This window comes from Gobius niger (assembly GCF_951799975.1).
Source record: "Gobius niger genome assembly, chromosome: 2".
Lineage (NCBI taxonomy): Eukaryota > Metazoa > Chordata > Actinopteri > Gobiiformes > Gobiidae > Gobius > Gobius niger.
Genome location: NC_136853.1, coordinates 21,516,781 through 21,657,090, shown reverse-complemented (window position 1 = coordinate 21,657,090; position 140,310 = coordinate 21,516,781). Strand labels below are relative to the sequence as shown.

The 140,310-nt window shown below is 41.3% G+C and overlaps 12 protein-coding genes across 16 annotated transcripts in view; 5 read left to right on the top strand and 7 right to left on the bottom strand.

Annotated features, from left to right (window-relative positions):
• itga1 (integrin, alpha 1) overlaps window positions 1-28,189 on the bottom strand; it is a 41,187-nt gene extending 12,998 nt beyond the window's left edge. The window contains exons 1-10 of the mRNA XM_079551352.1: window positions 27,929-28,189; window positions 13,259-13,382; window positions 9,932-10,041; window positions 4,692-4,780; window positions 2,789-2,903; window positions 1,724-1,851; window positions 981-1,129; window positions 713-863; window positions 335-509; window positions 179-252 (exon numbers count right to left, since the gene is read on the bottom strand). Coding sequence (XP_079407478.1) covers window positions 179-252; window positions 335-509; window positions 713-863; window positions 981-1,129; window positions 1,724-1,851; window positions 2,789-2,903; window positions 4,692-4,780; window positions 9,932-10,041; window positions 13,259-13,382; window positions 27,929-27,977 — 1,164 coding nt within the window. The 5' untranslated portion in view covers window positions 27,978-28,189. The remainder of the gene's footprint in view (window positions 1-178; window positions 253-334; window positions 510-712; window positions 864-980; window positions 1,130-1,723; window positions 1,852-2,788; window positions 2,904-4,691; window positions 4,781-9,931; window positions 10,042-13,258; window positions 13,383-27,928) is intronic.
• Window positions 28,190-36,686: 8,497 nt separating this feature from the next.
• LOC306982233 (Golgi phosphoprotein 3-like) lies at window positions 36,687-40,402 on the top strand. The gene is made up of 5 exons (XM_079582096.1): window positions 36,687-37,110; window positions 37,561-37,692; window positions 37,862-37,976; window positions 38,059-38,219; window positions 38,300-40,402. The coding sequence occupies exons 1-5, from the start codon at window positions 36,901-36,903 to the stop codon at window positions 38,561-38,563; spliced, it is 882 nt and encodes a 293-aa protein (XP_079438222.1). The 5' UTR covers window positions 36,687-36,900; the 3' UTR covers window positions 38,564-40,402.
• Window positions 40,403-44,388: 3,986 nt separating this feature from the next.
• pstpip2 (proline-serine-threonine phosphatase interacting protein 2) lies at window positions 44,389-48,348 on the top strand. 2 transcript variants are annotated; one of them, XM_079551968.1, is made up of 13 exons: window positions 44,389-44,538; window positions 45,391-45,491; window positions 45,559-45,633; window positions 45,944-45,978; window positions 46,068-46,174; window positions 46,243-46,305; window positions 46,507-46,599; window positions 46,692-46,737; window positions 46,800-46,879; window positions 46,944-47,042; window positions 47,815-47,911; window positions 47,986-48,186; window positions 48,257-48,347. In XM_079551968.1, exons 1-12 carry the CDS (start codon window positions 44,506-44,508, stop codon window positions 48,075-48,077), a joined length of 921 nt encoding a protein of 306 aa, XP_079408094.1. In that variant the 5' UTR covers window positions 44,389-44,505; the 3' UTR covers window positions 48,078-48,186; window positions 48,257-48,347. The 2 variants fall into 2 exon arrangements, with proteins under 2 accessions (XP_079408094.1, XP_079408093.1); XM_079551967.1 differs by lacking the exon at window positions 45,944-45,978 and having other exon boundaries at window positions 46,027-46,174; window positions 48,257-48,348.
• A 186-nt stretch (window positions 48,349-48,534) lies between these two features.
• On the bottom strand, window positions 48,535-57,771 carry dhx29 (DEAH (Asp-Glu-Ala-His) box polypeptide 29). Its single transcript, XM_079551350.1, has 28 exons — window positions 57,563-57,771; window positions 57,350-57,417; window positions 57,006-57,119; window positions 56,802-56,931; window positions 56,600-56,736; window positions 56,373-56,519; window positions 56,094-56,220; window positions 55,864-56,022; window positions 55,626-55,791; window positions 54,233-54,353; window positions 53,767-54,147; window positions 52,713-52,979; window positions 52,482-52,625; window positions 52,227-52,403; window positions 52,025-52,165; window positions 51,806-51,947; window positions 51,609-51,729; window positions 51,444-51,528; window positions 51,286-51,374; window positions 51,069-51,197; window positions 50,906-50,981; window positions 50,590-50,814; window positions 50,359-50,495; window positions 49,610-49,700; window positions 49,228-49,524; window positions 49,030-49,161; window positions 48,859-48,955; window positions 48,535-48,782 (listed from the first exon to the last, which is right to left on the bottom strand). Exons 1-28 carry the CDS (start codon window positions 57,726-57,728, stop codon window positions 48,727-48,729), a joined length of 4,122 nt encoding a protein of 1,373 aa, XP_079407476.1. The 5' UTR covers window positions 57,729-57,771; the 3' UTR covers window positions 48,535-48,726.
• A 126-nt stretch (window positions 57,772-57,897) lies between these two features.
• On the top strand, window positions 57,898-69,049 carry mtrex (Mtr4 exosome RNA helicase). The gene is made up of 27 exons (XM_079552094.1): window positions 57,898-58,013; window positions 58,216-58,356; window positions 59,044-59,110; window positions 59,177-59,239; window positions 59,320-59,432; window positions 59,506-59,680; window positions 59,747-59,837; window positions 59,916-60,040; window positions 60,119-60,217; window positions 60,313-60,433; window positions 60,516-60,647; window positions 62,110-62,189; window positions 62,363-62,473; window positions 63,755-63,856; window positions 64,677-64,802; window positions 64,910-65,060; window positions 65,130-65,302; window positions 65,376-65,444; window positions 65,516-65,641; window positions 65,704-65,814; window positions 65,934-66,122; window positions 67,334-67,497; window positions 67,567-67,672; window positions 68,038-68,094; window positions 68,180-68,342; window positions 68,783-68,887; window positions 68,956-69,049. Exons 1-27 carry the CDS (start codon window positions 57,913-57,915, stop codon window positions 69,006-69,008), a joined length of 3,114 nt encoding a protein of 1,037 aa, XP_079408220.1. The 5' UTR covers window positions 57,898-57,912; the 3' UTR covers window positions 69,009-69,049.
• Window positions 69,050-69,317: 268 nt separating this feature from the next.
• plpp1a (phospholipid phosphatase 1a) lies at window positions 69,318-76,896 on the bottom strand. 2 transcript variants are annotated; one of them, XM_079551878.1, is made up of 7 exons: window positions 76,520-76,896; window positions 76,359-76,471; window positions 73,955-74,103; window positions 72,200-72,480; window positions 71,051-71,108; window positions 70,165-70,341; window positions 69,318-70,066 (listed from the first exon to the last, which is right to left on the bottom strand). In XM_079551878.1, exons 2-7 carry the CDS (start codon window positions 76,414-76,416, stop codon window positions 69,944-69,946), a joined length of 846 nt encoding a protein of 281 aa, XP_079408004.1. In that variant the 5' UTR covers window positions 76,417-76,471; window positions 76,520-76,896; the 3' UTR covers window positions 69,318-69,943. The 2 variants fall into 2 exon arrangements, with proteins under 2 accessions (XP_079408004.1, XP_079408003.1); XM_079551877.1 differs by lacking the exon at window positions 73,955-74,103 and adding an exon at window positions 74,688-74,842 and having other exon boundaries at window positions 69,322-70,066; window positions 76,520-76,894.
• A 2,189-nt stretch (window positions 76,897-79,085) lies between these two features.
• On the bottom strand, window positions 79,086-97,659 carry csgalnact1a (chondroitin sulfate N-acetylgalactosaminyltransferase 1a). The gene is made up of 7 exons (XM_079551564.1): window positions 96,405-97,659; window positions 92,161-92,377; window positions 90,729-90,830; window positions 81,665-81,843; window positions 81,496-81,590; window positions 80,444-80,525; window positions 79,086-79,662 (listed from the first exon to the last, which is right to left on the bottom strand). Exons 1-7 carry the CDS (start codon window positions 97,204-97,206, stop codon window positions 79,373-79,375), a joined length of 1,767 nt encoding a protein of 588 aa, XP_079407690.1. The 5' UTR covers window positions 97,207-97,659; the 3' UTR covers window positions 79,086-79,372.
• A 10,893-nt stretch (window positions 97,660-108,552) lies between these two features.
• nxnl2 (nucleoredoxin like 2) lies at window positions 108,553-109,595 on the bottom strand. Its single transcript, XM_079551981.1, has 2 exons — window positions 109,079-109,595; window positions 108,553-108,845 (listed from the first exon to the last, which is right to left on the bottom strand). Exons 1-2 carry the CDS (start codon window positions 109,378-109,380, stop codon window positions 108,677-108,679), a joined length of 471 nt encoding a protein of 156 aa, XP_079408107.1. The 5' UTR covers window positions 109,381-109,595; the 3' UTR covers window positions 108,553-108,676.
• Window positions 109,596-112,302: 2,707 nt separating this feature from the next.
• gng10 (guanine nucleotide binding protein (G protein), gamma 10) lies at window positions 112,303-113,056 on the top strand. The gene is made up of 3 exons (XM_079552078.1): window positions 112,303-112,411; window positions 112,748-112,894; window positions 112,991-113,056. Exons 1-2 carry the CDS (start codon window positions 112,331-112,333, stop codon window positions 112,871-112,873), a joined length of 207 nt encoding a protein of 68 aa, XP_079408204.1. The 5' UTR covers window positions 112,303-112,330; the 3' UTR covers window positions 112,874-112,894; window positions 112,991-113,056.
• Window positions 113,057-116,634: 3,578 nt separating this feature from the next.
• On the top strand, window positions 116,635-118,676 carry btc (betacellulin, epidermal growth factor family member). The gene is made up of 5 exons (XM_079551986.1): window positions 116,635-116,890; window positions 117,263-117,361; window positions 117,942-118,056; window positions 118,145-118,291; window positions 118,367-118,676. The coding sequence occupies exons 1-5, from the start codon at window positions 116,821-116,823 to the stop codon at window positions 118,503-118,505; spliced, it is 570 nt and encodes a 189-aa protein (XP_079408112.1). The 5' UTR covers window positions 116,635-116,820; the 3' UTR covers window positions 118,506-118,676.
• A 5,301-nt stretch (window positions 118,677-123,977) lies between these two features.
• slc45a2 (solute carrier family 45 member 2) lies at window positions 123,978-131,168 on the bottom strand. Of its 2 annotated transcripts, XM_079552332.1 has the most exons (7): window positions 130,261-131,168; window positions 129,567-129,743; window positions 127,808-128,175; window positions 126,767-126,910; window positions 125,786-125,909; window positions 124,271-124,476; window positions 123,978-124,202 (listed from the first exon to the last, which is right to left on the bottom strand). In XM_079552332.1, exons 1-7 carry the CDS (start codon window positions 130,727-130,729, stop codon window positions 123,981-123,983), a joined length of 1,710 nt encoding a protein of 569 aa, XP_079408458.1. In that variant the 5' UTR covers window positions 130,730-131,168; the 3' UTR covers window positions 123,978-123,980. The 2 variants fall into 2 exon arrangements, with proteins under 2 accessions (XP_079408458.1, XP_079408459.1); XM_079552333.1 differs by lacking the exon at window positions 126,767-126,910.
• A 2,155-nt stretch (window positions 131,169-133,323) lies between these two features.
• amacr (alpha-methylacyl-CoA racemase) lies at window positions 133,324-136,840 on the bottom strand. Of its 2 annotated transcripts, none has more exons than XM_079552092.1 (6): window positions 136,707-136,840; window positions 136,049-136,305; window positions 135,801-135,944; window positions 135,464-135,624; window positions 133,912-134,098; window positions 133,324-133,835 (listed from the first exon to the last, which is right to left on the bottom strand). In XM_079552092.1, exons 2-6 carry the CDS (start codon window positions 136,293-136,295, stop codon window positions 133,426-133,428), a joined length of 1,149 nt encoding a protein of 382 aa, XP_079408218.1. In that variant the 5' UTR covers window positions 136,296-136,305; window positions 136,707-136,840; the 3' UTR covers window positions 133,324-133,425. The 2 variants fall into 2 exon arrangements, with proteins under 2 accessions (XP_079408218.1, XP_079408219.1); XM_079552093.1 differs by lacking the exon at window positions 136,707-136,840 and adding an exon at window positions 136,466-136,502.
• Between the last annotated feature and the right edge of the window lie 3,470 nt (window positions 136,841-140,310).

Sequence of the window (140,310 nt, the reverse complement as noted above, 5' to 3'; positions counted from 1 at the left end):
AACAGCACATGTTTACGATACATGCGATACATGCGATACAGTAATGGCTTCTCATTAACTCTATACAGAGGAAGTTTATCAAGTATTTGTTCTAGTCATAGGTCTCAAATTCAGCAAAAGTTTAAATTGCCAATATGGCTAACCAGTCACATGCTCAGTCGCTTTGAGTATGACTTACTTTAGATGTGTGAGCGCTGAAGCCAGTTTGAGACATCTCCATTTCAAAAGAAGACGTATAATTTCCAGTTGTAGCTGAAGGAACATTGTATTTACTCTTTAGCCAGTGTAAAACATAGTTATTCTCTAAATAAATAATAATAGCGTGTGTACATACCCTCCAGTGCAAATATCCGGCTTCCCAGAGCATCCACTATACTCAGCAGAGCAAACTCATCTGATACATTGAAAAAGTGGTCGTGCAGCGGCGGACTGGAGATTGATTCAATTTCCTTGATAAACTTTTGTATTTCTTCAGCACTTTTGTTCTGTCGGTTGTAGTCTCCCAACACCTAAGTAAATAATCAAATTACAATAAAATGAGTCACTGAGTATAAACCTGTCTCAGTTCAGTCGACCTTATTGGCTCCAGGAGGTAGATTTGATTTGCAGCATTAAACAATGCACCAGGTGCCCAAAGCGGCAGGACAGCAGCTCTCCAGTCCGTTTTACGTACAAATAGATAAATTAAATAAAAGATTTAGGCTGTACATACAGCAATGCCAAACCTCTCGATGTTATCTTCCTCACAGCCTTCAATGACCTGCTTCATGTTGTGGAAGTCATGTGACTCTCCATCCGTCACAGTGATCATGACTTTTTTAACTCCAGGTCGAGCACCGCGCTCAGGCATAAAGGCCTCTTGTCTAAAAGATAAAGAGCACACAAATCAAACACTGAGTACATTTAGTTGACTACAGCTCCTTTTTACTGAGACACAAGGTTGATCACAAACAGTTAAGTTAAAATATGTAGATAATTACCTGGCAGTGTCGATACCCAGAAAAGTCATGGTCTTAAAGCCAGTTTGCTGAGGAAGCTCTTCAACAAACTCCACCAGATCCTGAGTGTTGTCAAACTGACTCAGATTGACATTGTGAGTCACTGTCTCGCCATAAGACACAATGCCCACCTGGAAAGAACACATCGTTTTTACTTGAATGAATAAGCATTAAGTACGAAATTAGAAATGACTTTTCCATTTCTCCCTTGTGCCAGTGAATTTTCTTCGTGGTCCACTCTGGTCTGACACTGTGCAGAGGATGTGGGTGTGCCTATTGGGCTTCATGTGTTCTTTATACAGTGGGCAAAGGACTCTGAGCAGCACCCATGGAAGATGTGACTTGCAACCGCCACCATAGTCAGGGGTGAGACAGTTTTCCAGTCTTGCCCTCTGGAAAACTGAGCCCTCTCCAAACCCATCATTGTAACCATAATAAAACCTCTGCTCACTGCTCTAACACAAGCTGACAGAGGAACAGCAGACTCCAATAAGTGAATCAACGTTCGACGCCGCACAGTGATCCCAAATGCAGACAACCTCAAAGGAATTACAAGGATATTTAAGCCTTGCTATAAAAAGTACGATCAAGTAATGCACTATTCTGAGTAAACACCCAAATCTCCTCCTCTAGGATGCTTTGAGAAACCTTCTAAGATCTGCAAACATGTTCTGCAATGCTGTGGTTCCTGTATAAGTCTGGCAGTGATAACTGAGAGAACTCACTTGTGAAAGTTTGGGTCCGATGACTATGTTGGAAAGGAAGCGCACCAGAAACTGAGTGATACTGGACCAGGGGTAGATGCTGTTGGATCCATCCAGGACAATCACAATGTCCAGTTCCTTTGCACACTCTGTGACCAGACAAGACAGTGTTCAGTCGTGATTAGTTTCAAATCTGTGATTATAGGAGGAGTTATTAGAGGTTATACTTTAATAGTACAGTAATAAAATGGTATTAGGGTGGAAATGCCATGGTAACTACAAGGATAAGGGGGATAAGGCTTTTCGCAGCATTGTTTCCATATTTTTACCAAGGAAATACAATCTTTATAGTGGGGTAAGTTTGTGACAAAACTTAAAGTTTGTTGTGTTATTACGTTTTGTGTAAGCTCTGTGTTGTGGATTTCTATACATACAAGTAAGAAATGTATGGGATACAATATCTATATAGACAGAAGACACAGAAGACTTCAACAAAAATGCATGGTAACTTAAATATGCACAAACGTTTTTCCAAATGTAGTTCCATGTTAGCCTTGTTTTGGTCCTGATTTATTACTGTCTTGTTGTGATACAATTTGATGGGGTGGAAATATCAAAAACGTACTTGAGTAAATCCACCCTCTACCTGTGGCTGAGTTTTGGTCCTAACATTTAGAAATGTGGCTGATGATATAATGTCCAAACATGTGAGTGAGCTGTTCGGGTGATCCATGGATGATAACAGGAATGTGAAAGAGACAGACGCAAGCAGCATAGACTGTTTACACATGGGCTTCTTTCTGCACCGTTTCCTTCCAGGGAAACACAGAGCAGCCCCAGTAAACTGTCTCCAAACTTGGGCATGTAGCAAAGCACCAGGGCTGGGCTGTGGTGGGATGGGGTCACACACAAGTTTACATTAACAAGAATGCTCTAATCTGCTGCATTGCTCAGACAGTCATGTCGGGGGTCTTTGGGTGGAGCTTCTGTCAAGATCCTAATCTCCAAACCCCCAGACAGTTAATTTGTGCGTCAGACGTCACTTCCCGCCCCCCGTGTGATTTGGAGGCTGTCACAGTGTTTTACCTTGCACCGCGGGAGCTATGGAGTTGAGGATCTGGAAGGAAGAGCTGACATTGGCACAAACACCTGAGATATACTGCTGCTGTCCGCACATGTACCCGTACTGAGGCCCACACGCCTGCGGAGACAGGAAACAGGCACATATAGAGGAACAATGGTGTAAAAGTGCAAAACACAACTATCTGCACGATCAGAAGACAAGGTTCATATGCTGCCCCTTCAGAAGTGTCCACCCTTCTGACAAAGATGTCCACTGATGTTATTTTGAACACAGCACACACGTAACTTTTCATTAATAAAAAGAGACTATGTGAATCAAACAGGTTAGAGGAACATACAATATCCTAAAAGAATAACTTTTACATTTAGACATCTTTAATAAATGTAGTATAATAAATGTAATTATTACGTGCATAAGACATTACTTAGTTTGACGCAGTATTACACCAATGAAGGGGCAATTCTATGAAGAAAAGCGCTTTTGCTGCCAGGGTTGTACAATGTTGTGACATTGGAAGAGGGAAAGTTCTATTGAACTCACTGACTGGGATTACATGCAATAGGATCCACCAGAATATGATGAGCCAACACATCTCACTGGCATAATACTGTACGGTTGTAACAACAAAACTAAAATGACAAACCAAGGAAAACTTGGTCACAGTTTAAGTGCCATATGCACTTCATGACCCGATTTGGCAAACTAAAATATATGACAGTTTATAAGTGTTGGATATGCAGCATAAATATGCATGAACTAACAGACTAAGCTGCATTTTGTATGAGTGGACCATGAACAAATTGACTTATTCTATAAAAATCCAAAGGCCTATGAATGAAGCACTAAATCTACTGCATCTGACTTTAGTACAAAAACAAAACATTAGGGGCCTGATCATCTGCAACAACAGCGCTGGCCCAGGCACATATGCTACATCAGTGATCAGACCAGTGGTTGGAGGGCGTCGCTTAGGAAAAAAGAAGCTGACCATTCACAGTATCTTCTCATCTCATGTATTTCATTTAGTATTTAGGCTTTTAAGCTTACAGGACAAACTACAAACTTTATTTATCCCACTGTGAGTGAAACACTGTCCGCCCGTCCTGGCGCTGGTATTGAAGAGTGCTGGGCTGTGCACTGTGACCACTGTTATACATAACATCACCATTAGACGCGGGCGTCTGTCCAGCCCACAACCAGCCCATTTACTGAGGCAAGTCTGAAAGTGAAGGTTTCACAGAGCGCCCCCGTCAGCACGAGTTTACAGCCTGCGTTTAGAAACACAACATCGGGCCCAAGGTCTTTCAGTTTAATTTCCTTCATGTTTGGCTTCTATTGCAACAAGAGCATGGGAGCAAGGTTAACTGTTATGGAAATTGTTTTGTTTATTATGTTTGGCACGGCGGTGGCTTCAGTAATTGCCAAAGATGTTACTTTAATAGCACTGCGTTAACTAATGGCATGTAAACACTGCTGGAGTGTTGAAAGATCCTCACAAGTGCTAATGCACCACATATACGCTGCATTTGCCCGTCTGCTCTGCCTCTTCACAGCTGCATACAATTGAAACGCCAACAGCATTTTTCCACTTCTTGAGAAGCACACAGAAAAATAAAAAGTGTTCAACCTCTCACCCTGTACGTTTTAATTGATGACTGTTTTATGAGATTTGAACAATAACTCCCACATAGACATGCTCTATTCACTTACGCAATAGTGGGTTCATATACAGTACTTTCTCAGGAAGACTGTCACGAACTTGAAACCACAGCGGTAAACAGAGCGGAGCGCACTAGTGCAAAGGTCCAGCGAATGTACACATGCTAAAAATATGCATGCTTCGCTTCTTTTGTTATTGGCATGGAAAATATCAAGTATTTGTTCAAAGAGCAAATTCCACCCTACCAGAAATCCTCCGTTGGGATTGGTCACTAGAGTGGTTCCCATGGTCATATTCTCTTTGACTTCATTTAAGTTGGGAATAGTTGTGTTTCCTACAGGAAAAAGAAAAAATCAATAAACAAAACATAATATATAGGAACAACGGCTGGATGACTTTGTATAAGCTTTCCCAAAGGAGAAGATGGAGCTCACTGTCAGCTTTCTCGTGCACATGCAGGGCTCGGGCCCGGAACAAACAATATATACAGGGAAACACAAATAACACAAGTGTGATCAAAGGTATTAAACTGTCTGTCAGTGGACTAACATTATCTGAAAACAAAATGCTGCTCAGTCTGTGTTGTCCTGGTAGTTTTCATGTGCTTCAATGAAAACTACCAGGTATTTTACATGTTGAAAAATCCTTTGGTTTATTGTAACGGCGTGCACTCCTTTCCCAGAACACTGAGCGGTTTTGACGACACAATCGCATGTGAACAAGTCAAATCATCACCAATTTGTCATATCCAGAAGAAGTTCTGCCACACTGTTGGTGATTTGTGAGATTGTGAGTTGTGTGCAATGGTATGGTTGCACCACATGACTTTTTCAAAACCACGCTTCTTTAGAAATCCCTGTAAGTCTGTGCAGATGTTCAGCTGTTACTGATTCTAATTAGATATACAAGTCATGACGCTACTTTGTACTCGAACTGTCTGAAAGAAGAGTTATTCTTGCCTTTAATAACCTGCTGCAAATATTTCAAATGTGCTCTTTTCATTAGATACTGTGGCAAATTGGAGGTTTATGATACAGTTAAACCACACAGAACAGAAAGCTGCTTTTAGAGAGCTGCAGATGGATAAAAGGCGCTTTGTCCTCAGTAAACTGTAAATGCCAACAGAAGCTGAACAAATCTAAAATATCTGACTTTTTCCTTCGCTTTAACCCAGGCGTCTCAGACATGCGGCCCGCGGGCCAAATGCGGCCCGCGAGGTAATTTTTTGCGGCCCGCGAGATAATTACTTATTTATATTATATGCGGCCCGCCGGTAAATCACATTAAACACGTTAGAACTACATTTCCCATGAGGCACCGCGCGGTAGCGCCAACTCTGCTGCGGACGCGAGAATGTAAACATCAGACAGGGAAAGGGAGATGCGCCGCTGTCCCTGAATGCATCTCCCACGCTGCCTCCACTGACCAAAACAACAGCGCGTGGTTCCAGCAGCTACACCATGGATAAGTTAAGGCTTATTTACAACCTTAGACATGTAAAACAAGCGGTGATGGGCGCGGGGCAGGTGAAGACAGGCCTGTGTTTGTGGATTATAAAGTTTTTCCAACTGGAGCTGAGGACTGACCAGACACGTGAGAATCATGGATAAAGAGGTTTAAGAGCAGAAAGTTCGATGGATCCTCAGGAGATCGAGTGCACAGTGAGTGTAGTGTTTTATGTTTATTCTGTGGAGTAAAGTCAGCCCTTAAAGTGCGGCTGTTGCACGGACTTATCTGACATGAAGCACGTGCGTTTGTTGATGCGTTTGCCCGTGTTACACATTGAAAGGAGCGGGGTTGAACTGGTGTGACTGTCCCATAGACTGAAAAAACTATTGCTCTTCTTCAGTTTATGGACAAGCCCGACGCTGATGGTCTATTCACTTTTTGTTTATCCCGATTTGGCAAGAGCCCAACGAGTCAGGGAGAGCACGGCGGAGCGAGACGTCCCTGCTCCGCCTCCACCCCGGTGTACGCGGCAGGCGACCTCGTCCACATTCGCCCAATTCTTGACAGATTTTTTGACAGAACGCGACATTTCCCAATAACCCACAACAGCTCGCAACAGCGCGCCACCGCACGCAGCAGTGCAGGAGGCATATTCGTGACAGTGCGTAATAATTCGTGCCATTAATCACAACACGCAGCAACAGTTCGTGGCGCGTGAAACCTCTACCAATTCCACTCACATTCGTGATTCTGGGCCACGAATGTGGATTCGTGGCATTCGTAACGCATCGTGTCTATGTGTAACCCAGCATTAGGACATTGCAAAGCGAACACATTGCATTGCATAGTGTTTAAAAGCGTCACAACAGTAAAGTGAGGAGCCTTTTCTCTCCATCTCTCTCTCAGAGCTACATTATCAGGTCAATGAATTTAATCTTTATTAAGGACACATGTGGGAACACATGATCCATAGTTACATTAAAAATAGAGAATATGGAAATGTATTAAAATACTGCAAATAATGACAGCAACATTGACAGTAAAAAATATAAGCCCTATCAGTTCTAACTGTCGGTCAGAAAAAGGTCAGAGGTCAGTGACTCCACATTATTTACATGAGGTGAATCTCACTGAGCTGATCTCAGACACACCAGAGTCTGGAAAAGTGTCCAAGTCCACACATTCATTTATTATATGACAGGGTGAAAATTAACACAGAGCAAAACAAGTTTGAAGCTGATGCTTTTTGCTGGTGCTCATGATCAGCTCCAGTCCCTGGTCAGGCTTTTCAACATTAAATTAAAATGACATTTGTACATTTTGCATTTCTTTAAAAGGCTCACAGACAGAAACTGGACCTGACTCCTGAAACATCATTCACTGATGCTGAACCAAAATGGGATTAATTACAAAAAACTAATTGTCCAAGTCTGTAATTTCAAATCTAGAAGCTCAGAAAATGTTTGGCTGATTGGAAACCTCTGGAAGCTTAAAAATGTGCAGATAGGTAATGTACAGTCTATTTTAAGTTATATTATAGCAAACAATAAAAAGTTGCTAAATCATAATTGACTTAATATAAAAGGCTTCGTCTGTTGCGGCCCCCGACCAACACTGGGTTCGCATTTTTGGCCCCCGGTCCAAATGAGTTTGAGACCCCTGCTTTAACCTCTTACATTTGCAAGCAAAATGTGAGCTGAAGACAAATTAGCCACAAATATAAAATAATTGTCATTTTAATTCAGTGCAAGACACATAAATCTGAAGTTTTTGTCCCTTAGTTTTTCCTCTGGCAGATTTCATTTGGTTTCAATTTTGTATATGAAGAAACCCTCATTGAGCGTAATTACGTTGTGGGAAACACAACCTACAATTGCAAAATAATCACCACAGATTTCCATCTACCCATTGTGGCTTGGCTAATCCTGTCGTTGACATTAAAACATGCTAATAAAACATCATGGCGTTGGTTTGTTCACTAACGGAATGTCACGTCCATGTATATTGATATTCTTTTATTATTCTTTTTTATGCCTTTGGAATAATATGTTACAGTCACATGATGTTGTATTCATGAGATTCCAGAAGTCATATTTCAGATGGAGGGGAGGGGCTTGTATTAAAGACGATTCACTGTAATATATCAGACATACGATGTTCCTTATCATTTGTTATATACCATATAGACCATAGAAATAAAGTATTTCTATGTTATAGATCCTTTCATTGTTTGTAAACATTCCGGGCTTAGCTGGAGGCGGGAAGCTAGATTCCTATCTATTTCCATTGTAGCTGTCATAGTAACGATTAACAAATGTCTAATTGCTGTTGGAAATATATCAGATAAACCTTATTTTATCGTCCCAAATGTCATTCCTCTTGTTCTTGCACCTTAAGCCACAACAGGACCACATTTTTTAGTTGTAGTTTTACACTTATAATCACTAGTTTTAGTTTAATCATATTTCTCTTGATCACTTCCTGCCTCCAGCTGATGTCACTGATGATGTCAGCAGCGAAACTGCGGTCTGTAGTGGCTTGAATTTTGTTTCAACTGCAGCCATTATACTTTTGTGACTTATTAACACTATCACTTTTAATATATGGTGCTAGTTTTTGTTTCATGTGCTTAACTCCAGTATAGAGGTGGGCGATATATCGTCTACAAGATAATGACGAAAAATGAACATTTACAATATCGAGTATATCTAGAAATGAAATATAGAAATGTGGAAACAAATGGGAAAACAGTGGGGAAAAATTCGGAAAATAAGGGGTGGAAAGAAAAGTTAAAAATGGGGGAAAAATATGGAATAAATATGGGGAAAAAAGTGAAAAAATTGTTAAAAAAGGATGAAAAAAAAGTAAAACGTGGGAGAAGTGTTTTTTTTCTACCCGTGTGTTCAGGAGATTTATCCTTGAGTGGCAAAGTAATGAAAATTAGTTTGCATATTGCATGTTTTTGATGGTTTGGAACAACATTGAGATATTGAATATTGAAATTATCGCCCCGCACTAGCCCAGTAATACAATACAACTGCCTTTTGACAGTTCTGACCAATTCTCCACTTTACTATCATAAATCTCTCTACACACTTGACTGCTGAACCCGCCAAATCATGGCCCTGATGTTAAAAACTATTAATTTTGTCCATGATCTACTGAAAATGGCTGTATGACTCGTATTTCTAATCCCGACCCAGGCAACCTATTTACAGCCTTTATGTTGAGTTACTGTTAAGGGAGTTGGGGGTTTAGTTAATTACTATAAAACAACAAAGAATGGCATTACACTTGTAGATGTCCTTTAAGTACCATGCTTTAAGCAGAACTTGTATCATCATATTCCAATCTTCTTTCAAATGTTATTTTTCCTGGACGTGATTGAAATGTGCACCGTGTGACTCTGATTTTGAGATCGCAAATCTAATCACAATCGCACAGCACAGTGAAAAAAAGAAACAATGGTTCAGCCCCCGGTGCACGGTCAGCCACGCATCACGCCGGTGCTCAGTCATGTGCTCGGTTGATGCCATGTTCTGTAATGTAGTGGTCATCATGGCGCCCCTCCCTGTTGTTCGCTCTGGCTCCAGCTGCCAGGCTTATGCTACTCCCAGTGGAGCTCATACAGACTAAACCTGTCTTAAGCCACTCTGTCTGACTCATCCCAGATAACAACAAAGAGGAGCTGCTAACTACTGTATTTAAGCTGTACAGTAAATGATCATTAAGATTGACTCCTTTAACTCCGACTCACAGACTGGGCCGAGATGTAAACGCTTTTGTTGACGAGTATTCATTTGAAAATCACTGCGAGGATATGAAAAACAAGCGGTACATTTGTTGAGGCGAACGGAGACAGAGGTGGAGGAGACAGTTTGTTTATCTGCTTGATTGAAATATAATTATGAGAGCCTTGTTTATTGACTGCCTTCCTGTTGGGATGAACCCGACTTCCTCCAAGTAAATGACAGCCAGAAATAGAGAGATGTTCTGCACAGACGAGTGCACACAGAGGAAAAGGAGTTGGGCTTACTTGGTAATTCAAGCTTGATGCATTCATTTTCTCCTTCTCGAACCGGACACTTGTAGACATCTCCTGTGCGTCTGGCCGGCTGTCCCGACAACGGTGAACCAATCAAAACCCTGGATGTGAAAATGAAAGTAATTAAAATGCTATCCACAGGAATCTAATAAAAATAAATAAACTTATAACGAGCTGACACACTGTCCCTCATTCTGCCCACACTCACTTAAGTAAACCATAACCACAAACAATTAAACTGGTCACATTAAGTGCCCGTATAAACGGGCGCTCTACGTGCCTGAGAGGGTTTATAATTCTACCACAAGAGGGGTGGACTTGCACTAATTTGATGACCTGAGATGTATGTGACTCAATCAAAAAGATAAAGACTCAGAACTCAATTCAGACCGGAGCACCAACAGGGGCGGATCTAGAAAAAAAATCACGGGGTGGCAACACATTTTACAATGTCGAGTGTTTATAGCAGAGATATGCACGTTTTGCTTGATCGCAAGGCAATTTTTTTCGTTTAGAGGCAGGATGAATCTACCAAAGTTAAATACAAATAGTCGAATTGTCCATAATATAAAAAATGATCATCTTGCTCCTGGCTCCTTATTTAGCTATAAGTTGTTATAATTCTTTGTCCTGTACATAAAGTACTAGCTGAGAGTGAGCCTAAGCACCAAAGTAGCTTCTAGAGCAGATGTGAGACAACACATTGGTTATACAGAAGAAAACTATTACATGAATCAGGCTTTGAAGATATGGATGGCAACTACTCCTTGAAACAATACATTTATAAAGTGCCAGGTCAGGTTGATGACTACACTAGAATTTAGACAGTTCCAGACAAGGACAAAACCTGGCTGACATCAATGGGGTGGCAAGAACTTTAGGGGTGGCAGCTGCCACGCCGTGCCACCCCTCTAGATCCGCCCCTGAGCACCAATGAACCAATAATTGATTTGGACTTGAGTCATGTGACTTGAAATGCCTTCCTCTGAAAACACGTCCTTTTATATAAACCAGTGGTTCTCAACCAGTGGGATCGGACCATGTTCAGTGCATTGTGGACCTTTGGAATAAAATCACAGACTTAATACATTGTTTTAATAACATTTTTCTGGAGTTCACTTTGTGTTTGATGCATAAAAAACAAAACTCTGTAGAGAAGTGCCCTTGTAAGTGTAAATATGTGTTTAATTTCCCAGGGTGAGAGAATTTGTTCTGGATCCAGATTTATATAAAAACAATTCATGATCCAAACTAAAGATACAACTTCACTCGTCGACTTAATCAATTGCTGATAATTTGTGTACAATAATAACTTCTATTTGATCTAAGAAACTTCCCAAGACTGGCTCAGGCATTATGATAGCAGGCAGTACATATGTTAGCATTCACGACTGTCTGTCCATGACTATGCACACATGTGCCTCTCCAGAGTGTCACTCAAGCCCGTGCTATAAAGAGCCGGTCATCTGCCTCCCACAAAACACTCGCTCTTATTAACATTCCTCAGATGCAATGGGCCCTGGTCAACAGCAGGCACCCGAGGGAACAACAATGAACATCACAGTATTATTGATATTCGCCACTAGATACGCATTAAATATTTACGCACAACAAATGTGTAACTTGCAAACTGTCATTCAGTTCCTTGCAGACCTTTATTGTGATTCTCAAACAATGGAGCTCCCCTTTAATCATTACTGTTTCCAGAACAAGGCCCATTGTGTTGGAAAAGGTGATTAATTGTCTTTGTCATATTGCCCGGCCCCGGTTAATAGTATTTAACTGTAATGTTCAGTCATTGTTACTATAGGAGGAAACATGAACTGGCATTTTTTTTATTTCCCATCACAGAGCCCTCTTTAGGGACTTCACTGAGACTGAGGTGCTTTGCGGAGGCGAAGGGTGGGGTTGTGGGGGCTGGACATCTGTGATCCATCAGCCGCTCTCTTCTTTATAGCGACCAATGTTTTACACCCTGTCTATCTGTTCATTATTGTCCCAGAGCTACATCACATCTCCGGTTTTACGGCTACCCCCTTTCCTCTGCTTTTGGTATCTCCTTTCATCTGTAACTATATCTCTCACGCAATCGCCCTGTCCTTTCTCAAATTGATCAGTTTTGTTGCTCATATTCTTTACTGAAATAAAGGGTGGGTAGAGTTTATTATTCAAGTAACAATAAAGTAACGGTGTTTGATGAAACTCCAGCTCGAGCACTGAGGGATTTTTCTCATTGTGGAAAATGAAATAATGTAAAAACTCAGATTGTACCAGTTGACAATCTGGTGAGAGCTGCTTTAGGTATTTCAGTTGGTTCTACAGATAAAGTGTGAGCGACTTAAGTGATCTCATGTGAGCTTGATAAGGTTATTACTAGTCCAGGTACAGAGCCATATATAAAAGGCATCTGCAGAATTGTAAAGAACAAAACAAGCCAAGACTCACCTCTAACTAACATTATTAATGGCAGACCTTTAAAGAGGGTTCCTCAACAAGTATAGCATGAATCCTCTGGTGCCAGTCAGTGTGTTTACAGGCCAGCAATGTGGAGTTTTAACAGCTCAAGTCATAAACGCATGAACCCACAATGGGCAAACAGCTGGCATTTCACAGTCACAAAGTTATTGCCCCGTTTGTTTCTCAGAATAAACAGAAACTAAGTTTTGCTGCGAAACAAGGCCTTTGTTGCCCTTTATCGCTATGATTATATTGATAAGTGACAAAAGATTTTAAAGTTTTACATCACGATAAAATCATTAATCAGAAACTCATTTTTAGTGGTATATTTTTGTTCTCTCTTATACTTAAAGGAACAGGCCACCGTTTTTCCATACTGAGATATGTTCTTACCTGAGCTTTGACGAGTTCATTTGTACCTGTCTGGTCTTTGTGCGTGCGCTCAGTCACGCAAAACGACCAAAGATGTTGTTAGCGTTGGGCCTCTCCCAACATATTCCTATAGCTCCCAACGGGGGTGAAGTTAGAAGCGACCAGGCTCTTCCACAGGCACAAAGACCAGACAGGTACGTATCAACTCGTATAAGCTCAGGTAAGAACATATCTCTCTAACGGTGGCCTGTTCCTTTAAGTGATGGCCCCTAATCACCTCTGTCCTGCCCCCACTCTCCCCCAAAACAAAGCGTCTGTGTGGATGTAGCTACTGTCAGACATCGCCGCTGAGCGTCTGCATCTGGTTGCTTTGCAGAGGAGGGGTGTGCTTACGTGTCAGGAGACTAAGACTTTACACACTGTCCTATCTGAATTGTCCTTGTGTATATTACAAATTATAAACAAACAGGCGCAGGGCTTGATACTCACCATTTGCCCTCGCTGTTCTCAAACTGCTGGACTGTGTATCCAAACATGTCCTCCAATGAACCTCCAGTGAATGACATACCATTCTTCTCATCCACGTTGAAGCACAGGCCACAGCTGAGCAGTGCTGGGGACAAACAGGAAAACTATTATTATTCAAGGTTGTAAACTTAACACAGAAAAACAAAATAGAGCGGCAGAGGGTAAGCTTGAACTTGGGTAAAGATCGACGCCAAGGCAGCGCAGTGGTGTCATAGTCACATTATGACCTTTGAGCTGGAAAACTAACAGAAAATTGATTTGTAGGTTAAATTCTTTTACAAAGTCTTAAAATCAGCCACCAGCAAATCTGCATCAACCAGCGAGTGACTCATACAAGCCTTAGATTACAAATCTGAAACCAGAAGAGAGGCTCGAACTGAACTCTGTCATTTTACTTCAAGTTTAGGTCAAATCCAAACAGCCATTGACTCACAAAACCCCAGTTTCACTGTTCTCCAGTCCTTTGTCTGTTTGTCTTTATTTTGTCCCTGTGTTAAGCCTTTTAAAGTGCCACAAAAGTCCCATGCATTTAATATTATCATTATTATTATTAAAGATCTGCATGCTTAAAGGATAAAAGGAGCACGCTGTCCCTGCTTTTGAGCTTTAAACAAAACAAATTCAAAACAAAGCTGAGATGATGCACAAATGCACAATTTCAAATGCCTGTGAATCACACACACACACACACACACACACACACACACACACACACACACTGGAGTCATTTTGGAGGGCACGAGTGGAATTTCGGACATCAATGTGAAGCTCTTGGCCCTGGATCCCATCTGAACTCCAGGACAAAGACCCTTTCTCTCTCCATCCTCCTCTATCTCCGTCTGTCTGTCAATGTACTGAGCATATCACACAGACTCTACATAAATCCAGACCTTATTGTGCTAGCACGACAATGACACTCTTCATCTCCACAGTGCAAGAACATTCCTGAAGTATAAATTATTCACTTGTGAAGGAGTACAGAGGAGAAGAGAGATCAGTGGGGTTAAAAATGGCGTGCAGAGAAATAAATAATAAGACTGTGTGCTGCTGACATTAACAACAATGCCACTAGATACAATCTTTTTTACTTGGTCCAATAGGTTTTCAAGGCTGAGACGGTTGTAAAATCAAATTTTTTTTAAAGATATCATGGGGACATAGGGACATTCAGCCCTGTCGTCACAATCATGTTTTTCACACAGTAAATTTATATTTTACATAAAAATATCAAATAACGCCCAAAGCCATGTATTAATGTATTAAGTATTAAAGCAGAACTAAGTAACTCATGCCCCTAGAGGCCATAAGCGCCACTGCAGGTGTCGTAGCATGTTGCGTTTTTTACTCATTAATTGTCCGTGAGAGTAAATACTACACTGACAGAACGTGGCTGTACAAACTGTTTAAGTGGTGCTAGCCCGCAGTTAGCTTTGTTAGCTTCTTCTTCGTGATTCTATTAGTGTGAATTGGGTAAAGTTGTAACGGCAAAGTTGTCCCATTAACACTTGTATTACCCCCAGAGGTACTATGAAAAGGATTTATTAAGGTAAACAAGTTACTCAGTGCTGCTTTAATAAATCGTGGTAAATCAACATGGCATTAGGGCTGAACGATATTGAAGTAACTTGTGATATGCGATACAGCTGTGCAATATTACGAGAACGATATTATCGCAATATTTCACTGAATCATTTTAACACCATATGCTCCATTCTAATTGCAGTTTCCTTCGGGATCAATAACGTTTATATCTAATTAAACACAAATTGTAAGTAACTAATGTTTCAGCAAATTGTGTCAAAAGAAGACTTTAAAAAAGACCACAAATGCATTCATTTTCTGTGAGCACTGTGCCTAATAAGTGGAGAATAATGGGACCAACATTATGGTAGCACATTTGTCTCTTGTTTAGTCTGCTGTCTGCTGTAAAACCTCTTTATATGTTTAGCCTGCATGGCTTAGCACTCTTACTGGATTTAATGTGTACTGTCAATGTGGCTGATAATGATTTCATCCATGTTACTGGTATCGTCAGGGCTGTACAATATCATGTTATCATTTGCACAGTATATACAGCAACAAGACACAATGTTGCAGAATTAATGAGATCCTCCACCTGACTAGGATTTACAAATGACCAAAAAATAAATAGACATGAAAGTGAAGCACATGTCACGAGCCATTTAGACTCCTTTGATTTCTTAAATAGAGCTCTGTATAAAACAAAATGATGTTATCGCTGCACATGCTTAAAAGGTTGAACACATATTTGTGAGAGAGTCCGCTTTGGAGATTTCCCAGCAGTGACGTAGATGAACTGTGAGACTGAGGAGCAGAGAAACCTCCAGCCAAGAAACAGCACCCCTGGGTTTCTGCCTCTCTCCCATGTTCACTTCCTCTGCTGCCCCTCTCCAGCTGCTGAGAATCTCCATTTCCTGTTCCCATTAACCTGATTATGGCCCATCCTTCAAAATTTCACACGCACACCAGTATTAGTATCGATGCAGAACTGATTTAGCTGTTTGGCAAACAGACGAACTACTGCACAGGGCACACTAAAGCCGAACTCACAACGACATCCTCGCCCCATTATATTCTGAAAGGAAACACCCATAGTTTGTTGGCAAACCCTTTCCATGAATGTATACATTTCTGTTTTCAATGTGTGTTGCTTATTTTGCTTTGTCAAATCAAAGCCAGTATGTTACGCAAGCTGCTGTTTCGTGTCTTTTTTGGTATTAATGGCTTCTACGTGGTCCGTTGTCATGGTAATCCAGTCCAATGGCTTAGATCATTTCAAAGATTTTCTGTAGCCGACTGATTGTTTGTTGATTGCTTTGTTGTATTGTGCCGATGTTCATTTGTTTTTATAGGATTGTATTCACCCGCTGGAGCACTTTCACATTTCCTGGAAATGTAAAGTGCAATAGAAATAAAACGTTGCTATTTGCTCATAATTGGTGTAAAATAAAAATCCATACATTGTGGAAACACGCAAACATACCAGTGTAATCCTGAAAAAAACATCTGTGTTTGTGCCACAGGGCTGAAACATATATCGTATCGATATTGAGGTATGAACATTCAAGGTATTAATATCGAACAAGCAACGATATATCGTTATCGTATCGATATTGAGACATGAACATTCAAAACATTGAGGAAAGCAAGATATAAACAATAGATTTTTATCAATAAAACTGCACTCTTTACTATTATGTTTTATTTTTTCTGAAAAGTGCTAAGCCATAGTTATATCGTATCAATATCAAGAGGCATGAATATCGAGATATGAAATTTTGTCCATATCATTCAGCCCTAAACCACAACCATAAAAAAAAAACTAAAACAAAAAAAACTTTTATTAAATTCAATTTCTCTATGGTGTAAGTGTATTACAGAAAGCTGTAGTTCGTGGCTAGAGGCTAAATCAGATACGGATGTCCCTCAGTTTAAAATAAATAAGAAATAAATCAGATTCAGCTCAAAATCAATGCTTGATCTTAAGTGGTTGAAAGGCAGAAGAGGCTGCTTGGCTTAAACCCACCGATGCCCATATTGATAGTGACAGGACATCAGCTGCACAAACCTGCAATAAAGCCCACAGCGCTTGGTCACACAGCTCTTCACTCAAAACTCAATTGGGGGAGAGCGTTTGATGTGTCAGATACAAGGAGCAGAGTCTCGCCTGGACTTCATCACATTTCCCATAAACGCAGGCTCCAGTCAACACCTGAGCGCCGCAGACTCAAAGACACACACCTGCTTCCTGAAGCAGCTCCAGACATTAAGATAACGCGACGCTATCCAAGTTCTTTAAACTGCAAAACTAATCTGAGGCAGGAGGTGGAGAAAGTATGTGATCCTGCAGATGGGCTCAGTCTGGATTCATAAGCATGTACCAATTGGTTCCTTGTGACCTGAACTCTTCACCATGTGCAACTGAAACAAAGCAAAAAACAGAAAAATCTGGAAGGTTTTAGAGAAAGTTTAGTATTCCAAACAGCCACATGCTAAGACTATATTATTATGAAAATTCCAGTTATGTTTTCTTTTGTAAACCTTTTCATTTCCCATCTAAATGAATTCTTCGTCGTTGTGTTTGGATTCCAAGCAGACCTTCACTTAATTTTCTCATTTGGGCGTTTCTTGCACTCTCTGGCCACAAAAGGCAGCAGGACCGACTTAAAGGTCTGCTTCAGTCCTCAGACTAAATTAACACATCAAAGAGGGAACATGCTACCGGATAGCTACAGTAACAGCTCAGACCTCTGTCTCATGGTCAGGGCTTCCTCTCGGAGAGGTCAGAGCTGAGCTGTTGAAGCTAAATGCTCACCGGTAGCATGCTAACGTTTTGAGCAGCTTAAAGGGACTATACGGTGTTTAAAAATGTTAAAATTTTGTATTTTCCTCCCCCTACATGCTCCAGCAATGTGTAGAATGAGCCCAGACCTGTTCACCACAACTGCCTCTAAAATCCTGCACTGTCACTAAAAAAGGTGTTACTTCGGGTCTAATGTGCCGTCATGCACGAGTTTAATATAGACACTGCAGTTACCCGTAAGACCTGAGGTGGCAGTAGTGAGTATAAAAATTACAACTTGCATCTAGTCCCTTTATAAACTGACTCACTGGTTTCTTCACATAAACGTGCGTCTCTGGGGCCGTGTTTTTACTGTTTTCTTCTTGATTACGAGTACATAGCAATGCCACTGTCGATCAGCTGTCTTTCATTTATATCCTGAGTAGAGATATTGTGACATGTTGTAATACTGCATAATTCTACTTTGGTTTTCAAAATGGCCACCATAACAACAAAGGTAACATGACTGAAAGGCATGTATAGAGTGATATCTGGATTTATTGGACTATCATGCACTTTAGGACTTCCAGTTTCATCTGCTTTCTCCTGTGGTTCATTCATAAATTGATTGTTTTTTCTTTCTTCTCTAAGAAGCCTCCAAAGCGTTATTTCTGACGCCCATTCATCTTCATCCCTCTGGCCTTTTTCCTGCTCATTCATTTAGAGTGAACAAGCCAACTCAACTGCACAGTGGTTTCAGATTGCACTATTTGGTACTTACCGATGTATTCTCTGGAGCTGTGTTTTCCTTCACAAAACATGGAGCTGTACAAGTGGAAACCCACACATGACATCATTACCCCAGGCACTAGTCAATGCTCTCACCCCTCTTTCTAGTGCAAGGATGATTGGCAATCCCCCTCACCGTATCACCCCGACGGATATATGTGACTTCCATGTTCTCTGAATATACCGCACACTATTCAGGAACAGATGGGGAAAGGGTGCATCTGGGACAACTAAAACACCTCTGAAGGAACTAAAAATATACACACACACACCCAGGGTCAAAGAATGACCTCTCTACAAGAATCAATAAGCGACATGAGAAAATAATCTTCCCTGTTATGATTGTAAAGGATGAAAGGAAGCACAAGTGCTTATGGGTAAACTCTATATTTCTAACAATCACAAACCATTGAACAACATTCGCTTAAGTTATGTATTCAATTTGAACTTAGGCATCCAACATCCAATTTTAGTTTGGAGTGAAAAAACAAGAACAGAATAGAACAGAGCACAATATAATAGAATAGAATAGAATAGAATAGAATAGAATAGAATAGAATAGAATAGAATAGAATAGAATAGAATAGAATAGAATAGAATAGAATAATAACTTTTTTTTCAAAAAGTCTTTTTTTTTGGAGAGTTGAGTGTTTGGAAATAATATTGTTTTCATTTTGCTCACAAAAAAACTGTAAAACATGACTTAAGCAATTATTCTAGGAGGTTGATGGTATCTTTGTTAATTATGGGAAGATGAATTAGCCTGTTCTATATGTTTTCTAGTACTGCCATCAACAAACTGTTTGTTGATGGCAGTTTGTGTCGGGAAGCAGCAATTTCCCCAATGTTTTGCTTTCCAGCTGTTATTCCAGGCCCACTCAAGGGAAGAAAGGCACAAAACGAAAGGGTTTGTCTCATTTCACAAAAGTGACAATCAGCTTGCACTTTGCACAGAGTAGTTCCTGTTATTTTTCTGACTAAACTGCACAGAACGATGTCATCGAAACGATACAAGTGTGGTTTCCTCTTTGTTACCCAGAAAACTGTCACACAGAGGGTAAAACAATCTTGACAGGGTCAATGTGGCTATTTTACTACTTTATATTTTTTTATTTAACTAAGAAAGTCAATTGAGAACAGATTCTAATGAAACATAATGATCAAGACACACATTTTTAGAGACTAATGCATTATCTACTGTGTCCAATGTAAACCATGGCCTTGTTGAGTTGCATGGATGCTGCAGACTTAATGTTTCCAGACTGCTGCAGGCAGACGCCACAGTCCTGCGTGATGCCAGTTTGATGGATGGTTTTGGCCAGAGGTTGGCCTGTGCGAGAGGCAGAGGGGTGGAGCATATGGACAGGCCTGGTGCACAGATGCACATTCACCTATATGGATGACGGGGGGGAGCAGAGGTCTCAAACAGAGGTCTCAAACAGAGGTCTCAAACTGAGGTCTCAGACAGAGGTCTCAGACAGAGGTCTCAAACAGAGGTCTCAGACAGAGGTCTCAAACAGAGGTCTCAAACAGAAGTCTCATACAGAGGTCTCAAACAGAGGTCTCAAACAGAGGTCTCAAACTGAGGTCTCAGACAGAGGTCTCAGACAGGTCTCAAACAGAGGTCTCAGACAGAGGTCTCAGACAGAGGTCTCAAACAGAGGTCTCAGACAGAAGTCTCATACAGAGGTCTCAAACAGAGGTCTCAAACAGAGGTCTCAGACAGAGGTCTCAGACAGAAGTCTCATACAGAGGTCTCAAACAGAGGTCTCAAACAGAGGTCTCAGACAGAGATCTCAAACAGGTCTCAAACAGAGGTCTCAAACAGAAGTCTCAAACAGAGGTCTCAGACAGAGATCTCAAACAGGTCTCAAACAGAGGTCTCAGACAGAGGTCTCAGACAGAGATCTCAAACAGGTCTCAAACAGAGGTCTCAAACAGAGGTCTCAGACAGAGATCTCAGACAGAGATCTCAAACAGGTCTCAAACAGAGGTCTCAAACAGAAGTCTCAAACAGAGGTCTCAGACAGAGATCTCAAACAGGTCTCAAACAGAAGTCTCATACAGAGGTCTCAAACAGAGGTCTCAAACAGAAGTCTCATACAGAGGTCTCAAACAGAGGTCTCAAACAGAGGTCTCAAACAGAGGTCTCAAACAGAGGTCTCAGACAGAGGTCTCAAACAGAAGTCTCATACAGAGGTCTCAAACAGAGGTCTCAAACAGAGGTCTCAAACAGAGGTCTCATACAGAGGTCTCAAACAGAGGTCTCAAACAGAGGTCTCAAACAGAGGTCTCAGACAGAGGTCTCAAACAGAAGTCTCATACAGAGGTCTCATACAGAGGTCTCAAACAGAGGTCTCATACAGAGGTCTCAAACAGGTCTCAAACAGGTCTCAAACAGAGGTCTCAGACAGAGGTCTCAAACAGGTCTCAAACAGAGGTCTCAGACAGAGGTCTCAAACAGGTCTCAAACAGGTCTCAAACAGAGGTCTCAGACAGAGGTCTCAGACAGAGGTCTCAAACAGGTCTCAAACAGAGGTCTCAGACAGAGATCTCAAACAGGTCTCAAACAGAAGTCTCATACAGAGGTCTCAAACAGAGGTCTCAAACAGAAGTCTCATACAGAGGTCTCAAACAGAGGTCTCAAACAGAGGTCTCAGACAGAAGTCTCAGACAGAGGTCTCAGACAGGTCTCAAACAGAGGTCTCAAACAGAGGTCTCATACAGAGGTCTCAAACAGAGGTCTCAGACAGAAGTCTCATACAGAGGTCTCAAACAGAGGTCTCAAACAGAAGTCTCATACAGAGGTCTCAAACAGAGGTCTCAAACAGAGGTCTCAGACAGAGATCTCAAACAGGTCTCAAACAGAGGTCTCAGACAGAGATCTCAAACAGGTCTCAAACAGAGGTCTCATACAGAGGTCTCAAACAGAGGTCTCAAACAGAGGTCTCAAACAGAGGTCTCAGACAGAGGTCTCAAACAGAAGTCTCATACAGAGGTCTCAAACAGAGGTCTCAAACAGAGGTTTCAAACAGAGGTCTCATACAGAGGTCTCAAACAGAGGTCTCAAACAGAGGTCTCAAACAGAGGTCTCAGACAGAGGTCTCAAACAGAAGTCTCATACAGAGGTCTCAAACAGAGGTCTCAAACAGAGGTCTCAAACAGAGGTCTCATACAGAAGTCTCAAACAGGTCTCAAACAGGTCTCAAACAGAGGTCTCATACAGAGGTCTCAAACAGGTCTCAAACAGAGGTCTCAGACAGAGGTCTCAAACAGGTCTCAAACAGGTCTCAAACAGAGGTCTCAGACAGAGGTCTCAGACAGAGGTCTCAAACAGAGGTCTCAGACAGGTCTCAAACAGAGGTCTCAAACAGAGGTCTCAAACAGGTCTCAAACAGAGGTCTCAGACAGAGGTCTCATACAGAGGTCTCAAACATAGGTCTCAAACAGAGGTCTCAAACAGAGGTCTCATACAGAGGTCTCAAACAGAGGTCTCAAACAGAGGTCTCATACAGAGGTCTCAAACAGGTCTCAAACAGAGGTCTCAGACAGAGGTCTCATACAGAGGTCTCAAACAGGTCTCAAACAGAGGTCTCAAACAGAGGTCTCAAACAGGTCTCAAACAGGTCTCAAACAGAGGTCTCAAACAGAGGTCTCAGACAGAGGTCTCAAACAGAGGTCTCAAACAGAGGTCTCAAACAGAGGTCTCAGAGGTCTCAAACAGAGGTCTCAAACAGAGGTCTCAAACAGAGGTCTCAGACAGAAGTCTCATACAGAGGTCTCAAACAGAGGTCTCAAACAGAGGTCTCAAACAGAAGTCTCAAACAGAGGTCTCAGACAGAGATCTCAAACAGGTCTCAAACAAAGGTCTCAGACAGAGGTCTCAAACAGAGGTCTCAAACAGAAGTCTCATACAGAGGTCTCAAACAGAGGTCTCAAACAGAGGTCTCAGACAGAGATCTTAAACTTTGGATCAATGTGTATTCATTTTTGTCTGAGGGATTGCTTTTATTACTGTATGTTTATCTTTGACCCAGCACAGCATTAGTGGTATATTGCAAATGCATTGTTATTGGCTTCTTCAAAAGAGATACTGGCTTTTTAAATGAAGTACAGTTTTTCAAAGTAAGGACCAATAAATAGAATCCACAAACATCCAGCCTTAATTTTCTGCTCCTCTCATAACCTCTGAGCCTTCACTTGGATCCCTCTCCTGGCTGCAGTTTAGGCCTGAACCAGACCAACTCTGTCTCCTCCCCCAGAGTCTGTCAGAGAGATGTTAGGCCTGTCTCCCTGATGAGTCACCATCAGCTCTCTTCTCTAAACAACCTCTCTCCCCTTTCGCCGGTCTGCCCTTCTCCCCTCTCTGCTGCTGCTGCCCGTGTCAGATTTGTCACTGACGTCTTGCAACAACTGTTCATTTCCAGCGGTCATGTGTTTGTGGGAAAAAGTCACAGGCACATGTGGCTGGAGGCGGCAAAAAAAAACTTTAGTATCATGTGCTTAAAAAATACCTAACGTGGTTGATGTACGTTTGATTATTTTACTCCAATCAGTCAACCTTCTTCTTCATACTTTTCCTTCTTTCTTTGACACATCAATGTAAACAAATGGACTTCAGGTCACTCCATTTTCAAAGTGCATATCAGCGTAACATGTGAATTGGGTTGTTCAGTAGTTCAAGCGTCTATAAAGCTGTGAAACCATTAGAATTTTCAAACAAACAATTTCCTGGGTTTGAGTTAATATTAGACGGACCTGCAAAGGCTTGATGTTGATGTGTTAAACCAGAGTGTGTGGTCAGATGTGTGTGTGTGGTTTGACCCGAGGAAGAACTCGACACGCTGTGGGACGTCTGGTCTTCACGCCCTGTTTACCTGCTCTGTCAGTGATGGATGCATCCCCCATGATAATATTTGAGGAATATTAGACTTTTTCTCACTATCATAAGTTGTACTCGGTAAAAGTGAGTGAGAAAAACGGACATGGCATTGTCACCAAGCAACGAGAGGAACGATGCAAAATTCTGACTCAGCTCAATGACGAAATGGAGCATGTCACAGAAGATCATCCACGAGACGTAAAAAGAACGCTTAATGTCTTATTAACTTTCATTTGGCATATCTGACTCTCGAGCCACTAAAATGTGAACATTTTGAAGAAAAGATACACAGATAAAGCCCATTCATACACATAAGCTTTGACCACAGGGTGTTTGAACAGAGCGTTAGGTAAGCTGGAGGCTCCGATCACACAAGCACAGATTAACCTCCGACACGCCATGAGGTAAGTGTTAGTTTAGCATTGAGCCGCGTGAAGAGCCAGACACGCTGCAGCATCTGCACCACATCACAAGGCCACCAGTTAAAGCCATTAACCAGAAACACCAGATGAGTGCTACATTTTGTTACATGCTACGATAAAAATCAGATGAAGACTTTCGAAGTTTTAGACAGGCATTCGGACTATTTATTTGACAACACTTCTTCTCTCTACTGTGACCTTAGAGCTACACCTGAATGAATGCTAAAAATAAACACATCGCACAATAGAGAAGGAGCTGTTCTGGACTATTCATTTAAGGGGATATGCATCATCGTGTCTGCAGACAGCTTAAGTCAATCTGTGCTGATTAGGGCAAGAGGGAGATGAGCTGATTCATGGCAATAGTTTGAGCGTGCCTCTTGTTCTGGAGTGCATGAATTTAGCTGAATCCTTTCATGTCCACTGACGAAACCCTGAATTAATAAAAGTCCAGACATCTGCAGCAGCATTCCTCTTCTCGGTGATATTAGAAAGAGTAGAGACATTGCAGAATAGTAGTACCTTCTTCTATATTAGCTGTTCAAACACAGACATTTTCTTTAAGTGACGTGTACATAATGACAAGGACACATCATACTTCACATCCTACTAGGGTTGGGCCCCTTTATACGTATACGATTTCAACCTTTACAGTAATAATAAATGTTTAACTATAGGCTATTTGAGAGTTTAAAAAAATACATCAACATAGATTATTCAAAATATCGGCCTATATATCGACCGTCAGCCATGCCAAACCACGTCATATCAGTATCGGACCCCAAAAATCCATATCGGTCGTGCCATATTGGAAGCAACATATTAGTTTAAAGTGCATATGACAGGTTTAATTTCTTTTGGAAAATGTGACTTATTTGGATGGATAACATCTGTTGCAAGTCGTTATTATCATCACTTTATTTCAATGAAGCAGCAGTTTTAATGAAGAAATGTTGAGCAGAAAAGATATTTTGAAGCGGCTGACAGGAAGCGACAGAGGTAAAGTTTCCACAGCAGTTTGACTCACTCATTTCCCATTGACGTAACATGGTCGGCACGGCAACAGTTTAAAATTGTTTACCTCTATCTATGTCACTTCCTGTCAGTGTCCAATAAGGAAGTGAAACCATAAACATTACAAAAATGGTCAAACTAAAGAAGGCTGGGTACTTTTTTTTTTTATATATATATATATAATTGTGTTAGCTATGTTTAAGCAAAAATTGGGTCTAATGTTTCATGTGAACTTTGCAGAAAGCCTTTATTCTATGGGACGGCACAAGGTGAAGGGGCTAAAGAGCGGAGAGAAACATTGAGAAAATGATCAGAGCCAGGACTCAAACCCACAACACTGAGGACAGAACAATGTTCCACATGCTATGTGGAACATATTCTGCATATATTCTGCAGCTTGTCGGGCTGTCAGATTGATTGACATTTAATCAAAATTGCAATCTCAGTCTCAATTATCATCATGGGGATTTGTAAGTGTTAGTCTAGTCAATTCTGTGGCCACAACAGCACCTGGCTTGGAAATTGGAGGCGTAAAACAGAACATTTGTGTGCGTTAAATGGTCCTGGAGTGGGAAGTATGATTTTTGAAAAGGTTCTATGTTCATAAGATACAGTATGTATTGTTTTTTTTTAATGTGGAGGAAAAACTTGTTTTAAGATTAGAGTACTCATGTTTCCTACGCTTCATAATCTATCCGCCTCTGCAAATAACAAATAATTGTCCACAGTCTATACAGTTACAAGACAAACATTTAACCCTATGCAGGTAATCCTGTAAATGATGAAAAATAATCATTACGAGCTGGTGTTAAGGCGGTCATGTTGTTCTTGTTTTTAATGTGCTTGGTCACTGCTGCCTGACATGTCCTGATTGAAGCCAGATGCGCCTCTCTCTCCAACGCCGCGCCAAAACTCAAACCACCTGTAGCCCCATCTCCGTTAGGAATTTACAGAGATTAAATGCTGCCGCTACCAGAACCACATGTGAGCCTCAGAGGCAGGGCTGGGGGTACAGCAGCTACGATGGCAGAACATGGGATATCCCTGGGCCGCTACCCTGGGTGTAATGTAACGGCTGAGGTCGTGCTCTAAGGTCACGCGGGACAGAAGAGGGATGGGACACACAGAAAGAGGGGTCGTCTGGAGACAGCGGGTGGTGGTGATGCCGATGATGATGCCAGTGAGGTGAGGTGTTATGGAACATGGAAGGAGTAAACAAAACATCTGGAAAATGCCATAAACGCTAGGCTATATAAAACTCACAACCCCAAAAGCTTGTCTACAAAACAAGCTTGTAAATGTAATTAGAAAATGAAAGGAAACCTTAAGATGAACTACTTTATATCCTCTTTGTTTGTCATTTAAAGCGGTCAAACATGACATCTTCTTTGGCATGGAGTTTATTTATTTTCAGTTGGATAAGGGGCCACAGCACTAAGTACTTTTAAACTGTAATGCCAGCACTGCACAGTAGTGTTTGACTGGTTGTTCTTAAGTCTTATAAGTATATGGTTGGAAACTGTCTTGCATTGTGTCAAATCAAACATCTTCAAGATCTGCCAAAAATGGAAGATTCTCTCGGCAAACAAAACCGGTCATCTTACACGCATAACTCAAGATCACCAAGCAGAACAGGAAAAAAATAATTATAGATTATGAGAGCGTAAACTATGACCGTACACAATTAATCGGGGTTGCTCGGATTGAGTTGTGAAAATCTGAATTACGGCTACGAGGTTGTTCGTTTTTGTCAGCTTCAGTCTAAAAACACACACATGCACCTATTACACTCGCAATCTCTAACTCAATTCTCTAATGACCATCACAAGCCAGCATCACATGAAGTCAAGGAAGAGAGATTTAGGAGGGCGGCAGAGGCATGTGCAACATTAAAAGGGGGATAAAAAGATAAGGATCAACATACAGCAGTGCCCGTACATAACTGCTTTCAAGAGAACTTCAGTCTGAGATCAACTGTTGCTTAAAGGGACTATACAGAGTTGAATGTGTAGAATGAGCTCAGACCTGTTCACCACAACTGCCTCTAAAATTCTGCACTGTCTAAAAAGGTATTAATTCAGGTCTGAAGTGCCGTCATGCACGAGCTTAATATAGAAGGTGCAGTTACACGTATGACCTGAGGTGGCAGTAGGGAGTATAAAAAGGCCAACTTGCATCTAGCCCCTTTAAAGGCACACTGCGTAACATTTTAGATTTTACACAAAACGCTACTGACCATCTAGAGACAGATAATGCTGTTTTTGCAGTGTGTAATTAAATAATGGATTTGGATGAAGACCTAACCCACTTAAATCTCACATTTGGTTGTCTTTAGCCAACATCTCCATGGAGACGAGCTGGAGACGTACCCCTCCCAGTAAAGTTACTAGGGCTGGGACAAAATATCGTATCGGACTTGGATACCAATACCAAGTATCGATACTTTATCAAGTATTGCAATACTGTCAATACTTGTGCTTGGAGGCATTTATCACACACTCCAGTGACAGTTAGAGCACTTTGTTACATTTTGTGTTAATGCACTTTTCAATCTTAACACTTCAGTAAATGTCAAATGATATTCGGTTTATAAACTTTGGACACATGACTTTTTACACATTTTAAGGTAAACATGTTATTATTACATACCATATATGGACCGGATCGTGACTAAAGTGGATTGTCCCAGCCAGCCCTAAACGTTACAGTCAGGTCTTAGGAGAGGTGAGCCATTATTTAAACAAATATGGTTTGTTTGGTCAATTTTAGGCATTTTTCACCCGTGAAAACAACTACACTAAATAAAATGCGCCTTTGTTTTTTTCATTGTGTAAAATGTTACGCGGTGTGGCTTTAAAGTAAAGTTAGTGTTCAAAATCATTGGGTTCAACAAGGTTCATCAACTTTGCAATTAAGCCAGCATCCAACCATGGCCCAATGCGTTCACGTGATCGGCCCCGCGTAGTAAGCAGTGAGATATCCTGCGGTCACACCAGTCAAAATGAATAACATGTGGATACAGCGCTGACGGAAAGTTTAGAGGACACCCGGCACTTTACGAGGACACTGTGGTGCCGCTGTCCCGCTTTCATAGACCATCGGGCAGCCAAGTGCCTGACGCACAGAGCCGGAGCCGCGCGGTTATTAATCAGCCTATGCGGTAATTGGTGCAAAAATACCGTCACTCAATGAAACGAAAATCAGGTGAAGTTTTGACTTACCGACAAATGACACTGATGTGAGCGTAAAAAGCCGCTTCGCAGTTAGCATCCTGATGCAGTGGATGTGTCCGGTGTGGGCTTGAGCAGCTCCAATGACTTTGCCTTTTTCTGGACGGCCAATAATAACATCAATCTTAAAGTAGCTTAAACAAGTATGAGAGACTTAACCCACTCTACATGACATCGCTCCTTCTGCAGCATCCGACGTTCAACTGTGCGCTCACGGAGACTCCGATGTGGGACGAGCCCTTTCCCATTGCCTTCACTTGTGAGCGGACTCGAGGAGGAGGAGGAGGAGGAGGAGGAAGGCAAGGGGCGGGGGAGCAAGAACTAAATCTGCACGTATTTTCTGCTTCATAAATACGACTGGTGTTATGTCTGATTAGCTTTGTGTGTAAGCCCTTTAGAATCAGCCTATTACACTGGGTTACAAGAACATGTCAAAAATGTATCACCCCCGATAGGGTCCATGAGGAGAGGAGGAGAGGCTAAATGCCAACAACATCTTTGGTCTTTTTGTGTGACTGAGCGTACGCACAAAGACCAGACAGGTACACATCAACTCGTCTAAGCTAAAGTAAGAACATATATATATTATTATGTAAAAACGGTGGCCTGTTCCTTTAAAGTGATAGTCTGGAAGTCTAAAATGTGCAAAATCGACCACCTAGCCTTGCATTTCGATGTTAAGTATGTTATTTTTTTGTAAAGTCCCTCCTTCCCGGATCTCAGTGCCTAATCAGAGTCTAGTATCCTCCTGTGTTGACCAATGAGACGAGCTTTTCCTGTGGGGCAGCCTGTCTGGTCCAATCAGGAGGGAGGGGGAGGAGCTTGATCATTTACTTTTGAAAATACTGATCCTGCTCTCCTCATATTGCTAACTAAGAAGGGCTTCCTGGTTAAAGAAGGGGAGGAATTGTATTGTTCACTTTCAAATTTCACTCTATCTCTCACTTTCACTTTGCAAACTTGCAGACTATCACTTTAAGTTGCTTTATTTTAGTAGTCGTCATTATATATGCACAAATGCAAATTATGTTACAGCCAACCCCAGTCACCCCCTAACTGTGGACAGACCGGGCACTGGGACAGAAGACATTATAGAGACACATTTGGCCGTGGGTTAAAACATGTACCTGATTGAGCAAAACCAATGTGATTTTTGGATTCAGCACATCAATATTGTCCAGAATCACCCCACAAAACGTGGACATCAAATGTGTTGTAATAATGATTATAATGTTTTGTTTATCTGGCCACATGCCTTTCTACAGTTGGCCTATCACGTACACACAGAGACACACACAGACACACACACACAAATATGTTCTGGCACTGAGGCAATACAGATAGGAGGAAAGTGCAGAGCTACAGAAATGAAGTGCAGTGAGAATTGCAGAAGCTTTTCATGGTCATCCACACAGTATCATTAATGGTATTACCCACCTTCTTGCTTTCTACTATAAACATTCTCTAGATTCATACCAATTTTCTTCTATTTTAGTGCCATTACAATCAACTTCTGGGCTTTCGTCATATCAAACTTCAGGAGAAAATCCATACTTCGCTTAATCATGGCGGCTCGCATTGAGACGTAAATGAAACTATATGCAATTGGTGTGAAATTGCCGTCTTTAGTTTCTCGCACTCGCTCATTCACTTAATGACCAGCCCCCTATTTCCTTAATGCTTCTCCTTATCTTACGCTCCCCTTTTCCTTCCTTTGACTTATCTATTATTTTGTATAATTAAGATAAATACTTTCCATTTCTAGCCTATATGAATCTGTGTGGCATGCTCACCCTCCTCCACTTAGTGTCTGGTGGTAACAGGCTCTTCCAAACAGACCTCCATAAAGGCACCTGTTGCTGGATAGAGCATGAGCAGGTAGAGAACACTCTCACATTAGTTTTTGTCTTTTCATATAGTGAACAGACAGGTTATTAAGTCGGATCCTCCAAAGTTTGATCCAACAGATTGAAAATTACATTTGTCAGTAATAATAAAAGCAGCAATGAAACATAAGCTACTACTTTTATCATCACGCTGAAGATATTATTATTATGCTTGAGCTGCAAACGGGGCACTGCGCATTGCGTCACCGACACAGTTACGGGCAGGGATTCAAAGAAAGTCGTGTCATTGTCGAGAGGATACAAACAAAATGCAGCCACTTCAAAGTCGCTCACAGATGTGTCCAGGACTGAAACTCAGGAACTGTAGGAGAAGAGACAGTTTACAGAAATCCTTCCTGTCCTCAGCCCTGCAGATATATCATGGCAGACTCAGGAAGACTGATTAGTTTCTATGCATTTCCTTCAGAGCACAGACCCTTCCCTAAACCACTGCCCCTTCCTTGCTCAAATCCCTCCATCCCCTCCCAACAAGAAGATCTCTTATGACCGGGAACAATGCAAAGGCACTACATGATTTCCGCTTGTTTTAGTTAGCCTACCTGTTCATTGTAATCAGCCCAAGACAAACATAAAAAAGAGAAAATACATTTTGACTTTATGAAATGATACGCTACTTCCACTTTTATAATATACTCTATTCTACAGATGGACCCAGACTTGAAGGAGTGGAAGATCTTTCCTGCTTTGAGAATTAATGCCTTTTTGGTTTACAACTGACCAATTGCTGAGGAGCCCATAGCTGTGACTTGAGTATGTGCTCACTGGAATCCTACGTGTACACAGCAGTTTATGTGGTTTATAACTGACATCATACAGTAAACGCTGACTAAATATGGACATTGTTACTGTTATTGTTACTGCTACTGCGTGGCATTCTGACCAGATCTAGTCATTTTAAATAGCAGATAAGAAATCATAGTCATGCTGTAATGAGCTGGGCGGGTCCAGTGAAGATATGAAGACTTAGTTTGGCAGAGTGTAGTTCTCCTGTTGTATCAACGTCAGCACCATATTTTCTCAATAATGCAGTGATGAAACACAGGGGGAAAGTTCTTCATGACAGGAAACAGGTCTTTAGGTTTGGGTTGCACTTTGATCATAAAAACATTTCACCATATCTTTAACTTTTTTTGTTAGGCGCATTGAGTTGCCCTGTGTAGGAAATGCACGGTATAAATAAACATGCCTTGCCTTCACAAGCCAAATGTCTGACATACTTACTTCCCCAGTTGTCTGTGTTCATCTTTCTTTTACCTACAGCTTTAGAGGCCTAAAAGCTGCAAAAACACCAAAAATAAGTATAATCTGGCTAAGCTTTCCAAGGCTAAAAGCCTATTTTCACCTTCAAAAGGTACCTTCAAAGATAAGCCCCAGTGCAAAAGGAGACACAAACAGACACAGATGGACAGCTCTTAGAGCTCTCCTCATGTGCTCCTGAGGCCATGCTCACCTCCCCGTCATGCTGATGAGACCGGTAACTTCCCTTCACTCCACAAGGTCCTGACCCTTTGACCCTGTCAGCAGGGACTCAGAGTTTTAGTTACAGCCACTAGGCCTCCCCTGCAGACGTCTATACAAACAGAGATTTGCACAAGTCAAAAACATTACTGAAGGCAACTGTGTGTTACTTTACATGAAGGGCGATACTAAATACATCTCTGCTGTTGCTGCTCCTATATAAAAATGTTATGTTGCATTGGTAGGTTGCACATGGTTGAATAATCACTGGAATGTGAGTTTTATCAGACCATACAAGGACCAAGTATTTGCTTAATTTTCTGAAGCTAATCACTGTAGCCTGAAATGTTGAATTAGTGCAAAAGACTGTAAATAAATATGTGCACTTATACACGTGCTACTGGCTTCCATTATGATTTCAGCTCTTGGCGCAACACATTCATTGTGATTAGACGATGTCAAATTCAGCCTCAGTCTTCTCCGACCATAACATCTGAAACAGCAGCACAGGAGTGGATCATATGGAACCCTTTGTGATCTTGTTTACAGCTTAGAGTGGTATTATGTTGTAATATAAGACTAAAACACACCATTCCGACCAGTCCAAAGGTATCGCCCTCGGAGAGAATATTCAGTGTGTGTCTAACCTTCAGATAGTCTGCACTGCTGCACAAAGTAACCAGAGGATGATTAGGATCACAAGGTCTTTGTGCTGCCTGATTGTGTTCACTTTGCACTGGCATTAGAAACCTTAAATCTCATGTTTTGGTGCATGGGTCAGGGCCACCCCTGACCAGACCTAGTGCACCATATGAAATCATCTGGTGAGAATTACTAACTTACTGCAGCAGGGGCTGACTTGACTTATATACATCAGCTTGAATTGGCAGATAGATCCGACTTGCACTTATGTGCTTATACAGAACTGTTAATGGCTTCCATGTTGACCTACATTAAACTCAGCAGTTTCAGCACTCAATACAAAATGCTTATGTGTGTTTGGCAACAAACTGCACACACATGTGGCTTATGTGTGCAGTATGTGTTCATATACAGCGGTCTGTGTGAACCTCAGGCAAAGTTCCATTGTTAAAGGTTTCCTGTAGAAATCTAAGAAAGAAGCGGAAAGGGAGGATCACAGAGATTGACTGAAAAGTTGTTAAAATAACAATCTTAACTCATTTCGAAAACAAGATAAAACTCGGGCATATCATTTTGTAATGGTTTACAGGAGATTTTAGAGAGTTTAGAGTTTGAAAATGTGTGTTAAAGTGCCTTGTCCTTTCAATTGAACAACGAAAGCTGTCTTTGACCCATCCTTTGACACCGCTGCGAGAACCCATAAGGAGCAGCGGGCAGCAGTGGGCAGCAGTGGGTCGCAATGGGCCACAGTGGGCAGCAGCGGGCAGAAGCGGGCCGCAGCGGGCAGCAGTGGGTCGCAATGGGCCACAGTGGGCCGCAATGGGCCGCAGTGGGCCGCAGCGGGCAGCAGTGGGCCGCAGTGGGCAGCAGTGGGTCGCAGTGGGCAGCAGTGGGCAGCAGCGGGCAGCAGTGGGTCGCAGTGGGCAGTGGTGGGCAGCAGCGGGCAGCAGTGGGCCGCAGTGGGCAGCAGCGGGCCACAGTACTCCCTGGCACCGTGCCGTATAGCATTATTTTATTATTTTCATGTTTTGTCACTCAGTACAGATACCCAAGTACATTAACTTATATAATATATAAAATTATAATTCTTATTCGGGTTATTGCTAATATTGACTTGAGCTTGAGGAATAAGTGAGTACACCCCCTGGCTAAGGATCCGCCAAGAGCTAATTAGACACATTTATGCAGACATTTAGAGTCAGGTATGAGCATACCTGAAGTCCAGTCACTGAGGTGGGGTTTAAAGCTGCCCTGTCCACTGAAAACACACACTTTAAGAATTGTCTCTTGTTGAAAAGTCACCTCACTAAATCTGAGGACCCACGATCAAGAATTGTTAATTTGTGTAAAGGTAGAAAAGTCTCTAAAAGTCTCTAAAAGTCTCTAAATTCACGGTTTGAAAAAATGTCTATAATTGGAGACAGTTTGGCACTGTTGCTTCACTTGGTTTCACTTGGACTTGGCCAAGGAGTGGCCGTCCTGTAAAGATGACTCCAAGGGCACAGCGCAGAATACTCAATGAGGTAAAAAAGAACCCTAGAGTGTCAGCTACAGACTTACAGAAATCACTGGCACATGCCAACATCTCTGTTGACACGTTTACAATCCGTAAAACATTGAACAAGAATGGGGTTCATGGGAGAACGCCACTGAGGCAGTGAGGCCACTGCTGTCTTAAAGAAACATTGCTGCATGTTTGAAGTTTGCAAAAGAGCACTTGGATGCTCCTCTGCACTACTGGCAAAATATTATGTGGACTCATGAACCCAAAGTTGAACTGTTTGGGCGGAGCAAAAATGGAACAGCACACCAAAATCAAAACCCTGTGAACCACTGTGAAGTATGGAGCAGAAGATCATGGTGTGGGGCTGCTTTGTTGCCTCAGGGCCAGGAACACTTGCTCTCATCAATGAAAATGTGAATTTACAAGTTTATCAATATATTTTGCAATAAAACTTGAGGCCATCTATCCAACAGTTCAAGCTCAAAAAAGGATGGGTGATGCAACAAAAATGACCCAAAGCATAAAAGCAAATCCACTTCAGGATGTTTTCAGAAGAATTAAATACACATTCTGGAATGGCCCAGTCACAGTCCTGACCTAAACCCGAGTGAGGTGCTGTGGCACAACGTCACGAAAGCCATTCACACCGGATATCCTGGAACCTCGCTGAAATGCAACAGTCTTGGAAAGAGCAATGGTCCAAGATTCATCCTGATGGTTGTGCACAGTGGAGCACAGGCTGGCCACAGTGATGGAGGGCTCTGTCGCAGCGGCTCAGGACTAACACCTGAACAAAATTTCATTTTACAGTTGTACAATGACAAATAAAACACTTGCTTACTCTTCTATCTATGCAGAAATTATTTACCAGAAATCTGCATTTCACCAACTGCATTCAGATGACACGATGGATGTAGCAGCAGATGGAAACAAGCTTCAGACTCAGATTTAGTGGCTGTTTTCTCAAAAGGGAATTCACGGAAGGACTCTTAAAATCAATGTTGATGAAAATTAAATTAAGTCTTAATAGTCTTGGTCCCGTGATGTGTCGGCTAGTACAAACATGGAGGTGTGGAGACAGTGGTCACTGCAGAGTGAAGAGGTGATGAACTGCTCTGGGTCAGCAAACGTTCATGAAGGAAAACTTATGGAACACTTTACTACTGGAGCTAAAGTCCAGCAGTCAAACCTGAGAGTTTTCTCAACATAGCTGAAATTCTGACTAAAGAACAACCAACAGTGTGAGCTGTATGGATGGACTTGGATATAAAGTGGTCAGATACTCATTTTTCTTTCCACTGCTGCATTGTATGTTACATTTTACTAACCAGTCGGTCTCTGCTTTGTACTATTAAAAAAATGGTGTCTAAGGAGAGTACTACTAAAAGTCAACGTAAGCAAATGCCTACATTATTTATTGTTATATAGGGTACATTATATAGGTATAGCCTATAATATTTTAATAGCATGAATAATGCCCTGCATGACCAATCATGATGAGGAGAATGAATCCTGAAATGAATCCTAATGCAACAGCAACACCGCCACCTTGTGGTCTTTTAGCGAGATAAAGCGGTCAAAAAAATAACATAACATAAACGATGCCATGCGTCACATGACTGGTCTCCACGACGTAGGCTTTTTGACACGGCACACGTTTATTTAGTCATGAGTTATGATTTTAGTCTAATTTAGTTTTAGTTAGGCTACATTATGTTCTTTGATTTCTTTGGTTTAGGTGTCAACCTTTGCTTACAGGTTTTGTTCATACGTGTACATTTGTAGGCTAACCCTTTTGTTCACCAATGTCTCCCCCTTAAATGTACCTTTTACATTAATTTTGTTTACATTTTCATTGAAATTTTATCAATCTATTATTTTATTATTATTATTATTATTATTATTATTATTATTATTATTATTATTATTATTATTATTATTATTATTATTATTTTATTATTGAAAAGTATATGAATATACAGAGTATGCCAGGGGGTAACAGAATTGTACAATACAATTATTCAGTTACAAATATATTGTGGTCATACCGGTCATACCGCCTTTGCTCTGCCCGATCCCGTCAGACCTTGGAAGCTAAGCAGGGAAGGGCCCGGCAGGACTTGGATGGGAGACCGTTTGGTAACACCAGGAAGCCTAGCGAATGTAGTGAGTGAGTGGTTGGTGGTGGTCGGAGGGGCCGATGGCGCAGACTGGTTGCCTCGCTTCTGTCAGTCTACCCCAGGGCAGCTGTGGCTACAATAGTAGCTTACCACCACCGAGTATGGAGTGAACGAATAATGCAATGTAAAGCGTCTTTGAGTGTCCAGAAAAGCGCTATATAAAACCGATGCATTATTATTATTATTATTATTGTATTTTGAGCAAATACTGAGCCTTTTTGTTATCAGAACCTTCCAAAATCTTGATATATGAGAGAGGAGCACTAAAAAAATGTGCAAAGTTGGGTTTCTGCTTAGAATATTTACATTTGTGAATATAAAATTTGGATGAAAGGATAAGTAAATGAATAACAAAATAGACATCTTCATTTTTGCTTTCTGAAGAAACAAAAAATAACGTTTTCCCATTTCAATGTAAAGTCCTTGTGTAGATGTCCAATTATAAAACTACATAAGTCCTTCCAGAATTTCTTGGGGTAAAAACATGTCCAATAAAAAATGTTGTATTGTCTCTGGATGATCTCCACAAAAAGAGCAGTTCACATCAATGTCCCTTTTGAATTTAGTCAAATTAAATTATTTCAACCTTTCTTCAACAGGACTGTGATGTCACATCGCCATTGCATCATGGGATTAGCAGCAATAATAAACTGAAAGAGATTTTAAAATGTAAAATACTGTGGTTATTGTTCACATTAAAACACTACAGTGAGTTACATGTTTACCAGTAGTGACTCACGGAGTTCTTCCACTTTTGATACTGATTTTATTGTTAGTTTGTTAGTTACACCCTGTAGTTCCATCAGGTGACGCTTACTTCAGCTCATAGTCGTACACATAGACATAGACATAGACATAAAGTGTCACCTGTAGAGTGCGAGGGGGAGATATTTGGATTTAGCTGTTAATTATCCAGAGCGATTCAGGTCGATGAAATATACGGGGAATATTTCAGTTTATATTTAATATTTAAGTTTAGACAAGATTATGGTTTACATTTACTGGAAACTTACCCACGAGCCCTGAACGCAGCAGGTACGTTCAGGGCCTCCGTCAACATTGGACGTCAGCAGAGAAGCGTCCATGTTTGATCAGGAAGTGGGCTGAGACGGAATGCCGAGTCGAGCTTAGCTTCAACGGCCGTCTTGATCCGCTCGGTCACCGTCTCTCCCAGATCTCACCGTTAACCGTCAGCTGAAGTACTTACATGCAGCGGGGCTTTGTGAGCGGCCAGGGCAGTCGTTTATCTCTCATCGTGTAACAGCGCCAGCCATGACTTCTCTCGCGCAAAGGCCCTCGGGCCTCGTCCAGCGAAGGACCGAGGCCATTCGCAGCGCCGCGGCCGAGAAGGAGAGAGACTCCGACGGGGAGGAGGAGGAGGCCCGCCGCGGAGGCGAGGAGGAGGAAGACAAGGGAGACTCCAAAGAGACTAGGCTCACTCTGATGGAGGAAGTGCTGCTGCTGGGCCTCAAGGACCGAGAGGTGAGACACAGATACGACACAGCGTTAGCATTGCTCTGATGCTGTTTGTTTTTTGATAAATAACACATATAAACGTTGAATACAGTGTGTGAGACATGCTCTGGGTGTTGTACATGTGCAGCACACACACACACACACACACACACACACTCTCTCCTGGTGTACACTCTGGAAAAGTACACACATAAAGGACTGGCGGATTGTTGTTTTTCTTGCTGTTACATTTTTACTCTGCATCAAAGTACTTTTTAGTCGATTTTTTAAAATGTATAAATATGCACTACTGTGTTAAAGGGCACGTACTGTCAGACAGACTTCTTTACATGACACTCTTCTTGACAAATTGTCAGGAGCAACGTCAACTCTGTTCAACCTGGAAGTAAGACAGGTTTTAAGCAGCGTAACACGTCAGCAAGCTAATAAGCCCGGGTGATTTCTGTCTCTCTGCAGGGCTACACGTCTTTCTGGAATGACTGTATTTCCTCAGGACTAAGAGGATGTATGCTGGTTGAACTGGCCTTAAGGGGCCGGCTACAGCTAGAAGCCTGCGGAGTGAGGAGAAAAGGCTTGCTCTCAAGAAAGGTATGATTTTTCGTCCAAAAAGTCTGAAGGAGCAGCTTGTATTCTGTCCTGCGCCCTGTGAAAGTAGACACCATGTTAGTTTGCTGAACCAGTTATTCAACGGGAGTCCTGTGGAAATGTATATTTTCTGTGAAGCCGTAATCCTAGTTTTTGCTTTTGTTTATTGAAGGTAATCTGTAAATCAGATGCCCCGACTGGAGATGTGCTTCTAGACGAGGCCTTGAAGCACATAAAAGATACCCAGCCTCCGGAGAGCGTCCAAAGCTGGATAGAATTACTCAGTGGTGAGATAACGCTGTCATACTTTGGCCACGCAGCTACAGGTCCCTGTTAAAGTTTTGATGGTGGTTCTTTTGTGTTCTTCAGGAGAGACCTGGAATCCACTGAAGCTGCACTATCAGCTTAGAAATGTCAGAGAACGGCTTGCAAAGAACCTTGTTGAAAAAGGTGTTTTAACTACAGAGAAACAAAATTTTCTTCTTTTTGACATGACGACACACCCGCTCACCAACAGTCCAATTAAACAGGTACAATACAGATTTTTTTTTAAATAAGTTCATTTATTTGTTAATCACCTGCAATAATATTTTTCGCTATTTTCTTTCAGCGCCTTGTGAAAAAAGTTCAAGAGTCTGTCCTGGAGAAGTGGGTGAACGATCCACACCGGATGGACAAGCGTGTTCTGGCCCTGATCCTCCTCGCCCACTTCTCTGACGTCCTGGAGAACGCCTTTGCCCCACTCCAAGACGAACAATATGAGCTGGCCATGAAGAGGGTGCACTCTCTGATAGACCTGGAAGCCGAGAAGGAGAGCACCAAGCCCAATGCCAATGAACTGATGTGGGCTGTGGTGGCTGCGTTCACGAAATGAAAGCTGCCTCTTCGGAGGACTGGAAGATCTGGATTTATGGTCTTTGTTATATTTAATTGGTTGAAGGACTTTCATTCAATGAGACAGACTTCACATAATAAGACAATCTATTTTTTGGTTGGGGAGCCTGTTTGTACATCTATTCTGGATGATATTATGGTGGTAGTCCATGCTCACCCAGTGTAATCTGATTGGTGGTGGGCTTCGCCGAGTAACATTTGGTTTGTTTGAACAGTCTCTGAAAAAAAAAAGACCAACGACTGGCTGCTTTATTACAACGTTATCTTGCCACTCCAGGGCTGGATATGATCAAAAACATCACGGCATCATATAGACCGGCAAGCCTCTTTATGATAGAAAGACAAAAGCAAGTGGCAGCAGTGGTCATGGTGGATATGAAGACTAACATGGGGCCAAGTTTCCCTTTAATACTAAGGAAACATTGTATCTCTTTTATAACAGTGTCTCTCCACACTATTGCACAGTGCATTCTTTCACAGAGATATTATGAAAGGATAAAAGGCTAATGCCTGGTTAGGACTATTGCAGCTCGTCTGTTTCCATTGGTTCATTCCATATTGTGTAGAGAAAGTCCATGCTTACAAGAAAACAGAATATATATTTGATTAGATTTCTCCATCAATAATGCCCTTTTCTCCTCGTTAACTCGTGTCACAGAACACCCCGTGGACTGAACATGAGGAGTTCCCTTTTGATTTGACCAAAAATGAGAATCAACATTGGATTTAACACATGTTTGTTTTTTTCAGTTTTTAGAGTCTTTTCAAAACGTTCAGAATGTTACTAGTCTTTAATTTTAAGTTCTTTTTTTTGTGTTTTGCAAATCAGCGTTTGAGTTAGTCCTCATTTTGTCCACTATTTTGCACATGGAGCAGTCGGCTTGTCAAGTATGAGATAAAATAACTTTAATATTTATTGGTCAGTTACCACATAAAGATAAGGTCGGCCATGGTAAAAAAAAATAAAGCGTATCAGCTCTTAAGAATTTGAATGCATCGACGACCTATTCCAAGATGCAAACACCACTTTTTCATATTTGATATTTGAGCCGACTGAGATTATTCCCTCATAAGAAGTCGCTCACAGAGGCCGGTTACTAAAGCGAAGCTAAATGCTACTTAATGGGAATCAGTGCAGCCATTCAGAATAGTTACACTATGTTTGTGTGATAACCTCCAGACATCAAAGAGTTAATTCCATTTTCTTATCACTACGTTGAGAACACATGTTTTCCAAGTAGCACTTTCTTGCTCACACCTCTGTGAAATGAAATACGTTTTCTGGCGTCAAATAGAGATCTATCTTATAACAGAGGGGCTAACTTGGTTCTGAAAGTTTATTTTCGAGTCTGTATTTGCAGTGTCAGAGTTTAGTTATGAAGGCTTGTGTCATTTGTGTTAATAATTTGGAGGGTTAATTTGGCCCCTCAAAGAAATCCATTAGACTGAAGAAGCTCCCTCATGTGCAAACCATTGCAACGTGATCAGAAGTACTGTAGTGCGAAACTGGAGCAAAACTTATTTGGCTTAACAGTTGTGGGTTATGAATGACAGCACACCACAGTTTATGATTAAGTTATGTATTATTTTTGACAAAGAAAAACTGGTGCCACCTGTTTACAGCAAGAGGCTTGCATGCTTTTGGTCGAGAGGGCTGAGGTACAGAGGGCGTATGTAGCGAAAGAGAATATGTAATTATTAGTCATTTTATGTGTATGATCAAATGAAAATCAATGAAAGGGATCTTTTCCTCTATCCTCTATAATTCTGTATGCTTTTATATTACCACAGAAAATAAAGTAAGGATTCTTTAAGTGCCTGAATTCAGCACCGTGGACTTGTCATTTTTATGCATAATCCTGACAGTGGCTACGTTTACATGCAGAGTCAGACCACAGATCTGATCACTATCTGAGTAGCCTAATACACTTTGCTTCCAACAGCTGGTTGGTTTAGCCTGCTGCACATTTGGTAGATCATTGCCGGTTTGCCATGGATTGTGCCGTGGACCTTTGAGTTAGCCTGTGCTATGAGGGGGATCGCTGTGTCGTCACACCCGAGGCACTGGTGGGCAATACAAATGTATTAAATAGATATTAATAGTTCTATGGTGGGTCAAAATATCGTTCACAGACAGAGATGTGCATCTGTGAAAAGATCTGATTTAAATAAACAGCTGTTCAGCTGTTTGCCCACCAGTCACCAACACATAATAAACAATAACAGCGATCCTCTCTATCCACTAGGCACAAGAAGCTTTTACAACATGGGGCACTTTGACTCCAAGGCTGAATCCAAATTCCTCCAATAATGGCTCCTATGTCCTGATCCTAGCTCCTGTCCCCTTGTCACATGATAAGGTCAACTGTTAGATCCCAATGCAGGTAGGAACTAGAGCTTCAGCTGTGTTTGTACAATCCGACCGTCCTCACCCAGCGGCGGAAACAACAGGGGAAGTGACATCACCAACAGCTGTTTCATAAAGACTATCACCCATAGAATATTGGAGTGGACTACCACCAGCCTGACTCCACATCGAGGAGATGGTTCCCCGAGTGCCGGCCCATGCTGGCAGCACTGCTCCTGAAGGTCGCCCCAGCCACATTGAGGATGGGTCAAATGCAGAGGACACATTTCTCTACAGAGATTAATAAAGTATAAGTTATCAGAACTTATCGCTGATGAGGAACCTCCAGAGGTCCCCCTATGCTAAAGGAGATACTGTATGATAGGAGGCTCCTTTCTCATGCCTTTGGGCCATGAGCTAGTCCCTCTATAGTGTTTCCCATGTTACCAATGTTCTAGAATATATACAAATAACTCACTTTTCATCCTGTTTACCTTTCTCCTTAAATTCAATCATTTTTTTTTATGTGAAATGTGTTGTATGTATCTTTTATACCACCTGAATTATCCCATCAAACTTAGGAATACAGTTATTAGAGAAGTAAGCCCCATTCTCCATGAGGCTGATTCAGGAGGTGGACTGATGGCCTGTAGAGTGACAGCTCTACATGCGCTCTACATGTCCTCTACATTGGATATGGGTTACACCAAATCCAAACTTGGACAAAAGCTGGACAAAAAAATACAATCACCAAAAGCATCCTGAGAGCCACTGCTTCCATGAGCCATAGTGCTACATACTGAACAGTGTCTGGGCAAGTTACTTAAAAATTTAATATATTACATTTTTAAGTATTATAGCTCTAAAAATATAATATGTTTGTATTACATATTTCTGTATCAACAATGTAGCTGAGTTATACTACTTTGAGTTACTTTTGAGTTACTTTTGGCAAAATATAAACTGGAAATAGTAATAATGCCACTGAGCAGACAGAGATTTCCTTTTCTTTCGCTTTCCCCCATTCTCTTGTTTTGAGGACATGAACTACTGTATATACAACTGCAGATCTTATACAAGTGTCCAACCTGATCTGGGGCTGCATTTTTTTGGGGGGGAGTTTGGCATTTTTTCATCCATACATATTAATGCTCTTGTAACTCGAGTTGCTTGAAATGTATTGACTAATATATTTCTGTATATTGTGTACGTAATATGTTATATTCCTTAGTTACTGAAAAAAGGAATATATTTTGTAGCTTGTTACTTTTGTAATATGTGCCTCAACAATGATACTGAATACTATATAAAGATAGAAAAAAACCATTTTTATTCTGTTTAGGTGGTATTTGAACACATCAGCACAGAATATGAGCTGTGACCAGAACATCACAGATCACATGGTGAAAACATTGCATCACTAACACAGTTCATATCGTCACTTCCTTCAGCAAACATCCACGTCTCATAGTTTCACAAACACCCTCCGAGTTCCATGTCCTTTGAGCTTCAGGGAACCACAGCCTCTTATAGCTTGTCTCCCAGGAAACAGAACCCATAACATGGCAGGTAATAGCCCATAATATATCCTCTGGGACCTCTGCTTGAGCTGCGAAGACTCTTTAGATCCTCCACACCAGCACCAGTCATGAGACCTTCTCCCAGGCCCTTACTGTGTGCCCTCAGTGGGATTTTTTAGGATATTTTTATGACATTTTTTTCTCTTCATGGTGTCCATGGCAGATCATTTGATATTAGTCACACTGTTGTAGAAGAGTAAAAGTTCAAGAAGTTTGTTTTTCCAGTAAAGAGCGTCTCCAACTTCACGCAGCTCAAGTGCGCATTGCACAACAACAGAGGCCGGGAGGTCTAAGGACAAGAAGCTGTGATTAGTGACCAGAAATGCATTCAATATTTAAACTCACACCATTTTAAATCAGTCCAGAGACTTACCAAAGCCAGGCATTTTCATGATGATTATCCGTGATATGGAAAGCAACAGAGTCAATCCAAGATCAATCCAAGAACAGTCAATCCAAGAACAGTGTCAATCCAAGAACAGTGTCAATCCAAGCAGTACAGTGTTCCCGGTGTTTCTTTGTGTGGCTTGTTTGTTGTTAAAATGAAAGTATGCTGTTTCTTATATAGCAGCGGTGACGCAGCAGCAGCAGTGGTGGTGACGTAGCAGCTCGAGGAATCCCCTGAAATTAGAGCCAGGTTCCTCCTACTTTTTACTGCTGTGTTTACTATAATAGGCCTTATTTCGTCAATAAAACCAATTACATCAAAGTACTACATCAACAGTCCTTTTGTTAATACGCTTCTGGCTTACTTCATTAATTTACAGCAAATAGTCAGTACTTCACATTGGCTATTAAAAAGTGTTTATAAATCATATAAGGCTGTTAAAGTTGTCAAATTGTACAATACATCTGCAAACAGTTCAAGGTAAAGCACAGATCTTTTGTTTCTCAGTATAAAATGATGTATGTCACTCTTGTGGCTATAGTTTACTCTCATGACTCGTGATCTCTCCTTGTTGTCCCAGAAAAAACTAATATTATGAAACAGCGCGCAAAAACAAGTGCTGTACATTTGTCTCCGTATAATCTAGTTATGATAAGATAAACACTCTTGACGCAGGACCTCACCTGTTTGTTTTCATCAGAATGTACAGGTGCTCGTCATATCATTAGAGTGTCATGAAAAAGTGCATTTACTTCTGTTGTTCAGCTTAAACTGTGGATCTAATATGACAGACTCTTTACATGCAAAGTGGGACATGTAGCCTTTATTTCTTATCATTTTGATTATCATGGCTCAGCTGGTAAAAACAAATTACAATCTTTTAAAAATGGACTGTGAGCCATAATAATGAAAATGATAACAAATAAAGGCTATATCTATGTATTGAGTCTATATCATATTTTGTTTCACATTTGAAGTTGAACTACAGTAAATGCACCTGTAAGGGGTTGTGTAAGAAGCACATATTTTTGTTTTGCCCATTGTGTTGGAGGCGGTATCAGCTTCTGTTGGCACGTCATGTTTACAGGCAGTGACATGCTCTGCGGAGACAGGGAAGTGCTTTGGAAATTACTGCTGTGAGCTGTCAGGTCAGGTGATCCCAAGGAAAAAACCAAGTCACCCCATGTTCTAAAGTAGCATGCAGATGAGGGAAAAACAATGTTCTCTGTGTGCGGAAATCAAATATGAAACTAATTTGTCAATAGTGCAGCGTGGTCACATGGTTGATAAGCGGCTGTAAACGTTTCTCACACTCGTCACAGCCTCATGAACCCGGGCTGAGGCAAAAATGATACTTTGATCAGGTTTGCTACAGGGAACAGCAGGAAAGCCATGGGGTTATGAGGCTGTGTGTGGTGTGTGTGTCTCTCAAAGTTATGACATAAAGTAGTGCTAGTGCAGATCTCCGTTCTTCACCTCCAGGGGGCAGCAAAGTTACACCCCGTCTCTTCTGATCGTTCCTGTGATTGTGAAAACGCTCACAGCCCACGCAGGTCACAGTTTCAAAGAAGTGGCAGTGGCAGTGGCCGTGCTCCGGGCTCGTGAACATGAAACACCTTCACTTTAAGGATAATTTCTGGGTGAGTTTATTTTTTTTAATTTTTTTATTACTCCTTTAAACCTGCACGTCGCTTATCCTGAATGTATCTGGCATTTCAGCTGTTTTAGTCTTTTATAGCTAATAGTTGAAAATGAAATGGCAAATTTATGGTGCTGTTGGTAGAGCGGGTCGTCACGTGATCAGAAGGTCGTGGTTTCGAACCCCATGTGTCGTTGTGTCCTTGCGCAAAACACTTCACCCACCTTACCTGCGGTGTGTCGGTGTATGGATGAGTGTGTGACTGGTTCCCTGATGTAAAGCGCTTTGGGCCTAATGAAGGTAGAAAAGCGCTATATGAGACCATTTACCTCTTAACCCCCACCTGGACCGAGCACATATTCTCCAGCTTTATCCAAATCTAAAAGCTTCTCGACTATATGCCTCATTTGAAAGCTAAGACCTACAAAACTTCCTTCAATTTTGTTGCGTTTTTAATCATCTTTTCATTGCCACACTTTTTAGTTTTTTGTCATGGTCTTATAACAGTGATCAAGCCAGAAAAATGTGACCAAAACATGTCAAATAAGCAACAAAAACATGATGAAAGCACAACCAACAAGAAAAATCATAACAAGGACGAAGAGTTTTGTAGGTCTTAGCTTTCAAATGAGGCTGTACGCTCCAGTCGAGAAGCTTTAAGATTCGGGTAAAGTAAAGAAAATGAGCTAAGAGGATAAACAGCAGCATATTCTCTGTTCCAGCCACAGCTTTGTTAAAGTACAGAGAGTTATAGGACAAAACCTTCATATTTAAGTTTACTCTCTGTCTATTGTGACAATGTGGCTCACAGTCTGTATAACACAATTGTTACTTTCATGTTGATTTTATGCAGAACAATGAATTAACCAGCACAGTCGGCTACGATGCCATTATTCAGTATCACAATGAGGGGAAAAGGACATGTAAGGAGGTGGAAGACTTCATGAAAGCCAGGTAACAGTAACATGCTCTTATATGTTCTCTGCCATTCAAAAGACACTTTCTTTTTTTTACCTTATAGAGCTGGGATTGAAGAAAAATATGCAAAAGACTTACTTGGTCTGTCAAAGAAAGTGTGTGGTCATAATGAAATGAAGTAAGTAAGGTTCTGCATTATTTATTATTATATATAGCATATTGTCGGTTTATGAGCAATACACGAAAATACCCCTGAAATTACTCTATGGCACAGAAACATATTGAAATTATTCACTGTACTCCCCTTTGTTGAGTAACTCATCTTAGTCATAGCATCAACTTCAGTTCCTTTTCTGTCAGCCGTCACATGACCAGTGTGGTATTGTGGATGTGTCAGTCTGTAGGAAGAGGAAGATTCAAATCACCTTTCATCATAAACGTTCATTCATGTAACAGTCTGTAATATCATTTTCATGATCCCTTTCAAGCACGTTAAAAAGGTCCCTGGACATTTTCAAATTGCGTAAGTGCATCTGCTTCACTTCTCTTTTCTCATATGCAAAGAATAAAGTAAAGTACATGTGACTGATGGTTATTCATTTGGCCGTGAAGAGATGGAGCATGTGAGCCTTGCCCATTTGCACCTCGCACAAAGCATGAGAGAGGAAGCCCGAAAGCTGGAGGAATTCAGGGAAAAACAAAAAGAAGCCAGGAAGAAGGTGTGTGTTTTATTCATATGATATATATCTTTATGTTCTCCTTGAAATCTTCTTCACGTCGCCAACAGATAGAACAGCACATGGATGCTCTCCACAAACAGAAGGCCTCACAGTTCAAGAAAACAGTGGACGTGAGTAACAGGAATCTGATGTGGAACATAAAATGGTAGATATGATGGATTTGAATATGAAAAAGGAGAAGCTGCAGAAGAAGTCAAATAATAGAGCTGCATTTGACTGCATGTGTCGCTCACTGGACATGGACATTGACCCCATTAACATTATTGGAGGCTGTGTTGTGAGTCATTTTAATGTGTGGACATTTCCTGCAGTCAAAGAAAACCTATGAGCAAAAGTGCAGAGATAAAGAAGAGGCCGATCAAAATGTGTATCGAAACACCAACAACCCAAAGCATATCGAGAAGGTAGTGTCAACTTTTTTATTTTATTGTTTAAAAACATATTATACATTATGTAAATCTTCTGTGTAACGGTTTCCTCTTGTTTGTTGTTTTAGCTGCATGCAAAAGCACAGCAGGCCAAGCTAAACGCAGAAGAAGCCGGTGAGCTGATTGAACGTTGTTGTTTTGTTTGATTGAGTTTAACATGGTCATTAAAATCTCAGATAGGTTATACCAGCAGAGTCTGTCCACCCTGGGTAATATCCGAGATGAATGGCAGAAGGAACATGTTTATTCATGTGAGGTAAGGGTTGTTATAAGTCCTGTGTGAAATGGCCTTGATTACTATTGAAGATGTTTTGTGACAGATGCTGGAAAAGCAGGCGAATGACAGAATAAACTTCATCAGACACACAGTCTGGTTCCATTTAAACCTCCTGTCCCAGCAGAGCGTGACCAGTGACGAGGTACAGACCACTTTAAAACAATGGGTTTTTCAGCGTGAGCTAAATGGTTCAAAACCGCCTGAACCCAGCACATTTCCTCCAGGTCGGCTTTACCCAAATCTAAACGTGTCTGGAATGGAGGGGTTACAGCCTACAGCCCAGTGTAAAGTTAAACTAAAGACCTACGAAATGGATCTACACTGATCTTTTTCCTCGCGTTCTTGCCATGTTCTTTTTCATCTATTTTTTTTTATCACACTGTTGAGTTTTTGTCCCCCTTTTGTTATATTTTCATAATTTTTTTTGTAGCTATTTTTCTTGATTTTTTTGTGGCTTTTATAATTGTGTTTTCATCACATTTGCTGCACTTCCATCTGTTTTTTGTCACATATTTGATGAATTTTTGTTGCTTTTTTGCAGCATTTTGGCCACTTTTTGTTGCATTTTCATCTCTGTTTTCCTTCTTTTTTTTTTGTCGCTATTTTGAACTAAGCCAAACTGGAGAAAATGTTAGGGTTAAGAGGTAAATAAAAAACACAAGTTTCACTGTATATGAATATGCCGTTTCTCATTTGAAAGCCGAGATCCTCCAGCTTGAACCACGCATCTCTGGGATTGTGTGGACTTTTGTGTTCACTTCCAAATTTGGCAAACTTAAGAGTGGGGCTCCTTCTGCTTTATGATTGGATAATAATGTAAACATGAGCAACTATTACATCAAATCACTTATGAAATGCATACCCTTAAATGTGTCCCATTCATATCAAAGTTATACCATGCATGTGCTTTACAGCTGTATGAGGAAGTTAGGAAGTCGCTGGAACAATGTGACATTCAAGAGGATATCGAACACTTTATAATTCTCCGACGAACAGGCGACAAACCACCTGGTATGAATGTTTACCAGCCGATCATCAACAACCTGTGCTTTGTAGCTTATTCCTCTTCTCAATTCTCTCCTCAGCTCCACTTGTGTATGAAAACTTCTACAGCGGTCAGAGGACTGCACACGCAACTCCTCCCCCGCCTCGAATGCCACCTCCAGTGAACAGGTAGTTCATTTTCCAACCTTAAGTCAATCCTAATCAGCTATTACATCCTCATTTGTTAAAGTGCTTAATCATTCAAAGGAGAGAGGTGCCTGCAGTTCCAGGAAGTCACCCTGGTATGTCTGAGCTGTCATTGTGTTTACATAATCCATTGCTTTAGGAGTCAAAATAATCTATGTCTTAAAGGAGATGGGATCTATTCCACTGTGCAAGACGGGGGCTACAGTCTCGTCCGGAACTAGTGCGACAGCTTCGAAAGGGGTGTGAAAAACAACCGCCGCCGTGCCAACATCATGTGTGCAAACTTCTGACATTTGTCCTATCAGCTGTCGATTCTCAGTGTTGTGGTACTTGCTTTTGTCAGCGTGAAGCTGATAAACCTCTTTGCTTTGTGTGCATTTTCAGAACACAAGGACATTTCTGGTTAGTCATAAAAGGTGTATTTTTTTTTACAGCAAATAAACATATTTTAGATTACTCAGTGTTTGTTTCATGAGTCAACACTAACACCTTGTGCTGGACATTTACACTTTACTTTCAATATTACATTGTTGTTTTAAAATCAGCATGATAGACAGTGAAGTCCATTTCATTGGGATTGCGAATACTGTCCATTGCAGTGTTATGATAAACAGATGGAGAAATGTGTGCAGAAGTCACTGTGCATACTCCGATTTGATCAACTCCAGAAGGATCTGAATCGTCCTCTCATCTGCAGCAGTGAAACGGCAAAATCAGTCGTCAAGTAGAAGAAATCTGACCAAAAAAATGCACTTTTGTAAATTTACCTTCCAGATTTAACTTGGGGTTCTCCATCTTCTTCTCAAGCACAGCATCAAGTAGCCTTCGTAGGTGCTTAAAAATGACACCTATCCGAACAGGAGCCTAGCCCAGTGATACAGACGAAGAATAATGAGTTAGTGCATGAAGACCCTTCAATTCATTATTTGACCTCTGACCTGGAAGTGCATCCATCCATCCAATGTGATTAGTCTTTCTCTGTGCTGAATGTCTATGTCACCACCAAACAGCAGCATAGGGAAGGGAGTTATCAGAGTGGTGTCCCTCAAATAGATCTTGGTGTATTTGACCTTAAATAAAGAGAATATAAATGTTCATGGAAGAACTTTTATGCTTGTATGACATTTGCCAAATACCTTTTCCTGGTAAAGAAGCCACCCGTGTGTCTGTAGGTTTCGGTTCACAGATGAGGGATGGACCTGGGCCTTTCCTTGGGGCGTCTCCACACTGCAGGCGACACGGTCCAGCACATCCACAGACGGAGTGCACACAAGCTTAGCCACGCTGTCGTACAACCCGGCCGTCAGCGCTGTGTTCAGGATGGAGATCTGCGCCCGGGACAGTGTGCCCGCATGGAGTTTGAAGCGACTAGAGTGGCGAGAAGACCAGAAACCCGCCTGCTCCATCATCTTCATCAGCTCGAGCTTTACATTCTGGAACAAAAAACAAACACTAAATCACAGTGACATGAACTTGGAGTAACTTTAGGTAAAAAGACAAAGTGGAAACGAACGCTACCTCTATTGTAACCAGGGCTGTACGATTGAGGAAGTGCGTTCTACAGTAGGACATTTCTGCTTTGTATCCTTCAGTTTGTGTGTTTTTCCACCTGCAAACAATGTCAGCCATGTCTGTTTAGTCGCTACATGAAATTGATAACGTATTTGACCTTAAAGCCACTCTTGCGGATCATTCCAGGTTACGGTATATTGTGACGACACAAGAACGAAACATGATCAGCTATACATCGACAATACTATTTTGGCAAACTGTGCTCAAAGCAAAGCAACATCTCCATGGAGACGAACTGATGATGTCCCACTCCCAGCAGAGTTACAAGTCAGACCTAACGAGAGGTTAGCCTGCACACACTATTTGAGGTATTTCTTTTACCAATTAAAAAGAATGTGACAAACATATGACATATCTTATTCTATTTAACGGGGAAAGTGTTCTGCTCTGTGGATTTAAGGAAGCTCGGAGCTGATTACTGATTAAGCAAGTTTGGGAGGTGAGGCGGGGCACACCCATAACAATCATCGGTTAAACACAGGGTTAGCCCAGACGCAAACAGGGTTTCTTGTTATGAGTCAATTACATGTTTGACGCTAAACCTTTTGCAGAGTCAGAGAGTATTTTGGGCCTGTTCAAATTCATGTAACACTTAAAACACTTTTCACTAGTTTTCCTTTCTTTCTGATAAATAACAACACAGAACAGTATTCACACACACACACACACAGACACACAAATGTCCTTAATATTACCCAAGATAGGCGTTGTATAAGGTCAAGTGGTCAGAGTTGGCAAAGGAAAGTGCAGCTTTAGCCAGGTTGGCTTCATCTTTTCGGTTTATTGGTGTGGAAAAGGGAGACTTTTCTGCAATAGCAGCAGCGATGGTTGCCTGAAAAGAAAAAAAAAATTCATTCATTCCACATTCATCTGTGACAAACATGGATGTAAATACGAGCATTTGTATATGTATATGTGAAACTTACAATAGGCTCCAGGCAGCCAAGGATGGCTCCATAGATGAGCATTTTACCAATCTTCACATTGACAGGCAGGCCAGCGAGATGGTGTCCCAGGGGAGTCAGCACATGATCATTGGGGAGACATGCGCCGATTTTCCTCAACAGATTAACAGCATTGTTCACTGACTGAGGCTGCGGGGGGTCCAAAGCTTGTCCCAGGAAGTCCTCTGGAGAGCCGTACTGACACTTCTAATGGGACACATGGGAGAGAGAGAGAAACAGAGCATGAGTTTATAGAACAGCAGATTTTAAACTCAGGTTTCAGTAGTAACAGGTGTACCATTATATGCAGACAGAGCTCCTCTAGTGGGACGCGAAGTATTTCTGGTACAGAGTAATCCATGAAGCTTTGGAACCTAAAGGTGAAAAACAGACAACTCTAATTGAAACTGTATGGACTGTATGTTCAGTATGAAGTATGTTATACAGCCTGTAGTTTAAACCTGTATTTTGCATAGAGTCTGAAGCAGAATCCATTTCGAACACGACCTGCTCGGCCCTGCCTCTGGAGGGCGCTGGCTTTAGAAACAAATGTTTCAACCAGTGAGCTCATTTGGCTGCTTTCGTGATATCTAAAAAAAGATTGGACATTATTGTTTCCAAATCAGTCTCAATATTAAATGTTATAATTCTCATGCTGTGCTGTATTGTGTAACTTACTTATTCTCCTTAGTTTTCCCAGTGTCAATGACAAAGACCACATCCGGTATAGTGACACCGGTCTCTGCAATATTGGTTGACAATACAATCTAAACAAGAAATCAGCGTAACAATAATTGATGCCCAGTTTTTTGATCACATTTTAAAATCAGCAGTACCTTTCTTATTCCAGCAGGAGGCACTGTAAACGCAGCAGCTTGATCCTTAGATGAGAGGGTGGAATGAAGCGCCACAATCTTGTACCTGTGAACATAATGAAAGCAAAAGTAGGGAGTTTGATGAACAGTATTGTTGCCTTTGAAATACATAACTCCATGTTTTACCTGTTTTTGTCTTTAAAATTCTTGTCAGATGAGAGCAAGTCATACAACTGCTGAATGTGGGCAAGGCCTGGGAGGAACACGAGAACTGCCCCATCCACCTCTGCAAACTGAGGTGATTTATCTTGTGTGGAATAGAATAAGAAAACACTCTTAAATACAGTTTTCATATGTTAGCAATGGTACGGTATGAGATGTACCTAGATAATATATAAGGCCCAGCAGTAAGTCCATATTGATTTTATTGGGATTCATGTACTGAAGCACATGCTTGGTTCTGTTGCTGAAATGATCCAAGTCTGGACCAAGATCCCAACCAAGAGAGTCTTTTGTAATCACTTCCTGAATACACAAACAACCAAAGTTATATATTATACAAAGATGTATAATGTTATATGTTACTCCAGAGTCATTACTACCTGATGTTGTACTGTCTTTCCTCCCTTTTGAGTGATAGAAATACTGACTTCCTCTTCTTCTTCCATGATTCTCTGACAGTACTCGGAGTCTTTTTCAAGGACATATCCAGTCTCCTCCACGATGTCTTCTAAATGAAAGACCTAACACACACAAAACTAAGTCTGACGGATAATTGCAAGAAAGATCGTGACCAGAACTTACCTCAACCGGAAAAGTCCGACCGGGAATTGTGATGACAGGGCAACGGTTAAAATAACTTGAGAATTTGTGACAGTCAACTGTGGCACTCATGAGAATGAGCTGCAAATCTGATCTCCTCTGAACAACATCCTTAAGAATAGTCAGAAGGAAGTCTGACTGGACACTGCGCTCATGAACCTGCGACGGGGAAAATGCACAAACTGTGACCTGGAGTACTGTGTGGAGTGTATACGGTGAATAGAAACCTTTGAATACCTCATCGACTATTATATGTGTCAGGGAGCTGAGGTGTCGGTCCTGCTGAAGTTTCCTCAATAAAACCCCGGTGGTGCAGTAGAGAAGGCGGGTCCATTCACCTGAAAAATTCTCCATTCGGATCTGATATCCACAGAGCGAAGACTAAAAACAAAATATCATTCCAGTTATTTGTTCCGAGCTTCAAAATGGTGCAATGGTTTTGTGCTCAATTAATTTTTTTTTGAATACCTTGGATCCTGGTCCCTCCTCACAGCCCAGTTCCTCACTCACTCTGCAGGCTAAGCTCATAGCAGATATCCTCCGAGGCTGGGTTACCACGATGTTGCATGGCTGTGGTCCTTTTCCTGAGGTCAGCATTTGCTCCAGTACAAATTGCGGTATCTGGGTACTCTTTCCGCTGCCAGTCTCTCCAGCAACGACCACAATAGGATGACGCTGCAAAGCCTCTAAGACATGATGCCGGTGTTGGAAAACAGGTAGCTGCTCTCGCTCCGCCTTGAAAGTCACAAGAGTTAATGAGCTTCAGGGGATGGCAGAGTAAACTAAATATTTACTTGAGCAACATCACTTAAAGCAGAACGAAGTAACTCATGCCCTAGAGGCCTGTCGTAGCATGTTTTTTTTACTCATTAATTGTCCGTAAGAGTAAATACTACGCTGACAGAAAAGACAAAGGGACAGAGGGATGTTGCACATCCAATCACACTATGGAGATATTTTTTTTCATTCAAACTTGGCTGTAAATACTGTTTCAATGGTGCTAGCCTGAAGTTAGCTTTGTCCGTTAGCCTGTTAGCTTCTTCTTTGTGATTCTATAAGTGTGTGTTGCAACTCCGGATCGGAGCAGGGAGAGTTGCAATTGTGGTTTTCTGGCCAGAGACACCAGGGAGAGATGAAAGAGACCCCAATCATCCCATTAACACTTGTATTACCCCCGGAGGGACTACGGAAAGGATTTAAGATAAACAAGTTACTTAGTTCTTCTTTTACTCAAGTAGAAGTGTAGTAATCCAAACAATTGCACATAAAACATAAAATAATAAGACTATTCAGATATTTGTATATTAAATTTCTTTAAAAAATTATATTTTTTTGTCATATACAGATGAACTACGTAATATGTTGCTCAAGAAAGAGTACTGTTATTTCAAAATGATATTACAGAAGTAGAAGTAAAAAGTACTGAATTATAAAACTACTGTACTAACCACATCTGACAAGCTCTAAACTAAAAAACAAACAACACTATTAAGTACTACTGTATTAGACAAAAAAAAGCTACCTGTAATTTCTGGGCCCGTGGTGATTTCTTGAGCTTTAAAAGGAGCTCTTTAGCAGCCTCTAATGATGCAATGCTTTTCTTTCCCCCTTCATTGTTGTCACTTTTACACTTCTGAAAGTCCCTTGCATCTCCCAAATCCAACGCTGCCAAGTTTTCCCATGAATCCTCAGGCTCTTGATCTTCCTCCTTGCCCACCGTCGGCAGAGGCTGAGCTCCAGGCGCTTGGTTTTGCTGCTGTTTGAGTTTCGTGAGAAGTCGAGAAATAAACTGGTCTCTGGGTTTGTTGGCAGCAGTGCGACTCTCCTCCTGCTGCTGTAGTTCACTGTCTCTCCACTCCAGCCACACGTCCCTGTAGGTGGGAGGTAGCAGCTGATGCACCGACTGAGGAAAAAAAAAAAAAACAGTTGTTGATTTTTTTGTGAACAAATACAACTTAAGAGGACATGTGGATGGGCCGATTCGTTACCTGGCCTTTTACCAAGTTGTACAATGCAAGGGTTGCTGCTAGATGTTGTGCCTGCATGCTGTCCTCAGTCACAATAGTGGGACAAGCTTCAAACACATCCTCCAGCCGTTGAATTCGCACTCTAACAAAGGAAAAGCATGATTATTTATAAAATGATCATATTTCGTGACTACCCGGGAACACAGACGACGACACAACAGTGGTGGGTCTCATCAAACTACAGGAGTGAGCGGAGCAGCCTGGCCACATGGAGCACACAGACAATCTCTCCCAAAGGGCACGATCTTCCACTTGGTGCAACTACAGTGCTGGTACAGACGAGGCTGGTATCTTGTATGCTCACCTTCTGCCTCGGCCGGTGGATAAGGGGCATCTGAGGCGTGGTGAGCCGTAATGCTTCCTATTAGCAGCCTCTCCTCATCTCTTCCTCCCCTTTACTGACATTTACCATAGTCTCCTGGTTTGGCAGGGCAGTAAAATCACAGGCCAACAACAAACCAATTTGTGTCAGCATTACAGTAAAGCAGTGCATCGTGTCTGTCATAAGATCACAGATGACTATAGCCATCCACTGTCCCATCACTTTGAGCTCCTTCCATCACGGCAGAGATACAGACGAAGAAAAATGTGTACAGGAATTATTTTGTGCCGTTTGCTATCAAGGAGCAGAATAAGTTGTAACCGCTAATGTCGGTCAGTGTGTTCTGTTCCTTTTCTTTTGATTAAGTGAATCTGCTGCGTCTGCAATGAACTGATTTTATAATGGACTTTTAATGTATTATGTATCTTTATTACATTGCTATGCTATGCTATGCTGTGCTATGCTATGCTATGCTATTCTATTCTATTCGCCTTTCACCATGCGCGTCTGTCCAGCCCACGTCCAACCCACTTACTGGGTCAGGTCTAGGGCTGATGATTTCACAGAGTGCCCTCCCCCCCCCCCATCAGCAGCAGTCTACAGCCCTACGTTTAGAAACACAAGATCAGGTCCGAAATGTGGGTCCGAAACACCACAACAAAAGGAGATTAGACTTTTGTAGAGTGCACATTCAGCATGCTCCTGACAATCAACTGAGCTGCTGTTGAGGAGAAAGCCACCAGCACAAAGTTCCTGGGTGTGTGCACATCCCAGGGAACCGATCCTGATCCACAAATACAACATCACTGGCCAAGAAACGACAGCATCTCTACTTTCTCTGTAAATTGTTACCATGGAGAGCATCCTGACCAGCTGCATCACCGTGTGGCACAACATCAGCACATACTGAGCACAACTGAGAAGATCATTGGCGCCCCCTCCTCTCCAGTCAGCACATTTGCTCCAACTATATTTCATCTTTTAATCCTTTAAGTATGAACACCAATTTCATTACCCAAGAAACCCATATACCTGCATTTCCAGTATCGTCCAGCAGCGACCTTGTGAAAAGCCGGTGGGGGGCTCTTGGGGAGGTTCTTTCTGACCCAATCGATGAGAAACTGCTTGGGAGATTTTCCTGTCCAGCTGCGAGCAGTATAATCGAAATTACGTACATCTTTTGGCTCGTGTTTTTTAACTGTAAAAGACAGTCAGGTTAGTCCTCCATTTCTTGTACATTAACATCGAGAATATTGATTTAGGGGCAAACCTTTTTCAGCAGGGGGCTCTTTTTCAGCTTTTTCAAACAATTGGAATCCCAAACCTTCTTTGTCATCAGAGGCTGGAAGAGTTTTGCGGTCTTTTGCGGGTGCATCGCTCACTTTAATAGCAGGGTTAAATACGGGGTGGGATTCAAGCTGCTTCATTTCTAGCAAGAAGCAAAATATCAAATTTCAGTCTGTACTTAAACACATGTCAGGTCTTTTGTCGCACACAGACCTTGCTGTATGACACGTATCCGATCCTGTGCTGTTCTTTGACCCAGTTTGTCTCCTTTGGCTTTAGCAGCATTAGCCATTTCTTTGGTGTCATACAGCTGAGCAGTGAGGACCAAATACCGCTCGTTCTACAACATAACACCACAAACAATATTATAGAAATCAGTGAGAGCATGTGTGGTGGTAGATACATAGCTGCATTATTACAATAACTGCTTTTAACAGTCTCATTAGAACAAAAATGGAAATACTTGTAGAATAAATTGGCAGCTCAACTTACAGGGTCAAACTTTTCATCCATCTCAGGGTTGCGTGAGATTTTTGGTCCAACTTTTTGGTCTTCCTCCTCCTCCTCCTCCTCCTCATCAGAGCTTTGTTCTGCATACCTCAGGATCCAGTTTTTCACAGAGGCAGCTTCATCCTCAACCTGACAAAACACAAAAGTTGGTCAGAACGACACAGCATTAACCCCCCACAGAAAGCTATTTAAATCTTTTCAGTGCATACTTTGGTTGTTTTGGACGTTTTGGCTGATGCTTGAACACTCATTGTTGGTGTTTTCTGTTGAACAGGGGGCTGAAACTTAGGCCTGTTTCTTTGACTCTCCTCCTGCATTTGCTGGCAAAAGCCTTCTGGCAGCTCCTCTGTCATAAATACACAGTCAGAAATGCTTTATGCTAAACATGGCACTGACTACTTTGTCACCTACCATCTTTCAGGTTGAGGCAAAGCCAATCGAGAGCAGAGTGGAGATCGCCTCCATAGAGCACACTACTCTTCATCGACTCCTCAATGTGCTCCCTCTTAAAGTTGAACTTCTCCAGAGCGATGTAAAGATCCTGTATGCACAAAAATGCTCTTGGCCAGCACTGATTTATATTGCTTAAAAATCATAGCGATGCACAAGTCTTACCATTAATTTCTTGTTTGTGAGTCTGCCTGACACGGGCCCTTTGTTGGCATACTCTTGACAAAAATCATTAATCAGTCTGATGATTTTCCTCTCCAGGTCTCCTTGAATTGCCACCTGTCAAAATAAAAAAAATAATTGGCACCTGTCTTAAATTAAAGACCTGAATTTGCCACACACTGTACATTGTAACATTGTGAATGAATGAATGGGACTGAATTGAGATTCGTTCTGGGCACATAGTACAGTGCAGATGTAGAGACACACAATAGTGCAGAGTAAGTGCAGACTTGTCCAGTACAGTCAGATAAACCGACCCTGGGCAGGCCTTATGAAACAACACTCACTTTAAGAACTGACTTGTCAGAACCTGCATCCACTTGTGCTACATTGGCAAGACTGTAGTTTTTTGGAACTGCAGAGAAGGGGACACAAAGCTGGTGTCAGCGTTAAAGGTAACGATGTCTATAACAACACATCCCGTTGAGATTTGAAGAATGCGTTTCTTCCTGTGACATTGTTTACATCAGTGAAAGCAGCTGTAACATCATGTTTGAGACCTTTGGACTTGTTTTCTTGGGCTGGTTTGGTCGGCCTGCTGTTGGACGCCTGTATCTTCTGTTCTTCTGTCGTGGTGCTCCCTGACGCTGAGCCGGTCCTGGCTGTCGGTGCCGGACACCCCGCAGGAGCCGCCCCCGCCCCCCCTTTCTTCTTCTTTCCGCCCATCTGGATCCAGGGCAGGCCTCACCACAACTCCTGTGTAACGTGTCCAGTAACGCTGGATATACGGGCCCTGGACAGTGGATGAGTTTAATATGTGTCCCTCATCGTGGCCGACAGGCACAGCATCAACGCGGCCACCGTAGCGGAAGTGCCGTTCAGCCACATGCATTGTGGGTAATGAGGAATCATGGCGGACGCATTTGGTGATGGGCTGTTCAGCGTGTTTGACGATGAACAACAAACTACTACCAGCAAAAAGACTCCTTTACCAGCGGCTCCCGAGACCGGGTAAGTCCTCTCATCATCCCGTTAGTGACCAGTGTCCGAAAGCCTCTCATGACCTGATCAAGCCACACAAGAGCCTCACGTGCCAGGGCTGTTAGCTTACGGCTAACATATTGTTGTCTAGCTTTATATTAGGAGCTAATCTGAGTCTAGTTTTAGGGTCGACTCTCTCGATCCTGTGTCTGTAATAAAGCATTTGTTCCAGAAAACCAGTGCCCAGACCAGGCGCTCAGAAGGAGGCCGGTCCGTCCGGGCGAGGCAAGAGGGAGGCGGACAATGAAGCTGGAGATGAGGTTTTGTTTGGGAAGAGACCCCGTCATGAAACAGTCTCTGCGAATGACATCAAGTAAGTTCGAAGCATCTGCGCCCTCGTGTCCGCACAGAGAGTGCATTAAAACCTGAGCTTTTCACTGTCACATAAGGACATCTATGACAACAAGGAGGATACAAGTTCCACTGTTAACAATCATTTATTTAACAAAGGTGCAGCTTGTTTGGGTTGTCCCGCCTCACAGTGCCCCCCCCTACACACCCCTCACCTGCCCCAGCACCATGTAAACACAAACACGTGGATCCAAAATAAGGGCAGAAGCAGCAAAAACAGTCAGGACAGTCCGAGTTTCACATTAACAGAAGATGGCGGACTGATAAACCTCTCACCGCCCTGTGCGGATGCAGCTGAAATCCTCACACATACAGGGAGCCTCCAGGCCTTCAAGGGTTGTGGAAAATAAAATCTCTGCACTGTAAATTTGGTCCTAAATGTTGTGTTCTAAAGCAATGCTACAAGGGATAGCTTTTGATCAGATCAATTCAATAATTCTTTTAGAATGAATAGTATCTCGTATTTACCTGCTCTTACAAAGCGCTGCTGTCAGCCACAACAAAAAACAGGGCTAGTGAACGAGTACTAGGAAACTAGGGGTTTTAAGAGGGAAATCTAGCACCACCGGTGAACGCATGGAAAAACAAAAACAACAGCCCTACTGTCACAAGTATTCAGCATTTGATTTTTTGTCCTTGTTTTGTTTAGTCTTGCAGAACTTATGCCTCAGGTGAAAGTAGAGCAAGTTGAGACAGTGGAAGGATGCTCCCATGAGGTATGGAAAGTTGGTCACGATATGAAAAGGAAATTATTAATTTAACTCTAATTGTCTGTCTTGCAGGTTGCTATGCCAACCAGTGACGAATACAAGCCCCTAAAACCTCGAGTTGGAAAAGCTGCTAAGGTGTTGTGTAGTGTTGTGATATGAACAGTGCATAACTGTGCATTGTTGCTTTATTGTGGTTTGGTGCTTGTCTTTTGTAGGAGTATCCCTTCATTCTTGACCCCTTTCAACGCGAGGCCATTTTGTGTATTGACAACAACCAGTCGGTGCTCGTGTCTGCTCACACCTCGGCTGGAAAGACTGTTTGTGCCGAGTGAGTGTTTGTTTAATTATGTACTGTACTGTGAAGTGGTCAGAATACATGGTGTTCCTGTTCTGTTTTGTAGATATGCGATCGCACTGGCGCTTAGGGAGAAACAGAGGGTGATCTTCACCAGTCCCATCAAAGCCTTGTCCAATCAGAAATACAGAGAGATGTATGAAGAATTTCAGGACGTAGGACTGATGACTGGTGATGTCACCATCAACCCCACCGCCTCTTGTCTTGTCATGACAACAGAGGTAAATCACACACTAAATCCCAGCATAGTATAGTTTATTTACTTATTCATCTCCTACCTTTTGCAGATTCTGAGGAGCATGTTGTACAGAGGCTCTGAGATTATGAGGGAAGTTGCTTGGGTAGTTTTTGATGAGATTCACTACATGAGAGATTCAGGTGAATATCCTGCTGGAGAAATGGTGCCTTTTAAATATGCATAGAGAAATTTCATAAAGGGTTTGTGTTTTTTATTAGAGCGTGGTGTTGTGTGGGAAGAAACGATTATTCTTCTTCCCGACAATGTGCATTATGTATTCTTGTCGGCCACAATTCCAAATGCCAGGCAGTTTGCTGAATGGATTTGCTACTTACATAAGCAGGTACTATCCCAAACTGCACCACAATTTATCTTTGTTTATTCTGCAATCAATTTTAACTTTGATCATATGCGTTTTTAGCCTTGCCATGTGGTGTACACAGAGTACCGCCCCACTCCTCTGCAGCACTATGTGTTTCCTGCAGGTGGCGATGGACTCCACCTTGTTGTTGATGAGAATGTAAGACATTATGAATTCTGTTTGAGAGACTCTTTCTTTTTTGGTGCTAATTGTAATAGAACTGTGTGTTCATCAACAATCCATGTCTGCTTCAGGGCGACTTCAGAGAGGATAACTTTAACACCGCTATGCAAGTGCTGCGAGACGCTGGAGACTCGGGTGGCAGCGGCGGAGGAGGCAAGTGGGATCCAAGAGGACGCAAAGGTGGAACGAAAGGTTTGTTCAAGCGCCGTTGCATTTTCTTTTCATCTTTACTAATGTTAAGGATCAAATGATAAACATGTGGAATTTTCAATAGGGCCATCCAGTGTCTTCAAAATAGTAAAGATGATCATGGAGAGAAACTTCCAGCCAGTCATCATTTTCAGTTTCAGCAAAAAGGAGTGTGAGGCTTATGCTCTGCAGGTCGCAAAACTGGACTTTAACAAAGGTATGTATAAGGAAGCTTTTGTTTTCCTTTAATGTTTGCACTGTGATAATATGCTAAGCTTGCTTGAAAAGAGGTTCTGCTCTATTTTATGATTATGTGCTAATCAATTTGCTGCCCCAGTTCTAATGTGAATAATGAAACAAGGAGAATTAGAACAAATGGTCTGCAGAGGGATGCAAATGTTTAGGCATAATATTTAGACGAGATCAAGTCGGAGATATGTCCAACTCTTAAGCCTGGGGTGGATCGATCATCCATTGGGGTTGTATTGCAGCCAGTGGCACGGGGAACATTTTCAGGTGAAACAATGGCTGTTTCTCAATTGCGAGGATCCGTCCTCCGTTTGGCCACTTCGTTGACGTCCTCGGTGGCGGCTCCTCCAAAACGGAGCGGAGTGTCTTCTCCCCGCCGCCTTTGAGCTCAAATGGAACGGCCTCCGGAGCGACCAGCTGCGTCAGGTCACGTGTCAATCTATGCTCATTAAAACAACTGTTTTATGAATAACGGAGGCCAGGAAACTGTTTATGTGGAACACAACTTTTTTAAAGTGAGTTCAAACTAATAACGTTTTGCGAGAAAAGAAAAAAGAAACTATGCTGCAGTGCATCATGGGCAATTTCAGCTCTCCGAGGCAGCGGAGGATCCACTGCTCTATCCTTCGTAAATGAGCCAAACGGAGGAGTCGAGCTGCGAGGGGGCGAGTGGTCCAGGTGAAATGGAACCACTTGGCGGCGCCGTGATGACGCGAATGACGTCCGAAGTGGTCGAGACGCCGAGGATCCTGGCAATTGGGAAACAGCCATCGAATGGATTAAATACATTTCCAACTGTAGGAAAATTACTAATGGGTAATGATCCGCTCACAAGCCACGATGGTTTACATATAGAGGTGCAGTCTGAAGGTTTTGCTGTGGCCTTCAGTCTCGTGACTGAAACATCATTAAAGATCTGTGGATAAACCTCTAGGAAGCAGTGTGTGTCAGACAGCCCAGAAACCTCTCTGCTCTGGAAGGCTTTTGTAAGGAACTAGAACTGAGACACTTGGCTGCCTAGAACAGCCTTTAAAGCTACGATACTTGCCACATTGGAGCTATGAGGCATTAATTCTGCAGATGCTCAAACTCTTGCTCTAGCCTTTCTTACGTTAATATTAGTTTTTAAATTTTTTTTTGGGGGGGGGGGGGGGGGGGGTAATGTTATGGGAATGTCAGGGCATGGTTTACTACTGACAGAAAGAAAAATCCTAGAGTATAGCTTAACGTAGGTGTGCTTCTTGTGTATGATGTATGGCCAGCCTATGAAGCCCTGCAGGTGAAAAGTTTGTAAGAGGAAGATGCATCATCATAGATGTAATTTTCAGTTATGAAACATAAAATACTTCTGCAAAGGCGTTCAAGAAGTCTGAACAATGAAAATCTGTACTATTAAAGTAATGTTTTCCAAAATGCATGTTTTGTCCTAGACGAGGAGAAACGTCTCGTTGAGGAAGTGTTCAACAACGCGATCGACTGCCTTTCAGATGAAGACAAGAAACTCCCTCAGGTAACAAACAGAGCCACAAAGTTTTCCCGCTACTAACTATTTGTTACCTCATTAAGCACGGTCCAATGTTTAAATATTTGCTGTACGTACTGTACTGAAAAATTTAACAATACAACCAATATCTAAATTATTTCCTATCATGTATGTATTATCATGATCCAATATTTTTCCAGGTGGAACATGTCCTGCCCCTCTTGAAGAGAGGCATAGGGATTCATCATGGCGGGCTGTTGCCTATTCTCAAAGAAACTATAGAGATTTTGTTTTCGGAAGGTCTTATTAAGGTACTTCTCAAATCTTATTGTTTTGCTCCAATTCTTTTATGTTTCAGATTCAGTTGGTTTTTTTTTGGATTCTAGTTGGTTATCATTTTTATGCTGATGATTTGCAGATATATATGCCACTAAAGTCTAGTTCTGAGGGATCATTGAATCCTTTGTTGGATTGTATTCAAGAAGTTAAGACATGGATGGAGGCCAACTTTTTAAGTCTAAACAAAGATAAGACAGAAATTGTAATATTTGGAAATTCTTCTAATGTTCTCGACACTTGTGACAGCGCCATTGGCCCTCTAGCTTCCTTCTGTCACCCTTTTGCAAGGAATCTTGGTGTGTTTGTAGACAATGAATTTAAATTTGAGAAACATATAAATCATGTTGTCAAATCAAGCTTTTTCCATCTTAAAACTCTAAGCAAGGTAAAAAACTATCTACCTGCCTGTGACTTTGAGAAAGCCATTCATGCTTTTATAACGTCGCGACTTGATTATTGTAATTCTGTGTACACTGGTCTTGGTCAGCGTTCAATTCGTCGCCTTCAGGGGGTACAAAATGCAGCTGCTCGTCTCCTTACAGGGACCAGAAAGAGACAGCACATCACCCCTGTGTTAGCTGCTCTACACTGGCTCCCTGTGTATTATAGGATAAGGTTTAAGCTTTTACTTGTTGTCTTTAAATGTCTCCATGGCGCTGCTCCTCTGTATTTGTCTGAGCTTCTGGTACGTCACGCCCCTGCTCGGGCTCTGAGATCTGCTGATCAGCTGCTTTTAGAGGTCCCTCGCTCCAAATATGTGACTAAAGGGGACAGGGCTTTCTCTGTTGCAGCTCCAAAACTGTGGAATGACCTTCCTCTCCACATCAGAGCTGCACAGACACTTGAATATTTTAAATCGTTGCTTAAAACACATTTTTATGCAAAAGCTTTTAACACTGTCTAGCACATATCTGGCCAAATCTAAGCTGTTAGTGCTTTGCTGTTTTGTATATCGTGTTTTGTTTCTTATTATTATATTTATATGTTGTTGTTTTTCTCTCTGTACTGTAGACCTTTTGTGAAGCACTTTGGTCAACAGCAGTTGTTTTAAATGTGCTATATAAATAAATTTGATTTGATTTGATTTGATTTGATTCACAATTTCCTCATTGTTGAAGATGAGGCAGATGCATAGACTAACTGGAGTAGTTTTATTTACTATGCTGGCTCTCACTTTTTGTTATAGTTTGTACTGTCTACTTTAAAGACACAGGAATATTTCAGTCCCTGACAGATTGTGTTTTTCTCTCCAGGCCCTGTTTGCCACAGAAACATTTGCAATGGGGATCAACATGCCAGCAAGAACTGTGCTGTTTACAAGTGCACGGAAGTTTGATGGCAAAAATCACCGCTTTGTAAGAGCACTCTGTTACACTTCTTTTGTGCATATCAAATAGACACAGATTTGATGATTCTTTCACTCATGAACTCTTACTCTCTTTTGCCTCTTAACCATGTATACAGAGAATGAATTATCTGAAAGATTTAATTACTTTTATCAGAATAATCATCAATTCAGACCACAATGAATCCCTACTCTCAGTGACTGAACCTTAATAAATCCTTTCCGTAGTCCCTCTGGGGGTAATACAAGTGTTAATGGGATAATTGGGGGGGTCTTTCATCTCCCCCTGGTGTCTCTGGCCAGAAAACCACAATTGCAACTTTGCTGTCACTGGGTAGGAGTCACCAATACACACTAATAGAATCACGAAGAAGAAGCTAACAGGCTAACAGGCTAACGGGCTTTTGTCTTTTCTGTCAGCGTAGTATTTACTCTCATGGACAATAAGTTAAAAAACAAACCTAAATTGCTACGACACCTGCAGTGGCGCTTATGGCCTCTTGGGGCATGAGTTACTTAGTTCTGCTTTAAAACCCAAACATCACAGACCCCGACATTAGGGCTATATCATTTAACAATATGATTAGTTTTCAAAGTTCAATTGGAAATGCGTTTATAATTGAATTGTAAAACTAAAATGTATGAGCTATGATGGCAGTGATAAAGCAGATTTTTTAATTTATTTTATGAATTATTTCAATCAATCAGTTGTTTTGTATAGCTTAACATCACAACTGGAGTTTCCTCACAGGGCCAACATCAAAACAGTGTAATGTTCAAGCAAATATGGTGTCACATTGGATTAATAGTCATTTTTTCACTTGGTGTAGATCACATCAGGCGAGTACATTCAGATGTCTGGTCGTGCTGGGAGACGAGGAATGGACGACCGAGGAATCGTCATTTTTATGGTGGATGAGAAGATGAGTCCAGCTATTGGCAAGCAGCTACTAAAGGTCCAGTCTAGTTATCAGTCATCCCTCCATTACATGCTATCGAATGGATTTGTAAAACGTTTAAACCTACAGACTCACCTGAACTGGCTTGTCTTGTTGTCCCTCAGGGCTCTGCAGACCCTTTGAACAGTGCCTTTCACCTCACCTATAACATGGTCCTCAACCTACTGCGCGTGGAGGAGATCAACCCGGAGTACATGCTGGAAAAGTCTTTCTATCAGTTCCAGCACTACAGGGCTTTGCCTGGTGTAGTTGAAAGTGAGGACACTTGTTGCACAGTGTGTGGATGCATGCTGGAGCACATTTAAACCTTTTTTTCGTTTGCAGAAATGACAAAGCTGGAGGAGCAGTACCATGCTATTGAGATTCCCAATGAAGAGAGTGTCGTTACTTACTTTAAAATCAGGCAGCAACTGGCCAAACTTGGTAAAGAGATCCAAGAGTTCATCCACAAACCTAAATACTGTCTGCCCTTCTTACAGCCCGGCCGTTTAGTCAAAGTAAGTTTTTCCTCATGTGTGCAGTGTCACCATGGACTCTATGAAATATGATATATATTTGGGTGTTTTACAGGTAAAAAATGAAGATGCTGATTTTGGCTGGGGCGTGGTCGTCAACTTCTGCAAAAAGTCCAACACAAAGGTAAAAACATGGCTTAAATTATTTGCTAAAGGTAACCAATGCTAATCATTTTCTAAAATGCACAATTTCAGTCGACTACTGAGTCTGAGCCTTTGTATGTGGTGGAGGTCTTGTTACACTGTAGTAAGGACAGTGTGAAGGACTCCGCGACAGAGGCGGCTAAACCTGCTGCACCAGGTGAAACTGGGGAGATGCAGGTAAGTCAAACATTTAGACTTTATTCAAATAGTCATTGTTCTGACAGCTCACTGTTGTTTAGGTGGTGCCAGTGATGCTTCACCTTCTGACGTCCATTAGTTCAGTTCGACTGTACATTCCCAAAGACTTGAGGCCTTTTGACAACAGACAACTCATGCTCAAGTCCATTCAGGTATAAAACTGAAATCACAGTCAATTCGTATCTATTTGTAAAAATGATATGAATGAGGAGAGTTTACTGAAGTGGGACTGGTTTTAAAATGTATGGTGTCATTTTCATATTGTGTTCAGGAGGTCCATAAGCGTTTCCCAGATGGTGTCCCCCTGCTGGACCCTATAGATGACATGGGCATAAAGGACCCCGCTTTAAAGAAAGTGATTCAAAAAGTGGAAGCGTTCGAGCACCGCATGTACTCCCACCCTCTGCACAGTGACCCCAACCTGGAGTCCGTCTACTCTCTGTGTGAGAGAAAAGCCCTGGTGAGACGGCGTTTCCTTGCCATTGTTCTTTACGGGTAACAATCCATGTACAATACGCATAAAACAGTAATGCTGCAGAGCCCATGAGTTGTTTACTCACGTGAAATAGCCCAAAAAGCATCAATGTAAGGTTATATCAATGTCTCGAAAAACAACATATCCTCTCGATTACCCCTGTTAAACTTACCAGAACCATGTGTGTCTGACTGAATCGTTTATGCTGCATGTGCTAGCCTGCTAATGATATGTCAGAAAGCTACTACATAATAATGATCAGATGTGAAGTACATTATGTAAAAGAAAAACACAACTTGATTTTAAAACAATCCCTCTTAAACTAAAAGCAGTTCATAAATATATAGATATAGAATGACTGCCTTTAGGAGTCACTTTATTTAGTGTTTCCAATATAAAGTGTGTGATAGAAACAGAAGCTCATGGTCATGCCACACCTCACAATTTGTTTGTCAAATTAGGTCAGTCTGTATGTGACACTGGAAAATTCACTACATTGCTCACCTTTTATTTATTAAGAGATAAGATACATTTTATTGTCCCACAGGTGGAAAATGTGTCTTGGCCTTTCCCCCTGTGCTGCAGTAAAAAAACATCAGGCCCAAGTAGCGCGACTGTTTCTCGATCATTTAAAATAAAAGAGCAGCAAGCACGACTTAACCTGGACCAAACCTGAACTAAACCTGAACTAAACAGAGCTCAGTGATGAACTGAGCAAAGAGGAGAAACGCAGCACTGCATTGGTGTATTGTGTATACATTCTGTTCTTTAGGAACCAAAATGTATTTTAAAAACAAAACTATAATGAATTGAATGAAAGAATCTCTGCAGCATCAGGCTGAGGTTCAGAGACTGAATCTGTGCTGCAGGGACAGAGCTCAGGGAGGAATCCAGGGGCTGCACCCCCTGAAAGAAAACTGATCCGCCTTTTTAGAGACAAGGGCTGCAAAGTAGCTTCTGCTATAAGCACTAAGATGCATACTTCAGACTTCTGTTACAGTTTGTGTATGTTTTTGTATCTTTGTATCTATGTATTTGTATCACTTGCGTATATGTTTCATATTCCCCAAGGCAACTTTGCCGTTAGGTCTAGCACCTTAAAAAGCGAAAAGCATGGCTAATGCAGGCACTTGTAGGCAACAATCCAAAAGTTGCTTCATGATTTTTATATTTTTCCCCATTATTTTTTTGATCAGATTGCTGCAGATGTTCGAACAGCCAAGAGAGAGTTGAAAAAGGCCCGGACTGTCCTGCAGATGGACCAGCTGAAGTGCAGAAAGAGAGTTCTGAGGCGCCTTGGTTTTGCCAGTCCTTCTGACGTCATTGAGATGAAGGGGAGAGTGGCCTGTGAAATCAGCAGGCAAGTTGAAGCTTTTTAGGTCACATTTTTCAGCTGATCAAAGCGTGACTAACGGCTCTGCATTCGCAGTGCCGACGAGCTGCTTCTGACAGAGATGGTGTTTAATGGCCTCTTCAATGATCTGACCGTGGAACAAGCCACAGCACTGTTGTCCTGCTTCGTCTTCCAGGAAAATGTATGGACAAATCACACACAAGAGAATTGCCTAAACTATACACTCTCAAATCTGTCCCCAGTTACATATGGATGTGCACATCTGCAGATAATGGCATTTTCTGTTTGTCTTGAACCCGTGGATGCTGTGGGGGCATTTGTGTGACTGGGCACCCATAGGGACCTCCATGGTCTTGAACTTTCTTTTCTTGTTACTTTCTCTGTCAGTAACGGCATTGAACTCACTTGTATCTTCCAGAGCTTGCTCGAGTCGATCAGATTTAAACAAATATAAGAATTACAGTAATGCTAGATGTGATTTATTAAGAGACTCCTGAATAAGTATATGGGTAATAATTAAATGGTGTTTATTATTATTTTTTGTAGGCCAGTGAAATGCCTAAACTAACGGAACAACTGGCTGCTCCTCTGCGTCAAATGCAGGTAAAGTACATGCCATATTCTTCCTGGTGTTGTAAAACTGTTTGAGGGACTGGAATATAATGAAGTTATTTGGTCATTTTCACAGGAGTGTGCAAAGCGCATCGCTAAAGTGTCTGCTGACGCTAAACTGGAAGTGGATGAGGAGACTTACTTGAACCAGTTTAAACCGCACCTGATGGATGTGATCTACGCTTGGGCCAACGGGGCCACGTTTGCTCAGATCTGCAAAATGACCGATGTCTTTGAAGGTAAACATCATGTGTATAAAGGGCTGGGACGATATGCTTTTGTCACCATACAGATACCATATATTTAAAGCTTTATGATTATAGCACTGGTTTACTGATATACTTAAGAACGCACAAGTTTAGTTTCCCAAAGTTACAAACTAAAGATCAGTGACTGAATAAAACAAAAGTTAAATTTACAGTTTCGACAAATAGTACTAAAACTGTAATACTAACAATACTTGAAGTGAAAGACATTTGTATTTTTTGTCAAGACCTGAGTTTTGTGTCACCAATAGTCTCATTGATATGTGTCCATGAATGTACATACTTGTACCATGAATACATGGTACAAGTATCACAACAAAGACTTATTATATTGTCCCGGCTCTGGTGTGTGTCAGAGCTTGTGAGGTGAAAGGTCACCCTTCACGTGTTAAAGCTGTGGCGTGTCCTCTTAGGGAGCATCATCCGCTGCATGCGTCGCCTGGAGGAAGTGCTGAGGCAAATGTGCTCTGCAGCAAAAGCAATTGGCAACACAGAGCTGGAAAACAAGTTTGCAGAAGGTAATGAAGTCAATTATCACTATCTTACACACTAAAGCAACACAACTTTATGCTTTTTGTTTTTACAGGCATTACAAAGATCAAGAGAGACATTGTTTTTGCAGCCAGTCTGTATCTATAAGGGCTGCTGCTGAAGCAAAAGTTGCCTGGCGAGCCACATGAGCTGTGGCTGTTCACTGTCCAACAGTTCATTCTTAGTGAGCTTGTAAAATGCTTCCTTCACGAGAATGTGGTTCATTCCATTGTATTTCTTTAATCAACAAAAACGATTTTTCCTGTATGTTTAAGAACATATAATGGCTTTATTTTTTATTGTATTTGTACATATTTAATGTTGAATAAAGGCCTGTAGAGTGACTTTCACATACAGATAACACAGTGTCTGACATGTACATTCTTAATACAGAAATACCTGACGCTGCGACAGCAAGTTACATTCAGTAAAGGCAACACAACAAATACTGCCGACTTTAACGTTACAATTCATGTCCTGAAGATGGTGAAATAATATTGTTAATCATCATATGTTTTATTTATTTGAAGTAAGGTGGTTTGAGGTAGGATAGGGCTGAACATTCTGGTAAATATAAGTTGTTTTTTAAGGTTTTCGGGTTTAGCCTTTAACTCAGTATGCAGCTCTGTAATCTAGTGGTGTCTTTAAACACGATTAGCACATCAATGGAAGACTCGTAATAGAGCTGTGGCTTTGAAATATTAGGTTAAAGAAGCAGCAGCATCAATGGCCCAGGGAAGTTTTTTTTTTCCCTCCCCTGGTTCTATTTATTAAAAGACTTTGCTCAGCAGTGGTTTTACCCTTCAGTGCATACATGCAGATAAATAGTTGCATCAAGTGAGTATAAGATAATGGCTGCCATTAGGAAGCTACTTTAGTCCATGCAGAAACATTGGAGAAATGTTTTGTTTCTCTGCAGCGTTGGATAAAGTTTAAAAGAGGTGGGGATTCTGAGCAAACGCAGGCTTATCCCTGTTATCCCGACACAACGTTGAAGGCCATCATTTTGGATGTTACTGTGACAAAGCAGAGACACATCAGTATCAGTTTGGACTTTCCATAGGATTGCCATTATTTGCCGTCTCCTGGAGGGTAGTGTGTGGTATGTCTTTGCGGTTCTTGGGATTTTCTTCACAGGGCCTGAAGAAATCCGAGACAAAAAAAACCTGAAACAGAAAATGTCCCAAATGATTATTATCCTGCTATTAACATGTCTGAACAAACTCCAGCTTCTCAATTTAAGTCTAAAATGTATCGCTCTTACCACAAGGATTGCCATGAGCGCCCCCTGCAGGAGGCCCGTCAGGACATCGCTCCAGTGGTGTTTATAATCTGAGACTCTGGACAGTCCCGTGTAAACAGTCGCTGCTATGAGGAAGAATTGAAGTGTGGGTCTGAGGAGGCGCGCCCACTGAAACTGGAGTCGAGCCTGCAAATACAACTGCAACAAACACAAACAAAAATAACACAAAACTCAATCACAATGACATGAATTAGGTCAAGGTGTGGGTTTGAGGCGAGGCAGGTCACGGTTGCAAGTTTCCTGTGTTGCGCACCTTTTCTGGCACTATTCACATGAATTCTCATTTTGTTTCTAAATTAGTTTGAAAGCTTTACTTGCAGGGGTGGATTGACTAACTTTTTGAAGCAACTGTATTTCATATCAAGTATCAGTACTTAAGTAAAACATGTGGTCACTGACTACCTTTTACTTTCACTTGACTCATTATTATGTTACTCGAGTAATTATTTGTGTTAACTCTTCCCACCACTGTTAAATAAAAAGCTTAGTAAGGTGGCATTACAGACAGATTGTTTCTATCAGACAAAGTGCTTAGCTGACCTACGGCAAAGCTAGAAATGAATATGATTTTAGCAAGAGTTCAAGACAATCTACTAGTAATCTATAGTGTGTATGTGTGTGACGTAAACTTTCTGTTTCAAGGAGAGAGTGCCTCCTCAAAATGACTCAGCAGCAGCTTTATAATAAACGTGGACCACTATGAACAAACAGCTACAGTGTTTTCTATAGGACAGTGGGCTTTTCATTATGCACTGGTAAAACACGTTAATAATAATAAGTGGAACTAATTACAGTGTTTGTCATTTAATGAATATTTACAAAAATGTGGATAGACTTAGATACTTACGGCCAGGAACAACATGCAGTACATGGAAAAAGAGGAGTGGCCAGAGTAGAACGATAACCTGCAACATAAAGTAATTTAATTTGTGACATGTCCCAGTTAATGCATAACAAAAAGCAAAACACTTATTTGGAAAAGCTGGCGGTCGAAGAGAGGATGGACTAAAGCCTTACGTCATGTCTTTTGTCCAACAATACATATAAAGTTGTAACCGGTAACCCCATTAGTTTTACTGTATTTGCCACACACTTTCCGGTATAGCAGAAATAAGCAGGACTCTTCTTATGTGTACCTTCATCATTATGAATGAATTATATTTTAATGTTATTATGCGCCACAGCTGTCAGGCTGCCTGGCTGTTCTCCAGGAAATTAAATCTTTGCCAATCAGAGGTCATATTACTGTAAGCTGAGACATAGGCTTTCTTTCTCCTGCTGCGATCAGTCCTGCTTTGAACAGACAGTATACACACAAACAGTAAAACTGTAAACTCTGTCAATGAAATGTCTGCTTTGAGATATAAACGTCCTGGAAATGTTAACAAAGCAGACGGCACCACACCCTGTAAATCTGTGGAAGACAATGGAGATGTAGCTAATACAATATTTGTGCTTATTTTTTACTCTGACCTTTCAGAGAGTAGAACACAGCTCATACTTATTACAGAGCCCACATGTAATAAGTACAGCCCAGCTGTATTTTGTATTTGGGTTTCTATTATTACTGCAGGCGCCAGTTGTTCTTTGCCTGCATCATAATGTGGAGTTGATTTCCTCTCCTTCCTCTGTGCTTCCCTCTGCCACGAGCAGATAAGAGGCAGAGCTCTAATCAAAACAAGCTTTGCATTCCACTGATTAACGCCTGCACACCTTAGGAACATGCTCTATTCTCACGGACAGGGAAATACACCAGGTCAGTGTGGACACAGCACACAACCCTGTGTGTGTGAACAATGTGCTTCAGTGCATCATGTTCTGGCTAATGTTTTCAGCCTTATCTGCAGATGGACTCCTGTCAGCCCGGCACATCTTTAGCCTGTCTGTCTGCTCAAAGAAAAACATTTTGGAACCACTGTGCTATTTGACAACACAAGCAATATTGGGAAAGCCCTGTGATCAACTGTTAATACAAAATCAATGGATTGATTCTCACCTGCCCTCGCGGACTCTGTGAGGGTCTCCAGTGCAGGTGTAGTCTTCGATGTAAGCTCCAGTAGAGCAGTTGATCTGTGTCCAGTCTGGTTTGCACACATCCAGAAAGTGTGGCCTAAGCCGGCCGATGGAATACTTGGCTATGTCTGTCAGTGACTGACTCATGGCTGCCCCAAACAGGAAGGTCCCGACAGCTTTGTAAACACAAGCAACATAGCTGCCAAAAGAGGATTTGGATTGGAGTTTTTTAACATAAACCAAAAGGCACTCTCCAGCGATCATCTGTAAGGAGGGAAAAACAGGCAGTGAAAGTGTGGTTATAGTAGATTCATATTTTCAGCATGCACTCAGAAAATAGCACTTGACATTACTGGAAAACCTTCACATTTACTACACCCAATAAAGGTGTTTCTTAGTTCCAAGCTTTATACCTGTATAACATTTTTATACAACTTATTTTTCTGATTATACGGAAAAGGTGCAATTATAAATTGGTGGAGGAGAACGGAGTAACGTGGGACAGCGGGCAATGTGAGACACCCCTGTATCTAGGCAACAGAACACAAATGTGGTCATGTGACCATTATAATTTCAAGCCCCTCCCATTCCACGTATGTATGTTTTTTCACAAAAATGTGTTAATCGCCTGTAAAAGTACATTTTCTTGCTGAGAACGTTCTTAAGTGTCATGTAGAAAAATGTATATCATACATTCTGACCCTGAGGCTGTGTGTGTGTAGGCTACGAGCTGGTTTTGATCGCCCTTAGTGCTGACCCCCAGGCACCAGCTGTTCTGACCCCCACTCTGTGATTATTAATTAAATCATTTTGAACAAATTATATTGTATTTGATTGACTTTTAAAGTAGCCTACTTTTGATCACTTTCAAACATATAAAAAAAATGCTTATTAACCAATCCCCATGATTCTGTTCAACATTAGTTTGTGAATGTGTGTTTTATTGTTTACACATGTGTCATTATGGTGTTTCTAAAGCGGGTCACTTTACCCCGTTGATTTCTCTTAGACATGCTAATCATTTCCATAGCTGGGCAACCACCTGAATTAATGGGAAATGTGTTCATTGTACTGAAATATAATTTTAGCTCAGCTCGAGGGGAGCAAATGTAAAACCTGTATCACATTACCCCGCTCTCCCTACTAATGTTTTGGAACTAGACGAGTGATGGGCACAAAAACCCGGAGCTCCAGAACTTGTATCGCTCTGTATCGGAGCCTGTTTCGCCATCAGCTGGTCACGTGACTGAAGTGTCAAATGTCTCGAAAAGTGCTTCACTCTGCGAGTCCTGTATCTGTCGAGCGTTTCAGTGTTGCTTTGGCAGCTTTGAGGACGAGGCGCTAAACCGCAAATGTCCTCTGGTCCTTTGGTGATGTAAACCAGTGTTTCCCAACCAGGGATACGGGGACCCCGGGGGTACTCGGGGACCCCTGGGGGTACTTGGAACTATTTCAGATTGATTTTTGATAGGAAAAGCAATATTTTGCAGTAAAATGGGCAGTTTTGAGAGAGTTTAAGGTTTATTTTGAACGCAACATTGTTTTATTAACTCACAAATAGTGCTTTTGAGTGACTACTTTCTAAATAAGCTGTAACACGCTTGAGGTAGGGGGTTTATATTACATTTTTTGCCACTTTTTTACATTTATCCTGTTTTGTGTGCATTTCAAATCTTAAGATCATATTATGTTACAAAGACAGGCGTAGATTAGCAGTAGACAAAGCAGAGGCACTTACAGTGATAATTAGGACGGGAATCATAAGGCCCCCTAATAATTGATGGGAAATGGTGTCGTCTTTATAGGGGTACTTGATTGACTCATCATTACAGTAAAAGCCTCGTCGAAAAGGCTGCTGATTATTGAGAATTGCAAATGGAAGTCCAGCTAGTAGACATGCAATAAGAGACAAAAAGCAGAGGACAGGTTACAGCAGTATTATCGACCCATCAGCGCCATGCAAATGTTAAACGTCACAGCAGTGGATCCTTTTAAGGCAGCAGTTTTACAAACAGGAGGAAGTCATTATTAGTAGTTAGTTAGTGTTAACAGCACGTGTTTTCAAGCCAAAATCATCAATGTTATTCATAGAAGAAAGTAAAATCACATTTCAGTGTAAGCAGATTCCCAGAGTCTCTCTGCGTTCCAGATGTTTCTCAGTATCCCTTTGCATCTGCAGAGCGTGTAACAACAGCTGTCTCTTTCACTTAGACATTAATTATACCAGTTCCCTCTCCAATACTGCAGCTTCTATGCCCACTAAAGAGAAAAGAATGTGAAGAATGTCCACTGTCTGTAAAGATTATAGACAGTGGACATAACATGAATAAAGATATTAGAAAGGCTCTTTCCAGTAATGTCAAGCCTAAACCATGGACAGTTCAGTCAATGGCCTAAACATGATCATCTCAGACACAACTGGAACTCCATCTCTGTCTTTATTTGGATTGTTTGTACAAAGCCCTACTTACACAGCTAATGGGCAGAGTGAAGCCCACAGTGTAGAGCACTGTGGAGGAGATAGTGCCGCTGTGGAATGGGTACATGATGCTGTCATCATTACAGAAAAAGCCTCTTTGGTACGGACGCACTTTACCCAGGTTAAAGGCTGCCAACGGCAGACCCCCTGCAAATGGAAACATCAAGTACAATTAACACTGTTCAAAGACTGTGGAACAAACAAACATGACAGTCTACAGTAAACCGAAGGAAGATTAATGTTAAAAACAGGGGCCACAGTGGTCGAGCGGGTCATCCAATAACTGAGGTTAAAAGATAAGATAAGATCAACTTTCTTGTCCCACAAGTGGGCGACAGGGCCATAGTCGTTATTCCTCTGTTCCACATGGCAGGGACAGTGTGAGCATCCAACGATTTCTGAAAGAGGGGGCTCCAGGCTTCTGCCATTTCACTGCTGCAAACTTTTAACAGATGCCCAGAAACCCCCCTGCAGGCCTTTCGGGGACAAACCCGTGAGAAAAGCTTCTCCACAACCTGCTGATCAATTATAACATTCCCAGGCCCTAGTGCAGGTAAGCAATCCAAAACTTCATGTTGCTTCTGTAAAACGTCTCTGGTCTCAGATCGACAGAAGAATTAATTTAACTCTGCAGCCATTACCCCTTCATTTAGCACGTTAATTCCCTTTTAGTTGGATCCATGCTTGTCATTGTTTTGATACAGTCTCATAGATAGTTCCCATTGCCAGTTTTTTTTTGTATTGTTCTCTGTCTAGTAGCACTAAGTTCCCTATTGAGGGATTTCTGAAAATCCTTTTCTCTCAATAGGTCCCCATATTTGAACGCCAGTCTTTTCTGCACTCTGCACCTCTTAGACAGGAAAGGCTGGTGTTCAAACATGGGGACCTATAGAGAGCAAAGGAGGCTCCCGCAGGTGCAGACTATCGTTGTGTTCTGGGCCACTTCATCTTGTGCATAAGTGTAGTGAGTGAGTGAGTGACTGGTTGGTGGTGGTCAGAGGGACCATATGGTGCAGATTGGTAGCCTCACTTCTGTCAGTGAGGGCAGCTGTGGCTACATTAGTAGCTTCTCACCACTGAACATGGAGTGAATAATGAAAATCAGAGGAGTGCCTTGACAAACTTAATGCTAATGCTACTGTGCACAGGGCATAAAACCGAGGCGCCTCCAGATAAAGCACAGTGATAAGGATTATAGTAATTGTTATGGCAGGCCAAAGTCTGGATGCTTTACTGTCATTTCTCTGTTCTTTTGGCTCATTTAGCCCTTTGTAACTAAAACAACACGTCCATAAAAACATCCCACCGTCATCCATGGCAGATATGTTTAAGAAGAAGAAGAAAAGCCCCACAAAGCTTTAGATTTGTAATTGTGCCAGGGGCACTGTCAGCAGCTGAGCCACAGTGACTGACCACAGCAGCTGTAGACACTGGTCTGTTCCTCTGGTCTCAGCTTAATCATTCACAAATGACGTATTTCAAGTGTATGAGCAGAGAAGATAAACAAAACAAAACCCGTAAACCCAGTTTTAGAGCCTAAATGTTTACACAGAACTTATACTTGTGTAATTACTGAGGAACAGTCAATATATTATTGTGCTAACACTGCGAGGCATTGCAGTTCGCAAACATATAAACAATATAACAATATAAAGTGTCTTACCCAGGAACAGACAAACAACGTCTAGAAGGACAAAGGGAAGTCTTCTCGTCTCGAACATGTCTGTGCGAAGCTGGCGAGTCTCTGCGTCCTGCGATGGCCCTGTGTGTCTGTGTCTGTGTCCGTGTCTGTGTCCGTGTCCGTGTCCGTGTCCGTGTCTACACGAGCGACGATGATGATGATGAGGAGGAGGAGGATGATGTTCCTTCTGTTTTCAACTTCTCTTTACCATATAAAGACAGGGTCTAAATGTCCGCCTCGGGGCCAAAGGAGATCGATCTGAGTAAGTCGACGCCCAGAGCAGAGCAGACGAGGTTCCGCAGCTTGTGGTGGGTTTTGTTCCGTGAGATTTGCATCATTGATGCCAATGTCCTCCAGAATATACTTCCTCTCACACTACCGTGCGTAACCACCGGACCACCTGTTTAGCAGAGCTCCGCAGCAGGTCCAGGACTGGACTGACAGGATAGACATGTCTTCAGAGCCAGGCCGTAACAACGCGGAGGACCAATGAGTGCGCGTGCTGCGTTCACTGACGACAGGAAAGTCCGAGTCGCGGTGATCAGCACAATAAATGTTCAGATCTCAAAAATAAAAAGTACTACTACTTAAAAACACACAATATCAGAACTTTATAATTTATTTGTTAAAGCAGGTCGGGCTAAACCCAGGCTGCAGCGTCATTATACCTCAAGACAACGTTTGTTTGGATCTGTTGTTCTTGTAGCCCAATAAAAATGTGTCGTCACTGCCATCTAGTGGTTGGGATTATTTTTGAACGTTCCTCGTGCAGCGTCCAGGACAGAGTATAGCCGTATGGAAACAGGAAAGCAGGCCTATTCAAAATGTTCAATTTCTTCAAGATGTATGAATTCTCCCACAAAGTAAACCCTGCGTTTTTACTGTCAGGGGCAAAGTCGGATACAAAGCTGACAGGGGCTGCATCAGTTTCAAAGGGCTGCAAATAGAGATTCTTGTCATGAAAACAGGCTACATTGAGAGACAACTAAAACTCAGGGTGCAAGCATTTTAAAATGACTTTGAAACGCACCCTTTTGCACCCCTGTAGAACTGGATAGGGGTTATATAAATATATAATAATAATAATAATAATTATTATTATTATTATTATTATTATTATTATTATTATTATTATTATAAAAACCACTACGGTCTCAAGAGCCACACGCGGCTCTTTAAAGTGCATGTGAAAGGCTGCCAAGTTTTTGTCATTCTTCTGGATCTGGTGGATAATACCTGTGTTAAGGAAAATATCACAATTTTACACCCATCAAATATCAGTTTGTGGAGAAAGTATGATTAAATAATCAGTGCAGTTATGTGCACTGAAAATACAGCAGAGGGCGCTCTTGTTTACAGGTATTTTCTGATATGTTTGATCAGATTTTATGATTAGCTAAGCTTAATTTTGACAGTAAAACACTGGCATAAGAGAGAATTAAACCGATACCCGCTGACTGCTCAGCTCTGTTGTGGAGCGGAGGGAGCTGCAGGAGGAGGAGCTGACCAGTGCAGGACACCACGCTCTGACACGGGGACAAACCCAGGTCCTACCTTCAAAAACATGCTGGTCAGGTCGGCCCACAGTGGTGGTGCGGCTCAGTCGAAGCGGCTCAGGACTAACACCAGAACATTGTTTTGTTGTACAATGACAAATACTGAACCTACTTATAAGTGTTTTAACACATTTTCTTTAAATTTGTATTTAAATGAAAAGAAACAATAGGATTATTTCATTGTATTTTGCAGATTAAACAAAAATGAAAAGCTTTTGTTGTTTGAAACGAAGTGTCTCGGCTAAATATTTTTAGTTTCATGGCCAAACATAAATAGTGCAGCTTGACTTTGGTTATGAATGAATTTCCAGGTAATGAAAATGCCGATAACAAACAGTGAAGACAGAGAATAAACAACTCTGATGCACCAGCACTTTAATGAATGCATTGAAATAATGACAACATATAATACAATATGCCTGTACTTCAAAGCAATAATGTTGTGACAAAACAAAATAAGTGCAAGTTTGTCAATACAAGCCTAGAATTGGGTGTTATTTAAATGTTACTTTTGAAGGAAAATGTGCAGCCGCTTGTAATAGAAACTAAACAACAGTTTGATTTTGAAAACAATTAAACTGCAAAAAAAAGTCCAAAAAATGACAGCTCTGCAGACCTACTTTCTTTAGGAAATATTCCACATTCTTCAGTCAGAGGTGTTTGTTTCCTATACAAAAGGAAATATCAGTAGGATTCTGTGAGGTTACGTTGTACTCATATCTACCATTGTCATTGTGGGCTTAGTCAGAAGACGACAAATTGGAGAAGTTTTGTAATCACATACGAGGGAGTAAATTCAATAATATCAGAAAGCAACAATCGCCTCATGTGAAATTCTACTGTCTGGCACTGAACATATGTAAAATTGAGAGAAAATCTGCACCAAATATCACGCCTTCATCACCAAATATCAACACAAGGCACCACTGCAACCACTGTGTCTGTAGTTAATTGTATAAAAACAATATTTGATGCTTGATCTGAAGTGCTTTCTGCACATCAATGTTATTGCACCTTAAAAAAACTAAAGCTTTATCAAATAAGGGCTAGAACAATATTCCGTGAAAGATCTACAGTTTTACTGCCTTCAGAAAATGGAATCATTGAAATCCTACAGAAAGACCTCGACAATGTGTGTATTACACTGACTATATAAGACTTAAAGAGATGAAGTCGCTTTAACCATTATAAGACTCAAATTAAATACAAACATAAATATTTAAACATTTTAGTACAAGGAAAAGATTTCATGTCATATCTCACTCCACTAAGTGGCGCTATTGGCCAACATGAATCACAAGAACTTGGGCTCAGTTCACAAGCTGAAGTATGACTTTTGGTATAAATATGTGAGTAGTCCATTCTGTGAAGAAGTAACAGAAATGTGTTAAAAACTGTTAAATCAACAATCCAGTAATAAACAGTAGGATCCAGAGGTCTTCAGGATTTTTTGGGACTTTCTTGGTGGTTTTGTTTGCGGAGGTGAGCCTCTATCTCCTGCCTGAAGAACAGCATGCCCAGCTGGCCGTGCGAGGCTTCGTTCATGGCCTTGGACTGCATGCACATGCGGTACTGGTCTGGGGGGAGCTCATCAGCGCACTGCTTCTCGTGCCACAGATGAAACAAGCCTCGCGAGGGAGCGCGCACGACCAGCAGGTTACTATGGAGGTACTTTCTGTAAAGGTGCACATCCTCGCCTCCCCAGCCTTTGATGTCGATGTCGAAGCCCCCTGGAAGAACAGAAATAATGTTTATATGCTCAGGACAGTTTGTTAGGTACACCCTATATATGTCACTTACAGCATAAACTACAGCAAATATGATGTAGAGATGTGAGGAAGTCGAAAAGCAACTTTCATTCGCAGTTTCATGTTTTAAATCTTATCACAGCCTATTTGTCTTGATGATGATGTCATAATGTTTGTTACTTTCGTATTATCATTCAAAGGTATTGAGTGTCAGTAACGTGGCCAGTTTAGTGTAGATCTAGCATGCAGAAATGTTCCAGTATTATTCCTCGTACTTGATTTCCTGGAGAAATAGCCTGAGCATGGAGTAATGTGATCCTAATCAGCCTTGTTTCTTGCTAATCCCGCGTTGTTTTCGCCCTATGGTATGTCAGCAAACAGAGTGGGCATGTTCCAGCCTGAATTTCCATATGTGCATCCGCTTTTGCACACACCTCTCACTTTGTTATTGAAGCAAATTATTCTGTGTGGCTTTGGCTTCAGCGGTATCTAGGCCTATTTTAAATCCTTGCTCCAGGCCAGAACTAAAATAAAAAAACGCAATGAAGATGGGAGATTATTGCTGTGTATTTCCAAGCAGGCATGGTCCCAAGAACAGAATTCCCACAGGAGCATGCCAAGTATAAAAACTAACCTTCCTTTGAAAAGCAGTGGCCTTGAGTTGTGGCAATGGGCCGTGTATTGTTGACATGGGTGACTTTAAAAGCACATTGAATAAAATGCAGAAATGCTACCCTGCATAGTCTGTTAAAATGATCATCACCTATGTTGATGAAGTCTGATCTGTATTGACAGGTCATGCCAAAACCGAAATCTCTCCAAAATCCTGTGTCTTTCTTGATTACCTGCAGAAGAGGACATATTGCATGTGATTGCTTTTAGAATACTTACAATAGTATGTCAAATATTAAAAAACAAGAAGGCACAATGAGTGGACTTCACATGGACAGTCGTTTAACTACACTGCAAAAAGTACCCTGCTGAAAACAAGGAAACAAATCTTAAAATAAGACATTTTGTCTTGTTTTAAGGAAAGAAATCTGCCAATTTTTTCTTGCTAAGAATTCTTATTTCTAGAATATTTTTCTTATTATAAAACAAGAAAGAAACACAAAATGTAAGCAAATAAATAGCTAGAATTAAAAATGTCCTCAGAAAATGGAATAATTTCAGAAAAACATTCGTATTTAGTGAAACACTGTGGGGTATTTTACTTAAATGTTGCCTGGTTTAAGCAAAATGTTCTAAATTACACCCATTTTTGAGCAAAAAGCTCTTAATAAATACTAATATTTAAGGAAAATATTCCTATTTTGGGAAAGAATATATGTGGTATCACTTTATTTTACACTATCGTGATACATTGTACCGAACTACATTTAGTACAATGTAATGAGCTCTGTAACAATCTGTAATAACGTGTACCTTGTGTTAGTTTAGATCTTCTTAAAAGTGAGTGAGTGAGTGTAAAAATAAAGAATGGAATGTCTCTGTGAGAATCAGTTCTTAAATTAAGAGTTGTTCTGATCTTATTTTTTCTTAAAATACACAAACAAATATTCTTTGTCTAATGAAGATTCAAAAAGTCTTTCTTTCTTGTTACAAGACAAAATAGCATGTTTTTTAGCAAATACATCTGAACAAGAAATGGCTAGATTTTATTTCCTAAAATAAGATTTTTTTTCTCAAGAAAACTTTGCTAGGCAAGACGTTATTAGGGAAAAATAAGAACTTATTTCTTCAAGTAAGACATTTTTTACTTGCTTAGAACCCACTGTTTGCAGTGTAGCAGTTTTTATGTGTTGTTTGTGTTACCAGCTGTTGGTCGACTGGTGGGACATGTTCACTACTTCCGTAGATCAGAGCGGGGTTGTACTGGCTGAACAACACTGGGTAGAAGACCTTTTTACCTGGGGGGGAAAACACAGTCAGTGACCACAGTTATGACTTGTTAAGCCCGTTGGTGACTTTTGCTGACTCGCACCCGGCTGCGTGTTGAGTCTGCAGGCGTTGAGGAAGTCAGCGGTAAAGTAGATGTCCACGTCGCAGAAGAACAGCAGGACATTGCCTCCTTTCCAGGCTCGGGCCCCGAAGTCCAGACCTCTTCCTCGAGAAAACTCCTCGTTGAGCTGCAGCAGTGTGTAGTTCTTAAAGCTCGCCTCCCTGACAGGACACACAAGAGGACATGGGTCATTCAGTTATCATTGTTTATAGATTGTTTTGCATGATAGCATTTTGGATAGAGCGGAACTGCAATGCCAGGAGGTCATGAAGGGTGAAGCTGGGTGATTTCATTCAATGTCACAACCTGACAACCAGAGGTGCCTGAAGTGGTCCTCGAGGGCTTCAATTTGGGATCCTTTTGTACGTTTAAAGGATATTTGAGGATTTTTTTTAAATCCTGAAATATGCCTTTAAGCTCTTCACCACCGCCTTAACCGAGCGCATTTGCTCCAGCTTTACCCAAATCCATAAGGTTACAGCCAACACGCCAGTGTAACGCCTCATCTGAAAGATAGGACCTACAAAACACAGCTAAATGGATGTTTTTCCTCACATTGTCATCACTTTTTTGACTTTTTTTATTGCTCTTTTAATGTGTTTTAATGCTCGTTTTCTTCTAGTTTTTGCTGACATTGTGACGCTTTTTTCAAGAAGCTTTTAGGTTTGGGTAAAGCCTCAGTCCAGATGGGGGTGAAGAGGTTAACAACAAGAAGGTCCCGGTTCTATCCCAGAGCCGGATGGGGCCTTTCTGTGGAGAGTAGAGTTTCTTTCCGTGTCTGCGTAGATTTCCTCCGAGTACACCGGTTTTCCCCTACCATTAAAAACATGTACAATAGGCCACGATGAATGATGTGTGAGTGGATGTATGGTGGTGGTCAGAGGGATCGTTGGCGCAGACGTGTGCAGTCGCGACATCACTTCTGTCAGTCTCCACCAGGGGAACCTGAAGCTACAAACGTAGTTTACCACCTCTGAGTATGGAGAGAATGTACAATTGTAAAGAGCTTTGTGACTATGTCTGTGAAAGGCGCTATATAAATAAAGATCTTCTAATAGTAGAGTAATAGTAGAGTCACAGTAGAGTAACAGTAGAGTGATATTAGAGTAACTGTAGAGTGATAGTAGAGTCACAGTAGAGTCACAGTGGAGTGATAGTAGAGTAACAGTGGAGTAACAGTGGAGTAACAGTAGAGTAACAGTAGAGTAACAGTAGAGTAACAGTAGAGTAACAGTAGAGTCACAGTAGAGTAACAGTAGAGTAACAGTGGAGTAACAGTGGAGTAATAGTAGAGTCACAGTAGAGTCACAGTAGAGTAACAGTAGAGTAACAGTAGAGTAACAGTAGAGTCACAGTAGAGTCACAGTAGAGTAACAGTAGAGTCACAGTAGAGTCACAGTAGAGTAACAGTAGAGTCACAGTAGAGTCACAGTAGAGTAACAGTAGAGTAACAGTGGAGTAACAGTGGAGTAACAGTAGAGTAATAGTAGAGTAATAGTAGAGTCACAGTAGAGTAACAGTAGAGTAATAGTAGAGTAATAGTAGAGTCACAGTAGAGTCACAGTGGAGTGATATTAGAGTAACTGTAGAGTGATAGTAGAGTCACAGTAGAGTCACAGTGGAGTGATAGTAGAGTAACAGTGGAGTAACAGTGGAGTAACAGTAGAGTAACAGTAGAGTAATAGTAGAGTCACAGTAGAGTAATAGTAGAGTCACAGTAGAGTAATAGTAGAGTCACAGTAGAGTCACAGTGGAGTGATATTAGAGTAACTGTAGAGTGATAGTAGAGTCACAGTAGAGTCACAGTGGAGTGATAGTAGAGTAACAGTGGAGTAACAGTGGAGTAACAGTAGAGTAACAGTAGAGTAATAGTAGAGTCACAGTAGAGTAACAGTAGAGTAATAGTAGAGTCACAGTAGAGTAACAGTAGAGTAATAGTAGAGTCACAGTAGAGTCACAGTAGAGTAACAGTAGAGTAACAGTGGAGTAACAGTGGAGTAACAGTAGAGTAATAGTAGAGTAATAGTAGAGTCACAGTAGAGTAACAGTAGAGTAACAGTAGAGTAATAGTAGAGTCACAGTAGAGTAACAGTGGAGTAACAGTAGAGTAACAGTAGAGTAACAGTAGAGTAATAGTAGAGTAACAGTAGAGTAACAGTAGAGTAATAGTAGAGTAATAGAGTCACAGTAGAGTCACAGTAGAGTCACAGTGGAGTAATAGTAGAGTAACAGTAGAGTAACAGTAGAGTAATAGTAGAGTAATAGTAGAGTAATAGTAGAGTAATAGTAGAGTCACAGTAGAGTCACAGTAGAGTAACAGTAGAGTAACAGTAGAGTAATAGTAGAGTCACAGTAGAGTAACAGTAGAGTAACAGTAGAGTAATAGTAGAGTCACAGTAGAGTCACAGTAGAGTCACAGTGGAGTAATAGTAGAGTAACAGTAGAGTAATAGTAGAGTAATAGTAGAGTCACAGTGGAGTAATAGTAGAGTAACAGTAGAGTAACAGTAGAGTAACAGTAGAGTAACAGTAGAGTAACAGTAGAGTAATAGTAGAGTCACAGTAGAGTCACAGTGGAGTGATAGTAGAGTAACAGTAGAGTAACAGTAGAGTAACAGTAGAGTAACAGTAGAGTAACAGTAGAGTAATAGTAGAGTAATAGTAGAGTCACAGTAGAGTAACAGTAGAGTAATAGTAGAGTAATAGTAGAGTCACAGTAGAGTAACAGTAGAGTAATAGTAGAGTCACAGTAGAGTCACAGTGGAGTGATAGTAGAGTAACAGTAGAGTAACAGTAGAGTAATAGTAGAGTCACAGTAGAGTCACAGTGGAGTAACAGTAGAGTAACAGTAGAGTAACAGTAGAGTAACAGTAGAGTAATAGTAGTCACAGTAGAGTCACAGTGGAGTGATAGTAGAGTAACAGTAGAGTCACAGTAGAGTAACAGTGGAGTAACAGTAGAGTAACAGTAGAGTAACAGTAGAGTAATAGTAGAGTCACAGTAGAGTCACAGTGGAGTGATAGTAGAGTGACAGTAGAGTAACAGTAGAGTAACAGTGGAGTAACAGTGGAGTAACAGTAGAGTAACAGTAGAGTAACAGTAAAGTAACAGTAGAGTCACAGTAGAGTCACAGTGGAGTGATAGTAGAGTGACAGTAGAGTAACAGTAGAGTCACAGTAGAGTAACAGTGGAGTAACAGTAGAGTAACAGTAGAGTAACAGTAGAGTAACAGTAGAGTCACAGTAGAGTCACAGTGGAGTGATAGTAGAGTGACAGTAGAGTAACAGTAGAGTAACAGTGGAGTAACAGTGGAGTAACAGTAGAGTAACAGTAGAGTAACAGTAAAGTAACAGTAGAGTAACAGTAGAGTAATAGTAGAGTCACAGTAGAGTCACAGTGGAGTGATAGTAGAGTAACAGTAGAGTAACAGTGGAGTAACAGTGGAGTAACAGTAGAGTAACAGTAGAGTAATAGTAGAGTCACAGTAGAGTCACAGTGGAGTGATAGTAGAGTAACAGTAGAGTAACAGTAGAGTAACAGTGGAGTAACAGTGGAGTAACAGTAGAGTAACAGTAGAGTAATAGTAGAGTCACAGTAGAGTCACAGTAGAGTCACAGTGGAGTAACAGTAGAGTAACAGTAGAGTAATAGTAGAGTAACAGTAGAGTAACAGTAGAGTAACAGTAGAGTAATAGTAGAGTCACAGTAGAGTCACAGTGGAGTGATAGTAGAGTAACAGTAGAGTAACAGTAGAGTAACAGTGGAGTAACAGTGGAGTGATAGTAGAGTAACAGTAGAGTAACAGTGGAGTAACAGTGGAGTAATAGTAGAGTAACAGTAGAGTAACAGTAGAGTCACAGTAGAGTAACAGTAGAGTAACAGTAGAGTAATAGTAGAGTAACAGTAGAGTAACAGTAGAGTAATAGTAGAGTCACAGTAGAGTAACAGTAGAGTAACAGTAGAGTAATAGTAGAGTAACAGTAGAGTAACAGTAGAGTAACAGTAGAGTAATAGTAGAGTCACAGTAGAGTAACAGTAGAGTAACAGTAGAGTAATAGTAGAGTAACAGTAGAGTAACAGTAGAGTAATAGTAGAGTAACAGTAGAGTAACAGTAGAGTAACAGTAGAGTAATAGTAGAGTCACAGTAGAGTAACAGTAGAGTAACAGTAGAGTAATAGTAGAGTAACAGTAGAGTAACAGTAGAGTAACAGTAGAGTAACAGTAGAGTAATAGTAGAGTCACAGTAGAGTCACAGTGGAGTGATAGTAGAGTAACAGTAGAGTAACAGTAGAGTAACAGTGGAGTAACAGTGGAGTGATAGTAGAGTAACAGTAGAGTAACAGTGGAGTAACAGTGGAGTAATGGTAGAGTCACAGTAGAGTCACAGTAGAGTCACAGTGGAGTGATAGTAGAGTAACAGTAGAGTAACAGTGGAGTAACAGTGGAGTAACAGTAGAGTAACAGTAGAGTAACAGTAGAGTAACAGTAGAGTAACAGTAGAGTAATAGTGGAGTAACAGTGGAGTAATAGTAGAGTCACAGTAGAGTCACAGTAGAGTCACAGTGGAGTGATAGTAGAGTAATAGTGGAGTAACAGTGGAGTAATAGTAGAGTCACAGTAGAGTCACAGTAGAGTCACAGTGGAGTGATAGTAGAGTAACAGTAGAGTAACAGTAGAGTAACAGTAGAGTAACAGTAGAGTAATAGTAGAGTCACAGTAGAGTCACAGTAGAGTCACAGTGGAGTGATAGTAGAGTAACAGTAGAGTAACAGTAGAGTAACAGTAGAGTAACAGTAGAGTAATAGTAGAGTCACAGTAGAGTCACAGTAGAGTCACAGTGGAGTAATAGTAGAGTCACAGTTGAGTAACAGTAGAGTCACAGTAGAGTCACAGTAGAGTAACAGTAGAGTAATAGTAGAGTCACAGTAGAGTAACAGTAGAGTAATAGTAGAGTCACAGTAGAGTAACAGTAGAGTCACAGTAGAGTCACAGTAGAGTAACAGTAGAGTAACAGTAGAGTCACAGTAGAGTCACAGTAGAGTCACAGTAGAGTCACAGTAGAGTAACAGTAGAGTCACAGTAGAGTCACAGTAGAGTAACAGTAGAGTCACAGTAGAGTAACAGTAGAGTAACAGTAGAGTAACAGTGGAGTAACAGTAGAGTCACAGTAGAGTAACAGTAGAGTCACAGTAGAGTAACAGTAGAGTAACAGTAGAGTAATAGTAGAGTCACAGTAGAGTAACAGTAGAGTAACAGTAGAGTAACAGTAGAGTAACAGTAGAGTAACAGTGGAGTAACAGTAGAGTCACAGTAGAGTAATAGTAGAGTAACAGTAGAGTAACAGTAGAGTAACAGTAGAGTAACAGTAGAGTAACAGTAGAGTAATAGTAGAGTCACAGTAGAGTAACAGTAGAGTAACAGTAGAGTAACAGTAGAGTAATAGTAGAGTAACAGTAGAGTAATAGTAGAGTCACAGTAGAGTAACAGTAGAGTCACAGTAGAGTAACAGTAGAGTAATAGTAGAGTCACAGTAGAGTAACAGTAGAGTAATAGTAGAGTAACAGTAGAGTAATAGTAGAGTCACAGTAGAGTAACAGTAGAGTCACAGTAGAGTAACAGTAGAGTAATAGTAGAGTCACAGTAGAGTAACAGTAGAGTCACAGTAGAGTAACAGTAGAGTCACAGTAGAGTAACAGTAGAGTAACAGTAGAGTCACAGTAGAGTGATATTAGAGTAACAGTAGAGTAACAGTAGAGTCACAGTAGAGTAACAGTAGAGTCACAGTAGAGTCACAGTAGAGTAACAGTAGAGTCACAGTAGAGTCACAGTAGAGTCACAGTAGAGTCACAGTAGAGTCACAGTAGAGTAATAGTAGAGTAACAGTAGAGTCACAGTAGAGTAACAGTAGAGTAACAGTAGAGTAACAGTAGAGTCACAGTAGAGTCACAGTAGAGTAATAGTAGAGTAACAGTAGAGTCACAGTAGAGTAATAGTAGAGTAATAGTAGAGTAACAGTAGAGTAACAGTAGAGTAACAGTAGAGTAACAGTAGAGTAACAGTAGAGTAATAGTAGAGTAGGACCGTCTGAGGACAACTTGATAAGACATGTGTGACTCCCAGTCAGACAGCAGTGACACTGAGGGTAAATAGAGCAGATAGAACAACAGAACCACTTCTTCCAAAGCCATTCTAGGTCGCCCCGAAAGAAAAGAGAAACATCTGGGTCCAGATGTACACAGCTGTGGCTTCTAGTCTAACCATAACAACTCTCTCTGTTAGTGACTAATGCCTCACTCACACTAACACACTGACACACACACACACACACACACACACACACACACGCACACACACACATTTCAGATAGCGCCCAGAGAGAAACTGCATCTAGGGCACAGCAAACATGATCAAGTCTCCATTGTTATTGTGGCGTGAATGTGAGAATGGAAGCGGGACAGACAAAGGTGGGCAAGAACAGACAGACATGCTGAGCTTTATCACAGGAAGGATGAGCCGGAAACACGCTTACCCTGTTCTTAGCCCTGAGGCGGATTCGAATATTCTCTGTGTGAATGGTATGTAGTATTTTATCACTTACAATGAAAAGACTGTTTTGTTTCTCTAACCTATTTTAAGTCTCTCCCATAAACAAGCCTAAGATATTACTTGAGATTACACGCTCACTCAAAACAATTATTGCGGTGCATACTTGCTTAATTTCTTTCCGACAATAACAACAGCTACAACCCATGGACGATTAAGTGCTGTTTATAGATCCAAATAAGACGCCCCAGTGAGATGGACCCACCCGCTGGCACTCGACTGACCGCAGATGGCACAATAACACTTTGTGTCTCCCAAATGCTTGACATTACCACCACCTAAATACAAACGTTCATCGGCAACAAATTGCTGCATTTTAGCGAAAGCTAATGCACTTGAAACCACACGATGTCTCTCCACGTCTCGACATTTGAATAAAGTTATAAAATGTAGCCACAACATCCCACTGTGGAAATTACTACACATATTTGAGACTAGACTTCATGAATTATGAATGGGTTATTAATTATGCATCTTATTTACCAGCAAATGTAATTGCCTTTGTTTCCACTGCATTAGTGGTAAAACAGCATCTTGTAATTGCACTAAAAAGAGCCTTAGCTTTATTTAAACACTGGCACAACATTTCATCCATCAACATAATCTGCAATTATGACTAGATCTTTCCTGTGTGTTGCCTCTTGCACACACAGTATTCATTTGTTGACTATAATATAATACACAAGCTTAAAACAGGGCACACTGTAGGCGCTAACACATTGGAAAGTGTGTCGCCACAATCATAAGGCAATGCAGAGCTGTCAAGTAGCATCTTAACAGAGTAACCTGATCCTGTCAGTTCTGCTCAAGCCAACAACAAGAAAGGGCTTCCCTCACACTGTGCAGCCTGGTCTTCACTCTGCATCTGTTGGACCATGTATCTTATTATTGTTTTACTGCGGCCAAAGTGAACAACTGTGCAGACAAAACCAAATCCAGCCATTGTCCACATTGGCTTTTGATCCTTCAATATTTCGCACCTGCTGTCTGACTTTTCCATCCATTTTAAGGCTATTGTGTACGACAGACCTTCAACACCCTAACTTCCTTTCCTCCCACACAATAATTATCTCTTTTTTAAATTTTTACTAGGACAAGGTTTGGCAGCTCTAACCCCCAAAATAGTTGACTCCCCCCAACACGACTCATAGCCTCATTGTCCCTCTCTTTTTCTGAATACAGGGAATGTGAGTGACTTCACAGCATAGCAACAGCGTGGCAACAGAAGCCAAATGAGTGTCGGCTGTTTATTATAGCATTGTTGTTATTTGTTTGGACGCTCCATGACTAAGAATTAAAGTGTTTTATGAAAATAGTCGTTTTTCAGACTTTTTTGTCATTGCTTATGGTTTATATGTGTGCAAATGCGTTTAGTCATTTCCTTCTTTCTATAAGCCTTCATAGGATGGTGTGTCCTGTCAGTTTAAACAGAGGCTGTGATCACATACAGAGCCTGGCGTAGAAGGCTGCTGAAGAGGAACAGAGAGGTTATGTTTTAATGATGACACCTCTTTCAACTCTCTGCTTTTTCTTATCTTTGCACCTCGGTCGGGATGTTACATTACAACACCGCATAGACCTTAATTCTTCATAGATCTCGACTGGTATCTCTTTATAACTGTGCTCTCTTCCTTCATTCATCTTTACACACAAATCTCCGTATTCAGCGCTCTTGTTATACACCGTGAGACATTTTTCCCGAGCTCAAAAATGTGCATCAGTCCCAGGGGCACAGTGCAGCTGCTTTGAAGTAAGGACGTGTAAGTCATACAGTAAAAAGTTCAGCGGATGCAGCAAAAGGCATCTCTACTGAGTGGCACAAGACCGAGCTAGCCGTTATTATCTCACATTTTGTCCTGTTTATGGTTTATAATCACACAATTATCTGAACTTATCTCACTCTGAGCCTGGTTTCTGTCTCAGACCTTGAGAGCAAACACACCGACACGATGGTGATACCGGAGATTGTCAGACCGATTCAAGGCCAACCAAAAAGCTCAGAAACAACAACGATCGCTATAGCAACGACCAGTAACATTATAGTGAAAATGGTAGCATCAGTGTTTGGGGGTGGGGGGTGACCATAAGGCAGCACATGAGCCAGTCACATGATCGTGTGTGTGCTGTCATTTATCTGTGTCATCTGTGAAGGTGGCCGAGCTGCACAACCTGGGAGCCACACCGCTGTATAATTCATCAGACACACGAGCAGGGGCAGCATGATGCCACGCAGGAGGTGTGCCTCAGTGGTGTATGTGAACAGCAGAATGCACGAGAGTAAAGTTGTTTCATTATTTCAAAGCGACTGGGTCAAAGTGATGGTGAGAAATGTCCTGCAGTGGAAACAGAAAGGAACTAATGCTTTATCTAACTTCACAAATCCTGAAGACTGAAAATAGATACATAGAATAAAACAGAGCATAATAGTTGAACTTCAAACCTACCTGGAGGTGTTTTCCAGAATGCTGCGGACTTCATTTATCTGATCGTTGCCAAAATACACCACAGTCAGATGGACTCGGCCGTCCTGCCGCACACAAACCTCCCTGTAGAGGCACAGTGGATGAAAGATAAAATGAGAGTAACACATTTCTACAAAATAGTACAAACGTGCAGTAGGTATTAATAGACTATCCGTAACATAATTGTTGAAAAAGGATGTAGGCCCTTTTCCAAGCCTTGATGAGGACATGCTGAAAATGTCTTTCCAAACACTGGCCCAGCAGGAGCCACACTGACACCGACAGCTTGCCTGCGCTAATGGGGATCCTGACAATAAACTACTGAACTAAACCTTCCCCCAAGAAACAAACGCTACAAACCAAAAAGTGAAAGTTACAAATCATGATGAAGATAAGGTTGATGGATCACCACAAATCAGATTGGATTTGGCTTTTTCAATGTCATGTTTACAGTATAAACCACAGGCGATAAAGACAAATCTGAATCTCTACTGAACCAACACAAGCGTGTTTCATATTTGCTTTTAATATGGATGAGGGAGAAACTGTTTGCTTAGCGACTGGCCAGGTCTTAAAACATCATCAGTATATGAGCTAATGCTGCTCTGCCCAGGAGGGCATTTTAATGGGCTGCAACACTGCGCTAAGCAGGATTTAGCATGTAAAACGCAAAAAGAGCTGTGATAAGCACTTGCTGGGACTGCAGCACAATAAATCACCAACATTGGAAAGGATGTTTTTTCTAGAGCGACATTGACAGAGTGCTCAGGGTTAGTTCTGAACTGTTGACTTGATTTACTTATTTTAATATCAATGAGAACTTCAGTTATACAGTTTTTACAGTGAAACAATGTCCTCTGTCCTTATCTCACAGGACTGTTCCATTCTTAACAAAACCTCAGACTGGACCTCTGAGGTATTGTTTTAAATATATGATGATCACAAACTGGGCATCTCTTCCCTTGTGCTTCATAGATCGGTGCATGTGCAGCTTTAGAGGCCTCGATGCACCATCTTCATCTTCGCTAAAGTAAACAACAACAGTGACCGCTTGTATTTTAGGACACTAAAAGTATTTTTAAATCATAAACGTGTACAGAGTGTTTTGAGATCTTTGACCTCAGCCTTCATCAGAGAAACCAACATGTCTTCATTGCTTTAACCCTCCAAAATGTCGATTTTAATAATAGTACTCCCATTATGTCAATGTCAATGGGAAGTGCATGACTATTTTTTTCTTCACATTGTCTTTTTAAAGTTTTGACTTCATTAAGAAACAAAAGTCTTGGGCAATTCTGAGCTGCTGTGTGTTAGAAATGACCAAATAATAAATAAGGGCCTGAGGGTTTACACCTTTTCTCAGACAGAATAAAACAGCACGTCTCATGTTTAAGGTCTGAAGTAGCATGTTTACCTGAAGTTGTGCATGAAGTGTTTGAACTTGTCTGTGCGTCTGGACAGCGGGACAATGATGTTGATAGGGGTGCTGCTTGTGTCCACTCTCTCGTTCTTCACCTTCATGAGGGGCCCGAACGGCCGGAACAGCACCAAGCGCTTGAACTCATGCGCCGCCTCCCCTCGAAAGCTCAGCTCGTACAGCGTCCCCTTGTCCCGTTCGGTGCGTGTGATACCTGAACACAGAGAGTCACATTCACAGCCTGCTATTGCCAGTTCCTGCAACCCATCCATGACCTAGTTTTATATTGCAATCCATGGATGAAATGTAACAGCACCAGAGCTATAACATATTCTTGTGCGCTGTGCAGGGTCTGTGCACTGATTGGTTCATACAGTTTGCAGCCAGGGAGAGAATGAGAGGCTGATATGCTACTATATCCTTCCAAGAAGCATCTCGCAAACACATTTTATCTCATCCACAGGCCTTTTCTTGTTGGTTGCTAAGAAGACTTTTCACTCTGAGGGAGAGATGCACATTCTGTTCAGTTTCTCTTCTCAGTTAATTGGTTGCAAATGACTATTGATTATATGTAAAAAGATAAAGATACAACAGAGACAAATGGAGAAAGGTTATTTCATATTCATTTGTTTTTGTCCTTTTTTAATTGTTTATTTGTAATTCTGGGAGTTCTTAGATTATACTGTGGTCTGTTCTCTCACTGCCTACAAAACATAAGACACAAACAGAAAGAGCAGGGTCCCCTCAGATTGTTATACTGTGGTTTTGGGTGTACTGGGTTTGACCATTGGATCTGGCAAGCGATCCAACGGTCTGTGCTTCCTTCATGAACAATTGGTAATGAGTGGGCTGTTGTTGTTTTTTCTTTATTTTTATAGAGCTAGATAAAGTAATATCGTGTTTTAATGTAGTTTAACTATATGGGCAAAGTTCGGAAACGGTCTATGTTTATGAAATGTGCAATAAAAACATAGTGGGAGACAGAAAAAAACTGAAATTGTGCATGTGAACAACAATTACATCAATTTTTTTTACTTCATATCTGGGGACACGGATGATATTCATAAAATTCCCACAAACCCTTGAATACACTACAACAATTAACTTCAGAATTGTATAATCGATCTAACTCATGATAATGGATAAACATATTATCATAAACTCCTCTGCACTGCTGTTGGTTGGATGTGTGTTGACTCCATGGGGAAAGCTTTGTGTTAAGATAAAATAATAACTGAGTGGATAGCCCGTTAGAGTGAGTATGGGGTGAATCAGGGAAAGAGAAGCATATTTATGTCTCTGGGCAAAGAGCCATCCTCTGACAGGAACTGCCTGTTAACCAGCCAGATTCCGGTGATACGGGCACACATTTCCCCTCAAGATTATATGATACGGGTCAGTTTCAAAAATATGCGGCGCCATTTACACAGTTTAATGCCTCGGAGGCTTCCTGTGTCATTAGCAGAGTTTGCATAGTGCAGTTTTCCATCACATGCTAATTACAGCCAATAATAACTCCCATAAAAGACATGTCTTTCTTAATCAGTTCAACAAACGGCTCAAGATGTTTCCATTCAACTCCAAATATCAGGTTTTGATGTGAGTTTGATGAACAGTATTTATGTCTTCTAAACACAGTGTTACATTAGCTATACCACACAACATCCTTCATATTCACAACAACATTCTTTGGCCTTTGCCTCATATGCCCTGACCCACTGGTGAGCCCCCGCCCACTCGCCCACTGGTCCACTCGTCCACTCCCCCACTGGTCAACTGGCCCACTCCTCCACTCGCCCACTCGTCCACTCGCCCACTCGTCCACTCGTCCACTCCCCCCCACTCTTCCACTCCCCCACTCGCCCGCACTCGCCCACTCGCCCACTCCTCCACTCCCCCACTCGTCCACTCCCCCACTCGTCCACTCCCCCACTCGTCCACTCGTCCACTCGCCCACTCGTCCACTCCCCCACCCGCCCTCACTCGCCCCCACTCGTCCACTCGTCCACTTCCCCACTCGCCCACACAGACAGTATCAAAATAACAACAATATAGACGCAGTATTTTGTGACATGAGTAAAAGTAAAGATACAGCAGCTAAAGCTAAGTTACATAAGTTAAAGTACTGAAGTATGTGCTGTAGAAAACACTGAAGTATTCAAAGCATTATGAGTGTTAAGTAATACATTTGTTGAGGCTTCAAAAACGTAAATATGACGCCCAAAATAACCACAAGGCAACGCCTGATTTTGTTTTCCAACAAAGCCATGAGCCAAACCACCGCAAATTCTCAATGGATGACATGGATGACACTCCAAATGAAGCTTTTCCAGTTGGCTTTATTACCCAATCCAACTTTATTACTATAGCACATTTTATTAACAAGAGTTTCCAAAGTACTGCACAAAAAAAATACAGTATTACTAAACCAGAAGCAATAAATAATTAAAAACAATATATCAAGAAAACATTTCGAAGCCAAAATAATAATACTTCAAAATACTTTTAATAAACTAAAAATATTATAGAACATTAAAACAATAAAATTAAATAAGGTTATTAAAATCTAAATCAAAGACACAGAGAACCACACAAGTCACTGTGGGGGCTGGTTTTACAGCTCGTCTTTGGCACCATGAGCTGGAGCTGGTCCTCAGACCTCAGTGCATGCTCTGGGGTCTACATTTGGACGAGGTCCATGATGGACTGAGGGCCCAGTCCAGTCAATGTTTTAAAAACAAACAATAAAATCTTACAGTCAACTCTAAATGAACAGGAAGCCAGTGCAACCACGCAAGAACGGGAGACATGTGTTCATACTTTTGGTTCCTGTTGAGAAATGTGCAGAGTTCTGGACTAATGCAGGTGAAAAAGTGCATTTCGATTCATGCCTGTATGAAGTGCATTGTATTAGTTGAGATAAAGCTCAAAATTCTTAAAAGATAAAAACGTTTTCACTTTTGATAAAAGATGGAGGTGATCAAAGCTGGCATTAACAACATTGATTTGCTTGTAAAGTTGAACATCAGAGCCATTTCCAGCAGCGACCACCAACCACTGAACCAGATCTGAGACACCTGTGCGGCTCACGCACTTCAGGGGCGTCTCAAACCCACAGACTGTATATATAATGGACAGCCTCTGCTCACTCCTCCTCGTTTACCATAATGACTACAGTCGTGGGGGAATTCATGGCGGATTTACAGACTCCCCCTCCCCAGCTCTGACGAAGCATGTTCCTAAAAAGGGCATAAGGGCGGCATCTTCACTGAAGACTCGGCCCTTGCGTGACGTGTAGCTCGCGCTGCTCCAATGCTAACAGTCCGACCCTCAATAAGTACGAGATTTAGAAAATTCTTTAATTTTGACTAACCCAGCGTTATCACAGGAGGAATATCTAGCCGTAGAAAGTGTTTAAAAAAAAAAAAAAACAGGCTCTAAAGTTGTTTTTAACGTGCCTAAACTCCAATACTACAGAGGTACTACAGCAATGGCGGCCCCTAGTGTCGTGGGCATATATCGTGCTCCTGCACAAAGGGGGCTGGCGAAGGACGCAGGACAAACTGAGAAACAGAAAGCTAAATATTTTCTCTTGATGTGAATGTGGTGTCATGTGCACAGATTTCTGCTCCAGGTGGGATCAGTGAAGGGAAGACTACGTGCAGGTGTGCGTACCAGTGTGTACGGAGGGTTTATAAGTCCCAGTATTTTTCTCCATACATGAACTTTGGGTTTTTGTTCGTACATACTTTTATAGTAAGAATCTTATGTACAGTTTAGTAAACGAGACCCCAGATCCTCAACAACTCTACTTAAGTACACTACTACTTAAATGTACTTAGTTACTGACCACCTCTGTATAAAAGTGAACCATAAACAATACCAGCCTTCTGTATTGAGGTTAGTACTTTTCTCCACCCTCTTCAGCTTATTAAACTGATGCTGCACATTTTAACCGAATATAAAACTGCTATTGTTCGGGACAGCCGCTGTCAGCATTTTCCATTCAAACAGAAAATATGCCTCCCCTATGATCTGGCAAACCCTGAAATTGTCTGGAAACCTCCCACGTTGAGAAGCACAAACCTGTTAATCTACAGTGACATGTAGGGAGATGTTCGGTCCTGGAATGCTCCTAAGGTGGCTGTATCCCTGAGTAAGACGATTGACCCTTGCCTCCAGTGTCTGTGTACACTGGTGTAGGCACGTGTGTGAATGTGTGAATGGTTCGTAATTCTCACCTTCCATAAAGTCAGAGGGTGTGTAGACTTTGCTGCTTTGAGCCTTCCCCTCAATCTTCCTGCTCTCCTGTTGGGATGCGGGTGCATTGAGGCTTTGCAGAGCCAGTTCACGCACTTCCACAAGCTCATCTCTCTTGTCTCTCCTGACAGGCTTCTCCTCTGGGTGTCGTGTGAGGCCCATCTCCAGCTGATAAACCCTCTGCAGGGTGAAGCTCTCGAAGGGCACCACTGCATACTCACTGGGGAACCTGCTCCCACTGCTCACCTCAGCCTTCGACAGCTGGCCCTTGAGAAACTCCTGAATGTCTGTCAGTTGGCTCTTTGCTCCTTGGCCCTCTCCTCCCCCATGTGACCTGGTCCCAGCGTCCTGTCCCTCCGTCAGGCCCTTCTTCAGACTCTCCTGTACTCCTTTGAGCTGCTGACTGCGCTCCTGCAGAGCCTCTTTCAGCTGCGCGATCTGCTTTTTCAAAGACGAGATGTGAAGTCGATGCTGCTCCTCTCGCTCCTGAAGAAGTGCTTGATAAGACTGCACACCTCCAGGGCTGCCACTTTTAGGAGGCACTTCCCCCACCCCGCCAGTCCCACCTGTGCCTGTCCCAATGTCTTGTCTCGTGCTCCCCTGGCCGGCATGGTTGTGTCCTTCCCTGGGCAGAGCATGACTCATAGGTGGCTCGTCCGAGTGGGGAGGGCTGCAGGTCATGACATAGAGGAGTGACAGTGAGCAGCAGAGCAACACCAGGATGCCTCCAACGCGGGACACCCAGCCCAGGAGTCCACGGCGCAACATCTCAGCATCTAACATGTAAATTCCCCCTATGAGTATCTCATCCAGACCCTCATGTAACGTCACACACACTGGTCACAATGATAAGAGTCCATGTGCAAATCTTTTCCATCACCGGCGAGGAGGCGGACCACTTATCACTGTGTGCTCATACTGCCCGAATTAGGTCATTTCCTCTAAAGCACTTCAGAGCCGCACATTTCAGTGCCAATGCTTCATGGTAAAAGCTTGGTCCATTTATGAGCAGGTTCAGAACCAGACAGTACCACAGACATGCTTCACTCATCTATGACTCATGGTGGACCCTCACACAGAGTCTGTGGGATCAGCTTCCTCTCTGTCGGAGTTCTCCCTTAATCTACATGATGACACACCACGGCAGGTGACGCTGCCTGATGTATGAAGTCTGCTATGTTTCATTATCAAACAGATGTGTAGATGACAGCACAGGTATGTTCATGCGCTCCAGGGAGACCTGGGGGTGGAAAAGAAAACAAGAGGTTAGCAATAAAAACAGTAAGTGTTGCCTCATAGCATTCAACTGTACAGGACTCTCCGGTGTTACGTCACTAAACGAAATGTGAAAACAGTCAATGGATTCCAGAGGAATTATTAAGTTGAATAATAGTCGGATTGTGATAAAATGTCATTTGACGATAACCTGCCTATTGAGGCAAAGGCCCACAGAAACAGAAAGTGGACTTAATGGATGTAGATGAATGTATGCATTTCCAAGAGGTACTTGGAGTAACGACCCAATTAACTAAATGTTCAGTTGCTGTTGCTGAATTTCACACATTTCTGTTCGCATTTCAGGAAATCATAATCTAAGTTAAAGAGGGGGTATTAAACCTAACCCTAAAATGGCTGCCATCAGAGTTTTTACAGATTACTCAAAAATACGTGAATGTGCCAAGACAACACTTCAGGCATGTTTTTAATGAGGGAATGACATAATAACATGATGTAAAGCTTGAAAAAGTCGATTTTGCATAATAGTCTCCCTTTAAACATAATGCTGATGAGAAAATGTTTTAAAAGCTCTTTGTTCTTTCTGACTTCGTTAACGCGTGTCATGACATTAAACATCTGATGAACAATTTATTTTATGTTTAAAGCAAAATAAATCATAGGATTTTGAGCCCGATGTGTTCGGCAATCTCTTGTTTTCATCTCCGTTGCTATGGAGATATCAGAAATCCCTCGATGTTCGGAGAGCCTATAGTTTAGACCTGTTAGTCGTAGACAAGGACAGAACTGTGCTTTTTTTTTGGGATGTGGATGAGAGACAGAAAAAAGATGCATAGATATCCCGTACTCATCAATACACCGGCAGTGCAGTATAGGTAAGAGCTATTTAATCTGAGATTACCATTTATTATGAAGTGATATATTAGGTATAATATTCTAATTATCATGTAAACAACAGCAATAATACACAGGCAGTATTTTTTGATGGCTTTCTGAAGCAGAACTGTTTGTTTCTTGTTTGACAGGCAATAACAATATTTGGTTATGTAAAAAAAAAAAAGAGATATTCATGATTTATTTCCTATTATCATTTGTTTTTAAGGATACAATACATTACAAACATTTAAGTGGAGAAATGGACCGTGTATTTCCTCATTAACCAAAATCTATAATTCAGTCCGGCATTCCAATAGAGCTAATTAAATGTGATTCAACCCCAGCCCAACACAAACACGCCTTTGCTTCAGCGTCAGATGAGCTGTCCTGCGATGGTGTGTGAGTGTTTGCGTTCCTGTATCTCTGAATGTATCTTTGTGTCAAGTTGCGCTCCCCACACAGTCGGCTCTTTGACAGCAGCGCTCCGAGCTGCATCCAATGAAAGGATTAGTATGTAGTTAGTGAATGCAAGACTGTGCTAAATCTATGACACGGGTTTATCAGGTACGAGGCATTCCTCCAGCAGGACCTCCACTGTGGACTGGAGGAATATTTGAGGGGAGCGAACTCTCGTCATCACAACAACGATTCACAGAGGAAGATCAGGATTCCAGAAGTGTCAAATTATAGCTTTTCTTCATTTTTGTCAACTTTTTGTGTGATAGCAGATATGTAAAGGGTGAAAGCCGTCTCTGCAGTAAGCCTGGATGATTCAAAGGATAAAAGAAGTCTCTCAGTGATACAGATTAGATTACACGATTGATCAAGTCATTCATTTAAACGGCTAAATAAAACGAACAGATCCTATAGATTTGGCTCCCCCATAAATCCCATGGCTGGCAAATTCCACATGCCACAGCCCTTTAATTACAGAGGACGCCTTACATCCTCTCAAAAATATGACAATGTTAATTATGTGGCAAACTCTACTCTTTGCCTCCCCAGAAAGACTCATTACACTCACATTCATGTGAACAGAGCGCACAAGGGAACCTCCTGCAGATAATCATATCACTTATCCCGGAAGGCTGTGATGAGCTTCCTGCGTTCATGACTTCCTGTGAAGCTTCAAGAAAACAGTGAGCAATGCCAAGAAAATGTATTCAAGTGACTTCTCTTATACTATAAATACTGTAGTGTGCGGTAAATACAGGGCCAATTGTATCATTTCTTTTAATTGTTTTGTCTCTTGTGTTACTCTGTGACTAATACAATAAGAGAGGCATAAGCTTGTGCAGAATGAAGAGAAGCCGACCTCAATACATTCTCCTGATAAAAAAAACACACACACACACACACACACGCACAGACAGAGCAGCTTTCACAGGTAACATTCACAAACTGATGGTGCCGTCTCTTTCCCGTTCACCGCATTCAAAATCTACAGCCAAATGTATCAACAACAGTTGGGGTAACAGAGCTCTGCAAGTTGTGAGGAAAAGATTTATCACCAGATTTATGAGTTGTGGCCCACACCTCAACAGTCTCAATCATACTGAACAGGCTGCGCTCCTGGGTTCCCAGGAGGATATGGTAAATCTGCTAAATCATCTTATTTACTTCTTGTTGGGGGTGTGTCTCTCATCCCATTATCTCAGGCCATTATGTCCCATATTTCTCTGGTTTTGGTTTTCAGTTTATCACCACAATATCGAATCAAATCAGCTTTAATTATAGAGCACGTTTAAAGCAGTCAAAGCCTGAGTGCTGAACAGTCAAAGAGTAAGTGCAAAATAAAAAAAAAACAATATATGAATTTTACAATTACAAAATGTATAAACAATGCCAAGTGTCTCGTTAATTGGTGCCAGAAGCCCGAGGGAAGAGGAGTGTTTTTAGTAAAGATTTAAAATACTCCAGTGATTGAGCCGTTCTGATTCTGGCCCAAATCACAGAAAAGGCTCCATCACCTCTCGTCTTCCGGCTGGTCTGAGGAACAACCAGGACGAGCTGGTCAGCAGAGCACAGAGCTCTGGCACATGAGGCTGAAGTAAGGAGGAGCCAAGCCATTCAAGCTTTTAAAAACATCATCAACATTTTAAAGTGAATTGTAAAGTATACAGGGAGCCAATGTAATAATTTGGGAGCAGGTGTGATGTGGTCCCTTCTCTTCTGAACTCCCTGTAAACGGCTGAGTTGAGACTGGTCTCTTTGTGTCTCTCCACCAGCCTAACCATGCTGCAGGACCTTTTGATCAGACCTTTTAAAGTCAGAGGTTTAGCTCACCCCGATAGTTTGCCACTGAACCCAACCATCTTGGATTGCATCCACTTGATGACATTTCCTTTGCTGTTACCACACAGGTGGGTGACATGTGTGGTCTGACACAGACAGCCTATGTGTTATATAAATAAAATGTATCTTATTTTTTTTACACATAGGTCACTAAAGCCTTTCCCCACATGGCCTTTTCTATTTTTTTACTCTCCTGGTGAGTGAAGCTGCTTATTAGAAGAAGAACTAGTTTTTCACTATGGCATGTTAGGTATAGTATCTGCAAAAGTTCTTTCTGATTTCAATTACTGTCATTATTTCACTCAAGGAAATGTTTCACCGGCTCAAAACAATAATTTCAGTCACATTGTTGAGCGCCGTTTCAGACGCAGTTTTATCTTGAAACACAGAAACCACACACATTTTCAGGACACTCTTTGGTTGCTAGATGGAAGATACTTCATTTGAGCTTAGTGGCAAAATACCAGCATTGGGTCTAATCCAATATGGAGAAGCTTAATATTCTCTGGTCGATTCTCACTCGACTCAAAGTGTATTCCCCAAAGTTCTTGTTGCATAATACAACAGGTACATCTACTGATACATGTGCAATAATTAATTCATGTTTTGTACTCATATAGCATGGATACAGCATTGAGAAACAGGAAGATAGAGAGATTTTGTTCGGGAAAGCACGGCTCTTCTTTTTGTACCATAGAAAACAGTGGTCAGTCAGAAACCACATATTTTTAAGAGGGCATTTTCACACCTTCAGGGATCCTAAAGGGGCCGACCAGCTCTCTCCTCATGATTCTGGCCCAAAACATGACTCCGCCCCCTCCTTACTGACGTCATAGCCTTGTTGGGACATGGTGGCCATTCACCAACCATTCACTACTCCATCCATCTGACCATCCAGGGTCACACGGCCTCATCAGTGAACAAGACTGTTCACTCTTCATGTATTTCTGAGCCACTGCAGCCGTTTCTGCTTCAGCTTCAATGAACAGTTTAGGGGAGGCCGGAGAGAAGGTTTATGCACAACTGCAGCCTCTGGAGGGTCTGACAGCTTCATGTTCGGGAGACTCCAGAGGCACCAGCAGCTTCAAATACCTGTATGCTGCTTTGTAGCATCTGTTCTCTTAATCTGATGTGTTTGTCTGGCAGAAACCGTCCTAATAGTACCTTTATCTGCACAAAACGGAGTGTGATCTCTGAATCATCCACAAATCTTTTATCAGTACGAGAATTAAGCTTAATATTTCATGACATTTCGAAGGTTTTCATTCCTAGACCAAGACATCAGAAGAGAGATCCTTTTTCTTTCCCTTATTGCTTAAAAATGATGATCTGCTTAATAAAGTGGAACATCCTTTTTCAGTAGTTTTTCCCTTAACTGGGCTTAACCTGAAAACTAATCATCCCAGGTCTCTGAGATTGTCAGTGATTCAAAGAGCCCCGAGACACAAAACCATCCATGAGTTTCATTGAAAAAGTTATTTTTTTTTAACCTTTTTGACACTGAAATACAATTTGCATAATAATTTGGAACGCGGTGTACAATTTGAACTAATTCAGTTCTAAAAAGTAGAATTTATACCTTTCCTTTTAGACTTGAAAAGAGGAATCTGCCTGGAAACTTGTCTTGTCTGTCTTGTGTTGGATGTTTGGAGAGTCTCACTCGAGCAGCAGAAATCACAGAGTGCTGTCAGGGTCGGACTGTGTATATGCCCCTTTGTGTTGTACAGTATGCTCAGGTTAACCTTTAAATGTCAGTGGTATTTGAGAAGTGACCTCACGGTCTCTGCATTGGCAAATGTCTGTGGCAAGTGTCTACGCTGTTTAACACATTCAAGAATTACAGCAAAACAACATTCAAAGCATTGGTATTCAACCAGCAGGAACAGTGTGACCTTTAAAGAAATAGGAGTAGAAGATTTTGCATGTTTGAGGTAAATAATGCTACCTGTCAAAAACATTCCTGGTGCAAGTTTATTTTTGGTCCGATAGTGTCTCGATGTGAGCCACTGAGGCACACCCGACATTGTCATTTTTGTCACAAAATATGCCGGGATTTTAGTGTAAACTCTAAGAATAAACCCCTCTATCCCATTGTTTTATTACTCTTCATTAAACTGTTTTACATTTAGCAGAACCATTTGAACAATGTCGAAGTCTTTTGCCCATCCTGTTGTGCCAGAGTTTACTTCAGCATATGTCACATGAAGTCGTGCCTTCTCTGTCTCCATCATTCTGTCTGAGCCTGTACTGTGTAGGCAAACTGGAGGTCAGGGCTGTTAACAATTTGATGAGCATGTCAAAAACGTGTCAATAGATACATTAGGATTTCTTTCCAGACAAGTTGAGCTTGTCCTGTGGCAATTGCAGGGTAACAAACATAATCTGTTAGGCGACCATGAGTGGGGATAACAGATAGAAGAATTAGAAGAGATAAGAACATAAATGGTCAGCTTTTCTCAAATATCACCCAAGAAACCGCTGAGAGATAAAGTAAATAGGAAGTGGAGAGAGAAGTCTGTAAGAAGCAGAGAAAAGAGTGGTCTTTGAAGTGTGGTGTCCCCTCAGGTGATCTCCCTCCTATTCATTAGGGGCCACTTTCCCCCGGAACCTCCCTGTCAACTTGCCATCTGGAAAGAGCGCTTCACAAAAACATGTATTCTGTGCTACAAGAAAAGCCCCTTAACGCAGCCCAATCCTCATTTTGCTTTTTGTTACTGCTCCACAGAAAGCCTCCCTATCCTCCAAATTTAGGAGGGTACATTGATCCTCAAGGGAGAAAATGGGACAAGTGGCAGAAAATACATGTAAAGCCTGAACCAGCTCATCCGGCAGTGTATCGCTCTCTTCTCCCATAACTCATCAGCAATACATTTGCTTAAATGAGCAGTTTGGAGCATTTGTGTGCGTAAGTGTGTAACAAAAGCTGAAACCACACACTGATGTGTTGTAATAAGCGACCGTTGCATTAGACATTGCTTAGGTTCTTCATTTTTTTTCCTTTTAGTCGGATCACACAGCCAAGCACTTGCAATCCAGTATGAATTTGATGCAATTTTCTTTTATCTTGATTTTTTGACGTATATTGACCCTAAATGGAGCTCCCTCTATTCATTCACAATTCCCTCTAACACAGGAATTACACTGGCTTATGATTTCACTGGGCTGGATTATTTGTTGAATGTAAAGGAACAACTATGCACAGAGAAAACACAGGAATCCAGTTTACAAGAAAGCGGCGAGTGCATACAGGCACATGAAGCTGCATTTCCAGACATTAAATAACTTTGTAGCTTTCAGGGAAATCTCATATCTATATTTGCATGTAAAGAATGTGACTGACCCCGACACACTGCACTGCACAAATGAAACACACACACATCAAACTGAAAACTGCTTGTTAAGCCATTAGGAGAAGCAACTGGAACAGCTTCCAGCCACTTTGTTAATGAGCAGGGCAGACATTACATCAGCTTGCCTGGTTAAAATGTCACAAAGTGCTGGGTAATACTGCTACTGTAACATGAGTATGCAGGCTACCCGTATACAGTAGCCCACAGAGAGTGAGAATAACTACAAACAGCAAAGACGGGCACATCAGCAGAATATATGTCCTTATGTATGGCCGTGCCTGGGCCCGGCAAAGCACCATTACACCATGCCTATGTGAGGGTTCTTTCTTCTCTGCTTGTCAAACAACCCAAATCCCCCTAATCCACAGCTCCATTCTTACCAATTGAGGAAACAACACCAGCATGCTCATTGCTCACCCAGGGTAGATAGAGGGTCATAAACAGGATTAAAGCATTTGTTCTTCAGTAAGTCTTCACTATTCTGGCCATTTAACAGTGCCTGCTTCTCTGTGAATATTTGAAGTGTCAGCCATGCAGCAATTTGATTTGGGCAAATATGAAATACGCCTACAATAATACTGTAATGTGTAGAAAGCCTGAACAGGAACATGTTAAAGCAATGGGAAAATGACAGATCATTATAAGCAATAAACAATGTATAAATTAAATATAAAGATATATCCCAAAGTTATCACGTTATAGGCTCCATCATCTCGCCAGAGGCTTTTTGTAACAATTATGTTTTGGGGAGAAGAACGTGCTCACACAATTAACAAAAATACTGCCTATAAATGAACAGTGAAATGAGAACTTACCTCTGGTTCAGCTCGCTCGGCTCGGTTTCTTTCTGTGAACACGTTTGGTTTTGTTCTGGGGGCGCGCTCCTTTGCCTGCCCCGGTCCTTCTGTGTCTGTGCCGACACTCGCAGAAGCGGCAGAGCGCGTTTCAAGTGGCGACGTCAAGCGCACGCGCCGAAGATGAAGCGCAATTAACGGGGCTTCAAAATAAAGCTGATGATCGTGGACTTCAAGAACTCAAATTCGTTTTTCTAGCCAAACTCAGACTAATGAGTCAATGGGGCATCCGTACGCTCACTAACTTATTCCATACACACAATTGATATACAAGGCTAAAGAAAAATAAAGTGCGTAAAAAGACTAGGACTTTACATTGAAGGTCCATATTGCACTTCCGTTTATCTCTCTCTTTTTTTTACACTGTGCAAGCCCCTGGTCCACCCACCCCGCCCCCTTCGCCCCCTCATATAAAGACTGCCTTGTTGCTTGACTCAGGACCGATTCAACAGAACCAAAACACTAGTGCCTTTCATTCTGACAAGAAGCATGAGTCCAAAAGTGAAGTCAACATGAATATCCATTTAGACCGACCCCGTTAAAACTGACCACTCCACAACTCATTTATAACGCAGTGATATCAAAAAGCGCACCGGCCATACGCACGATGCGTGACCAGCTGTTGGAGCGCGTGATTACTGTCTCACGCGAACACACTATTCCGGTCAAAATTAGGGAGCACGAGACGAATTTTGTGTTGTTGTTTATTCGAATTTAACCGATATCCACAAATCCAATGAGGTCAGACTGGATGTGTAGATTATCTAGGCAGTGACCGAAGAAAGTAGGCAATTAAGTAAGCAAATAATGACCGGACCTGGACCTGGGTGCATGATCAGAAAATTGTTCATTCATCCCTTCCGTCTAGGTTTAATATTACATACACATCATTCCATCTCAAATATCCTGGAATAAACGTGTCTTTATTTGTCTTCTGTCAGAACTGGGGATGAGAACGATTGTCCCAAACTCTTTAAGAATCACTGCCACAGAACTGCACTGGGCTAAATCTGTTAATGCAGTATCTGAAGCTGTTGATATCAGAGAGACAGAGACACAGTGAGCCAGATGAAATGGTCTGAAACCAGCGACTCCATGTGGTAAGAAATATAATGACAGCTGATCCTTCCTTCATTTTCAGTGCACAGAAAAAGTATGCAATTATTTAATGCTTGTTCAATAACATGTTTGAGGAAAAGGCAATAGTTCACTTTATGACAAGTTTGAGACATACTTGTCATCTCAGGGTGATTGTGGATCCAGTGAGAACCACTGATGTAGAGTTTATTTGATTAAGACAAAAAACATAATATCTATTAGGGCTGGGCGATATATCGATATTTAAGATATATCGATATATTTTTAAATGAGATACGGAATTAGACCATATCGTGTATATCAGGATGTTCCAAATTCAGATAAGCTCTTAAGTTAACAAACAATTCTTAAACTGAGCACTTTATTTTATTTGTTTATATATGAATGCTGCTCTATTTTATTTTGTAGGCTATTTACGGAGCCTTGTTATACAGTTGTTTACATTTTATAGTGAGTTTTCGTATTTGGCTTTGACTTTGACTTAAAGGGAGGGTATTATGCAAAATCGACTTTTTCAAGCTTTACATCATGTTATTATGTCATTCCCTCATTAAAAACATGCCTGAAGTGTTGCCTTGGCACATTCACGTATTTTTGAGTAATCTGTAAAAACTCTGATGGCGGCCATTTTAGGGACAGGTTTGCCTGAGTCCTCCTAGGAACGCCCCCACCTCCTGGAGACGCCTCCGAGCTTTCGTCACCAGCCGAGTAACCAACCACTGCTCCTCAGCAGAACCCCCTCCCCACTGATGCCACAGACAGCGTGTGGAGGGGGCGTGTCGAAAAGGCTCAGAGGTTCTTAAAGAGACAGAGGCCTATTTCAAGACATTCACTACAGCCATTTTGAGAGAGCAATTTTATACAAGGCAGTTATTCTAATTTACTGCATTTACAGACCAACAGAAGGTTTCGTCATCATTGTAGTGTGATATAACCTGGTGCTATGTGATTGAAAAAAGCATAATACCCCCTCTTTAACATTTCATTTCACAGCTCTCACTTAGCGGAAAAAATATCGGGATATATATCGTATGTTGATATTCAACCAAAATATATTGGGATCTGAGTTTTGGTCCATATTGCCCTGCCCTAATATCTATCTACACAAATGTAAATAATGATTTATCTTTGTTTCGCGAGGAAACAGGAGCCACACAAACCAGACGTCGAGGGCAATGTTCAAAAATCAACAAACAGCGTCGCACATTCAAGCAGCCGATGTCAAAAGGTCTTTATTAATCAAAAGAAAATGTTTCAGCAGATCCTTCTTCAGATCATTGTTTCTTTTTGAACCACAGTGTTTGTATCTTTATTTAGTAACATCAGCATGTTGAACAATTACAAACAAAGTACTCAAAATATATAGATACTTTTTACTTATACTTGAAGTTACTTTCGACATCCACCCACATATTATGTTAAATTAGTGGTGGGACTCCATTAACATTTTTAATCAAGATAATTATGGCCTTTGTAATTAATTAATCGCATTTAAGCATCATTTATTTAGGGGTTTGTATTTACTTTAGATGCTTCTTTGTATTTTCCTGCATTTGAACTCATCTGAAGTGCAGATGTGAGGCCTGTGTGAACAGTTCCAACACTTTTTGGAGAATAAACGTTTTAAATAGGTTTATGTCGGCGCTAAACTGTGTGAATAAACAACTTTGACAGTCAAATTGTGTTTGGCTTTATGTGTCGTTTGTGCCTAAGCAACGTCTGCAGGAAAAAAAGAAACTGAAGTGTCAAAAGTTAAGTGCGATTAATTTTGATTAATATTTTTAATCGTACTAAACCTTACATCATTAATTAATCGAAAAAAGCCACGGCCCCATGTTAAATATAAAAAATAATCAAGCGATAATGCCAAACTAACTCACATTAGCATGTGTGAGTACCTTTATGCTTTCTGTGCTTATTTTACGTGGAAGTTCCACACTTAAAAGCTCAAATAACAATTTATCTGTAAAACAAAGACATACTGTAATTAAATTACATTAAATCTGAGTCAAGAAGACAAATATCTCATCATCAGATCCTAGACTTGGAGTAAACATACTTTGGGCCGATGCTGACAAAAGGACAAAGTGCAAAAGTGCTCGCCTGTTGGAAACACTGTCCTGTGGGCTTTGTGTCTCACACACCCTGAGGGACAGCTCTGTTTATGCATGTGAGCAGCTTAAGGCTTCTTTCACGTAAACATTAAAACTCAGCCATGATGTTCCAATGTTTAAATAATTTGTCATTTCAGGAGATTTTCTTGTTTACAAAATGGATCAGAACAGAATATAAAACTTCAGATATTAGGCTGTAAAACGAGTGTAGACTCGAACCAAAAATCTATAAACATTGAGTTGCCTTATGTACCAAATGCGTGATATAAATAAACTTGCCTCTCCATTAATCCGTACAATTGTTCTCCCCAACAATACATTCAATATACGCACAAAAAACATGCCTGAGTTACTTCGTGCATAGAATCAAAAATGCAACTAGTGAATTTTGCCTTATACAATCTGCACAGCCGGGCAACCGCCATGATTATTAGCCCTTAAAGTTTTCAAAGATTTCTGCAGCCTCCAGCCAGGACCTGAAGCAGGCCAGGCCCTTGTCTCGGATCTGCTTCCTGCCCTTGTCCGTGATCACATTGCCGCTCTCCTTCACGATCACTAGTTTGGGCACTGCAGTAATCTTGTAGCGTTCCTTTAGTTCACTGCAAAACAAAACAAAACATTATTGCAAGAGCTCTCATGTTAATAATGAGTGGTCATATTAGAATAATGTCATTGTATGAAATATTGTTTATAGCCTAATCATAAATGTCTAATCAGTGACACACTAATCCCATTCCAAGTATCAATCTAGCAACATAATCTCAATTAATTTGCTATATTCAAGCTTACAAAGAGTCATTTAACACTATTATTCCATACAGGTCAGACTTACTGTTTGTAGTCATCCGTCCAGGGCAAAGCCAGCCAGTCTCCGTGCATGTCATGGTAATACTCCACCATGTCCTCCGTGGACTTGTCAGACGAAATAAAAACTATTTCAAACTGAGCCGGAGGGTCACTTTCTTCCACCAGCTCCGTGTAGAAATCGCACAGGATTGGGGTAAAGTCTCTACAGGGGGGACACCAGCCCGCAGAGAAATATATTCCGACCACTTTATTCTTAAGCGCCTCCTCAGGATCAACAAAATCCCCGTCTTTATTCAGAAGTGTCCTCCCTGCAAAAACGTCCACCATGTCTCCAGCTGTAGGACTCTCTTCAGCTCTTCTCTTTAATTGTCGCCTGCGCTCATGTTTTCACAACTTACTTCTTGGAGAAAGCTTCTCGTTGACATCGATATTACCGATGGACTAAAGCTACTTACAGCCAATCCTGTTAATCACCCGTGGACCAATGAGGAGCCACCGTGAGCAGGTATACATCCTCCACGTGGTACTGACTCAAAACAAGCTTACCCCATGGGCCCGGCTCTGGCTACTGTCTGTGATGGCTACTCCCCTGCTCCAGCCCATGCTCCAGCCTCCCAGCTGCAGCCCGACACTGCACCGCGGCGGCGGGGCATGGTACTGACACAGAAGGTGAACTCAAGGCTGCGCATGCGCAATAGAATGCAGAAACTTTCGGGACCTGTCTATGCGCCTGCCTGACCGACAGGAGGATGTGCGTTTATCTCTCTGTGAATTCGTATTATTCGTATTCGGAGGAATGTTCTCCATCCTTTGACCAAACCTGAAACCAATTTGTTTTAAAAGGCAAAAAAGGGATATGAACGAAATCTGCCCATGCATATGACAATTAAACTGTTGCTTTTTATTATAATGAATCCATTTTTATGTTGATGTTTTATGGATTGATTTGATCTGCTTTTTTTTGTCATTTTATGCAACTGTGAAGCACTTGTGTATGAATTGAGCTCTACAAATAAACTTCCCTCGCCTTTCCACAGATTGGCTGTTTGTTTAGAGGGTTGAGTTTAGTCAAGAGGGAGCTGAGAGTTGTCACTGATGTTACGCCACAATGGCTGTCTATTGTCATTGTTTTGGTTCATGAATTCCACATTCAAACCTTTAATGTTTCCCACAACAATGAAGACGAAAACCGCAGGACCCCTGTTTTTAGTTAAGAAAAAGTCTATTTGCTGTTCAATAACAAAGCTTTCATTTGATAGAAGGCGGGTTCTTCGTTGCCACAATGGCTGACCTGATTGGAAGGTTAAAGTTCATGTTTTACTGAAGGATTGATCCAACTGTAGATATAAACAACACATTACATGGTACAAGCTTACCATCACAGAGTGGAGGGAATGAATATTGACTGCAGTGTACTTTGAGAAACTTGTAACACAAGCTTGTAAAGCGCAATACAAGTGTAATTAATGTTTATTACTGTCCTGTCAGGCTTTTGACCAAATCGGCTCTGTTTTAAAATCACAGCTCAGTATTATTCAGTTATTGGAAAATGTTTTCTCAGTTTTATTTTTCTGTTTACTTTTTATGCGACCCTCGACCCACGACCCGCGACCCTGGACGCACCGAGGAAGCTGGATTTCGGCTCACAACCCAAATGAGTTCCACACTAACCCTGGATAAGGCTTGACCCTGGTACCAGTGTTTGTTGTGTTTTATTGTGTTTTTAAATAAGATGGAGGCACTAATGTTTTATTCTGTGTACGTCAGTACAGTGTTTGTATATTATTATGAGGCTGTTCACTGTTGTACCTGTTACAGTGTGTGCTTTAAAACTGTAAAATAAAGTCAGTGACAAAAAGAAAAACGCATGACAATTGTATGACCTCGCACAGCATGGCCTTTATACCCGTCATTAACTGAGGTTTTGCATGGGATGTCATAACGTAACATGGCAGTTGCTATTCAATCACATCAGCAGCAAATTGATGTGTTGTTGTTGTTGTTGTTGTTTTTATTTAAATGTTGGTAACACTTAACATGGACTCTATAGTATTAGTGCTCTTTGGACTCTATAGTATTAGTACTCTTTGGACTCTATAGTATTGGTGCTCTTTGGACTCTATAGTATTAGTGCTCTTTGGACTCTATAGTATTAGTGCTCTTTGGACTCTATAGTATTAGTGCTCTTTGGACTCTATAGTATTAGTGCTCTTTGGACTCTATAGTATTAGTGCTCTTTGGACTCTATAGTATTGGTGCTCTTTGGACTCTATAGTATTAGTGCTCTTTGGACTCTATAGTATTGGTGCTCTTTGGACTCTATAGTATTGGTGCTCTTTGGACTCTATAGTATTGGTGCTCTTTGGACTCTATAGTATTAGTGCTCTTTGGACTCTATAGTATTAGTGCTCTTTGGACTCTATAGTATTAGTGCTCTTTGGACTCTATAGTATTGGTGCTCTTTGGACTCTATAGTATTGGTGCTCTTTGGACTCTATAGTATTAGTGCTCTTTGGACTCTATAGTATTAGTGCTCTTTGGACTCTATAGTATTAGTGCTCTTTGGACTCTATAGTATTAGTACTCTTTGGACTCTATAGTATTGGTGCTCTTTGGACTCTATAGTATTAGTACTCTTTGGACTCTATAGTATTGGTGCTCTTTGGACTCTATAGTATTAGTGCTCTTTGGACTCTATAGTATTAGTGCTCTTTGGACTCTATAGTATTAGTGCCTTTTGGACTCTATAGTATTAGTGCTCTTTGGACTCTATAGTATTAGTGCCTTTTGGACTCTATAGTATTAGTGCTCTTTGGACTCTATAGTATTAGTGCCTTTGGACTCTAAAGTATTAGTGCCTTTTGGACTCTATAGTATTAATACTCTTTGGACTCTATAGTATTAGTGCTCTTTGGACTCTATAGTATTAGTGCTCTTTGGACTCTATAGTATTAGTGCTCTTTGGACTCTATAGTATTAGTGCTCTTTGGACTCTATAGTATTAGTGCTCTTTGGACTCTATAGTATTAGTGCTCTTTGGACTCTATAGTATTAGTACTCTTTGGACTCTATAGTATTAGTACTCTTTGGACTCTATAGTATTAGTGCTCTTTGGACTCTATAGTATTAGTAATGGACACTTGTGGGCGTCAGTGAGCGTGCGTGTTGCGTGTTATTTCCTCCGCCCGCCGCTCTGGACGGTGGACTGAGGTCAGAAGGAAAGGAGCTTCTCTGCCACTGACTTCCACTACTGACTTTCTCCTGTGCTCAGATCAACATGACGTCGACCTCCACTTTGTCGAGCATGAGGCGGCTGGTGGAGCAACTCAAGTTAGAGGCGAGTGTGGAGAGGATTAAGGTAATTTGATTTTAGAAAATACCCCAAATGATCTTCATGATAATAGTACTGTATACTACATAGGTGTCATAATATTGGCTTATCTTCACATTCTTTATATAACGGACCATTATACAAATACTTGTACTTGTCCAAGAAACCTCGATTTTCTACGACACACAGAACTAGTTTGATGGTTTTGATTGTTGGTCAATTCAAGACAATTGTTTTTTGCGCGCAATACAGTATCATGCTGCATTCCAATCTATTTACTTCAAGGTAGAACAGCACTATGATAGTACTTGTTTGAGGAAAAGCTGGGACAAAGTATTTAAATGTTTTTTATTTTTTGGCCAGGTGTCTCAAGCAGCTGCGGAGCTGCAGCAGTACTGTCTGCAGAATGCGGGCAAAGATGCGTTGTTGGTGGGAGTTCCCACTGGCAGTAACCCCTTCAGGGAGCCACGGTCATGCTCTATTGTATGATGAACATGAGCTTGTCTTGAGGTCAGGATGACTGAAGTTGAAAGCCATTTTAGTTTTTCTGTGCATGTCAACACAAGGGGAGATCGTAGAATAAACATGACTGCATTCTTTTTACAGATACTGACAGAGGAAGACTATGATCACCTGTAGCATTCTGTTGAGAGTCTGTTTTTATACATTTATACTTTTTATATTAAATTTAATTGTGAAAACCTCAAATATTCCAATTTTTCCCTTGTGTGTACTGGTAAAGAGCATGGAAGAATAAAGTTATAATATAGGGATTATACTAAGCGGTTGTTAAAAGTCAAACTGTAAATTGCTCCTTGGAATCTCTCTGTGTCCGAGCTTCCTGAACTTCTGTCTAAGTTAGGAGCACAAAGCTGCAGAGAGGAAACTGAGCCTTTCCTGTTTAAAACAGCAACAGAGACAAACACCCAGCCCTATAAACCAGTGTGTGTGTGTGTGTGTGTGTGTGTGTGTGTGTGTGTGTGTGTGTGTGTGTGTGTGTCTGTATGTGTGTGTGTGTCTGTGCATGTGTATGTGTGTGCGTGTGCGTGTGCGTGTGCGTGTGCGTGTGCGTGTGCGTGTGCGTGTGCGTGTGCGCGTGCGTGCGTGCGTGCGTGCGTGCGTGCGTGCGTGCGTGCGTGCGTGCGTGCGTGTGTGTGTGTGTGTGTGTGTGTGTGTGTGTGTGTGTGTGTGTTTGATCGTGGTTGATTTTATTTTTTTACAAGACCATTGTTGTGGAGACAAAGACTAGATTAAAACTTCGAAGCTAAAAAGCTAAATGCATAATGTCGGCTTCATATCAATCAGCTAAAAGACATAAACATGCATCAGTGTCTGCGTACATTGGTGTATGAATGGGTGAGTGTATCCTTGCTGTAAAGCGCTTTGAGTGCCTAATGTAGGTGGAAAAGCGCTATATAAGTTGAGACCATTTACCATTTACATTTACCATTATCGCTGCTATCGTTGGTGTTGAAAGGTCAAAGGTTATCTCATCTCGGGAACTCGGGCATCAAAATGATCTCCGTTTCCCAATGGAAAATACGAGGTGAGGTGGCGTTCATGTGCGATTTTCTACTCAGCAAGTGGTATTTACCATAATTACGAGAACACATGAAGGCAGCATAAGTCTGGGAGCCCCTCCTCAGCTAAACGTTACACTATGGTCTGTTTGAAACACAAGATCAGGCTCTTAGTCAGCAAGCCAAACTTTTTTTTTATTAAAAAAAAGAAGCTGTTTCAGTACCTGTACTGCAACATCTTTACAAAAAAACAATTTGAGAGCTTTGATAATTATAGAGAACTTTTTCAAATTTATGTTTGGTGTTTTTTGAAGGACTTGGCTCCACGGCTGTTTACAAACCTTTGTGATCCAGCCGCTCCAAGCTTCTCCACATGAGCTCTACCTTTCCGTCACTCTACTTTTGGACAATCTGCTTTTGCAGTGAGGTACATTTTTGTATTTTGTGTCTCCCTGTGTGTCAGTCAGACCCACCGGGACATCACTGAGATCACGCACGCTCAGAACAGCCCGGTTCATTTCTTTGCCTACAGGTAAATGGATATTACTGCCCTCTACAGGCCATTAGACGCAGTTACAAACATCAGCATCAACTCGATTTGTCTCTAACGCCTTTAAGACGTAGACCTCTTTTATACATATAAAAATAATATTACTTTTATATAAATGTTTTAACCCTTTAATTGCCAACTTTCTTACCCAAAGTTACTATAGTGCATGGTCCAAAAATATTTTTTAAATGCAAAATGGGAAATTTCTCTTCTGGCTGCTGTGGCCAGATGTCTGTGAAATTTGACCCGGAGGATTTGTTACAGGTAAACTGTATTTATGTCGTGGTAATTAGTAATAAATCACTATAGTGTTGTGGGAGCTGCGACACAAAAACGTGCTTCTAAGCTTTAAAAAAAAAAATGTAGGGACAAAATATTTTTTTACTTTTTATTTTTTGTTGAGGGAGACCTCTCCTCTTGTCATACACATACAAATAATATATCAAAAAAATATTAAACATTATTATTTTGTTGCTTCGAATCCACAGACTTACACTGTGATCACTGTTTTTACAGTGATTACAGTGATGAGATCATTTTTACCGAGTATGCATGTTATTCCCATATTAGCAGTGCTTAATTTGTAGATTAGTATTTTCAGCAACACTTTTGATGCGATGGATTCAGGGACACTCTCATGTAACACCATCATATCAGATCAAATCTTTGCCAGATCCTTTACCCTGAAAAGCTGAAAATTGGGGGAAATGCGTTCCCCCAAACGGGTCAAATTAAGCACTGCATATCAGTAACAACTGCATTACTCCATTGTTACAGGATCTTGCACTTTATTGTGAGAGTTTATAATCAGAGTGAATCTGTGGAAGTGTTTAGTGGGGGCAAGACAGTGTTAGAGATTTTTTAACCGGTATTTGTACAAAAAATATTGTAATTCTCCGGTCTTCTCCATAACCCGTGCACACAGCTGGTCCTCAAGTCTGAGAGGCCGTATTTGCCACTGCAAATGTTTCTTGTTTTGTGCAAACACTCTGGCCACACTTTGGGCACCGCTGATTTCAGAGGATTTAAAAGTGAGCTAAAACAGATTGACACCACAGGCTACAGAGAGAAGAGACTTTATACTCCAGCATTACTTTTATGAGGCCTCTCGAGGGCTGTGGTCCAGTGAGGGAATGAGGAATGTGAACTTAAAACTCAAATATGTAAAAGGAGTTTTAATCTAAATTGAAATGACCTAAACATTCACTCAGATTCTGTTCTTCAGATAAGATGGATTTCTGATGATAGAACAGTGGAGTTTGTATTAGATCAGTTTAAAAACAAGAGCTCAGTGTTAAGAACCCCGGAGCAGGGACAGACCAGGACAGAGCGGGACAGACCAGGACGGAGCGGGACAGACCAGGACGGAGCGGGACAGACCAGGACGGAGCGGGACAGACCAGGACGGAGCGGGACAGACCAGGATAGACCAGGACAGCGCAGGACGGAGTGGGATGACAGGTGGCTGGCGCTCGGAGTATTCTGGTTTGGTAAGTACTGTATAATCAACAGAGCTGGAACGAACTACTGACATGCAGAGTGTTACGATCTGCCACCGCTGAGCTCACTGGAGAGTTCTTGAATCTCCTTGATAGTAGAGTGAACTCAGCTGAGGACCTCAGCACACCTGTCTTCACTCCTGCAATGAGGAAAAGGGGAGGGGACGGAGCCAGCCACTCAGGGAGTGGCAGATGAGGTCTGAGGTGCAGGAGGGGCTGTGACACTTAGAGCCAATAAATAGAATAAAATACAAGTATTTATTTCATTAAAGATACATTTGATTGTAAATCCTATACACAAATGCACAAACAAGCGTGTTTACTGTGAGCGGTTCACGTCCAGCACGTCTCCATGGAGATGTTGACTAAAGGCAGCTAAATATTAAATAGGTTGGTCCTCGTCCAAATCCACTCTTTGATCCCACACCACAAGAACAGCCTTTTCTGTGTCTCGCTGGTCATTATGAGCATGTTTTATATTGCTGGCATAAAGCTGTGCAGCTGTGCCTTTAAATACAAGCTTAATGAACAGCTATAAATACACTTCTGTGTTTTGCTGTCATTACACTTCCACCTATCATTCATTCTCAAAGTGCAGCAGGTGACAGGGCAGCTCAATGGAGTTGTATTTCCCTTTAAAGGTGTGGGCGGGTACCAGAGAGCCGAGTGTTGGGTTTCAGTCTTGCCTTTTCACACACTCCAGAGTAGTGTGCACCAGGCGAGCGCTGCTCTTTGGATAATGCGTCACACTTGTTGCCTCTGTGAATTCACCGGCCTGAAGGAAGGAAATGTGGACATTGAACTGCACGGAGAAGAAAGTCTTGACGTCACTGTCGTCTGTGAAATAAGCTATGCTTTGATGCCCAGATGAGTAACCTACTAGAGCTAAGTGGGGAGATGGCCAGAGTGTTCACATTCTTTGTGGGGGTACTGGCAGGTAAGGTCATTCTGATCATTAGAAGCAGGGTTTTCATTAGGTTCGAATTCCACTTTATATATTTTAATCATAGCTTAATGATGATCATGATCCAGTCCTATCATACTGACAGCTGAAGCAGTTAATGCTTTCACTTCAGCAGGCTCTCCATTTTGTACATTTCACTTTGCTTAGTTTAGGGTCAAATTAAGCCCCTTGAAGACCTGCTGTTGCCACTCACTGAATGTGAAAGGTGAGGTGGGCGTTTATGTGCCTTATTTTGTCCAACCCGTTTGAAACCATGACTCAGCAGCAGCTTATTCGTCCCACAGCAGATTTAAACATGCACCTCATATGTTGGCTACGTGATGACTTACCTGGTTTCTGCCGTAGGTTTGGTCTTCTACTCAGAGGCCGTGTGGAATACGACTGAGGGGCCCTCGGCCAATGCAACTGAGTGTCAGTACCATGGCAACGGAGACAACTGCACAGGTAGATAAAGACGGGTGGGAACAGGCTGCTGTGTTGTAAACGGAAGCTTTGAAGATTTATTGTGGCCAGTGTGGAAATGAATAAAGCAGGGGTCAAAATCCTTGGTATTTTATGGTAGATTATTGTTTTTGCCTCATTAACAAACAAAAATAAAAGACTTCTCTTCAATCAACCGGATCATGACTCACATTTCCTCAGCAATGTCCAAGTTAATTACTAATCTTGAAACTGGATCATTCTGCAGAATACGATATCCAGTTTCAGTCATTACTCATTATTGCTCTCACTTGCCCGGGAGTATACGTTTACAAGCTCCGCCTCTGAGTCACATATTGTAGCCGCCATGTGGAAGTCTCAGCCCCACTAACTGACACAACATATGAAGTGTATACATAGGTCTTTCCAGTGAATGATTTGTCAGGTCTGCAACATATATCATATTACACTGGTCTATTTATATACAGTATGAGGTCACTAGTGAGGGTGCAAGAGCAAGCTGACAAATGCATTACTCTTGTGTCACATCTTAACATTCAGCATGATGAAACGACTGAATTATTAAACTGATTTCTCCATGAAGACACAGGCACGGGGCAGTGGCATGGTCACTTTTCCACATGTCCATTGGAGCTTACTTATTACTGCATTCATGGGGAGTGTCGTTACATCCAAGTAATGGAAGAGCCGTCTTGCAGGTAATAGAATAGCATATGTTTAAATGGAATATCATTTAATACAGTAATACATTTCCTGTGCACCTTATTTAACTGCTGTTCTTCTCAGGTGTGAGCCTGGATTTCTTGGATCCCGGTGTGAAATTCGGGATTTTGAGTGGCTCAAAGCAGAAAGGAAACAAATCATAATCATCTGTGTCAGCGTGGGATTGGTGCTGCTCATTCTTCTTGTGGTCTTTATTTGCCTCTTCTCACAGTAAGAATGTCTTAAGTGCCATGTCAGTCAATTGTAGCCTTTTAGTTTTTTCTCTAATATTGTGTTTCATTTCAGCCGCAGGGGTATATTGTGTAAACACAAGCAGAGACATGGTGTTGAGCCAAGAAATGGCACAGGAAAACTCCACAGGGACGTAACCTTGTCGTTACTACCTGACTCCACAGAGCCACCAGATACAACTCACACTGTGTGATATGAAAACAGGTGTGCTCGCTGCTTCTAGAGGCTCTCAGAGGAATGTGTCCATTCCACAGTCAGCTGCTGCCTTTTGTCACTGGAGTCAGTGTGACGGACCAAGGCTGGAGCCTAAACACTTGATACATGCTGTGATATACCTTAAGAAAGTGGGATTATGTTATTCCAAAATGGCAGCACGTCTGAAGATCAACAGAGGAAAACGTCCCCACAGTTCTGTGATCGAGGCTGTGACGTCAGCCGGGTGGCGCCTCAGCAGGAGGTTTTTTCCTGCCAAAGTTGTGCACAACAACAAATGTCATGCAAAAACCTGTAGCTCCAGCTGCCAGTGGATGATAGCAGTTAATGGGAATACCAGGCTTTGTAGAAGATGTGTCAGCCCTGGAAAAGGACAGAGAGGAGATGGATTCGAGGATTCCTCAGAAACTATGGAGCACAAACGTGCAATGTTTGGACAGATATGCAGTATTTATTCATCAAAGATCATTTCACAATTGTTTACCAAATGTCTGCGGAGGGAAATCTGTTGTTACTTATTTGCTAAAGCAATGCAAAAATGGTCTTCGTACTGCTGGGAAAGCGTGATCCTCCCAGCTGGAGTTGAGAAGTTGTGATGCTCCACAGAACAGTCGTCCTGGAGTGTGCCGGTACCTTTGTCCGAGCATAATAACTTTCTCAAAACTCTGAAGTCAAAACAATCCTGCTTTTATTTATAAATTGATTCAATGTATCAAAAAATCTTTTGTCAAATCTCCAGCCTGAGATAATTTGTCATTTCCATCGCAATTTCCAGACCAGTTATTCTAGTTGATTGTATGAGTTGTTTTTTAAAAGGCGTAGTGATAATGACCATTTAGTCACATGGTGGTACAGAGTGACCTACTGCTGGTATTTGGGGGTTTGTTGAGGTTTTAAAATGTGGTTACATTCACATCTTTCTTTGTTCATTATATGTTTGATATTATGCAATGATGCATAATATCACTATGGGATGCAATTAAGTTATTAATATTATTGAAACGTCCCAATAATGTTTTTGATATTTGTCATTTTGGCACTGAAACATGAAGTGGATACAGAGCAGTCGAAAGACATCCTGGGCCCGGAGCAAGAAGGATCACATGACATTGTCCCTTCTCTTTTCATGGTCTCAAGTTTTGCAGGGGAACAGCAAATTCAGAAATAAATCCATGGTTCAGAAGGATATATCCCAGAATTTGTTGGATTGGATTCAAATGATCCTGATCCTCTCAGATATCAGATTTCCAAATCCATCCTGCCTCCAGGATCATGGACAGAAAACAGGAAGTAAGGTGGGGCTTTTACGGAAACAACAAATAGATTGACCAGAATAACAAAATTCAAATCAAATATTGTTTATGTATCATTCCTCTGCCTCACCCTGCACAGGTAGTCTTTTTCTCATCCTCTCCCAGAGGCCTGGAGCTTGAGGGTTCTGCGAAGTATCTCTGCTGTTCCTAGAGCTGCACTTTTCTGAACTGAGAAGTTAATGTACTTCCTGCAATCTGCTATACATGCGTTTCCAATGACATCACACACAGTTCCGGTGGCCATTTGGAATACCGAAGTAGCATGCAATACTACAACATGTAACAATATCTCTACTCAGTATGAAAATGAAAGACATCTGATTGACTGTGGCATTTTAATGTTATCATAATCATTGCTTAAGAAGATAACAGATAAAACACGAGACAGAGACGCACGTTTATAAAACCAGCAGATGTGGCACAGACGTAGCAGCTCTGTTTCTGGATCAAACTGATCCAGATTTGTCACTAAAGTTTTGAAAGACCAACCAGAGGCTAAATTGGATCTACAAATCTGGATTTGAATCTTCAATAGTACATCTGGTTTGAAATACAATTTTGGAAAAATCCATCTGGATAAATGTTGATGGATTATTGTTGAAATACTGGGCCATTATCTGGCTGCTGTCTCTTCAGTTAATGAGTCATGATTCTATTCCTGGAGCGACTTTATGCAGTTTCCTACAGACGGGTGTGTCTGCAGGATTAAAGTTTAATAACTGGTCTTCAGATACGAAAGGGCAGAGCTGGATTTGGAGCCGTCGTCTCTCAAGAACAGTTGATCAGTAATCTGACTTGGTCATGTGATCATCACATCTTTTTTCTCACTTGGGGATCATCACACCAAAACTGGTGATTACATTAGAATGTCTTTATTAAGTAAATGAGTAAGTAGGTTAGTAAGTAAGTGCTTTATTTGTCATTGTACAACTGTACAATAAGATTGTGCTCAGGTGTTAGTCCTGAGCCGCTGCGACTAAGCCGCGCTGCCACTAAGCCGCGCTGCCACTGTGGGTGAACCTGACCAGCATGTTTTGGAGGTAGAGGAAACCTGGCTGCCTTCAGTCTCCGCTGATCCTCTGAAACGGTGCAGCGCCTCCTGGGTGTGTCCTTGTTTCAGAGCGTGTTGTCCTGCGCTGGTCAGCTCCTTCCTCTTCCTCTTGTGCAGCCCCCCCTCCACCTCTCTGCTCCACATCGTCTTTCGCCATATTCTGGTGAAAGATAATGTGGAGCACAGAAACCACATATACAGCTTGCAGAAAAAGGCAAAAAAAGCAGCTGTACCAAGAGAGAGAGAGGTTGCTGTTTGCTTACACGTAGCCAAGTATTGTTTACTAATACTATTAGTAACATATACTGACAGCGGAAAGTGACTTTTTAATCATAAAATGTCCGACATTTAGACAAACGACCGAAATGTAAAAAGTCTGGCTAGAAATCCGGATGTTATTTTTATATTCTCTAAAGCAAAGACTTTTGTGGTCCATTGTTGGTTTTGTGCAGGGAACCAAATAAACCACAAACAGCTCAGACGCTCAAAGGATTTTTCCTGCCACAAAAGTGGGACAGACAAAAATAGCTTCTTGGCTTAATGCTAGTGTAATGCTAATCAGTAATCAGAACACTTTTGAAATAAAGTAGTTGGGTTACTTTTATGGAGTAATCCTTACGCTGACAACCAATGCCACTATTTCAATGTGATTGTGATGGTACAACGGCTGCATCAGCTTCATTTCTAGAGCAGAACATACTCAAGCAAACAGGAAGTGAAGTGAAGGACAGACCTGTGATGCTGCGGTTTTATTAGCGATTGTGCATTAATGTGCGAACAGGGTTATAAATAATTTTTAATTTATCGCCAATAGGTAGTGTTCATGATATAGAATGTGATGATGTCATAATGTCAGATGGAGGGCAGAGCCAATGCAATTCTATGGGAGAAATAGAGTTTTTGGAAGAAATCTCCAAAACGAAAAATGACAAATGTTTTTCCTCTTCAGTATTTGATCGTGATTGGATTCACAAACCTGTGAGATTATCTTTATGTCTGAAAGTCCTTTCTTTTGGACAACATCACACTCAGGTTTTCGCACATTGTCACCACCTTTTGATGTTTTTCAGAGAAAATAATTGGACATTAGTTCATATGTGCTGACAGGAGACAATGAACTTTGTGACAGTTTTTGTTTCATGTGGATTCCTCCAGTAATGACTGAGATATGAGCCAAAAAACAAAGGCATAAATACATGCATTTTGTCAGTTACCACAGTTACCATAGTTACCGTCAGTTGCCCTCCACCTCAATGTTAAACTATAGGCTCTTTAGAATGTTATTGAGGGACTTCCGCGTGATCACGAACAACATGTTACGACAAATAAACACATCTGATTGCACGGATCCATTTGAGTTTGGCAGCCGCGGCAAAAGAAGGTGTCCTGCCCAGACTTTGTAAATCCCTGTATATAAAAAAAGGGGTACCATTCTGGACTGGCCAGGCTAAGGTCCTGCATGGGTTCCATCCCCAGCCTGACCAGGCCTTTCCTCCAATTACTTTCCCATGCCTCTAAAAACATGTACCATAAGCCAGAGTGAATGGGAGTGTCCGTGTGTAATGTGTTCATTCAGTGTCATTCATTCAAGCAGAACATTTACTTTGTAAAAATGTATGGGTAAAACTGGGACAGTGACATGGAGACATACACACAGAGTCTTAACCTGCACAAAATCAAGATGATTCAGAGAGATGACCTTGATTACAAAGAGGGAAAGGTTGGAGAAAGGGGTCACAAAGAAGTACAGAAGCTGAACTATCAACAAATATACGGCCAACATCTGTCTCCTCAAGTAGCGAGGATGCTGCAGCGTCCTCACGTGATTCTTTCTTTTAATTTTTTGTAGGTCTTAGCTTTCAAATGAGGCATTGCACTGGCCTATAGATTTGGGTAAAGCTGAACTGGAGAAAATACGCTTGGTTAAGGCAGGGAAAGAGCCCTCTGAACAAGAGCTCAAATTTCTTTTAAATGAGTGTCTGAGAACGGCATCTTCAGCTTGTGGCACCACCTGACAGACCAGTCACAACTATATTCACCCTCCAGCTTAGATCGAGCACCCTGCTGATGTCCTCACTAGAATTATACAACTCAAACATAATGTAGGCTTCGAGACCTTTTTAGTCACCATGGTTGTAAACTCACTTTATTGCTCATGAAGAGGGATTTGAAGCTTTGAGCTTTTTTCTCTGTGATCGTCCATGTACTCAAATACCACCAAATGAGTTTTTTTTAAATTGCACTGAGACGTTCAATAAAGCCCTTCATATGCAGGGCCTTACCAGGGAAATGGGAAGAGGAACATTCCTTGGTTTGGACAATAATAATGATTTATTTTTTATTTTTTATTTGTTCATAAAACTAAAGACATTTTCACTTTACCTGCCTTGGGTTTGTTTTTGTTTTTTTCTATTTATTTAATGACTTTCCCTGGCCCGAAGAACCTCTGGTTTTGAATGTAGCTGAGACCTTGGGGTTGTTGTAAGTTGTATAAATAAGTATATGTGTATGTGTAAGAAATGAGCTGAAACACAAGGATTCAATTCAATTAAAAAATATACTAATTCACTAATAAAGCCTATAAATCCATGTAAGTGTGATCTATAAAAATGTGTTTATTTAAAGAAAGAGTCTGATTGATCTCTGTACTGTTCACAGAAAAAACAAAACTGATCAATTTAGCACAAAATAAATCCATCTATGGCAAATGACTGCTGAGTGGCATCAGCAGGTATAATCAGCAAAAATCAATGACTAAAATGAATGAGCACATGGACACATTTCCAAACAAATGAGGTCACATTGTCATGGCAAATTTAGATTTATTTGTAATATTGATCATTTAAGACTGATATTAGAAATGTGCCAAATTGCCCAGTCTTATTTTACATCATTGCACCTTAACTGTTCTTCCCTTGTGCTTATATGTGTCTTTATTGTCGCTTTCCATGGACCTTAAGCTAATGCTAATAAAATATTACTTATATATTCAATTTACCGAATACATTGGGGGGAAATCAATAAAAGGCATCATTAAAAAAGGCATAATAAAAGGTTATTTTTATTGAAATACAAATTGATAATACAGCAGTCACTCCACATATCTGATGAAAAGTGCAATGAAGATGCAGCCCAGCAGGGCCACGGTCGAGGCTGAGAGAACAACCACAATGACACTTCCTGCCATGTTGACCAAAGCTCCAAGCCCCGCCCCCACGATGATCTGAGCCAGTTGTACCATACAAGTGAGAGCGGCACAGTCCACTCCTGTCCCTCGAGGACTTTCACTGCTGCCTCGGAGCTTCAGCTGCTCCTGCAATACAAGAGAGAAGAGTTCTAAACGTCCTTGTCTCCTGTGTTTGTAATGATTATTTTCTGTACCTCCTCTTCACGCTGGTACTCTGCGATAAGGTTGAAGGGGATTGTGTAGAGAGTGCTGGACATGACTCCAAATACACTGCAGAGGATGAGTGTGGCGATGATGTTGGGGAAGAGACCGATCAGGCTGGTGCCAAGGCCGAACACAAAGTAACCCATGAAGTATAAACCCTTTAGTCCGATGTACGGGAGGAGGAAACGCTGCACATCTGCAAACAGACAAGAGGCCCTGCTTTCATCTGGAAACTTTGTCAAAAAATATGTATTATTGAAATGTGATGAAAATGTGTAACTAAATAGGCTTTGTAGAATAAAGTGATACATGTAATAAAAATATAAAATCATTTTTCAATGAAATATAACACTCAGTGACCCTTTTACAAGAAAACGGTGCAAATGCTCAGTCTTTCAGGTGGTTACCTCTGTCTTCTACAGGTCAAGGGTCTGCAACCCTCAACATCAACATTCAAATGAAATAAGAATCATAAAAACAGCAAAAGTGTACAATTTATTTTTATCAGTATTATTATGATATATTAAATAAAAGTGGATAATTAAGGAAGAATGGTAGAAATAATAGAACATTTAGGAGAAAATTTAAACAAATCAGCCTTAATTCTGGCACAGATGTGGTCAAATTTACCGGAATCATCTCTCAAAATGACTTGACCTGTTGTTGAACATACTTTTTTGGGCAGACTCTCTCTTCAATGACTTACGGTGATGTGGGGATGAAATTTGCTTCTTCTGTCACAACATTTGTCGCTAAGTCGGTTGAAAACAGGACGACAACAGTTCCAATCGAACTGTGATTTATGGGTAGAAAAATATATTGTTTTAGAGTAGGTTTTCTTTGGGTTAAAATGAGCAGGACAGGGCTGTCTGTAAGTTTACATTTTTATTATTTATTACTTTATTTGTAAAATCTGAAACTTTTCTCTTCTTTCTCAGAAAAAAAAAAAATCATCCAAATGAATGCATTGTGCAGCAGTATATCAGAGATTAATTATCTACATCTATAAAGCCCTTTGTGACATTTGTTTCAAATGAATTGACCGTTTTATTGATGCTTCACTTCTATTTGGCAGCCCCTGACAAACAAAAAATAGCTCCTAATTTTAGTATAATTTTATCATTTTTGAGCACCTGAAAAGCGCAGTGTAAACAAAATGTATTAATATTACTGTTATTACACAATCTGACGGCAACAGGGCGAGAAACAGTGTTATTATCCAAGCTCAGGGCAACAGCAGCTCATAGTCAGAGCCAGGGGAGAAGGACAAAGATGAGAAGGAGCGAGAGGAGGCGGCTCGGGGCAGTGGAGGGATGACCAGTGCAGGACACCATGCTCTGAAACAGGGACACACCCAGGGGGCACTGCACCGTTTCAGAGGAGCTCTGAAGGCAGACAGCCAGGTTTCCTCCGCGTGCTCCAGTTTACAACTCAACACAATGTCATTGTGCAATTGTACAATGACACATAAAGCAGTGACTTCTACTGATGTAATGGTCACTCACAGGAGTACAGGGCTGAAGACACCGCATTGATGCACAGACCCCAGCAGCCCACTTCCACCCCTCTCTCATATGTCACATAAGCTGTCGAGTTGTGCTCTGCGTATGGGTTTCCTTTGTATACAATCTGCAAACAAAAAACAAAACAAGCAATGGAGAAATGATTGATGGAGAAAAGAATTCCCTGCCTAATATAGTGTCAGTGATTGCACTGCACATAAGTTTAACGTATTATTGCTCTATTTATTTGCGAGGTATGTTTTATAATAAAGATTCAGCTGACAGTGCACGTTTAAAACAACCTCAGAAACATTGACACTTAAAACAAAGATTAAGTATGAACGATATTATATCACAATAATTGCAGTCTTTGCAAATTCAGTTTGCCCGAAGGTTGCGTTCATGTGACGTCACAACACTGTAAGTAAAATTGACATCAAAAGCAGGTTTATTCATGTATTTGGGTTCATGTCTTATAGCTCTGTAATTACTGAGTCTATCAGAGTGAAACACAAACATATGAACACCTTTTTGCGGTGGCAATATTCCACCTGGTTTACAGTCACATTATTTGAGTGGATTTGTCTTTTATTCATTTGTCTTGGTATTGTCTTTTATATACACTGTTCAATCTTAGTTTGATGTGATTAGTCTGTGATTAGACTTGATTGAGGTAATTGTCTGTTTGTAAATCCCAAGCTTTCTTAGATTAGATAAAGGTTAATAATTAGGATAGTACCTGCAACAATTTTGGACATTTGCTTTGTATAAAATGTTTAATAATCTCTTTCATATCTCTCCACGTGGCCTAGTGAAGTCAGGAGTGCTCTGTCCGTGTTACAAGACTATTATTACACATGATTGTCAATTCAGGCCACCTTAAACACACAGTGTTTGAAAAATAATGAACATATGATTGGAAGTGACCCACTAGAGTCGGCATTAGGAAACGTTAACACAGCCGCGTGTAAAACCTGTTGTTACCTGTCCCATGAAATCAGTGAAGAAGAGCATGTTGCAGAGGAAGGCTGTCCATCCCAGCAGGTGACTGACACACAGGAAACGATAGTGGTTGGGCATGTTGATTATAGTTTTCATCATAGATCTGAATGTCATCCTCTTCTGAGCCTACACATAGAAAATATCACGTGCATGCAGCCGGGAACAAAATACACACACAATATAGATCTGCATATCTACAAAGTCTTCAGTTTATCAACAGTTGATAAATACAGAACAATAGTGTAAAGGCACCGAAAACCAATGACTCAACTGTACAATACTCTAACCATTTCTCTTCCTCTGATACATATTTGTCTTGAAGACCCATGGATATCAGAATGACAAAGGTCACTTAGGAGTTTGCAATTGAACATTATGGTTGCAGTATGTGGCTCTCTGAGAAAAGAGTCTATCTCTCCACCCAGTTACATGTAGCATAATATGTACGGGGACTGACCCCATGTGGGTCAGGTGACGTGGATGATTATTTTTTCCACGTGTGAGGCAGCTGATTGCACAACATGCAACACATTTTTTAGGCGTCTATTTGTTGGTTTTGTCCCCTCAGTCTGGTCCTGGACCAGGCCTGTTCTGCTTCTCTCTGGTGGCCTTCTTTTAAGGAGCTGTATCAGTCTGCACTTTGAGACCATATTAATTATATAACTGAAGCTTTGCTATATTTTGGTGGATCTAGAGGGGTGGCACGGTGTAGCAGCTGTCATGTGGTCATCTAGAAGCTACTTGAGTGCTTTCAGAGGCTCACTCTCAGTTGGTACTTTTTTGACATTTTACAAATGTTAACATTTTATCTGAGTTAGAAACCCCCTACTAATCTTATGCTGCTGTTTGTGTATAATTTTGGGAGGCTCAGCTGCATCTAAATGGAAAAATGTCCTTACGATCAAGCAAAACTTCCCCCCTGGACAACTGTATCTCTTTACTGTATCTTGATTTCAGTGTCTATTACGCGTTATTCAGTCGACGCAGAGATAGCAAAAAAGAATAGGTTAAAATTCCACGCACCTCCTTGTTAGGCTGCTTAGCACTGGAGGTCACTGAGTTGGCCTCACCTAAAGCAGAGAAGGACCTGGGCCTCAGGTCTGTAGGTGAGGTGGGGGTAATAACTGTGTCCTTGACCAGTGCTCCGTATCCATTGCTGTTACTATGAGAACCCAGCAAGTGGAGGGCGCTGGGGGGCGATGGCTCTGAGCCATATCTGTCTTTGCCCAGAGGCTGCTCAGGAATACTGAACAAATGGACAACAAGGAAGAACACCCAAGTCAGAGCTGAGAAGAAGTAGATGACATGGTACTCTGAGCCCAACAGCTGACCCAGAAACGAGTGACCCCAGTCCATGGCCCCAACCAGGTATCCACAGGCCCCGCCCAGACCTGGACACATAATGGTAGAGCTGACAATATAGCATGAACTAGGTTAGAAAGAATCCAGTTTAACTTACAAATAGAATCGGAGACAAAAGGAATAATTAATGCACTGCCAATCAGTTTAGTTTAGTGCAACCTTAAACCAGGATTAAACCAGGAATATCTCTCATAAAATGAATTAAGTCTAAAATTTCAGATCACTTAAGTACCACCAGTTTGAGAGCCACAGGTGTAGTGATAGTTATACCGGCATAATTTAAGTAGCTTTTTGTTTCATATCCAATTCTTTTTGGCCAGGAAAATGCTTGTCTAAAAGTGGTCAGATTTCATAAGATAAGAAGATCAGAAAGGTGTGAAATTGTAATAAAAGGAAATGACCTTAGTCGTTTGAGGCCTTGTCTTGTGAAAGTGTAGTAAGATTAAATTTGTTTTAAACTTATTATCACTCTACCAGTCTCTTGCTCCATTAATTATATGAATGGTTAAGAGAAAGGACCCACCCCTTCTTCAAATAAAAACATTAATAACATGACATAACCACCCTTCACTGAACTGGCATTTACTCCACGAGACCAGAGGATTACGGCTCTCGCTCTGAAAAGTGCCTGAATGTGAAGGCTGCCTTGGCACGCTCACACAGCAGAAGGCAGTCATGTGGTTGGCCCGTGTCTCTCAGCCCAGACCCATGACTGCAGCACATGACACACTGGAGCTGGATTACTGCCCTTGTAATACGTCCATAACACTGCGGCGTGAGTTCTGAGTAGGACCAGGACATACAATCGTATTAGTCCAGTGCTCAGGTGTCTGCGCTGGTTTCAAACTTCAAAACAGTCTCCGACATGTTAGAGCCACATACAAATATACGTGCCTTGCCCTCAAGCAATTATGAGTGTGGAAGACATAACTTTGACTGTCTATGTTATAATTTGAGAAGCAAAACAATTTTCAAACTATGAGCTTGGAAATATAACAAGCAAAAGTCTAAAGATGCATTCAGACCAAGTTGCACCCCCTCATACTTAACAGTGATCCTCAACTGGCGGTTTGAGATCCACCAATGGCTTGTGAGACCATTTGTGTGAGTTATGGGCCTCTGTCAAAAATGTCCGTAGATAAATTAGTTTTGATGGTTTTTAGTCAGTCTTGTGAACAACACGATGTGAAGAAACAGTATATCTTGATATAATAGGGTCAAACAGCAAATAGGTTTTAGTATTCGCTAAAATTAAAGTTTCATGTGGGTTATGGCTTGCAGGATGGTGGGTCCCCGAGCTACGGTAGCCCTCTCGACTCCCCAGTAGTGAGCCATCAGATGGAGGCTTACACACGGTAAACCAGGCCTGGATTCACAGTGACATATTTTCAGGTAATGGATGCGGCTGTGTGGTACGTACCGGTCAGCAGAGCGTGGTAGTGCAAGCCTCTCTCTTTGTCTTGATGTGAGCACACATCGAACAGATAGGCCTTGATTGGTCCATCAATGAAGTCAGCAGCAAAGTCAAACAGCACCACCCCAAACATGACCACAACTATGGACCATATACTCCGTAATGACCTGTCACTGACCAGAGCTGCAAGACAAGACACAGCATCAGTCCAAAATGTGTTATTAAGGTGTGCAGTTAAGGACAAAAGGAACTCAATACACTGTCTTTTTTACAATGTCTTTTTTTTGCATCTTACAAAAGTGGACAGGGCAAAAATAGCCATAAGGGTATACTTTTGGTTGGTTGGTCTTCTTCTGTTTACACGGACATAAAAATCAGGTAAACTAGATTATTGTGTGTGATAGTGCCTGTAGCTGAAGGAGCCTTTTAGATGTGGTGAACTTGAAGCTGGTGTGCGGGGAAATGTCTTCAGTCATGCCTCATTTTGTCCTCATGCCAATAGACATCAGACACAGTTCCGATCCCATAGAAAAACTTAACTCTTCACAAGTTAGATAAACGGCTACAAGCACCAATTTAGAATGGGAAATATCAGGACATTACAATTATTAAAAGGGACATTTGTGAATTGAAAATCTAAAGAATAAACATTAGTGGCCGGTTTTAATCTTCAACTCATTCATGTGTTTCTAATGCTCACCTGAGACGACAGCATCTCCATTCAGGAACAGGGTGATTCCTAGGAGCATGAGGATTCCCAGTGCTAGAATGTATGGCCTCCTACGTCCCCAAGCAGAGCGGCAGTGATCACTGGCCGAGCCAATAACAGGCTGCAACAAGAAGCCCAGGATGGGACTGATGAGCCACACCAGGCTGTAGAGGCTGCGGGGCAGGCCCACACTGAGTAGAACTGGTGTGACAAATGCAGCCTCTACAGCATAACAGAATTCCCTTCCAAACATCACCATGCCGTGGAGGATGAGCCGACCCCTAGTTCTCCGTGGGGGCTCCACAGTCCCAAACACAGCGCCCTCCCCACTGTCCATGAAGTCCTTGGACCCTTTGCAGTCTGTGGAGTACTGGTGGAAGCCATTGCTCATTTGTTTTCCAGGCTCTGAAAGCCGACAGGGCTGCGGTCTGATGGACTGGTCGTCTGACAACAGCGTCATGGTCACAATAAAAACAGAAAAATCAAGGAATAGAATAAGAAAAGTTTACAAATGGAGGAAAGTGAAGGACATGTAGGTAAAAGCCCAATCCACGCTGTGGGCTCAGCTCTGACTAATCCTCTGCTCTACTGCATTGTTGAGATGTGAGTCCAAACCCACAGCTTAACTTTGAAACTGGTCTGGACTAAGTATGCAGACTCACAGAGGACCACGATAGGGGGAGGAGAGAAGTGCAGGGCCGGATCTCTCCTCCCTGTTGGAGTTGTAAGGCCAAAGGGATGCTCCCTGTGATCAGATATTGCATGCATGTGAGTGCGTTGTGACGCTCCTCCAGCAGACAGTCTGTCTGAGGCATTTACAGCCTGGCAATACAAAGAAAACACAAGTCAGTGCGCATTACTATGTTTGCTTTGTTGCCCTACTTTCAGGCAATATTCAATATTGGTTTATTTGATAATGATTTGTATTGAAAGGCTAACCCCAAGAGTTAATGACTAAAGGAAAGGACTTAATGTGTATAGCAGACATGGTCTCAAAGTGCTTTACCTGAGACAATTTGATATTCAATACCACACTCGTTGGTGGTTCGATACGAATGTAGCTTCAGTTTCCTCTGGGGGGGCTGACAGAAGCGCTGTCACATCTGCACACATCTGCACACATCTGAATCAACGGTCTGACCATCATCATACATTCACACACACATCATTCACACAGGCCTATTGTACATGTTTTTTGTGGTTATGAATTAAAATAACCCGATACCAGTCATTTTAACAGACACTAGTGGTAAGTCTATACTTTTTCTACATAAATATATTGAAAGATTTGGGTATTTAAGATTTTTTTTCCCACCTTGAACATTGTCCCTGAATGTATATTTCTGACCAGCTGAGCTTCCCACACATTTCCCACGGGGTCATTTTGTATCGAACATCATACGGTATCGTATTAGCATGATTTAATCCCATTTATAAACTATTATGTCAGAATGGCCTGTAATCACTACATTTGAGCCAAAATTTGAGAATGTTGATTTTCATTGCCTCTATTTTTAGGCTTGGTTGTTTATTTTGGGGAAACTATAAAAAATAAATAAATCAAACAAAATATGGGTACTTTATTTTTTTGACCCTACCTTTAAAATGAATGCCTTTAAAAGTGTTTTTTTTTTACACACATGCTGTATATGCATGAGGAGATGGGGGGCCTGTTGGTCGATAGACAATTTCCTGGACATATTTGAGGCCAGGGGGGAAGGGGTTAAAGTAAGAAAATAGAAATGGGAAATTGCATATTTTGTACCAAAGCGACAAAACCAACATTTATGGATAGCCTTGATTCACACCAACACAATGTGGGTTTCTCAGCGGAGATGCTATTGAGATTATTGATGTCATATAATACTGGCTTAATTTAAGTATAAAATAAATTAAAGGGGGGGTATTATGCAAAATCGACTTTTTCAAGCTTATGTCATTCCCTCATTAAAAACATGCCTGAAGTGTTGCCTTGACACATTCATGTATTTTTGAGTAATCTGTAAAAACTCTGATGGCGGCCATTTTAGGGATAGGTTTGCCTGAGTCCTCCTAGGAACGCCCCCCCCTCTGCTCCTCAGCAGAACCCCCTCCCCACTGATGCCACAGACAGCGTGTGGAGGGGGCGTGTCGGAAAGGCTCAGAGGTTCTTAAAGAGACAGAGGCCTATTTCAAGACATTCACTACAGCCATTTTGAAAGAGCAATTTTATACACGGCAGTTATTCTAATTTACTGCATTTACAGATACACAGAAGGTTTCGTCATCATTGTAGTGTGCTATAGACTGGTGCTATGTGATTGAAAAAAGCATAATACCCCCTCTTTAAAGCTTTAGATTACAATTATCTTCCAGAGATTATTTATATCAAATCAAAGTGACATGAGCCATTTTTGTTGTTATGTTAGAGGAAAAGCCTTTATGATATACAACAAACACTGAGGGGGCAAAGATTTTAAAATAAAATGAGGACAGGTTGCTCCCGATAGATCCGTTAGTTATTAAAGATGAAAAAAAAAAATACACAACCCTCCTCCTCAACGGTTTTATACAATGAAAAACTCCTGTATGACTGAGAGCTTCCACAAACCTCTGTTTTGTCTAATATTCAAATTGTATACATTCTATATACAACTAATAACAGTATTTCTTACAATTAATGGTGTTGTATTATTAAAATAGACAATCATTGGGATGAAATACAAACTTTCATGTCACTTTAGTAAGAGTATTGATACTTCTAAACAATATTACTCAAGTAAAAAGCATTGCCCTAAAATTACTAAGGACTGCAATCTCTTTGAAGAGTAACTAAAGTAAAAGTACTGCTGTAAATGTAATTCATTACTACCAAACCTCAGATGTTAAACATGATTTCACTCTACAAAGGATTGATCTGAGTGAGCTTCGGCCTTGTGCGTCAGCTGGTGGGAGTCACGCTACTCACATTCTTCAGATACCTGCTGCACTCATGAGAAGAGTGCACAGCTATAAAGAGCAGTATCAATGGTAGGCACTGTTGTATTGTGGGTAATCATGACCTCAGAGTGTCATAGTATCCTGATCATTTATTCTTTTTGAATCTGATGTTGTCCAGCTGTGTCTCATTTTGGTTCCATGACTGAAATATCAGATGCAAGATGAGCATGACAGTATTTACAGCTTAGTCTTGGTGGCATGAGATGCTACAATGCCTGCTGCCAGTAACTGTTCGATCTGCACGGCTGTGATTCCGTACTCTCCCAGGACTTCCACAGTGTGTTCTCCAATCATAGGGTCAGGCTTAAGGCAGGGCTCAGCAGGGGTCCTGTCAAGTACTGGCGCTGGGCTGGGACTCTCCTCCCCACTCAGGTCTTTGATAAACGACCCCCTCTGCTGGTTGTGTGGGTGCGAGCCCACTTCTTCAAAAGACAACACTGGTGTAACACAGGCATCTGTGCCGTCAAATATTCTCGTCCACTCTGCCTGAGTTTTAGATGCAAATCGCTCTGTGAAAATGCGTCCAACTTCTGGCCATTCATCGAAGCTCATCTGATTCGGCAATTCTGCAGTGTCCAGCTCCAGACCTAAGACAAAAAACTATTTTAGGATTTAATCGGTCACTCAGGAAATTAGTTATGTAAATGAATGAGATGTACAGACCCTTAAGTAACTCTTTGTAGAATTGTGGCTCGATGGCACCCACAGCCATGTATTTTCCGTCGGACGTCTGGTAGGTGTCATAAAAAGGAGCACCGCTGTCCAACAAGTTCTGGCCTCGAGGGTTGGGCCACATGCCAATGCGATTAGACTTCCATACGAATGAACCCACATATGCAGCACCTTCCACCTGACAGATGGGAGGACAGGAGCTTTTTGAATCCGCATCACAGTTTCTGTGATACACAGGTAGTAAACGCTGTATATATTATCACAGTGGTATAAAGTAGTTTATGTGATACACAGGTAGTAAACGCTGTATATATCACAGTGGTATAGACTCTATACTACTGTGATATATACAGCGTCACATAAACTACTCTATACTATAGAGTAGTTTATGTGATACACAGGTAGTATACGCAGTATATATATATATATTACAGTGGTATAGAGTAGTTTATGTGATACACAGGTAGTATACGCAGTATATATATATATCACAGTGGTATAGAGTAGTTTATGTGATACACAGGTAGTATACGCTGTATATATATATCACAGTGGTATAGAGTAGTTTATGTGATACACAGGTAGTAAACGCTGTATATATTATCACAGTGGTATACAGTAGTTTATGTGATACACAGGTAGTAGACGCTGTATCACAGTGGTATAGAGTAGTTTATGTGATACACAGGTAGTATACGCTGTATATATATATATCACAGTGGTATAGAGTAGTTTATGTGATACACAGGTAGTATACGCTGTATATATATATATCACAGTGGTATACAGTAGTTTATGTGATACACAGGTAGTATACGCTGTATAACCACTAGAAAGCCTGCAGGATTACTGAAACGCCCACAACAAAGTGAGCAAAACTTCAAAGACGCATTTCCTCTGCATAAACCCCAACAGCCTTTACTAATGCAGCGGTCACTAATAAACTACATCTTAGTTCTCACTCTCTCTCACCCTCAGTGCAGAGCTGCTCATTTTGGTCAGTGTTTTCTCTCTGGACAGCACAGTCAGGCTGACACTCAAAGAGCTTCAGCTTCAGGTTGATACAAAAATATGATGCAGCATCACTATGAAAGTCTGTTCAACAGCATTGTTGGCACTAGAAGGATGTGAATTGTTTTGCATATAGATTACAGAACCAGTTTTACTTGATTTTGAAACAGACCTCTTTGAATATTATAATTTACATTCAAATGATATACAATAGAATATGCCTAGTCAAGATAAGCCAAATCATTGATTTTAAGTAACATTTGTCGTGAGATGGGGTCTAGGATGCAAGATTCAGAGACAAACTTCAAGCTTCAACATTCTCAGAAACACTGTTGTGCTTTAGAGTTAATGAGTGCAGTACTGCATTATGGCCAGGTGATGTCAGACTTTGATCAGTGTTTTAAAATAACTACCAAAGCTCAGGTCAAATAATCATGGGCACCTCAATGATCACATGAAATACCACATCTGTTCCATATGAGCACATATTGACAAGATCAATTGCAAAAAAAAGGAAATGATCAGTTCTTACCATACTAGCATCCACAATTTGTCCTTTGCCTGATTTTGTCCTTTCCAGCAATGCAAGAACAATCCCTAAGGCACACGTAAGTCCCCCACCTGCGAAGTCTGCAACCAGGTTTAGGGGGGCATAAGGCTTTTCTGCACTTCGTCCCAGGCGCGATAACAGACCTGTGACATGAAAACACACAGCGAAACAGATTTCAACCTTTGCTCTCTTAACAGAGCCCGTGTCGTGAATGTACATGGGTCATTACGACGAGTAGTAGCTCCAGACAGACAGTTCCGACGGCACCATTGTTTAAGCCAAGAGAAAGGCATAGTATTCTTGGTACTAAGATACAAACCTGACATTGCAAGGTAGTTGATGTCATGTCCAGCTGCAAGGGATAAAGGTCCATTTTGTCCATATCCTGTTAATCGAGCGTAGATGAGCCGAGGGTTTTCTCTTAGCAGTTCCTGTGGCCCCAGTCCCAGCTTTTCCATCACGCCTGTGTGAAGAGAGATATGTTTAACTTAACCACCATTTTCTGGATTTTTTTTTACTTGTAAAAAAAATGCATCATAGATTGAAACAAACTGATTCATGCCTGACCTTTTCGATATGGTTCTAAGACCACATCCGATTGGAGGCAGAGCTTCTTGAGCAGGCTCACTCCCGCAGGGGTCTTCAGGTTAATGGCCACGGAGCGTTTCCCTCTGCCCTGCGTATCCACCGCCATGGCAGCTTTGGTTCGGTCAACCCGGGTCACACTGGCCCCAAAGTCTGACAGTATCATGCCACAAAAAGGTGCAGGCGCGAGGCCGGCCAACTCAATCACCCGAATCCCTGCCAGGGCCATGATTCAGAGCCTGCAAAAAAAGAGTTTAAACAAAACATCAATATCTTCTTCTTGCTGAAGTCGGACCAGCGTGCAAAGCGTTATGTGCGCACAAAGGTCACTCACTAAGGGACAGATCTTTCGGTTCCTTCTATATAAAAGTCCTCTAAGGTGTGAAGCTGAAGATTTACCTGTTTTGAGTTGAGGAAATATGTTACAACAACACTGGGTCAAAGTGTAATAGGTGGAGAAATGTGCACCACGTGACTTTAGCGGCTGTTTGGCCCTCGCTTTCTTTGTTTTTCGCCGAACTAATTAAAGATGACTGTTTATTTTCTGCACTGACACCTCTTTAGTGCCAGATCGTTCTTCATCTGTCTCCATTTACCGTCAGTTCCGGGACAGCTTCGCCTGCAGCACAGGAGAACCTACCTTTAGTATCTTCACTTGGTTATTATTATTATTCCAACATGCATTTGTGTGTAGGTTGTGGCGAGTTTAGTAGGTCTAATACAGAACATCGTGTCTGTTTATATTTGTTCGCGGACAACTTCCTGGAGAGAACCGGGACCCGAAAGGAATTCTGGGAAATGAAGTTCCAGACAACGATGTCAAATTTGGACTCTCCCTGTAACCCCTTATGTGTTTCATGAGAACGACTCAGCCTCACGCAGCCGCCAATGTAGCGCTGTAGGCCCTCAAGTTAATGACTAACTAGTTCTGTAGGCACTACTTGACTATTCGAGCCTGTTACGCAGATCTACGTTGTAGCGATAGCACTGAAAGAGCAACTTCTGCAAGTTATTCAAACCTGCAGCTTCAATTCGTAGTAATGATGTAATTCTTCATATCACATCATCTTTGTTGCAAATGTTGTTGATGTTCATAAATATGCATTGCCCCAACCAAATAAATAAATAAAAACCCACATGTGCACTGGCATTCACACAAACGTTTGTACTGCATTTAGTGGCTACTCAAGGACTGAAAGCTCTGCAGAATCTACTTTGATCAGAACATACAGGGGCTGGGAAGCCGACACCGAAACTGACTGAATAAGCCACAATTTAAATATTTAAATATCTTTCAGACTTCAAGCAGCTCATGCTTAAAAGACTCCTGTTTATTTATTTATTTTCTAAAGTAGGCCTACCTGTCTTAAAATACTGTCCTCGTATTTGAACAACGTTGGTACACAGACTGGAGTCTTTAAAATACAGTGAGAACCAGATGTTTACATTGTTTACACACACTTTATCAAAATACACATTTTTCTCACTGTCTGACATGAAACCAGAATTAACTTTTTTTTTGTTAGAAATGTTTTTGTTACTTTTTACAAAGTTACACTAAGATTACATTGGAAGCACAAGTCTGGCTCATCCTAGGGTGTAATTTCAAGACACCTGAAGGTTCAGGTTCATTGGTTCAAACAATGATGGAAATGACCAGTTATCATACAGATCAGACAGAAGGCGGGTTCTGTGTCCCAGAGATGAATGTGCTGTGTCTGAAATGTGAAGATCAAACCAAGAACAAACGCAAAAGACCTGGTGAAGATGCTGAAACTAGTAAGAGTTTCATTATCCAGAGTGAAACAAGTCCTGTACCGACATGGGCTGAGAGGGAACTCTGCCAGGAAGAAGCTCTGACTCCAACAGAAACATAAAAAAAAAAAAAAAGTTTAGAGTTCGAAAATAAAAAAGGATAAAGACTTATTTTTTCTTTTTTAGGCATTCTGTGGTCTGGCGGGGAAAAAAAGATATATAATTTTTGGTCATAATGACCGTCATCACGTTTGGAGGAAAATGGAGGAATCTTGCAGCCCGAGAACACCATCCCAACTGTGAAACACGGGGGGCAGCATCATGCTGTGGGGTTGTTTTGCTGTGGGAGGGACTGATGCACTTCACAAAATAGATCAGACATGATGAAGAAAGAACATTATGTGGAAATATTGGAGCAACATCTCAAGACATCAGTCAAGTTAAAGCTTGGGCGCAGATGGGTCCAAATGGACAATGACCCAAAGCAAACTGTCAATACTGGTTACAAAGTCAATGTTTTGCTGTGGTCATCGCAAAGTCCTGATCTCAGTCCAGTTGAAAAGGCACTACATTGTAGATGAAACTTATTTTGAAAGTAAACAGTCTCACAGTGAAAGTCGGGCTTATCTCCAACATGTGTGACTTGACCTGACTTGACCTGACCCCATGATCAATTGACCTGGATTTACTTGGGACTTGGAACTTCACGACTTGAGACTTGTATTTAGTGACTTACTTCCACCACTGAGACAAGGTCCAGCCCAAATGACAGGGGAGAAGACAATGGGCAGAGTTAGCATCTCGCCGGCCCCTGCAAAACATCACTTTAATAAATGAAAACATTGTGGCAAGGTCGGAGCTCAGTCGCTACAAAAAATGGTGCCGTCAAATTCGGGGACAGGAGACCACGCCACACTGAAAGTTAATCACGTGGTTTCATTTGTCTCAAGGTCTGGGTCCAAGATGCAACATGAACAAAGTTGGCCTTCATGTTATCATTTGATGAAACGCTGGCCTCCAATGTTCACTCATAAAAGGCCATGGCCTTTTTAGGGATTCTGCTGGCATTGGATATGTTGAAATAAAACACAAGTCAATCTTTCCAGTTTTAAAATGGTCAAGTTTAGGCTGGATATGATCACACTTATACGTATTATTGTTGATGAGAAAAGACCAAAATAACAGGGTTTATAACTTCTTTATAAATCAATATCTACGCAAATATGTGACCAATCACTTGACAACTTGGCCAGTGTTAAATAGACGGAATACTTGGCAGTGTGTCTCCAGTTGGTCCATTCCCCTCCAGTTTTTCCTATCCTGTATCCTCAGATTGCGTGTGAGTAAAAAAAACACAATTGGAACAGACATCGAGAGTATGACCATGAACATCCTGTACACATTTGTAGGCGCAGGCTTCAGCACATTTGTAGCAGAGAACACTTTTTAAATTTCTGATTTTAAAAATTATTTGTTCGTTTACGCACAAATGCAATGACATAATCATGATACAGTAAGTTCTAAGACCAGTCACATCATTAAATATTGATTATAGAATATTTACCCACACACAGTGTTGAGAAAGTTACTTTAAAATTGTAACATATTCTATATTAGTAGTTACAGTATGTTTTAGCTGAGTTACACTACTTTGAGCCACTTTCGAGTTACTTTTGGTCAAATATAAACTAAAAATAGTAATAATGCCACCGAGCAAAAGTGCAGAGAACAATTTCCTTTTCCTTCTTTATCCACATTCTCTCTCTCGTGTTTTGTTTTGACGACATTTATGCGCAACTGCAGATCTTATACACCAGTGTCCAACTTGATTTGGTTTTGCATTTTATTTTGAATTCTGGTCCATTCCTCCAAACAGAAGAGATGTTGCTCCAATAGTTCCACATAATGTTCTTTCTTCATGATGTCATCTATTTAGTGAAGTGCAACAGCCCCACAGCATGATGCTGCCCCCCCGTATTTCACAGTTGGAATGGTGTTGTCAGGCTGCAAGATTCCTCCATATTCCTCCAAACGTGACGATGGTCATTGTGGCCACAGTCACTGTTTGAGACGGTGAGTTACGGTTGACATGGGGACAGCACTCTGCTCTGTTTTCGTGCTTTGCACACTGCGTTGTGAAACTTCATGAACAGACTGTGTGCTCTACCGGAAGTGTCAAGACAAAGGAAGTACCGATCCATGGCAAGAAGAGGTGGTATTCTTCAGTGGGACGATGGACAGCAGAGAGTGAGGGGGATTTTGAATGTGCTGAATTCTGGATAAAGAAGAAAAAACAATCTTGAGTGATTCAGTGAATAGCGATGGTGATGAGTTTTAAGTCGGGATGATATCAACAGTTTATTAATTGTTTGCTAAGTCATGATGGGAAGTCTGAGTGGTCGGATCATTAGTTTGATGCTGCAAAGAGGCTACAGGGTGAGGATGGTGCAACTGGGACTGGGATGAACGACCCTAAGTTTATACTGAGT

Excerpts from the sequence above, each read along its gene's own strand:
- LOC306982233 (XM_079582096.1), top strand. The coding sequence starts at position 36,901 with ATGACTTCTCTCGCGCAAAGGCCCTCGGGCCTCGTCCAGCGAAGGACC. Across the intron at positions 37,977-38,058 it reads CTGGATAGAATTACTCAGTG|GAGAGACCTGGAATCCACTG; the intron begins GTGAGATAACGC and ends TGTGTTCTTCAG. Across the intron at positions 38,220-38,299 it reads CCAACAGTCCAATTAAACAG|CGCCTTGTGAAAAAAGTTCA; the intron begins GTACAATACAGA and ends ATTTTCTTTCAG.
- pstpip2 (XM_079551967.1), top strand. The coding sequence starts at position 44,506 with ATGAAACACCTTCACTTTAAGGATAATTTCTGG. Across the intron at positions 46,306-46,506 it reads AGTTCAAGAAAACAGTGGAC|TCAAAGAAAACCTATGAGCA; the intron begins GTGAGTAACAGG and ends CATTTCCTGCAG. Across the intron at positions 46,600-46,691 it reads ACCCAAAGCATATCGAGAAG|CTGCATGCAAAAGCACAGCA; the intron begins GTAGTGTCAACT and ends TTGTTGTTTTAG.
- dhx29 (XM_079551350.1), bottom strand. The coding sequence starts at position 57,728 with ATGGGCGGAAAGAAGAAGAAAGGGGGGGCGGGGGCGGCTCCTGCGGGG. Across the intron at positions 57,418-57,562 it reads CCAAGAAAACAAGTCCAAAG|TTCCAAAAAACTACAGTCTT; the intron begins GTCTCAAACATG and ends CCTTCTCTGCAG. Across the intron at positions 51,948-52,024 it reads GAAAGACAGTACAACATCAG|GAAGTGATTACAAAAGACTC; the intron begins GTAGTAATGACT and ends TTGTGTATTCAG.
- mtrex (XM_079552094.1), top strand. The coding sequence starts at position 57,913 with ATGGCGGACGCATTTGGTGATGGGCTGTTCAGCGTGTTTGACGATGAA. Across the intron at positions 59,240-59,319 it reads GAGTTGGAAAAGCTGCTAAG|GAGTATCCCTTCATTCTTGA; the intron begins GTGTTGTGTAGT and ends TGTCTTTTGTAG. Across the intron at positions 68,343-68,782 it reads AATGACCGATGTCTTTGAAG|GGAGCATCATCCGCTGCATG; the intron begins GTAAACATCATG and ends GTGTCCTCTTAG.
- plpp1a (XM_079551877.1), bottom strand. The coding sequence starts at position 76,416 with ATGTTCGAGACGAGAAGACTTCCCTTTGTCCTTCTAGACGTTGTTTGT. Across the intron at positions 72,481-74,687 it reads TCACTCTGCCCATTAGCTGT|ATGATCGCTGGAGAGTGCCT; the intron begins GTAAGTAGGGCT and ends CCCTCCTTACAG. Across the intron at positions 70,342-71,050 it reads ACTGCATGTTGTTCCTGGCC|TTGTATTTGCAGGCTCGACT; the intron begins GTAAGTATCTAA and ends TGTTTGTTGCAG.
- csgalnact1a (XM_079551564.1), bottom strand. The coding sequence starts at position 97,206 with ATGTTAGATGCTGAGATGTTGCGCCGTGGACTCCTGGGCTGGGTGTCC. Across the intron at positions 81,844-90,728 it reads ATTCTGGAAAACACCTCCAG|GGAGGCGAGCTTTAAGAACT; the intron begins GTAGGTTTGAAG and ends GTGTCCTGTCAG. Across the intron at positions 79,663-80,443 it reads ATCAGACTTCATCAACATAG|GGGGCTTCGACATCGACATC; the intron begins GTGATGATCATT and ends CTGTTCTTCCAG.
- nxnl2 (XM_079551981.1), bottom strand. The coding sequence starts at position 109,380 with ATGGTGGACGTTTTTGCAGGGAGGACACTTCTGAATAAAGACGGGGAT. Across the intron at positions 108,846-109,078 it reads TGGACGGATGACTACAAACA|TGAACTAAAGGAACGCTACA; the intron begins GTAAGTCTGACC and ends TTTGTTTTGCAG.
- gng10 (XM_079552078.1), top strand. The coding sequence starts at position 112,331 with ATGACGTCGACCTCCACTTTGTCGAGCATGAGGCGGCTGGTGGAGCAA. Across the intron at positions 112,412-112,747 it reads CGAGTGTGGAGAGGATTAAG|GTGTCTCAAGCAGCTGCGGA; the intron begins GTAATTTGATTT and ends TTTTTTGGCCAG.
- btc (XM_079551986.1), top strand. The coding sequence starts at position 116,821 with ATGAGTAACCTACTAGAGCTAAGTGGGGAGATGGCCAGAGTGTTCACA. Across the intron at positions 116,891-117,262 it reads CTTTGTGGGGGTACTGGCAG|GTTTGGTCTTCTACTCAGAG; the intron begins GTAAGGTCATTC and ends TTTCTGCCGTAG. Across the intron at positions 118,292-118,366 it reads TTTATTTGCCTCTTCTCACA|CCGCAGGGGTATATTGTGTA; the intron begins GTAAGAATGTCT and ends GTTTCATTTCAG.
- slc45a2 (XM_079552332.1), bottom strand. The coding sequence starts at position 130,729 with ATGACGCTGTTGTCAGACGACCAGTCCATCAGACCGCAGCCCTGTCGG. Across the intron at positions 129,744-130,260 it reads TGGAGATGCTGTCGTCTCAG|CTCTGGTCAGTGACAGGTCA; the intron begins GTGAGCATTAGA and ends CTTGTCTTGCAG. Across the intron at positions 126,911-127,807 it reads CTAAGCAGCCTAACAAGGAG|GCTCAGAAGAGGATGACATT; the intron begins GTGCGTGGAATT and ends TTCTATGTGTAG.
- amacr (XM_079552092.1), bottom strand. The coding sequence starts at position 136,295 with ATGGCCCTGGCAGGGATTCGGGTGATTGAGTTGGCCGGCCTCGCGCCT. Across the intron at positions 135,945-136,048 it reads CTTAGAACCATATCGAAAAG|GCGTGATGGAAAAGCTGGGA; the intron begins GTCAGGCATGAA and ends CTCTTCACACAG. Across the intron at positions 133,836-133,911 it reads CTACAAAGAGTTACTTAAGG|GTCTGGAGCTGGACACTGCA; the intron begins GTCTGTACATCT and ends TTTTTGTCTTAG.